This window comes from Oryza glaberrima, chromosome 2 (assembly GCF_000147395.1).
Source record: "Oryza glaberrima chromosome 2, OglaRS2, whole genome shotgun sequence".
Lineage (NCBI taxonomy): Eukaryota > Viridiplantae > Streptophyta > Magnoliopsida > Poales > Poaceae > Oryza > Oryza glaberrima.
The window spans coordinates 21,905,764-22,027,659 of NC_068327.1; the positions used below are offsets into that span (position 1 = coordinate 21,905,764).

The 121,896-nt window shown below is 42.1% G+C and overlaps 15 protein-coding genes and 1 long non-coding RNA gene across 22 annotated transcripts; 8 read left to right on the forward strand and 8 right to left on the reverse strand.

The window, feature by feature from the left end:
- Window positions 1-15,206: 15,206 nt before the first annotated feature.
- Window positions 15,207-24,035, forward strand: LOC127762754 (MADS-box transcription factor 27). The gene is made up of 8 exons (XM_052287235.1): window positions 15,207-15,826; window positions 16,700-16,778; window positions 21,156-21,217; window positions 21,719-21,818; window positions 21,912-21,953; window positions 22,043-22,126; window positions 22,213-22,367; window positions 22,448-24,035. Exons 1-8 carry the CDS (start codon window positions 15,645-15,647, stop codon window positions 22,464-22,466), a joined length of 723 nt encoding a protein of 240 aa, XP_052143195.1. The 5' UTR covers window positions 15,207-15,644; the 3' UTR covers window positions 22,467-24,035.
- On the reverse strand, window positions 20,580-26,055 carry LOC127762755 (uncharacterized). 2 transcript variants are annotated; one of them, XR_008015564.1, is made up of 4 exons: window positions 25,686-26,055; window positions 24,426-24,490; window positions 20,979-21,234; window positions 20,581-20,890 (listed from the first exon to the last, which is right to left on the reverse strand). It is a non-coding gene; the product is annotated as an uncharacterized LOC127762755 (long non-coding RNA). The 2 variants fall into 2 exon arrangements; XR_008015563.1 differs by having other exon boundaries at window positions 20,580-21,234.
- A 6,541-nt stretch (window positions 26,056-32,596) lies between these two features.
- On the reverse strand, window positions 32,597-34,055 carry LOC127761203 (cell number regulator 2-like). Its single transcript, XM_052285457.1, has 3 exons — window positions 33,541-34,055; window positions 33,161-33,445; window positions 32,597-33,066 (listed from the first exon to the last, which is right to left on the reverse strand). The coding sequence occupies exons 1-3, from the start codon at window positions 33,659-33,661 to the stop codon at window positions 32,984-32,986; spliced, it is 489 nt and encodes a 162-aa protein (XP_052141417.1). The 5' UTR covers window positions 33,662-34,055; the 3' UTR covers window positions 32,597-32,983.
- Window positions 34,056-40,577: 6,522 nt separating this feature from the next.
- LOC127761204 (cell number regulator 2-like) lies at window positions 40,578-41,952 on the reverse strand. 2 transcript variants are annotated; one of them, XM_052285459.1, is made up of 3 exons: window positions 41,785-41,952; window positions 41,417-41,701; window positions 40,578-41,103 (listed from the first exon to the last, which is right to left on the reverse strand). In XM_052285459.1, exons 1-3 carry the CDS (start codon window positions 41,852-41,854, stop codon window positions 41,021-41,023), a joined length of 438 nt encoding a protein of 145 aa, XP_052141419.1. In that variant the 5' UTR covers window positions 41,855-41,952; the 3' UTR covers window positions 40,578-41,020. The 2 variants fall into 2 exon arrangements, with proteins under 2 accessions (XP_052141419.1, XP_052141418.1); XM_052285458.1 differs by having other exon boundaries at window positions 41,399-41,701.
- Window positions 41,953-50,079: 8,127 nt separating this feature from the next.
- LOC127763912 (uncharacterized) lies at window positions 50,080-55,476 on the reverse strand. Of its 3 annotated transcripts, none has more exons than XR_008015777.1 (7): window positions 54,358-55,476; window positions 52,469-52,652; window positions 52,152-52,376; window positions 51,914-52,030; window positions 51,359-51,592; window positions 50,590-51,193; window positions 50,080-50,442 (listed from the first exon to the last, which is right to left on the reverse strand). XR_008015777.1 is itself a non-coding variant. In XM_052288717.1 (6 exons), the coding sequence occupies exons 1-6, from the start codon at window positions 54,960-54,962 to the stop codon at window positions 50,984-50,986; spliced, it is 1,575 nt and encodes a 524-aa protein (XP_052144677.1). In that variant the 5' UTR covers window positions 54,963-55,476; the 3' UTR covers window positions 50,080-50,983. The 3 variants fall into 3 exon arrangements, 1 of the variants encoding a protein (XP_052144677.1); XR_008015776.1 differs by having other exon boundaries at window positions 50,080-50,448; XM_052288717.1 differs by having other exon boundaries at window positions 50,080-51,193.
- Window positions 55,477-56,563: 1,087 nt separating this feature from the next.
- Window positions 56,564-60,739, forward strand: LOC127761670 (14-3-3-like protein GF14-E). 2 transcript variants are annotated; one of them, XM_052285997.1, is made up of 6 exons: window positions 56,564-56,646; window positions 58,650-59,078; window positions 59,167-59,245; window positions 59,406-59,528; window positions 60,194-60,310; window positions 60,405-60,739. In XM_052285997.1, exons 2-6 carry the CDS (start codon window positions 58,669-58,671, stop codon window positions 60,462-60,464), a joined length of 789 nt encoding a protein of 262 aa, XP_052141957.1. In that variant the 5' UTR covers window positions 56,564-56,646; window positions 58,650-58,668; the 3' UTR covers window positions 60,465-60,739. The 2 variants fall into 2 exon arrangements, with proteins under 2 accessions (XP_052141957.1, XP_052141956.1); XM_052285996.1 differs by having other exon boundaries at window positions 56,570-56,646; window positions 58,627-59,078.
- Window positions 56,653-58,144, forward strand: LOC127761671 (F-box protein GID2). The gene has a single exon (XM_052285998.1). The coding sequence runs from the start codon at window positions 56,974-56,976 to the stop codon at window positions 57,628-57,630; it is 657 nt and encodes a 218-aa protein (XP_052141958.1). The 5' UTR covers window positions 56,653-56,973; the 3' UTR covers window positions 57,631-58,144.
- Window positions 60,740-63,062: 2,323 nt separating the features above from the next.
- On the forward strand, window positions 63,063-64,097 carry LOC127761673 (non-specific lipid transfer protein GPI-anchored 7-like). The gene is made up of 2 exons (XM_052286000.1): window positions 63,063-63,533; window positions 63,614-64,097. Exons 1-2 carry the CDS (start codon window positions 63,110-63,112, stop codon window positions 63,790-63,792), a joined length of 603 nt encoding a protein of 200 aa, XP_052141960.1. The 5' UTR covers window positions 63,063-63,109; the 3' UTR covers window positions 63,793-64,097.
- Window positions 64,091-67,298, reverse strand: LOC127761672 (uncharacterized). Its single transcript, XM_052285999.1, has 2 exons — window positions 66,623-67,298; window positions 64,091-64,582 (listed from the first exon to the last, which is right to left on the reverse strand). The coding sequence occupies exons 1-2, from the start codon at window positions 67,070-67,072 to the stop codon at window positions 64,421-64,423; spliced, it is 612 nt and encodes a 203-aa protein (XP_052141959.1). The 5' UTR covers window positions 67,073-67,298; the 3' UTR covers window positions 64,091-64,420.
- Window positions 67,299-71,582: 4,284 nt separating this feature from the next.
- On the reverse strand, window positions 71,583-72,636 carry LOC127763523 (prohibitin-3, mitochondrial-like). The gene has a single exon (XM_052288254.1). The coding sequence runs from the start codon at window positions 72,544-72,546 to the stop codon at window positions 71,698-71,700; it is 849 nt and encodes a 282-aa protein (XP_052144214.1). The 5' UTR covers window positions 72,547-72,636; the 3' UTR covers window positions 71,583-71,697.
- A 6,070-nt stretch (window positions 72,637-78,706) lies between these two features.
- LOC127764225 (flavin-containing monooxygenase FMO GS-OX-like 9) lies at window positions 78,707-80,703 on the forward strand. The gene is made up of 4 exons (XM_052289077.1): window positions 78,707-79,484; window positions 79,598-79,668; window positions 79,744-80,307; window positions 80,385-80,703. Exons 1-4 carry the CDS (start codon window positions 78,809-78,811, stop codon window positions 80,628-80,630), a joined length of 1,557 nt encoding a protein of 518 aa, XP_052145037.1. The 5' UTR covers window positions 78,707-78,808; the 3' UTR covers window positions 80,631-80,703.
- A 3,268-nt stretch (window positions 80,704-83,971) lies between these two features.
- LOC127764413 (uncharacterized) lies at window positions 83,972-90,271 on the forward strand. The gene is made up of 5 exons (XM_052289296.1): window positions 83,972-84,090; window positions 84,251-84,424; window positions 88,093-89,230; window positions 89,329-89,723; window positions 89,829-90,271. Exons 1-5 carry the CDS (start codon window positions 84,076-84,078, stop codon window positions 89,853-89,855), a joined length of 1,749 nt encoding a protein of 582 aa, XP_052145256.1. The 5' UTR covers window positions 83,972-84,075; the 3' UTR covers window positions 89,856-90,271.
- Window positions 90,272-93,573: 3,302 nt separating this feature from the next.
- On the reverse strand, window positions 93,574-95,629 carry LOC127764145 (uncharacterized). Its single transcript, XM_052288977.1, has 3 exons — window positions 95,352-95,629; window positions 95,158-95,224; window positions 93,574-94,762 (listed from the first exon to the last, which is right to left on the reverse strand). The coding sequence occupies exons 1-3, from the start codon at window positions 95,418-95,420 to the stop codon at window positions 93,846-93,848; spliced, it is 1,053 nt and encodes a 350-aa protein (XP_052144937.1). The 5' UTR covers window positions 95,421-95,629; the 3' UTR covers window positions 93,574-93,845.
- A 3,005-nt stretch (window positions 95,630-98,634) lies between these two features.
- Window positions 98,635-103,096, reverse strand: LOC127764768 (protein NRT1/ PTR FAMILY 6.4-like). The gene is made up of 5 exons (XM_052289682.1): window positions 102,963-103,096; window positions 102,582-102,699; window positions 102,248-102,465; window positions 101,604-102,157; window positions 98,635-99,771 (listed from the first exon to the last, which is right to left on the reverse strand). Exons 1-5 carry the CDS (start codon window positions 102,963-102,965, stop codon window positions 98,835-98,837), a joined length of 1,830 nt encoding a protein of 609 aa, XP_052145642.1. The 5' UTR covers window positions 102,966-103,096; the 3' UTR covers window positions 98,635-98,834.
- Window positions 103,097-109,705: 6,609 nt separating this feature from the next.
- Window positions 109,706-118,687, forward strand: LOC127762715 (GPI ethanolamine phosphate transferase 1). Of its 2 annotated transcripts, XM_052287188.1 has the most exons (18): window positions 109,706-110,043; window positions 110,140-110,331; window positions 111,458-111,613; window positions 112,145-112,438; window positions 112,691-112,908; window positions 112,994-113,068; window positions 113,174-113,240; window positions 113,520-113,842; window positions 114,273-114,506; window positions 114,587-114,774; window positions 114,966-115,101; window positions 115,195-115,303; window positions 116,220-116,322; window positions 116,420-116,606; window positions 116,700-116,798; window positions 116,899-116,957; window positions 117,819-117,924; window positions 118,036-118,687. In XM_052287188.1, the coding sequence occupies exons 1-18, from the start codon at window positions 109,821-109,823 to the stop codon at window positions 118,198-118,200; spliced, it is 2,934 nt and encodes a 977-aa protein (XP_052143148.1). In that variant the 5' UTR covers window positions 109,706-109,820; the 3' UTR covers window positions 118,201-118,687. The 2 variants fall into 2 exon arrangements, with proteins under 2 accessions (XP_052143148.1, XP_052143149.1); XM_052287189.1 differs by lacking the exon at window positions 109,706-110,043 and having other exon boundaries at window positions 110,188-110,331; window positions 112,240-112,438.
- A 307-nt stretch (window positions 118,688-118,994) lies between these two features.
- LOC127762716 (photosystem II 5 kDa protein, chloroplastic-like) lies at window positions 118,995-119,618 on the forward strand. The gene has a single exon (XM_052287190.1). It carries the CDS (start codon window positions 119,079-119,081, stop codon window positions 119,436-119,438), a length of 360 nt encoding a protein of 119 aa, XP_052143150.1. The 5' UTR covers window positions 118,995-119,078; the 3' UTR covers window positions 119,439-119,618.
- Window positions 119,619-121,896: the final 2,278 nt, after the last annotated feature.

Consider the following 121,896-nt stretch of genomic DNA (forward strand, 5'->3'; position numbering starts at 1 on the left):
TCTTGCCCTTTTCGTCTCACTGATGATTGACACTTGTGATCGCCAGGCATTAGATTAGTACTTTTGCTAAGCACGATGACAACAGGAGATCAGACTAAGTCCTGTTGGTCACTTTATTTTTGAGGTGCTGAGTCATATCCTCGTTTGGCCATTGGTCCTAGGGCATCATATTGCTGCTTCTGCTGCCTCACATGGGCTCCAGTAACCAATAACTTTGTTTTGTTCAAGTTCCCATGTGTACGTGGTTTGGTTTGAGTGCAGGCAGCTTGGAGATGCAGCATTGAGGATTTCCCAATCAAGATCCTTTGTGTCAAGAATAAGGAAATTGCTGCTGTGTACTCCAATATTTCATGAAGCAATTTTAATTAGGATTATATGAGTAGCTAGGATGCATGGGAGATATTTGTTTTCCTGCAAAAAACAGGTCCTACAATATTAATTATACATTTGAAATAGGCTAGCTTGCTCCTGCTTGCACCTGTATATTTTTTCCTTCAGAAATGAAGGTCTATTATATGACTGGAAATTAATTATACAGATAAACTATTGTGAGTGAACAGAGTATTGACCTCTCTTTTTTTTTCAGAGGATAATATAGAGGAATATTGGTAGCTAGGAATCATGTTAAAGAACTATGCATAACTACTTTTATATGATAAAGAAGAGCTAAGCAAAAATTTACAGTCAGATGGTAACATAAGGAAAAATGGTACTATCAAACAATCGGTCTTATTGGGGAAAAGGGACCACATAGGAATTTATGGGATTAGGATGGTTGGGAAGCATGTAGTAGAGTTCAAAAGGAATGACCAGAGCAATTGATATTGGAAATTTCCTTGACATTTTTTTCATGATTCTAGTGCGTTCAACCTCATGTTAACATCAAATCCCAACATTTTCCTATTCTTTCATTTCGCGATACTACTTTACAAACTATCCACGCATACCACTCAACTGTGAATGCATTGAGATACATATGAGACACTTGTTTTGCTTCCTAGAGTGCGTCCATAGTTATGCATTTTAATGCTTCCAATCTTTCAAAAACGCCATACATGCTTAGAATTTGACTTGACCTCTTATTCGACTGGCCTCAATTTTGGGCTGGTAGAGCTTTGATAATATGTATTGGTCTTGAGAGTAGCCCGGCCCAACTACATATTATTGAAATTTCTATGGAATTTTTATCGACATAAATGAAAAGAAAGAACATAATCATAATTATAGGGTAGATTTTAATTACTATAGTCGGGGCAAAATTTCAGGATATATTTACTTTTTATTGTCTCTAGTTAAAGCTCTATCTAGCTGCATGGCAAACAACACACAAAACATTAATAGGTAAGCATGATATTTGCGAGTGTTGAGATAGAAATATGGATCCCCTTATTAACATTTTTTGTTCTTTTCTGAAGTACAAAGTGACCAGTATTGTCCTATGTATGGTTAATAAGAGTAGAACAAAATGTCCATTTAGCTACTACAAAATGTAAAACACCTTTTCTTTAAAGCATATTGTCCTTTCTTTTATTATTGTTTGAATTTTTTTATATCGTCATGCATAACTCTTTGTGAAAGAAACACTTTGTTTGATGTGCATCGTATTCTCAATGATTTACAAGATAAAGTGTAAAAACTTGAGTTTACTCATCAGTAATAATTACTTTTTTTGAGGAGCTTAGTGACCGTCAATTTCTTTGGCTTAACAAATAAAATTCAATATATATAAGTGACCAAACTTTCCTCCCTCTGTACCATTTGGGAACTATCTACAAACTTTTATATGCATGAACATGTTTACCTATTATAGCCATTGGGCCTGGTTGATTATTGATGTGATGCTCGTGCGATCGTGCCACTTCTTCATTCGTTTGGCGGCCAATTTTTAACATATCCATATGACTTTCTTGGCGTGCAATAAAAGAAACATCAACGATCCTAGGCCCACATGATATACCTGATCCCCAATCTAGGTTGTATAAGTCGACTTTGTGAACTAAGAATTTTTTTAGATTACTCTAGTAAAACGAATCTCCAACTCATCGAAGCACAAGTAACGACACATTGCCATTTATAAAATATCAAGATAAGAAATGCTTCACAACAATAGTGCAAACGAAAATTCTTGTAAATTAATCTCATGGAGTAAAATGAAACCAGTGTGTTAAATTAGCGACAATACATCATGCCATCATATATCATAGTTTTGGAGGTCAAACACTAAGCTCTAGTGCGTTAAACCGTGGGCTATGTAATGGTGCTATAGACTTTCTAGAATCCCTTGAACCATATGCATTTTTGTGGTCATAATAACTTATTGAACTCATGGACATCTTTTATGCATGACGTGAATATAATAGATAAACTGAAAATAAATTTGAAGATTATTTTTTACTAAATAAATGCACTAGCTGAACAGGAGTTCAGGACTGGAAATTCTATTTTCTAACCTTTTTTGATCAGACCCCTAAACTTCTAGCAGAAGAGAATATTTGATTAGCCTTCAAGATGATTTGGATTTCCTTTTGAAAATAATATGGTCATTGGCCATTAATTAAGCAAGTTACTGATCCCACCTATATATAGACATAATTATCTGAGTAATACAACTTTAGCTTGCATCTGTTGAATTTTAGTTCTCCAAATATTGCTCAAAAATTAATTTAAATTAACTTGGTGTTTTCTAAAGGAACAAACAAAACTGATCAGTCTAAGGATGCATATGCATGTATCTGAATGAACAAATTAGTAAGTCTACTAATTAAAGGATGCTCTGATCTATTTCGCTCGATATATATAACCTCTCATTTTTCTCTTGACATGTCCACCATGATTGAGTGTAGGCAGAAACCTTAGCTTCCTCAGAGCGTAAAAGGCACTTTCACAGGGACATATGGTGTACTTGGTCACATGGGTTCGCTCTGCTAATCGCATCGCTTTCCGGAGCTCGATCCGTTTCTCATTGGCCAGTGCAGCAAGCAGGACATGATGGCCGTCACATCATCCAATCCTTTCCCCATTGGTCGATGTACGGATGACCAATTGACCATCAGGACCTCGATTTGGGCGTTTACGGTTTGTTCGATTTATTCTGTTAACCACTCCAGCTTACCTTAGTTCAAAACAAACGTAAGCGTATACATCATCCGTGGGATAAATATCCCCATACGAGAATCGTGCTCAGAAAGACGAACACGAAACATTTCATTGACGTATAACAATATATTATGGACCGATTCTACGTGTCGAGCGGGTAAGGAATGTCTAACTACCAAGTAAAAAGCTGCTATCGTGACGATGCCTTACTGGAATAGAGATGATGTTTGGTGTTTTGTGGGTAGATTGTGGATCTGCTAGTATCAAAAGGTGTGATACCATCATTACTAATTAAATATATGTACTAATTAAATATATGTACGTGACAGGTTGTCACCAGTATATATAAATATGGAAACTTATAGTGCTATATATGCAATACTTTATGTATAGGGTTATAGGTTGTTATTATTGGATGGAAATGAACCGATTGGATCGAATATTTTTATTTAAGAGGCCAATAGGGCAAAACAGAATTAAAGATATAAGGTTGCATGGGTAAATATTGGCCTGTACAGTTTGTAGCCAACGTGGGCCTTAAACAAAATATTAGCAAGGTGAAGTTTGGGTATTATCAAAACTTGCATTTGGTCTGCTATTAAATTGAAACCAAAATTTTAATTTATGTTACGGTTGATTGGTTTTAATTTATCTAGTGTTTGGTTTAATGCCATCTGGAGTAACAAACAGTATATGCTATCAAAGTTTTGATATTTTTGGTAGGATTAGTACTATTATGGTAGCATACCATATGGGTGGCGTATTCCATTGTCATTGTTAACTTTTGATACGTTTTTCTTTGCATCAATCCGAACAAGCCCATAAATTATATTAGTGCTTGTGTGATATTTGCAAAAAAGTACGTAGTAGTACATAGTAATTAACTGTATAAATTAACATTTCTTGTTAAATGTTGGCATGTATCATGTAGATCTGAAGCTGATCAAACAACTTATCTCGTTCCCGTACACTCACATCTTGAAACTAGCTAGTTTCAATCGGGACTAAAGATGAGTATCTTTAATCCTAGATTCGGTGTCTTTGTTTGCAACCTAGGATTAAAGGGGTTGTAAATCGGGTGTAAAAATGAGTTTTCCAGCACTGTAGCTTGATCATGTGGGCTTGTAAACCGCCATGCAGACATGCACATCACTCAAGCAAAGCTACAGAAGTTGCTGTTACAGGGAAAACGTGAGCTTCACGTGAACGTCGTCTGCAGATGCTGCAGACATCATGTTGCATGCATCTCTCGGTTTTGCTATAACAAGCAATAATCACAACTTTTAATGCCAAAAGTCCAAGTACGCTTCTCCTACGACTATACGTATAGCCTTTATACAGCAAGCACTGGTACTTTGGTTACATATATCAAGAGCGAATCAGGTTTAGTCTATTGATTCCTTTCCTTCCTGATGACGTTTAATTATTCTAGTAGCTTTTTAGGTGTTGTGGCCGGCCGGAATCTCCGAATGTTCAGCATTTTGTAGCTAACTAGGAAGATAGCCCGCGCATTCGCGTGGTCATGCGCATTAGTTTGTTTCGAAAATAGTTCTAACAAAAAATAAAATTAAAGTAATATATGTTCTATTGTTAATTGAGTATTTATTGTATCTCTTTTTATGAAGAAATCTCAACAAACTTTCATTAGTAATAAATATTTTTTTTACATCCTGCTAGCCCTCTCTTTAGTTGCTTCATATATATGCAATTCGTTATGCATGTGAATCAATAAAGATAGAAAAAATCTTTTACGAAATATTTATTGTATTTTGAATTTAGTGATTGAGTGATTCTTAATTGGACTTTGTATTCAAATCAAATTACTTTATTCTAAATTGTCTTTTTAGGGATTTTAAATTGTACTTAATCTTGTATCGTGTTGTATTCGAACTCTTCTTTTAATACTTATTTTATTATTCCAAATTTTAGATATTTATAATTTATACTTTTATAGGGACTCTTGATATTTTATATTCTACATGGAATCTTGATATATTTTTTTTTATAGTTTTAGTGTTTTTTTTAAAATTTTTGTTTGTGTATTTTAATCAAATTGCTTTTTTTATATTTTTTATCTGAATTTAATTACGAACTCCTTCTGGTGATCCGCCTGTCACCATCAGCCTCACGGATCATTGTTGACCTCCTCATCAGTGAGCCTCTCTTGATACATTGGACATGACGTGGCGGGGCTCAGTGACAAAGATGAAGCTGTTTTCTAGTTCTTGTTGAAGACATGGAACGTCTCCCTCTGCCCCCTCCTCTTAGTCCCTGCCCTTCATCTAATCATTTAGCGCGCTATTAGGTCTAGGAACTTGTAGAAGTCAATGCTCCCGCTGTCGTCGGTGTCCACCTCACTAATAATATCTTGTAGTTCCGCCTTCATCGGGCTCAGGCCCAGAGTATGCATCATGGTTCTAAGCTCCTTGGTGGTGATTGAACTTGGACTTTAGACCCACACATTTGAATTCATTCATCGTTTTCGAAGCGCTATTTTGCTCAAATATTTGTAGTCGGAATAGCCGCATTATCTAACTTCTATATAGTAAATATGGGCAATATGGATCTTGAATTTAATTATAAATAACACAACAAATCAAATAAACTGAGAAAAGTAAATGTAACTTGAGAGTCATGATCATTTAGCTATTATTACTATTTTTTATATATTATGTGCTAGGTAGAAAATATGAAAAGTTAGCTAAAAAAAAAGGATATGAGAATTGGATCCCAGAGATGAGTAGGACGGTGGAGGGAGTACGTACGTACGTGCATGCTCACATACGGTAGGGGTGGAGGTGGGTGTACCGGATTTATTTTTGTGAGATGTAGCAATTATAATTATTGGGTCTACCTATTTAAAGGAAAATCAATGGTTTGATTTTTTTTATCATAATTTCTAGGAACTTTTAATTTATTTGAGCGCTACATGGCGTCTTATTAGTGTTTGTAAAAAATCATGTGACAGTTTGAGAGTATTTGTAGGGAGTTTAATGAATTTATAGTATATAATAGATAGTTAATATAGCATTTTTTGGTTCTTTATGTACTGAATAGCTCGCTAGAAAATATGGATAAGAAAGTGAGCAGGAGAGATAATAAAAGATCATTTACGATGGCATGATATATGTTACTTTTTATAATATTTTATTACTATTTAGTTGTGATATAAAGGAGTTTATGTCAAATGATATGTTTCTTATATATGTACATGCCAAAATATGGTAAACATAGTTCAAATTAAAATCGAATATATTATAAGATATTCTAATTATTTAGTTGTTGTGTTTTTTATATATAAAATTTTGCTACCATAAATGGAAGGAAGAAGAGAGGGGTGGGGAGACATACATACTTTGGATGTACGTACGTGCTAGGAGAGGAGGGACCTAGGGAGAGGTGTGGACGTACCGCGTACGTGACATTTTTTTTACATATATAGATCTAATGGTGTATAAAGTGAAAATCAATGGTAGGGTGTTTTCCTTTTTTTTCTTGGAATTTCTTAGATTTCTCTAATTTATTAGAGCGCCACGTAGTAGCTCAGGAGTGATTGTAGGAGCCACATGGCAGCTTAAGAGCGTTTCTAAAAAGTTTAATGGAATTACTCGTACGAAGTCTATTTGTAGGCATTTTTTTTCATAAAGATAGAAAAAGAAGAAAGAAACAAAGCGAAAAAAGAGAAGGGAAGATAGGGATCGTACACAATACGTGCATACTGCACGTAGGTAGGGACGGCGGGAGTTTTTTTTCTTTAAAGATAATCTAACGATCTAAAATAATCGGTCCACCTATTTAAGTGAAAATCAATGGTCAGATTTATCTATTTTATTAGAGTGCCACGTGGCGACTCAAGAATATTTTTAGGATGCCACGTGACGGTTTGAGAGCGTTTGTAGAAAGTTTAATGGACTTTTAGTATATAATAGATTTTTATGAATATAATGATGTAAAGTGTGCGTCTTTTTTCATACGAAGAGCATTTTGTAAAAGTCTCACTTGTTTTAGTTACTCTAGATCATCTTTAGCAAAATAATCTGAAGCGTTTTGAACTACGGCCGGGAGTACCACACGAAATTAATTATCTGATCTTTCGTTTTTGCTAGTACTAATTAGATGTGCTTTGGAGGGCCTTCATCATATCGCAGTATATATACAAGTGTTGCTTCGGTGGTGTATGAGGATAAGGATTGCTTGTCGTTGTTGCTAGCTGCAACATGATTTCTTAATATTCCCAAGCTCTACAAATCTATGAATCTATATATTGATAACATTTAAATAAATCATTTTGTGTTCATTTTAGATGAAATTTAAAATTTTAAACCAATATAATTTAACAAGCGAACTTCAAATCTATTTTGAATCTGAGATCTAGAGTTGTGCCAAACAAAACCTTAAGTAATGTAATTGTTTCAACATCAATAAAGCTTTCTTTATAAAAAAATAGCTATGATTAGTTTGGACTTACTAGTTGGATGTTTGTCTAAGAAATGGGAACCAAGATCCCCATCTTCAACTGCTCGGGGCACATCTACTAGTCGCCCCCATGCAGGGACCCCCATGTGTTGAGCGCGGGCACATATGCCACTCATCCCACGGAGATGGGCTGTGCTTGGGGCACATCTGTCACCAAGCACGCCCCCTGTGGGCTAAGCTCAGGGCACATCTGCCACTCGTCCCCGTATATGGGCCCCCATGGGTTAAGCTCGGGGCACATCGGTACCAAACACCGGCCCCTCGTGGGCTGTGCTCGGGGCATATCTGCCACTCGAGCTCGGGCCCCCATGGGTTATACTCGGGACACATTTGCCACCTTTCCCCCATATGCTTGAGGTAGCAGCAAAGCGTTGACCCAATCAAGCCTTGCATTCAATGTGAAGCGATGTATACCAACCCAGCATACGTCTGGGACAAAGGGTGACAAGACGGCGCACGCTGACCCTAGGACAAGCCATCATCACCCCTAAAAAGGCAAGGAGCGTGGGCTGTTAGATAACATGGTTGTTTGACTTGTTGCCTGTCTTGGCCCACTGCAGTGCGGCCCCACGTACCTCTGAGGTTGGCAAGTGGGCCTGACAACTACTAGGGTGTTCATGTCACCTATCCTAAGCCACATGTCGAAGGAAGGAGAAAGGGGTAGAGAGAAGCCACTCTACATCCCCAACACGATTGACACACAAGTTCAGGGCGAGAGTGGGTCCTGCCAACTGTCATGCGACAAGACTAAGCATACCAACCCCAATGAGCGGGGTCGCACTTGTGTACACATGCATGAGCACTGCGGTATCCTTTGACATATAAAAGGAGGACCAAGACCACTGGGAAAAGGATTCGGCTTTAGTTAGATTCTAGGTATAATACTGTGAAGACGGATTCATTCTCTCCCACTTAGAACAATATTGAAAAACTCATTGCAAACTTGATCATGTAGAGCAAGAACATATGAGTATGGTATTACACTTCCGAGCGGCTCAAACTTGTATTCATCATCAGACATCAGTCAACGTCCTCTCTCGCGTTCCGAATACGAGCTCAGGTACTTGCACCCTGACCAAACTTTCGAGGGAGGGTATTTTACCTTTCTGCTTTCCACTAGAAGAGCTTCTTGCTGCAACAATATATATCATATGCATGGTAATGGACTACTAATAATTTGCACTCAACATGAACAGGCTAGGAATTAGGTTCGAGTATAAAGGATATATAGAATGTGACCTATGCGATTATCTCATTCTTTAAACCAAACGGTACCCTCAGCAGATCGCGGATCATCTTGGCCAACTTAATGAATGAGCTTATGTCGAGTGTCTGTCGTTTTTCTTAATTAGTTAAGCAATAGATTGATAATAGTGACAGAGCTAGCTAGCTGCTTTTGAATCTTTCGTTTGTTTTGATTTGGGATGGCTCGTGGCTGCATAGTGACGTCCCTTCAATGCCACCATTAGCCAACTAATGAGTTAACTTGTCCATAAATCTGACACCCTATTGGCAGGCGATGCATCATAATATGTACTTGATATGATAGTATATTATTATACTAGCTACTAATAGTAATAGTCACTAATTGGATCTGTAAGATTCGCATATATATATATATATACATCTTCATGTGAATGATACACATCATATCAGCATATGTTCGACTCGATCGTATATATATTACAATTTTTTTTCTTAAACACTCTAGTACAGTAATAGTAGTTGGCCTTTCTAGCTAGGTATGATTCAAGCTTGCATTGAGGTCTTGCCAACCACTCTTAATCTAATTACAGATGTTGTGCCTAAACATATACACTTCTTAACTTGAACCGGCAATAATATACACCACTTCTGGCGATAGATAAAATTCCTACTACACTGTGTTTGTGGGTACGGCTGATATGAGAATACAAATGAAGGTGTGGCGAGAGAGAGAGAGAGGAGACACTAGTACAATAACAATTTTTTCGTGCGGTCAAAAGCGGTTTTTGCGTGCGGATCTTCCGTCCGTCTGGAACGAAGTGTCTGCGAAAATCCGATTTTTTTCGTGTGGGTGACGCACCCGTGATTTTTGCGTGCGGGTGCTTAAGCCGCCCACACGAGAAAATAAAAAATCGAAACAAAAAAAAGAAAATCAAAAGCCGCCCTGGAACCCTAATCCAGCCGCTACCGCCGGCTTGCCCAAGGTCTGCTGTCGTCGTCCCTGCGGTCGCTGGCGACGGATCCAGATGCCCGAGGCTGGGAGCTAGAGACCGCTGCCGCCACCGCGCTGCCCGAGGCACGCCGCCGCTGTCCCCATGGTCGCCGGCGACAGATCCACCCTCCCCATGGTGGTAGGCAACGGATCCACCCTCCCTGCGGTGGCCGGCGACGGATCCGCCCTCCCCGTGGTGCCGGCGACAAATCTGCTCTGCCGCCACCACCCTAGCCGATACCGCCGCCGCACTCGCCGCCACCGCCGCCCTAGCTGAGGCCGCCGCCGTCGCCGGGAATAGGGGGGGCCGAGGTGAGAGGGAAGGGGAGGGGGAGAGGGAGAGGGAGATGGGAGGAGAGATGGGAGGATGGGAGGGAGAGGGAGTGGGAGTGGCCGAGTGGGAGGATGGGAGGAGATCGAGTGGCACTGGGAGCTAAAAGGGTGGGTGGGCTATTTTTGCGTGCGGGTCACTTAACAGGTCCACAAGCGAAAATAAGCATATTTTCATGTACGGATCTCTTGTCTACGAAACTTGATTTTTTCATGCGGTCATTTTAAAGAGCCACACGAGAAAATGGAGCACGATTTTTGCAATCTAAAGTGAGTCCCGTATAGAAAAATCATTTATGTAATAGTGAGACATAGATTTTTATGAGACCAATAACTTGGCACTCCTTAGTACAATAATTCAAAGCTAATCTTGAACTTTGGACACAAATTTATGGTTTATAGGTCTTCTCCAACACTTCTATTGCGTAACTTTAGCCTTTTCATGATCTATAGAGACAAGTAAAAATAATCTAAAGGAATTTTCGTCAAATCAAACTTTAAAATTAAAAGCCCCTCGAAATTGCAATCCAAAATCTTTGATCGACACACCTGGTTCCTGGTTCTTTTTTCTAAATGACCTACACAAGATAATACTGTGAAGTTTCATATTACAAGACCATAACTCTAGCAGGCTATAATCAGGAACTGAAAAAAAAAAAAGAAACAAACCATGCCTCGTGCCTACAACATGAACGACCACTGTTGGGGAACGACAAGGAGCATGACAACTCGATGGGTGCACTCAACTCTATTCATACCATTGGGTTGGAGAGGGAGAAGACGAGAGAGATGGATCCACTCTCCCCCACACAGGCCCACCAACATAGCTATCTTGTGGTGGCTAGAGGTGCCACCGCAAGAGGACAATCTATTTGGAGAGGAGATTGTTAGGAAATGAATCTTCAAACGATGTCTCTAGGGACGCTGCGACATCGATGGCACCACCATCGTCCACCTTAGAGAGTGAAGATATAGTTTTCACCCAAAGCGTTCCAGCATGAAAAGGAGAAGAGATGCCATGGCAATGCTCCCAAGAGGGTGGCGGCACTAAAAAGCGTTGCCACTGCCGGCCCTGAAATGGGCTGCGCTTTCACCCGGAAATCTTCTCTCTCTCTCTCTCTCTCTTGTCATTACATCCATGTCGTTTCCAACTGCCACCGCTATCCAAGCCCCTTTAGCACACAACAATCACCACAAACGCTGGCCGGCCTCCTCGCCACTCCCTACACGATCTCTACCGCCGTTGCCTCGGGGGGAACGTCTCTAACTCACCACTGTCCTTCTCAGTTATTGCACCTTGCCACAATTGTCGCCCCAAGTGCTACCTCTTTTCCCACACTAGATCTGAGGTAGCACAGGGGGTTGCACCCCGTTAGCTGTAATCCTAGCTTTGCCACTCGGTTTCTGGTGGGTTGCTCTGATGGCAGTGGCGGCTAGGCTTTTTGCCGCCGCCCGAGTCACCAGCACGAGGTGAGGCAGGGGTTGTTACTTTACCTCTGTGTGCTGAACATACTAGGTGTTGCAATTCGTTTTTGGTTCTATTTAATCCACATGGTCCCATATATATTATCCATGATACACACAACAATTTATAATCTACTTAAAGCTGTGTTCTTTTGTCCATGTTCCCAACTTCTACCTGCTCGTTTGTCGCGCGCACGCTTCCCGAATTATTGCTAAGTACTCCCTCCATCTACTTTTGATAGTTATATTTCATCTTGGCAAAAAATCAAAGATAAGTAATTATACTTATTATCCATTTAAACATGCTACTAGTTATTCCTCGTAAACAATTAAGCGATTCATTAATATTTACTTTCTCGATGCCCATGTAGCCAATCTTGTGTGGAAAAATGGAGAGTCACGCATTAAATCCGAGAAAATCATTAAGATGATAAGTTGTTGGATTGAAATATGCCTATGAAAAATAAATTTTTCAGATTTGAAAATATGACTATCAAAAGTAGATGGAGGGAGTAATGTATTTTTCCAAAATAATTCAATAGAAAAGTTGCTTAAAAATTATATTAACCTATTTTTTAAGTTTTTAAAGTTAACACTTAATTAATCATATATTAATTCATCGTTTCGTTTTCTGTACCTAGGAAGGAGGGGTTCCCAGCTCTCACCTTAGAACATACTAACCCATTTGTTTGTGTCATGGGGCTGGAATTAATACTTTCTTAGTTATTGAGAAGATCAAATCTTTTTTTTACCTTAAAAGGTTAATTTGAACACATCAGTCACTCAGTCAGGAACGAAAGATCTATGAAACGAAATTGCTTAGGTGGCTCTGTCGAAAAGTGAAATGCCAAACACATCTAGTGAAGAAGACTTTCGGGCGCCATATATATATAGTATGGACCGCGTGGCTTAATGGGGTTGTGTTGTGTTGTTAATTAGCTAGGCTTGTCAAGCAAGAACTACTTTTGACTTTTTCATATATATTGACAAAAGTCAAGGTTGCCGGCCAGAAAACTAAACTAAATTAAAACCTGGACTGATCATGGACAGAGTGAGGTAATTAACTAGGTAGTTAGTGCATTGCTCATTATAACACATAATTATCATGAACAGTTGCATACATAAGATGTGGAATTCATTAATTATCTACTGAATAAAATAATTAATTGTGAAGCTATATCTATATATGCCGTGCATCTTGCCTTTGAATTCAACTGCTACAAATTAAATTGACAAATCAACGGGCCGCCGGGTAATTGTCGTCTTCTGATGGAAGATTAATTGTTTACTCTTCATGTGAACTGAAGAGGGTTTTGGTCAAATAAAACTTAGCTTATAAACTAACTTTCAAATAGATCGATCTGCACATGTGGGTTTACACTTTTTTATACTTAACTTTGGTACAGTTCCTGTACTAGCTAGCTAGTGCCAAAACATGGGAAGACCGACAGTAGATATGCAGCAAAATAATATTTTTGAAAGATTAGTTAAGCATAAAGCTAGCTATAGGATAAGCCTGCATATGCGTCACTGATTTCCTGATCAGTTTAGGCCTAATTACACTTATATTAGTAACTGGGCGGATACATGCATGCATGTAATGATGCAACGGGCCATTTCGCTTAGGAAGTTAGCTCCCTGGCTTCCACGCGTCGGTGAATCATCCGGCAGCGGCTGGTACGCCACGAGCGCCTCTCAGGCTCTCACTATCCTCTAGGGCACAACAACAATATTATCTTCGCCACCGGATTCAATTATTTTAATCAAACGCCACTTTTTATAAGAACATTGCTAAGCACGCTAGCTAGACCAGTATCATTATATTCTAATTAATTAATTAATTAATTACCTGTGATGTGATCTTTTTTCTCGTAATACATACGGTTTTATTTGATCTAATGAATTGTTTGGATTTGATGGCTGGACATCCCATTCTAGGGCAGTAGGGCTTGTTTCACTTGATACCACACTTTACCATGGCAAATATTAGCCATGATAATTTTTTAGCGACTGCTTGGTTCATTGTTACAATTATGGTTTGTCAGTAGGGACGAATACAATTGAAAATAGCCCCAACTATTTTTGTAACCATTATCTTAAAGTAGAATAACAAAAAAAAAAGCAAAGCTGAAAATGGAAACAGAATCGGAAATATTGAAAGAAAAGGGGAAACAAAACTATATTGATGGAAACATATCAGTATCGAAAATTAGCACTAAATGTAGGAAATATTAAACTATAAAATTCACATATTTGACTTAGTATAACTATATAATATGAAAAAAATAAATTCAACACTACAATAGTTAAATGCCATGCACTCAAGTTAAAGATTATTAGATTGAGTAGTTGAAGAGCATGTAAACTACATATCAAATAGAGACATGGACCATATATATTGTGGTATAGAAATACAATAATTACCATATTTTAAAAGCAGAAATTTTCCAAAGAATATGGTAAATTACGAAAACGGTCAGTATAACAGTAAAATTGTTTCCGTTTCCATGTTTTTTTTACTATTTCTATTTTCATTCTCGGCGGTTAACATTTTCACATGGCTCAGCTGGTAGAGATCGGAAACTATTGATGATTAGTCAGGAATTTTCATTACTCGTTTCTTTGCTAAACCTTGCTACAAGTGTGTGTACTAGATTGGTAGCCACACTTAGTCGTGGCAAAGTTCAGTAAATAAGTGTGGTTAAGTGTGTGTTCCTTCTCCAAATATGCCCTTAATGTTCAGTTTTATTTGGCAACTAATTAAACCAAGCATATATATACTACCTCCGGCCAGTTTTATTTGTGGTTTTGGACAAACTATATTGATAAAGAATATGTTGATAGTACTTTATGCTTGCCTATGGACAAGTATTTGTGGTAGTCAAAAGTATGACATTGGAATACCTCGCTCACCGTTGAACACAACCGTGAGTTAGCTGACCAGACTCATCCGTGACCCACACAAACTATAGGTTCCATGAATTAATTCCGATGCCCTTAGCCATCTGCATACGCTTCCTACTTTATCTTAAAGAAATTCCATGGTTTACCAATAGGCTCTCTTACTTGAAAAAATAGGTCTTTTTTTTCGATTTCTATTGAGTAGAGGTTTTTCTTTTTGTTTTCTTTTTCTGTATTTGTATGCCATGCATTCTCCCACTGTTCTTTTTAGTATCGTTGATGATTAATCTCCAAAAATATATCTTTTACCATTATTTTCTAATCATTTGTTTGTAGGAGTTACTAAAAGTTTACTAATATCATTCTCATATATACATCAAATCTTAATTAAATGAATTAATTTCTATATTGTCGATTTAAGTTTTTGATATCTAATTATGCGAATGCCAAAATGACATCTACTAAAATCTCAAACCTTGGTGAGGATGAGACATCATCTAGTACAACGAATCTGGATAAATAGCTAGCTCATGTCTCATCCTCACTAAGGTTGTTTTTTTTGGGACAAAGGGAGTATTTGTGAACGAAAGAAGGCCAAGCATGCACTTAATCACCACCTTTCGTGCGTGCAACGATTTTTCTCTTGGCTCTAGCTAACCTAAGCCGGGACACTTTTAACAGGCCTTTTAAATGGCATCCAGCCATAAATTAAACTAATCGCCAATATCAGGCAGCAGCCAATTGGGCGCTGTCTCCTCTTTCCTCTCTTCCCCCTCCCCCTTGCGTTTCATTGCTAAATAAAGCAAGTCGCTGGCAATTTGAGGAAAGTCCACCCATACCCTGCAAGTTGCATCCACCACCAGAAAAAGCCTCTCCCGCAATCGCCACACACCAAACCACAATTAATCCCATCAAATTCCCCCTATAAGCTTCTTGGCCTCTTTGCAGCTTTCTTCTTCCAGCTCCCAGCTAGATCTCCTCTTGCCTTCTTTGGCACATTCGTTCTTGCTCTCTTCTGTGGATTATTTGCCTCCGGCTCCGGCCAATCGGCGGCGTGGCGCGGGCAGATCGATCGATCTCATCGGCGGCGGGGATTGCCTGTTATTTCTAGCTATAGCTTGATAGCTCAGCTAGCTTGGTCATTTCTGGTGAGAGATCGATCGAGATAGCGGCGAAGAAGATGGGGAGGGGGAAGATTGTGATCCGCCGGATCGACAACTCGACGAGCCGGCAGGTGACGTTCTCGAAGCGGAGGAACGGGATCTTCAAGAAGGCCAAGGAGCTGGCCATCCTCTGCGACGCCGAGGTCGGCCTCATGATCTTCTCCAGCACCGGCCGCCTCTACGAGTACTCCAGCACCAGGTCTGTTCTGTTCTTCATATCATCGATCATCCGTCCTCTCTCCTTGCTTGCTTGTTGCTTGTTGATGATTAACTTTTGCTTGAAGATAATATTTGTTATTGATTCTTGTTCTTTTCCTGCGCTTAGCTTTTTCTGCTTTAATTTCCTAGTATTTTGATATTTAGCCAGGGAGCCAGCATGGGCCATGGCCAGCTCTTCTCTGTGCAGTCAGAAAGATGCATAAACTATGCAAAAACTGCCCTCTTATTGAGAAAAGAAATAAACTATGCAAAAACCGTATATAGACATTCATGCACCTAACTAAAAAATGGTTATCACATATATATATAAGAGCTGCACGGAGTAATGATTATATATGTTTTTGTCTTTATTTTTTCTTTTGAAGGAGATCTGTATGTGTAGTTCTTCTATCTAATTTATCTTTTGTTTTGCATATGTATATTTTTTTTCTTCCTTGTTCTTGACTACTAATTAATTAATTAATTGCAAAACTAAACATTGTCTTTGGTTTGTATTAATTTGTATATTACTTGGCCGTACGTTATCATGTGATCAACATATATGCATTGCAGAAACCATCAAATGAAAGAATATGTGGTGAATGGCAGATAAAAAAATGATCTAGGGTTTCGTGATAATATGAAGTGTATAGTGTGTCTCTAAATGAAAATTTGTATTACTTCGATCTCTCAGCTGTGAATAATTGCATGGGTCTATACATCTCAACTACCAATTAGGAGGTGTGTTAGATGGATGCTTATTTCTTGGTCAAAAAATAACACATAAAAATCACATGATTCACATATATGATGTGTAATCTTAATTAACAGATTAAATTTTGTTACTTACCGTTATATATATGCAAATATGCAGCATGAAGTCAGTTATAGATCGGTATGGCAAGTCCAAGGATGAGCAGCAAGCCGTCGCAAATCCCAACTCGGAGCTTAAGGTTTGGTTCCCAAGATTGATTCTTACAATTTATACAGTTTGATTATTCTCAGATTAAGTGAGAAATATATCCACTCTAAAAAAAAATTAGATCATCCTGAAAGCAAATGCCACAGTGGAGTTTAGAAGTAATACTTAGCAAGCTAGCTTGCATGCATCATAGCTCGAATAATCACACACTATATATTTCCATTTTGTCCGCCATATATAGGTTCCTAACTTCCAATTACATATAGACACAGTAGAACACCATTTGTTTTAAATATAGTCCTTGCGCTGGAGTGTTGCCATTCGTGTAAGTTTCATTAATTTCAAGGGAAATATGTGTCTCTTTTATGGTAAATTTTGGGGAGTGGGGCCATGGGGGGGAGTATGTAGCACACTGAATTTTGATGAAATAATAACAAGAATAAAATTATTTGATCTTTTAATAGATATAGGTGCACATATTATTTTTGTGTGTGCTAGCTTTAGATATTTACACCATTGCAACATAAATATATATTGCATATGTCTCCTGGCAAACTAATTAAATTGTCTAAACTCAATGTTAATCTACTTATGTTCTATGTCTATCCAAAATGACCAACCTCTGATTGAGTATATATATACATGGATAGTTCCCAAAAAATTGCAAGTCTGTTTGTACACATTTGTTATGGAAATAATAAACTAAGCAACTAAATAAACTTAATAATACATTATCAACTAAAGAAATATCAACCATATATACGTAAGACAATCTATATTATGCAAACAAATAAAGCAAGCAAATAATCAACTGCATAAGATGACCATATCTTTCTTGGCAATTAACAGCGTGGTTTTCATAATGAGTATATTTTAATCTTAGAGATTTTATGACTGATATGACTTGATTCATCTTAGCGTACTTCACACCTTATATAATCCCTTTTTCCATTGTAGTGTATTGTACAGTTTTGTTCTGTGTTATCCAAAATAATCACCTTGCCCTAGTGACGTATGAAAATTGCCTAACAGTTCAACTTTAGTTTTAGATTTGTGAAGAATGAAACTAAGTATCTAATTAAGATTAAAACATAGATAAACCAAACATGGAGCATTGCATGAATAATTAAAACAACCTTCCTTATAAATAAAGTCATTGTGGTTTGTCAGCATTTTGATTCTAATCTACCTATATTAATTAAGGAAGTCGATCTTACATGTAGTCTTTGATTAGCGTGGAGCTATCAATCCTCGTGGTCAATTTTTAATGCATGGTTGATATCATCTTATATCTTTGATATCCTACTCAATGAAATCTGATAAGACGAAAAAATTCACCAACAAATTCACATGGGATAGGGGCCAAGACGATTAAACGTACCTTTCGCATGAGAGAAAAACACATTGTTTATGATGTTTATATAGATCCTGATGGGCCTGATAAGGTCTGGAAAAAAAAAGAACTGGGAGTAAAAATGATCTTTAAGATCACTTAAGATTAATGGTAAATATAGATAAACCAAACATGGATATAAACATCATAACATGCCGTTGGGCTTGTTAACCGATCATCTTTAGTACTGGTTTATAATTGGTCCGAAAGATTTATGATTTGCCCGACCGAGTAAAGATCAGTTCTCCAGTAGTAACTTAAGGACACGATCGCGAAGTCAGGGAAATTGAAGTAATAAAAAGAAGAATGATTCATCATGTTTTGTTTGAATATCGATTTTACAACCAGTCCTGATTCCTGAAAATTATAACTTCATTTTAAAATAAAATTGGATTTGAAAAAGTTGATTAACAAGGATTTATTTGGAAGGAGATAAGTTAAAATCCCAGTAAGAAGGTGAAAGTTTTATTGTAGTATTATGTGAGTCACAAGCTAGTAATCATGCTGGTTTTAATCTTCACAATCAGTACATTCTGAAATTCATGTTAATTTAAACATTTTCATACAATTTGTTCCAATCGAAAAGTAATATCTACTCAGAGCTTCAGTTGAGAGTAATTTGAAACAAAATCAAGCATATGGTGTCAAAAGAGGTAAATTCGGGACTTAGGCCCCTTTTCTTTCAGCTTGGGATTATTATAATCCAGATTATTGGGAGTAAGCTGAAAGAAACAGACAACTTATTGAAATAGCTTATTATAATCTGAAGCCCAACTTATTATAATCTGATAAGCTCATTTATGTGAGCCTTTTCCAAATTATTGGGTGAAAAATTACCCACCATGCTACCCCCACTCCCTCTCTAGACTTGCGAACCCAATAATCTAGACTCTAATAATCTAGGAAAGAAACAACTAACGGCTTATTCTACTACAGATTATAATAATCTACCTTATAGTAATATGACTTAATAATCTAGATTATAATAATCTCAAACCGAAAGAAACAGGGCCTTAATTAAGGAAGAAGTGGGCAAATAAAGAAGCTCTGACCAAAGCCCTACAGGGCCACATACCTAGTACGAGGTAGTTGGGTCAAACAAGTAACCAAATTATATCTTTTAGATAAAGAAACAAGTAACCAAATTATAGTTGTTTAAGACCCATCAAACAAGATGTAAGTAAGTAGTATTTGCCTTGGGCTGGATTTTTAGGATGTCAATACAGACTTACCTTGGGCTGGGTTGAGTAGTCGCAAGTGCAACGGGCTGAAATAAATTTAGGGCTTTCAGACTTTTGGCCCACCTCAAATTGGCATGACTCTGTATCTATCAAAATTTGACTTGACAGGAAAAATAAAAGAACAGATCTCCACCAAAATGGAATCATGTACTCGATACTTACAAAGAGATGTGCATTACAATCACATGCAAACTTGGGTAGAAATTATGAAGACCAGAGTGGCAGCTCATGTTTTTCCACTTAAACAGAAATAAGGAGTAAGTCCTCCTGTTTGCTCAACTATTCAGAGAAGATACAAGGAGAACAACACAAAAAAAATAAAAATAAAAATAGAAATAGAAAGTTCACAGTACATGCAAAAGAATAGCTAATCTTTTAACAAAGAACTCTGTTTTGCACCATCTTAGCAGCGGTTTTTATGTGGTCAGTACGGCAGTCAATAGTCAATGAATTACACCCCTGCAATCTAAGAGTAACAAGCATTCAAAGAAAATGTCATGTGCCTTTTTTGTCCGCAAAGGTGAATGCTGAACATGTGAGGATACAAAAATAGTGAAATACTACATCCGTTCAAAAATGTTACTAACTACTACAGAAAGAAATATTTTATAGGACTATGAATAGACTATGAATCTAGACAGGAAATGTCCAGGTTATATTTTGGGACATAGGTGGTATAGTAGTAAACTACATGCTCAAGAAAGCACCTAGGCACTGGTTTTCCTTTCTCAAATAGTAATCCCTACAAACCTTGCATTCTGCTGAATAGGGATAAGCAGCTTGGAACGCTCATCAACCAAGGTTTAAGACACTAACTAGGATTCTAGGAATGCACTAGGTAGCATGTTAACAGCAGAAATTAACTTCATAAAAGCTGGAATTTTTCATTTGCTTGAGAACAGTCATACATCTTTTTCCTTCCAAAAGTAAACATATATTATTCAGTCTCATTTGATTTACAAAAGTACAAAGCTGAGTAGCATGGGACAATGAACGTTCCGCTGCCAAAGCACAGGTGACAGGAAAATTATAGTGCTATTCTGATGAACAATCAACTCCAAAATTTACAGGATCACTCACTGGGCATTCCTAGAGAAATTCCTGCAAACCTACAAAACAAAGAAACCAAGGATCAAGCCATGAAACTAACATAATGCATTTAGAAATTCATAATTCACTACTAAGAATTGTGACTGGCCTCATGATCAACTCAAAACTGCCCTTCCAAGCAAGCATGTCATGGGTAATAAGAGAAACATTCAGCAGTGGAAGCCAATACACAATGTAGAGACGACGTAATCTGATCAGAGTAAACAACAATAGATGATCAGGATGGACTAAACAGTTTACATGTGCAGCCTTCATTATAAGAACACTAGGAACAATTTTCATACATATTAGATGTTTGACTTCCTTACCAGACTTTACTCATCTAGCACCTTACCAGACTTTACTCACCTTGCTAGATGTTCATATGTTGATGAGTTCATTTGCAATTGCCTGGTGGCACTAGCATCCATGGAAATAAATATATTTTTGTTAATCAAAAGATTTAGAAGAACCATTAAGATAATGTCAACATTGTCAAAACATGTACCTGCCTCCATCTAGTTTTCATATTATAACTGTTGTAAGCATCATGCTTCAATATTATCTCATGCCACAAGAGTTTTGTTATTAATCATTGTGTTTGTTGGTCAGACATGTTTATTACTTTAATTTTGTCTTGTGTGCCTGTAATTGAATAACTCTACCCTGCTTTCTCACTTGATAGTTTTGGCAAAGGGAGGCAGCAAGCTTGAGACAACAACTGCACAACTTGCAAGAAAATCATCGGTATGGTCTGAAAAACCCTGCAAAATTTCCAAGCATATTATTCATTAGAAACTTGTTGGAAAGAGAAGCGCTAGCATGTACTATCTGAAACCAGCAAGATAGTAATAAAGACAAAAGCCAAGAATCAATGCCCTACAAGTAAGCATTATCATGTGCAAGATTACAAGCACCTACCAATCAACCCAAATACTTGAGACAACAAGGATACTATTAAACACAAATAAACCAAATCAGAACTACTCTGCTGTGAACTCAGTTTCCAGTTCTAAGAAAAAAAAAATAGATCCTCCATATCAGTCTATAGATCAGTCCTATACTCCTATTGGTCAGTATTGGTATCGCTCCCTATTGTATGGTGCATATTGATCCCATAAATGACTAGAAACTATTGAAAGGCCATTGATTTCACACGCAAGCATAGAGAACAAGATATTGCGAAGCCATAATTGCTACTAATAACAAGACAAGAAAAAGGTATCACATATTGGTTTGCTATTATAGGCAGTTGATGGGCGAAGATCTATCTGGGCTGAATGTTAAGGAATTGCAATCTCTAGAGAATCAGCTGGAAATAAGTCTACGTAGTGTCCGTACAAAGAAGGTCAACCCACTTATCATATTTCTCGTTATGCATTGATCATTTATAAAATAAACTTAACTGACATGGTGTTACTGTTACTGCTGCTGTTTTCAGGACCACGTCTTGATTGATGAAATTCATGAACTGAATCGGAAGGTCTCTATAGCATTTTAGTTTTTGTAATCCTCCATGAAGGATGTTTATTATTATTATTACTTTAGTATACTGACTCTACTTGGTTGCAGGGAAGTCTAGTTCACCAAGAAAACATGGAATTATACAAGAAGATCAGTTTAATTCGTCAAGAAAATGCTGAGTTATATAAGAAGGTAGCCAGCATGTTAGATAAAGAAAACATAGTGTTGCCACCTAACCTGCTTAGCACATACTGACTTATATTGTAACAATGTTTTAGATCTACGAGACTGAAGGACCAAGTGAAGTCAATCGGGATTCACCAACTCCTTACAACTTTGCAGTAATTGAAAAAACAAATGTTCCTGTGCAACTTGGACTCAGCACACTACCACAACATAGTGACGCCGAACAATCAACTGCTCCTAAGCTAGGGTAACACTTAGCTCTACGTATTTTCAGTCCATTTGCAAATCCAATCTTCATTGGAGTAACGAATGTTCAAACACATGCAGGTTACAGTTGAATCCATGACCAGAAAAACATTGTTTTGCTACACCCTTGTATGCTGAAGGGATACTATTTGCTGTCAAGAGTTGATACTCAGATCAAGAAAAAAAAAACTATTCATGCCATAGTGATTGAGAAATGGACTTGTATACTGGAAATAAATGCCACAGTGGAATTGAGTTGTGGAATCCAGGCAATGAGTGTTTTATGATTCAATTTTTCCATGTATTTTTCATATATTAACCAGTGCGGGCTTGTGTAAAAAATATAACCAGGCAAGGAAAATTAGCTGTATTGTGCATATGGAGCAAATTTCAGGCGTTACTACCATTAAAATCATGACATGCTGTAAGCAAATATCTTGTAGACCTTTATCTACATAGATTTTTTTCAGTAGAGGCCTCCCTACCGTTTCAAAAGAAAAAGAATGCAGATGATTGATATTTCTAATGCCTTCAGACATGGATAATTCATAACTATTGCGATGTGGAACCTTCTTAATTTTCAATTTTTAACACACTATCTACAAGTGGAATATCATAATCATTTTCTTGTCTTCATTAGTAAGACAAGTTTGAATGCACGTGCCAATGTGAGACAACCGTACCATATAACGGCCATTAGTGCTAGATTGGCTTTGCACCATGAAAACATTGGTTTTACAACCTACTGTGAGGACATTAAAAGCAGAGATACTCTAGCTGGCCTGTTTGGAGATAAACAGTCGAGAAATATGGTGAAGACAATCAAAGTGTTTATTCCTGGGATGCAGTCCAATCCCAAATGATGGATCCAGAACAAAGAAAATATACCTTCCATATGCCTATGTGGGGCTAGAAAGCCCAAGTGCCCAACAAAAGCAAGGGTCCAGTAATCCCTAATCCCAGAAGTATTGAGGGCTTTTGAGTGAAATCCAGCACATGCGGGCCAATATCCTACCAGAATGGCTCAAGCAAGGGTTCTGGTCATATTGCAAGACAGCCCAGAAAGCTTTGAGGTTTGAGCTAAGAAAAAAAATATTTATACATGCAGGAATTGCCCTAGAGGGATGGCCCAGAAAGCTTCGAGCTAAGAAAGAAAAAATATCTACCAAGAAAAACTGTCTAGAGTTATTATTCAAGCTTCATACATGTACATACTGAAATCAGTGGCAAATCTAGGATAAAAATTGAGGTGCTTATGTAATTTGCATTGATAGGTCAAAATATGAAAAATTGATACATACTCCAATTAGCGCACCAAAATCTAAAATAATTCATAAAGCAGAGATGTGACCACCTAATCAAATTATAAATTAATTCTATCCTTGGACGTAGAAAAAGAGTAACCATGGTAACAATTGCACCACAAGCCCATAACCAACAGGTACTAGTCTTCTAGAAGCTATGTAAACCCATCAATTACAGAAGCCATGATCTAATCCCATCACCCATTGGCCTTGCTATTTTTGCTGTACTGTACGTAGGCACTAGGCAGTAGGCTACTAGCGCCCAGACTAGCCACAATCGTGGATTCACCCTGACTGAAATTTCAGTGGCACCCAACAAAATCCACAGTTGGGCATCAACTAACAAGGTTAACACATCTACAACAGTGTGGATATAAAAATACATGATCTTATAGATAAATTTCTATAATTTTCAAGAATCGGTTATAAGATGAATCTACATCAATCCCAGTAACATTTCTAATTAAAACAAATCTTTACTGCTTCAAGAGTTACTGGTTGCAATGAGCCGTTTTGTACTCATCTCCTCTCTTCAAAGGTGTGAGAGTCATCTTTGCAAAAGCATGGCTACATCCATTGCAATTCATGAAAACATCACTATCCATCGAAAAACACATGCACTTGGCTAGTTCAATACAAATTAAAAACAAATATTTGCACATGCACTTGGCTAATTCAATAGAAATTTAAAACAAATATTTGCTCATTCTGAACCTTACAGGATTTTTTTAATGGAGAGTGAATTATGGAGGTACCTAAAGATTTTCTTGCAAGATGTGCAGTTGCTGCCACAAGCTTGTCACCGTCCCCTTGCATGAATCTGTCATAAAGCAGTAGATCGAATTTAGAGCAACATTTTGGGAGTGGAGCTGAAGTAACTGGAACTAGTAGATGTAACAGATCAGCACAATCGCAAAGAATAACTAGATGCCATGTAGTATTGGCTCACACCAAAAACTGTACTCTTATCAATTAAAAAAACTGCTGTTCTTTCGTGTTAATATAGCTGAGTTTGCCATGGAAGCAGTGAACCATGCATTCATACTGATTTTGCACATACAATAAAAGGACCTCCACAGAGAAGAAACATATGAATGCTTCCTCGCTCTATCTAATCATAGAGAGGAAAACTCTCAAAGTAAAGCCATACGGGTAATTTGGAAAACAATCATAGTTTCATCTTCCTCATTAAAACAGTAACATATGCATGCATCTGCCTGATAGCCTAGCGAAAATTGAACAAGATCTAGCCCAATAATTGAATTTTCTAAAACATGCAGGCAAATTTCACCGTTTTCTAAAAGGAATTTATGATTTAGATCTACTGCGTCCTACAGTTTAGCAAAAACACATCATTCAAACTCCTAAGACCAATTCTTCAAATGCGCGCAGGTTCACAACTTGTTGGCACTACAATGTTAGTATCCAAGGGACAAAGCCATTAACAAATCTGTTACCAGGGAAACATCACATGGAAGGATGATGTTAGAAGGGAAGCGGAGACTGGAGTTTGTGTTACATACTTCTTCTTATAGCACTGAAATGTAGCTCCTACATCGCATTATTATTCAAACAAAAGTGGACACAATCCAACACCACTACTTAATTTGTAAATCCTGCACAGTTTTGTAAACAAAATTCAGAAGTTCCCGACAGAATCGTCCCCTTTTAAATCAACTGCCACTAATGCACGCAAGCTGATGAACCATAATATATTACCACCAAACTTTAAGTTGACTATAATTTCCTGGCATTGTGGTCTCACTCTCCACCCATAATTCCCTCGAGTGTCTGCGCACGCAAGCAAACAGTCACAGTATGACGTATGCCCTGATATGCTAATACTGTACCCCGAAGGGCTTTTCTAGATCCAAACGGAAAAAATCGAAACACGGCAGAAGCCCGAGCTTCTCACATCGTCCTCCAATGCAAGCTATAGCAACGGCACGTATACAAGCATAAAAACAAGCACATGAACATACTTTTCACTGAAAGGGAAAAGCTCGGACGCTCACCTGAGAAACCACGCGCGCGCCGCACCGGCACCGTCGAGGGGAGGGGACGGCGGGAGCTAGCGGAGAAAGGCATTGCGATTTAGGTGGTGGCCGGGGCCGGGGCCGGGAGAGTGGTCAGGGAGGGGAATTCACGAGATCGGTGCGGCTGCGCCGCGCCGTCGCGCGCGGCGGTGCCGGCGATGGCGGCTCAAAAGGGGGAGGAGCGTGCGCCGGATCTGGGCGGCGGACGCGGCGTGAGGACGGCGCGCGGGCGCGCGCGCGCGCGGGTGCCCGTGGCGCGGCATGTGGCCGTGGAAGCGAAGCAAAAGCCGCGACACATGTCGCTCCCGGCGGAGGAGGAGAGGCGAAGAGATATCTGAGCTGGCCGCGATCCATCGATCCATCGGTCTATTAATGCCGCGATATGTAGGCGCCTCGCCGAAAATATCTAGGGGATTTCCGCGATTAAATAATGCGGCGGAAGGAGCGATCCACCGAGGGCCACGTCGCCCACCCCTTCCCCCCCTTCACCTCGGGATGATGCTGTGCCGTCCGTGACCGTCGGATGGAGGAGGTGGAAGGCACGGATCTTCGCGCGTGCCGACACCTGTCCCGGCGAGGAAGCGGGTTAACGGGTCCCCGCTCCAGAGAAGGGTCTACAGAAATGATCGACTGTACACACATGTCTAGTGGTTACTCAAAATAAAAGATTTCGTCGGGTGGTGGTAGTGATCCACTTGTCTGTGCTCTAGGCTAGTTGTACAAGTAGGGACATAAGTTTTATTATTTTTCGAAACCTAGCACTAATACATGCGCTTGTATAAAGATACACATACTAGTGAATCTTCCTGTATCGCGGAAGCTGGATTATTACGGGCCATATTTGGTCTTTAGGTTATTCTTTTTAATGCACACTCACACACATTATTCTTATGTGAGTGTCTCGAAAAACTAAACTGCTATATCCTAACATTCATGAAATCACCATATATTACTCGATATTGATAGGTACGCCGTTTATCACTGAAAAAGTAATTAGCTATAAATACGACCACTCCTACTTAAATATAGGATTTTAATTCGGGATGAACATGTCCTATCAAAGAAAAAACTAATCATTTGAGGGCATTTTTAAACAAAAGAAACGGTTTTAGTACAAAAGGCCTTTCCAGTACGGTCCATCACTCACGGACAGTGTTGCTCTGGCTAACACAAATTCTATTTCCCTTACTGCTTAAGATTAGAAAAAAAGAACGGGTACGTAGCATCAGTTTCTGCTCTGTTAAATATGTCCATTGGAATTTCTAGTGGCACCTAATATAGTATTTTGTTGCAACATAGTGCACGTGTCTCACGACGTACTACCTCCATTTTTTAATAGATGACACCGTTGATTTTTTCTCACATATTTAACCATTCGTCTTATTCAAAAATTTTATACAAATATATAAGATATAAATCACACTTAAAGTACCATGAGTGATAAAACAACTCACAACAAAATAAATTATAATTACGTAAATTTTTTGAATAAAACGAATGGTCAAACGTGTGAGAAAAAGTCAACAGCGTCATCTATTAAAAAACGGAGAGAGTAGTAATCTTTTTGTTATTTAGATTTTTTTTGCTATATTTTATTTAAGAAAGTAAACTCATACTCCTTGCAAACCTATAAAAGCTTATGCTTATCATAGGGCAAGTTCCACTAGTTCTCTTGCGTGTCCGAACTCCGAAAAACCACCCTTCATGTTGCAAAAAGTTTTGGATCAACAAACAAATATGTTATAAATTTATTCTTGGATTCATTATCGCAAACATAAATATCGCATTTTCTAGATAACTTCATTACGTAAAAAAAATATGAACAATAACTATCATTTTTTATTTACAATTATTTTATCGTTGTCAAATTTGACATAATAGATAAATGTCCATACGAATAAAAGGAAATACTATATTATAATATTCTAAAATAAATAAAAATGTTATTTTATGAAATATGTTGCACATGTTCTCCATAGGAAATATTCACCTTAATTGGGTTTTTTATGCGTGACTGTACAGTTTGATTTTTATTGTTTCTTAATAGAGTAAATTGTATTGGTGGTATATAAACTTGTAGTATGTAAACTTGTAAATTGTCCGTTTCAGTACACGAACTTGTTTAGTTCGTGCGAACGAGGACCAAAATATCATTGCTTGGTTTTTTTCATCTTTTTTCTACTATCACTATGTCATATTCTATTTTTTATTGGAGAGGTGTACGTCTAATAGCCACTTTTTCATATATATGTTTACATAGTATCCTAATCAGCTCCTGAATCAATAAGATTAGCCATGTAGTGTCCTTTTCACCTTCCTCCGCACGCACCAGACAAGTTCATGCACCAAAACGAGCATTTTGCAAGTTCATGCACTAGATTGCATCCACCTGACAAGTTCGTGTACGGGCAATGCAATTTACTCTTCTTAATATTAAGAAGTTAAAGAGTTGAATTACACAGTTTTTATACTTGTATAAAACCTTCAGTTTAGATAATAGGTGATGTGAGATTCATTGTCACCAACATTTTTTCCTTTTTAAAGAGTACAGACTTTTTTTTTGGAAAAGTATAGATATTTCTCTTCTTGATTGGTTGATGAGAGGTTGTGGTGCTGTTGGTGTTCTCATTACCCCTACCCAAGTTTATGACCTCTTAGGCTCAATTTTGGTGCCTACCGCTTTATATAGCCAGAAGGTTTTATTTTAACAAAGGGAGTATGTATTGAACATAGGGTGATTTTCTTTCCAGCTTCAACCCTATTCATATATATGTACAAAGAAATTAATTATGTCGCTAGAAAGTTATTACATTTCTAATTAACGGCAATAATGTTGACACCTATTAACAATTGTTCTTTACCGAATTAGAGTAGCTCTTAAAGATTCATCAAGTGACTTTGATTATCCATTAATCACCATGACTCGCATAAAAAATGTACTATTTAGGGTTTAGGATAGCTGAATTAATGAATTATTTGATTTGTGTGATAGCTATTTGAGGGTATGAACGGATGAATTAACTTATATAAAGTTCAAATTTTATTTTTATAAAGGGATTCCATGATATATTTTTTTGCACGAAAAGAACCATTTAGAAACTTAGGCAGCATGCTAATGAAAAACCAAAATATTGAACAGAAAACATGTCTTAGGGCTGGTTTGGTTTGTGCTTTACCAATTTTTGTCAATGCTAAATTTTGACAAGTTTTGGCATGGCTAATTTTGGCAAGGCAAAGTTGTGTTTGGATTGAAGCCAAAATAGTGTAAGTTAACTATTGAAATTGCCTATTGAAGATGCACTTAAACCCCCTAGTGAATTTTGGTGATTAATGACAAGGTGGTTAAAGGGAAGTAACGTGTTTATCAAGTTTATAAACAAGAGTTTAGTCCCAAAGTATGTTGTGATGGCTAAGAATACATGGAGACCCCCCCCCCCCCCCAATTCGAATGTTCCTAAATGCGAGAAGAACCGAGTGGTTAGACTAGGTTTTACACTTTCAAAATTGAGTTTGGGGAAAACCGTACTATTAAGAGGGGTTTCAAGTGTGGTTCTAGGGTATACAAAGTGCTCTTAGTCATATCCATGAGTCAAAATATTTTTGGAATCATTTTTGAAAAATGATTTTCTCCCCGGGACAGAGAGGGCTACCCGGAGGTTCTGGCTAGAACTTCCGGGCGCCGTTTAAAAGCAAAAATTTCCTAAGTGCTGCCCGGAAGTTCCTGGCACTTTTGCCCGGAACCTCCTGGCAGGTTTCCAGTTCAAACTTGTGAGTAACGGCTAGATGACGTCACCTAGCCGTTATATATATGGATTTCGTCCCCAGCTCACCCTTTGCCCATTCCACTTCAGTTCTTTCATGTTCTAGGGTTTTCTAGCCTCTCCTAAGCTCCCTTTGCTTCCTCCACTTAAATCTAGAGCCTATCTTGAGAGATTGAGAAAATATATAAGATTGTAGGAGTGTTTTGGAGATGGTTTGAAGATTAGTTTTGATTGAACACTTTGGATACCTTGTGGGCCGTCACTTGGGCTTATTACTCTTGGAGATCTTCTCCCAGACGGTTAGGTGTCGCCCGTGAGCTTCCAAAGATCTTGTGGATGTCCCGGGAAGATTTGTGAAGGTTTTCCTCACCTCCGCAAGGAAACGAGGTAAGTGAGTAAAGATTCTTGTGCTGAGTTTTCAGAGGTTGTCCTAGGTAAAGCAATTTGCATTTGTGGTCTTTTCTAGAAGGAATTGTGAGTTGGATCTTGGTGGTCACTCAATTCTAGAAAATGACCTAGAAGTGTTGAGTTGAAGGCTGTGGACCTCTTCTGGGATTTTTGCATAAGTGAGGCAAGGGGTTAATCGAGACCCGGCTCTTTGCAGCACCTCAACGGAGAGTAGGATCCGTGTGATCCGAACTTCGGGAAAAAAATCTCCTTTGTCTCTCTTGTGCATGTTCTTTGATTGTGTCTGCTGGTATCGTGTGATCTATAACTTGTGCATCTCTATCTGAATTTGCCGCTAGGACCTGTTTTTCTTCTCAGATTTCGATTGTATCTGTTGCCCGGAAGTTCCTGGCTCAAGAACTCCGGAAGTTCCGGGCAACTCTTCATTGTTCGGAAGTTCCGGTGTTCATTACCAGGAGGTTCCGGGACTTGGTAAATTTAACCGCTGCGATTGTTGAGAAAATTTCAGGAAAGCCCATTCAACCCCTCCCCCCCCCCCCTCTAGGCTACATCTCTGCGCGTTCACCTATTTTCTTAGGCATGCCAAAATTTGGCTTCAAACCAAAATTTGGCATGCGAAAACTAAACTCTATTGAAATTGCTAAATATTGGTAAGGCTAATTTAGGCCTCAAACCAAACCAACCCTTAAACTCCCTTGTAACACCATGTCCTGATAAGAGGTCAATTGATATTGGTTAATATTAAGCTCACATTCATAACATAATGATTTATTTCGCCATTATGAATACATAGTACAAAAACTAAATACAACCTAGCATAATCCATTATAATTATGTAATCAACTCTCTGTTCTAGTTTAAACGGAAACAAGTATAGGAAAAACTCAACCCGTAGCGGTGGATTCTTCTCTCCACATCCCACCTTCAATTTGTTTTATGTTATTAACAAAATAAATTGTTATCCATATCTGACTTAATAGGTGGCAAAGAGGTAGCGCTAGAGCGGTCATGATCACCTTAGCAAATCGTCTTAGTTGACTTAGATATGACGCTTCCTCGTGCATGTGGGAGTCAAAGATGCATGCATGCGTTGTTTAGAGGGCCAGAGAGATATCTTCGGAGACTTTGTTTATTAAAAAAAAATAGATTGATGGTCTAAAATATTGGGTCCATCATCGGTTTACGTGGAATCAGTGGGCATCGATTCATGGTTTTAGTGTAAATTAGTTAATATGGATCTTAAATTGTTAATTTATTGAGTATATAATATAATGGTGTAGTACATTATTTGAAAATAATAGTCCAAACTAATTAGTCCCCTAATTTAAATGAAGACTATATTACATTATTATTAATTTAGTGGGTAAATATAATGGTGCAAACTTTATTAATAAACATTTTAGAGCTAATTAGGTTATGCATTTTTAGAAAAATTATATGATGATATAATATTTATGAAAGTATGATTATTTAAAAAATTTTATCACTAATAATAAGTGTATCCATGAAAAAAAGAAAAAAAAGTACGTATGTAACTACCTATGTACGTACCTATGCAACAGGAGGAGAGATCGAGGTGGAGCCGAATTTTCCCATCTAAGCACATGTGCCCCCTAATTTCAAATGTGAGCATGTATTGTCCAGAGTTCTATTTCTAATCGAATTAGCTAGTACAAAGCAAATGATCCACCAACATGTATTCCTAATGTTTCAATTACAGTACCATGTTTTTTTTCTCTCATTGCTGATGCCGCTTCTATGTAAAACAAATTAATATTTGTTAGCACAAATTATGATTTTGATGATCCAAGCAAATGGGTTAGATTTGAGCTTACTGCTGTAGTTCCAATTTCTAAAACGAAAACTCAAGACTGACGGCATGATGGCAGGGTGCCCTATCTCGTAATGGTTGACCTAATCAATTGCTAATTGTATTTGGGTTTTCTTTTTCAACAACAAACAGTGTCAAGTAGGCTTAATAAACAAGCTGCTACGAGCAAGTGATTTGTCATAACGATCAGCAGCCCATCAGTCTGTTATATTTTGTTGCAAGTCCGATGGGACGACCACTGCACACACACGCGAGCTTTTGATTAGAAACAAAATTGAATTAGACGGTTGCATGTGCTTTAGATGGGAAAATTTTGGGGAATGCATGGCTGGTCTTCGACACAAACAACCGGATCCCCTTTTAATTATTTGGTAGAGCCAATTCTTTAGTAGGATTAGAGTTCATGTTATCTAGTTGGGTTGCTAGCAATATCCTCAATTGATACATGGTGAATAAAGTTTCAGAGTGTTGCCAAATTGAATATTGGGTATTTTCCAATGATTTGGCTCCACTTTAAATCACACTACTATTTAAAGTTGTCGAATAATTCGTTTGGTAAATTTCGGTTTAGTTCCACCACGGTCAAAAAAAAAAAAGTTGAGGATTAGGCTTACATTGCAAAAAAAAAAAAAGTTTATTTTGCATCACTTCTGTTTATCCCAAATCCCAAAATAAATTTATTTTTCAGTAGTCATTGCATCGGGATAAATGCAATGAGAGTAGATAGAATAGAAAATAATTACGTCGGGATTTAATAAAGTTGGGTCATTCTAGATTCTTTTATTGGTATATGTGGGATGGATGAAAATAAAGTTATTTTAGGTCGAAAGGAGTACACGATAAATAGATGCTTGTCCAACACCAAATTGATCATCTCACGGGACCAGGGGTGCACAAATAGTGGAAATTTGTATTATACTGAATTCGGAAATCATTTCTATGTGCCATGGTTTACGAAACAGCATACACATCAAGAAATGAAAATTGCACATACATGCATACATATTACAACTACCTGCTGGTAGGTTTATATAAAAAGGAACAGAGGGAAACCAACAAGAACAAGTTCCCCATCTGCTAAGCCTGGCTATGTGATCTACGAACCATCAAATTCTTCTTGCAATTTGCATTACGCGTAATAAGTTATAGACATTTTGAATTATTTTTTACAAACCCGCAAGAAAAATCTGGCTCGTATAGTCGTATGTAGGGCATATATAGCTGCCCTGCCCTGCCCTGCCCATCTCTTGCAGAGAAGCCGCTGATCACTCGATCGATCAGCGTGTCATCCCGGGGAACATGTGCGGCGGCATGGTCATCGCCGGCTTGTGACCCTGCCTCTCCATGTTCGCGTGCCATCCTGCACAAAACCAACGAAATCGTCGTTGTCACGATCAACCAACCATATATAGCAGTACTAGTAAATTCCATCAGAAAAATGGTTGTCGTTTTACCGAGGTTCATGTCGAAGCCGCGCTTCTTGAGCTCGCGGTACTCCTGGGAGAGGGCGCAGGGCTCGCAGAAGAAGTGGACGGGGCAGTCGGCGCAGGGCTTCTCCTGCAGGCCGTACTGGGACCGCATCTTGGCGCGGTAGAAGCAGGAGTAGACGCAGTTGCAGCCCGTGAGGAGCATCACCAGCGCGTACAGCGCCCCGCTCGTCCCGCACGACGACGACCCCCGGTCGATGATCTCCGCGATCTGCCCGAACGTGATGCACGGGCACAGGCACGTCACGCAACCTGCCGCACGCACAACGATCAATCATCGATCAGCGCACACACGCCATGCCGATCGAGCAAGAACACAACCGTATCGGGGGGGGATTACTACTTACAGTTGCCGCAGTCGTCGAAGCAGTTGAAGAGGCCGGTGGACCAGGCGGCGAGGGGGACCTTGCCCTGCATGGCGAAGGCGGTGGTGACGCCTCCACCGACGTCCTCCGGCTTCGAGTACATGCTGCCCCGGCGCGGCGCCTTTGTCGATCTCTCGCTCTCCGGCCTTCGGGTGTGAGGCTCTCTCTCTCGATCAGAGGGTAACCGGCCGAATCGCGGACTGGTCGTCCACCGTCCTCCGGCTTCGAACACTTGCTCTTCAGCGAAAGCGGCGGCGTCGACGAAGTTTACGGGTAGTGCGCTAGTGTACTAGTAGTATATGGTCGAGACTTTTTTGGGCGTGAGATAGGATTGATTTGCTGGCTGGTGATGTTGATCGAGTCGTCGTTCGCGTGGTGGCATGAATGCGTGATGGTGCTGGGTAGGGTATGGTTCCGTGTGTGACGGGGGTCAAGTCGTCGCCTGGGCCCCAGCCGCTTGCCGCGACTCGGCGGCAAGCTTTGGTTTGACTGGCCACAGCCTTGTTTCTTGACTGGTGGTGGAGGGAGTCGCTTGCCAGAGTCCAAAAGGACACCGCAATTTTTGCGATTTGGGTTGGGGGCTGGCTGGGAGAGTGGTCAGGGAGGGGAATTCACGAGATCGGTGCGGCTGCGACGTCACGCGGTCGCGCGCGGGCGGCGCGGCGGTGCCGGCGATGGCGGTTCAAAAGGGGGAGAGTGCGCCGGATCTGGGCGGCGGGAGGACGGCGCGCGCGCGAGAGAGAGAGAGTAGGCGCGAGAGAGCGGGCGCGCCGTGGCGCGCCGTGGCGCGGCATGTGGCCGTGGAAGCGAAGCAAAGCCGCGACACATGTCGCTTCCGGCGGAGGAGGGAAGGCGAAGAAATATCTGAGCTGGCCGCGATCCATCGATCCATCGATCTATGCTGCGATACGTAGGCGCCTTGCCGAAAATATCCAGGGGGTTTCCGCGATTAAGGCTGTGTTATTCCCTATTTTCCCAACACACCTCTCTCAGTTTTCCACGCGTACGCTTTGAAACTACTAAACGATATGATTTATAAAAAAACATTCTATATGAAAGTTGTTTAAAAAAATCATATTAATCTATTTTTCAAAAAAAATAATTAATACTTAATTAATCATGCAATAAAACGAACTTCATTTTGCGTGTGGGGAGGAGGGCTACCCCCTCTCCGAAAACAACCTAAACAATGCGGCGGAAGGAGCGATCCACCGAGGGCCACATCCCCACCCCTTCCCCGAGAAAACGGAGATAGGTTGGGTTGGAATAAAATACCACTCAATACAGTGCAGCGGATAAAATGCCACTCAATACGTTGCCTAATGGATGAAATACCACTTTAGAGATTTTTGTGCCCAAAATGTCCCTGGAGAGAGAGGGGGGGGAGAAGGGAGCGTTGGGGAGGGCGGCACCGGAGACCTCGCTGGGCGGTGGCGGTGGCGGCCGGCGAGAACAGCGGGGGAGGAGGATAGGATGGCGGGCAGCGGAGGAAGAGGCGACAGCGTCGGGAAGGAGGACTAGGCGGTGAGCCTACTCGCGTGTTCACCGTTGAGGGCAGGGGGAGGAGGAGGCGACGCGGGAGGAGGAGCGCCGTGGAGGGCCGGCCGGGCGGTGCTAGAGGCCTCGCCAGGTGGTGGCGGCAGCGGCCGGCAGGGACGACGGGGGGAGGAGAACAGGGCAAAGGAACATGCGACGGTGGTGGAGCCTCAGATCATCGTCCCCGTCGCTGCCCGGCCGCTGCCGCTCACCGCGCCGTCCTCCTCTCCCCACGTCGCATCCTCCTCCTCCCCCCGTCGTCCCCGTTGGCAGCCGCCGCCACCACCGCCCGGTGAGGCCTCCGGCGCCGACCAGCAGGCGCTCCCTTCTCCCTCTCTCTCCAGGGACATTTTGGGCACAAAAATCTCCAAAGTGGCATTTCATCCGGTAGACAATGTATTGAGTGGCATTTTATCCAGTGCATTGTATTGAGTGGCATTGTATCCCAGCCCAACCTATAGAGTGGCATATCGTCCGTTTTCTCCCTTCCCCGTCACCTCGGGATGATGTTGTGCCATCCGTCGAATGGAGGAGGTGAAAGGCACGGATCTTCGCATGTGCTGACACATGTCCCGGCGAGGAAACGGGTTAGAGCAAGTACAATAGCAGCCTATAAGCCAACTATAACCACATATCAAGAAGAAAAGAGAAGAGAGAGAAGAAAGCGGGCTACAGATTTGTAGTCAGCTGCAACATGGACTCCAAGACGTTTTGTGTGTATGAGAGATAGGACCGGGTATTAATGGTGTAGTATATTTTTATAGGTAACTATTGTATGAATGGGCTATTAGGTTATATATAGATGATTTGGAGCTAACATTTGGCTATACTATTAAACTTACTCTTAGAGCAAGGATAATAGTGAACTATAAGCAAGCTATATGCTTATATGGAATAGAGAAATAAAGAAAAGTGGGAAGTGTTGGTTCTCATGCAAGAGCTAGTTTCACACAAGCTTCAAGAAATATGCATTAAATTCAAAGTGAGATAAAGAGAGAGGATGAAAAAAATAAAGCTAACCTTAAAGTTAATCTATTATACATGTTAGCTCTAACATTGACTTATAATAAGTAGTGAACTGTACTATTAAACTTGCTCTTAGGGAAAGTACTATAGGCATTTTAGGCATCCAAGCACAGACCCAAGATACCACATAGCACTAAGGGCAAGTACTACGGGCATCTAAGCACAATCTCCTAGGTGCCACATAAGCTTAAATAGTGAGGTGGAGGAGAGAAAAAATGAGAGAGATAAGGAGCCACCCCTCATGCAAGAGGCAACCACTACACAAAATTCAAGACAAAAAGAGAGAGAGGAAGAGTAGATTGGGCAAACAAATATTGGGGCTAGTGTATTATAATTAGTATAAATGTGATATATTGTACATGTTACCTCTACAATTATTAGTTGATGATGTGGTCAAGATTAGATGCAACATCCATCTCTTTTATAAAACTTGCCCTAAATGATGAGATGGAGGAGAGAATAAAGATAAAAAAGAAATAGTCACCTCTCATGCAAGGGGCAACTCCTACATAAATATGTGAGATTGCTAGAAATATTGGGGATGTGTGGTAGAGACAATCTATTACACATGTTACCTCTTAATTTAATGGTGTATGACATGCATAAAATTAGATGTGGTACTCACCTCTACCATAAAACTTGCCCTTAGAGCAAGTTTAATAGTATAGCCAAATCATCTATAGTCAATTTAATAGCTCATTTATATAATATAGTTAACTATAAATATACTATATCATTAATAATTGGTCACACATATCATACACACGTAGCGTTTTGGAGTCCGTGCTGCAGCTGGCTACAAATATATAGTCCGCTTATCTTCTCTCTTTTCTTATCTTCCGTACTGCAGCTGGCTATAAATATATAGCCGATATTATGTTAGGGCCTCATCGGATGGATGTATGGGCTGAGGCTTTTCAGCCAAAGCCCATCGAATTGCTTATTGGGCTAAGGACTTTAAACCGAGTTGCTTATTGGACTGAGGACTTTAAGCCTCATTAAGCCAAATAAATCAATTAATGGCTTTTCTTTAGCTTAAGGAAAAAAGGTAACTTTGACTATTCAGCCAAAGCTCTAGGTTAACCGATGAGGGCATTATTGTACCTGCTCTTAACGGGTCCCAGCAAGGCCGACTCCAGAGATGGGCCTACAGAAATGGTCGACTGTACAGTGTACACATGTGTCTAGTGGTTACTCGAAATAAAGATTTTGTCGGGTGGTGATAGTGATCCACTTATCTGTGCTCGGCTAGTTGTACAAGTAGGCATATTTTTTTTTCTTCAAAACAGCACAAATACATGCACTTGTATAAACATACACACACTTATTATTCTTAATACACACACTCACACAAGAGAACACACGCACGCATGATTCTTATGTGAGTGTCTGAATATTGATCTTGCATATCCTGAGATTTATAAAATCACCATATATTACTTGATGTTGATAGGTACGTTGGCTATCAGTGCTATAAATACAAGATGATTTGATAGGTGGCAAAGCGATAGCGCTATAGCGACCGTGATCACCTTAACAAATCATCTTAGTTGCCTTATATAAGGCGCTTCATCGTGCATGTGAAAGTCAAAGATGTATGTATGCGTTGTGTAAAGGGCCAGAGAGGTATCTTTGGAAGCTTTGTTTATTAAAAAAAAGATTCAATGGTTTAAATAATAGGTTCAATGGTTCGAAGGGAAACTATTTTTTATTAAAAAATAGTATGTTCACCGTTTTAGTTTAAATTAGTTAATATGGATCATAAAATGTTAATTTATTGAGTATATAATATAATGGTGTGGTACATTATTTGAAAATAATAGTCCAAAGTAATTAGTTCCCTAATTTAAATGAAAATTATCTTATATTATTATTAATTTAATGGGTAAATATAGTGGTGAAAACTTTATTAATAAACATTGTAGAGCTAATTAAGTTACACATTTTTAAAAAGTTTTATGATGATATAATCTTTATAAAAGTATGATTATTTAAAATTTAGAGTAAATTGCACCCACGGTGCAACAACTTGGTAGGTGGGTGCAATTTAGTGCAATAACTTGATAAATGAGCGTTCTAGTGCAACAACTTGGTAGGAAGGTGTAATTTAGTATAAGAACTTTATAATTGATCGTATAAATACAACAACTTGCAAGTAGGTACGATTTTGATACAATAAATTAAGAAGTTATATGACAACTTAATTTTTTGGAGCATTTTAATTTTTTGAGTATTTATTTTGACAATATTCTAGCATGGATTTGTATAATCATATTTATATATTTATCCTAATAACTAATAACTGAAAGTTAATAAAACTGGATGTAGAATTATTATATTTCGGTTGATATTTGAGATGGTGAAGAAAGCAAAAAAAATCTTAAAGGTAATTGGATGTAAATTGTATGTGCAGTATAATTCTTAAAGATTAAATTCAATATTATAAGGTAATATCCGTAGGAATATTGTGTAATGGCATATTGACATCGTGAAAAAACTCACCTAGCATATGCTTAGCCAAGTTGATGCACCAAAATACTATAAATTGTAGTTCTTGTACTATAATACACCCACTTGTCAAGTTGTTGTACTCAAACGTTTAATTCGCAAGATCTTGCATTATATCGTACCCACCTGCCGAGTTATTGTACCATAGGTGCAATTTACTCTAAAATTTATTATCACTATTAATACGTGTATCCATGAAAAAAAAGGGAGAAATGTACGTATGTACCTACCTATGCAACAGGAGAAGAGGTCGAATTTTTCCCATCTAAACACATGTGGCCCCCTAATTTCAAATGTGAGCACGTATTGTTCAGAATTCTTTTTCTAATCGAATTAGTTGGTACAAAGCAAATGATCGATCCATCAACACGTGTAGCTAGTATTTCAATTACAGTACCGTGTTATTTTTTCCCTCCTTGCTGATGTTGTTTCTATGTAAAACAAATTAATATTTGTTAGCACAAATTACAATTTTGATGATCCAAACAAATGGATTAGATTTGAGCTTACCGCTGCCGTTCTAATTTCCTAAACGAAAACTCGAGACTGACGGCATGATGACAGGGTGCCCTATGTTGATCTAACCTATTGCTAATGGTATTTGGGTTTTCTTTTTCACAACAAACAGTGTCAAGTAGGCCTAATAAACAAGCTGCTACGAGCAAGTGATTTGTCCTAACGATCAACAGCCCTTTAGTTTGTTACTACTCCCTCCGTCCCACAATATAAGAAATTTTCAGTTTTTGCTTGTAACATTTGACCACTCGTCTTATTCAAATTTTTTTTACAAATATAAAAAACAAAAAGTTGTGCTTAAAGTACTGTAGATAATAAAGTAAGTCACAAATAAAATAATTAATAATTTCAGAAAATTTTGAATAAGACGAGTGATCAAACGTTACAAGCAAATACTTAAATTTTGAATAAGACGGAGGGAGTACATTTTGTTGCACATCAAAGTCCGATGGGACGACCACTGACACACAGTCACACACATGAGCTTTTGATTTCAAATAGAATTCCAGTCATTACATGCTCACTTTTGAAATTAGACGGTTGCATGTGCTTAGATGGGAAAAATTCAGGGAATGCCTGATCTTGGTCTTCGACACAAACAGCAGGATCCGATCCCCTTTTAGTTATTTGGTAGAGCCCAAAATCTGGCTCTACCAATTCTTTGGTAGGATTAGACTTCATATTATATTGTTGGTTCGCTAGCAATATCCTCAATTGGTACATGGTGAAGAAAGTTTTTGAGTGTTGCCAAATTGAACGTTTGGGCATTTTCCAATGATTTGGCTCCAATTTAAACTAACTACTATTTAAGTTGTTGAACAACTCATTTGATAAATTTCGGTTTAGATCCAACGCGGTTCAAAAAAAAGTTGAGGATTGGGCTTTACTTGCACGAAAAAAGTTACTCCCTCCATTCCAAAATAAGTTTATTTTACATCCCATCTGTTTATCCCAAAATAAATTCATTTTCTAGTAATCATTGCATCGGAGTTTGTAAAAGTATGGATAAATGCAATGAGAGTAGATATAATAGGAAATAATTACATTGTGATTAAATAAAGTTGGGGTATTCTAGATTTTTTTTATTGATATATGCAATATGAGTAAAAATAAACTTAGGGTTGTGTTCGCTGAGGTAGGTTGAGAACTCATTCTCTCCGCACGAAAAACAGAGTGGTCCATTAGCGCGTGATTAATTAAGTATTAGCTTTTTTAAAAAAAATGGATCAATATAATTTTTTAAAGCAACATTCATATAGAATTTTTTTACAAAAAAACGCATCATTTAGCAATTTGAAAAGTGTGCGCGCGGAACACGAGGGAGAGGGGTTGGAAACCCTGAGCAAAGAACACAGCATTATTTTAGAACTAAGGGAGTACAGATAAAGAGATGCTTGCTCAACACCAAATTGATCATCTCACGGGACCAGGAGTGCACAAAAAGTGGAAATTTGTATTATATTGAATTCGGTTGAATTAAGAAAGGGCATAATCGAAATCATTTCTTTGATATGCCATATGCTTTACGAAACTGCATACACATCAAGAAATGAAAATTGCATACATGCATAATACAACTACCGGCTGGTAGGTATATATAAAAAGGAACCTTGGAAAACCAACAAGAACAAGTTCCCCATCTGCTAAGCCTGGCTACGTGATCTATGAACCATCAAATTCTTCTAGCAGATTGCATTACGCGTACTATAGTTATAGACCTTTTGTATTGTTTTGGTGCAAACCCGCAAGAGAAATCTCGCTCGTATGTATGCACGTAGCAAGCTGCCCTGCCCTGCCCTGTCCTGCCCATCTCTAGCAGAGAAGACAACGACCGAGCAGAGCAGCAGCCAGCATCACCCACTGATTAGCCGATCGATCAGCGTGTCATCCCAGGGTACATCTCCGGCGCCATGGTCGCCGCCGGGTTTTGCCCTTGCTTCTCCATGTTTGCGTGCCATCCTGCACAAAACCAACGAAATCGTCATCGTCACGATCATCAACACGCACGACAGCCAACCATTCCATTAGAAAATCGATGGATATGCTATAAACATATTTTAACATATTTTAAGAAGATAAAAGAGGAGAGAGACGAGCAGTGGACTACAGATTTGTAGCCAGCTGCAGCATAGACTTAAAGACGCAATATGTGTATAACATGTGGGACTAGGAATTAATAGTGCAGTAAATAACTATTGTATCAATTAACTATTAAATTAATTATAAATAATTTGGAGTTGGTAGTTGGCTGTACTGTTAAACTTCCTGTTACCGAGGCTCATGTCGAAGCCGCGCTTCTTGAGCTCGCGGTACTCCTGGCAGAGGGCGCAGGGCTCGCACCACAAGTGGACGAGGCAGTCGGGGCAGGGCGTCTCCTGCAGGCCGTACTGGGACCGCAGCTTGGAGCGGTAGATGCAGGAGTAGATACAGCTGCAGCCCGTGACGAGAAACACCAGCGCGTACAGCGACCCGCTCGTCCCGCACGACGACGACCCCCGGTCGACGATCTCCGCGATCTGCCCGAACGTGATGCACGGGCACAACCACGTCATAAAACCTGCGCCCGACAACAATCGATCAGCACACACGTACCACGCCAAGCAGAGAACACACAATCGTAGCCCGGCTTGCATATTTTACAGTTGCTGCTGTCGTCGAAGCAGTCAAAGAGGTCGGTGGACCATGGGACGGGGGCGGCCTGGTCCTGCATGGCGAAGGGTGGTGGTGGTGGTGGCGCCTCCACCGTCCTCCTCCGGCTTCTGAGTATATATATGCTGGCCCGACGTACGGGGCGCCTTCGTCGATCTCTCACTCTCCGGCCCGCGAGGGTGAGGCTTTCTCTCCGACGAGGCTAATGATGAGCGCGCGGTGTGGTGGTACAAGTAGTAGAGGGTAACCGGCCGAATCGCGGACTGGTCGTCCGCGCGCATTTATCGGGCGAGGCCACGAATGTTGGCCTATCGATCATAATTTTAAGGACGTAACTACGCATCGGGTGCTCGATTTAACGCTAAAAATCGGGTGCCCACCCCTACAAAACATCAGCTAAACTGGATGCATGCACAAAGCCATGCGCATATGCAAAGAGACATGCAACAAGCATGGAGGCACTCAATAGCTGTGCATGCAAAGTACATAACTATATCTCTCACTCCTAGTATTAATAAACAACTTATTTAACATGCTCTAAACTTTTTTTTCTTATAAATTACTTACCTCATCTGTGGTATGATTACACCATTATATTTGTTACAATTAAATATTTAAAATAAGATCTCACACGACTATATTTTAAATTAAAAATTAATATATAAATATATAACTAATTGAAACACATTTATATTATATATGAAACATTAAGTTGCAATTGTTGAAACATCACAAAAAAACTCCTTGAAAAATATCTAAAAAGAATATCACATGCAACATTCCAAATAATTTAGTGAAACATCACAAGATACCTACCGAAACATCCAAAAAACACACCACGTGCAACATTCTAAAATACCCAATGAAACATCATAAAATACCTCCTCAAACTCAAAGAACACCAAGTGCAACATTCCAAATAAAGTAGTGAAACATCAACTAAAACATCACAAAAAATACTTCTTCAAACATTCAAAGAACGCTAAGTGCAACATTCTAAATGAACTAGTGAAACTTCGCGCCGTTTAAGTAATCCATTGCAACAAAAAAAACATTTAAAATATTTTTGTCAGAATATAATCAAGTAAGATTTTATTGTGAAGAATTAATTGTAACGAATACAACAGTGTAATCGGATCTCAGATTATTAGATAATAATATGTGAAAGAAGATTATTTGAAGTTATGGAATAAGAAAGTATAAGTATGTAGTAGGAGCATATGGATACAGAGGGTGAACTTAATTGTACACGTTACATGTATCAGGGCATCACCAATGTATATGGCAAAAGTGATTCATATAGATAGGATACACATAAATAAACTTTAACTATAACAATCCTCACAATGTATATAGATAAAAGGTAGTACTAGGAGAAGATAGAAGTAGAGACAAATAATATTATTTATTTTATATGGGTAGCCTATATGGTTTTCTTTTTACTTTTTAGTCCTTTTTTAAATTAAAAAAAAGACCTTTACAAAAAATATTTCTAAAAACTGAATCTTTTGGCCCGATTGGCTGCCACACCAGTTGCATGGTGTGACAAAGTTATTTGGCTAGCCAAAAGGTTCAGATTTGGAAATATTTATTTTGGAAGGTCTATTTTTAAAATTTAAAAATAAAAAATATTAGTCCATATGCATATGGGTATCTTTTGTTATTTTCTTTAAATGGACTAGTATTAGGTAGTTGAATAAAATATTGTATTGCCTATAGATCACTTTTATACCACATTGTGGATGCCCTTAAGTAGGAGAGAATAAAATAATACTAAGAGACACTGTTTGATGGTGCATGCTGCATGCAACACATAATCGGAGTAGGAGGACGTCCGACTTTTTCAAATTGGGTCGAACACCCGACCTTAATCGTTCTCCTAATTTTTCAAGTGGATAATTGCATTTGTTTGGACTCTCGCTGAACCAATCATGATGCAGTGCGGGCCTGGTCGCGCCCACGGTGTTCACGTGGGTGGGGCGGGCTATGCATGCGGGATAGCACGACTGGTGGCTACGGTTGTACAAGCTTCAATACACAGGCTATAGATTTGGAGCCAGCTTCAATACAAGCTTCAATACAAAAGATGAGTAAATTAAATATTAATATATCAATAATTAACTAGTGTATAAATAGGCTATTAAATTGACGAAGCTAGTAGTTAGTTATATTATATTATTAAGGGACTAACTAGCTGTCATTCAACAAATTTCAGAGTCGATATCACAAGGATTTTTCATCTCATATATAGTGAGTGTAGCTTAACTGGTTAGGTTCCTTGTGGTGGAACCAGTCCACCCAGGTTTAAATACTAGAATTGACATGGGTGCTCGCATTTGCTTCAACCTAACTGGACCAACCAACGGTGCTCACACGGGCTAAAAAAATTATAACAGGCCCATGGTCAACTTCTTTTTTATCACAACTTATTACAATATATCTATAGTGTAATTGTATTGTAATTATACCATAATTATAGTGTAACTACACCATAATTACACTAGAGTTACACTATAATGACAATGTAATTTTAGCTTGTAACTAAATTAAATTATTCACTTGTTCGACTGATGAAGTGCATGTTCTAGCAATTAGAATTCATATGCCATCCCACACAGGCACTTGCTGGAAGATTTTGTCAGCCTACACTAGCACTAGTGTTGGTAACTTTTTTTTTGCCAGAAGACAATCACAATCAGGACACTTAAAAGTCTTACAGTGATATAAATTCGCCAACCAGCCAGATATAGCCAAAGGCTTAAATCAAGATGAGTTTTATAGAAAGAAAAGCTAAACCGGCTAGCGGAGCCGATTTAGAGATCAAAATAAGTCTCTAGGCCGATTTAGATCGATATGAGGATAACTACCCGTCTAGTGGGTAAACTGAAGGTTTACGGGACAAACCTATAAAGGGGTAATCGCACTACTCTCGCAGCGACGGCGGACGATTTACGGCGCAAATCGACGAAGATGTAGTAAAACTAGAAAGTAGAAAATATGGCTAAAAGTAAAGATAAAAGAACAATTCGATTGTGTTCGGGGGGGGGAGAGATATATCAATCGAACCGGCCTTATCCCTTAAAAAGGGGTTGGTCTTGCCTCCTACAAATCCTCCTCCACGTCCAACTCGGGATAGAAACAAATGGAAATCCGAAACATACCTTCCCAAGTAAGGAAACCCGAGACCCGACGAAAACAAACTCAGGCTCGGTGTAACGCCCTGAAAATTCGACCGACAAAAATCTAAACTCTAAAAATACGGACCTTCAAAAACTTTTTAAATAAATTGCATCATGCCGATTTTATTCGCCTATGTCATTGGATTTTGATCTCGGAATTTATTAATCGCGGATAATGAATAACTAACTAGGAATAAACCCTAAAAATCAAATTGGCTAAATAAATAATTAAAATATAATTTAAAATAAAGATTAGATGAGGATAGAAATAAATAAAATATTATCGCGACCATAATGGTAATTGTGATGGAGCAAGAATTAACCTAATTAAAAATTTAAAATAAATTATATAAAAAAATAAAATATGAGTAATATTAATCTAGAGTGGATCCATTGGTTGGGATAATACATATATTGAGTAAACTTCATTTATGCAAGATTTAGAAATTATATAATCAAATTTATATGGGAAATAAACTAAAATCGGGATAAATAGGAAAAGTCACTGTTCATTGCCTCATAGGTGCTCGATTTCGGTCCCTAGCCCTAGATCCCCCTCTGCCACGCGCCCGGCCACGCCCCGAGCCCCGCGCCGCCGCTGCCGCACCGTTGCCATCGCCGTCCCGTCGCGCCATCGCGTCGCCGCGCGCCGTCGCCATCCCGCTGCCGCGCCGCGCGAGCCGCCGTCGCCTCGAGCCCCGTCCCGCCGTCGCATCGCCCGCCCCGCGCGCCGCTCGCCCGTCGTGTCGCCGCGCCTCACGCCCCGAGCCGCCGTTGCCATCCCATCGCCGCTGCCGCGAGCCCGCGCCGTCGCCGTCGTGTCGCCGTCGCCCTCGAGCCCCGCGCCGCCCTGTCGCCATCGCCGCACGCCGAGCCCCGTGCCGCCGCGCCGTCCCGTCGCCGCGTCGCCATCCCGTCGCCGCGTCGTCGTCCCGTCGACGCTCCGCCGTCGCCGTCGCGTCGCCCGTCGCCCTCACCGCGCGCCGAGCCCCGCGCTGCCCCGAGCCCCGCACCGCCGCCCGTCGCATCGCCGCTCCGAGCCGTGCGCCGCCATCATGTCGCCATTAGGCCGCCCGCCCCTCCCCCGCGCCCTTATAAAACCCGGCCCCTTCCCCTTCTCCACCCCACTCTATTCCCTCCTCCTCTCCCTCTCCCCCTTCTCCACGCGCCGCCGTCGTCGTGCCGCCGCGCCGCCGCCTTCGAAGCCGCCGCGCCGTCGCCCCGGAGCCGCCGCGCCGTCCGTCGCCGCCTTGCGCCGCCGCCGCCGCCACCGCCGTCGGTAAGCCGCCGCCCTTTCCCCCTCCTTGCGCGCTGTCACCGCCGCCGCCTCGGGTAAGGGAGAGAGAGAGCCGAGAGAGAGAGGGAGGAAGAAGCCGAGAGAGAGAGAAAAGAAGAGAAGAGAGGAAGGAAGAAAGGAGCCGGGAGAAAAAAAGAAAAGAAAAAGAAAGGAAGGAAAAAGAAAAAGAAAGGGAGAAAAAGAAAAGGGAAATAAATAGGAAATTAGAGGGAGATTAGGGAAGTTTAGAAAATTTAAAATAATTAGAATTTAATTAATTATAGTCGTAGAATTGCAAAATTCAATATAAATTATGGATTATTCTTGGTAATTTCTATAAGAAATCAATCCGCGGTAGTAATTTAGATGTAATTAATAACTAAATGAATTCTTATAGATTATTATAGATTATTTTTGGGTAATCTCTATAAGTAATCGATTCACGGTAGAAATTCGGATTTAATTACTGGGGATTTTAGCCGTGTATTATATTTAATCATTTAGTCATAGACTAAATTAAATCGTATAATATTTCTAGGATTTCGTCCGATATTTAGCTCGCAATAGAAATTTCTAACCTAACATATGGATATAATGCTCGGGTAGATTAAATTAAAAACTTATGATAACAAAATATTTATACCCGCAAAATAGTTTAGGATATATAAATCAAAATTAGGTTTGCCCTAGTTCGCGAATAGTAAAGTTAATATAAAAGAATCGACTCTCGCATTCGACTTCCATTTGGATTTATTTGGATTTTTATTTGAATTCTAACCGAATTCAAATCAATTTTCGCACGTAACTATAGAGCCCGAGGGAGTTGCGGATCCAAGCGAAGGTCAAGACCCGCAAGACTTTGAGCAAGGCAAGTCATCACTATTCTTTGAACATGTTGATCCCAATTGCGAAATTATTTTGTTTACAAATAAAATTGCATGCAATGATAAATATCCTACTTGTGATTATGCCATGCCTTGGTTATTGTTTACCCTTAAAATCCTTGTAACCATGTTTACGTATGAGTCCCTAGTCAATTATGACAATTGCTTAGAAATGCTATTTTAGAATCATGCATACTCATATTTATCAAATGTTATATGCTTGGGCAATTACCTTTGGGAAAGGTAATTGAGATGCGGCATGTGGAGACATGAGCGCCACATTGCCATGATGTTGATGACATGATTTGTGAAAGGAGAAATAAAAACTAAACAACTGTTTTCGACTGGGGCGGCTGGAGGATTTGGGTGATGTCCGGAAAAGGCTAGTGCCGTCCCTGGTCAGTTAAGGACCGAGCCATGAAGTTAAGCATGAAACGACCCCCGTACAACCGCACTTCTCGTATGGGTATAGACTTAGCGGAGTAGATAGCTGAGCGGAGGCAGTATCCATGCGTAGTGGTCTTTTTTTAGGTGTGTGATGCGGCAAGCAGTCTGTTGGCGGATGCCCGGTTCGGATGGCCAGGTGGATGGCGTATGTCCGTTCCAGATGGTCAGAGGTTGGCTTGGCAATACTATATGAGGATACCCATAAGAGAACAATCATGATGGACTGGGTTCAATGACAAGAAGCAACGTAGGAGTGTGTGTTTTTCCCTTCCCGGGAGCGCCAGAACTCCTCTCACTGCTAGAAACGTATGACGCCTAGAGTGCATGAGGATTAAAGTTCATGGAGCGGGTACTGCCAATGCGAGGTTATCAAAAGGCTTTGCCGTGACGCGTCTCATGTGTTGGGACGAGACTCATGTGTTGGGCAGTCGCGGAGTGCGGGTAAAGTGTACATCCACTGCAGTGTGAGTAAACCGAATCTATTCGAATAGCCGTGCTCACGGTTATTGAGCACCGGGACATGTATTACACTTGGCTAGACTCTAAATTCTTAACTTGTGTGGGATGGGATATTGCATGATGATTTCTATGCTGATGGAGCCACTTCCTGAGAGGCGAGAATGTGGACGTCCTCAGAAAACCCTGACGACTCAATGGCGGGAAGCCATCCTTGGGATCACAATGGATGGTGGACAGAACCGTCATTGTTTAATATGAACACTGGTACTAAAATTTGATCAGTCTGTGCTAGGTCTTAGGCTTGTGAAAAGAATTACAAAACTTGCTTTGTGCAAAAGAACCATACACATCCTTTGAATACCCCTGTCATGTGCATTATTGCTGTGGTGGCTTGCTGAGTACGGTTGGTACTCACTCTTGCAATATACAAACTTAATCAGAGGTTGGAGATGAAGCTTCGGAGGACCCCTACGCTTACTACCAGGAGGGTGATGAAGACGATGGCGCCCAGTAGGTCTTAGTTACGGTCGTTGCCTATGGCAATGGCGTGCTGCTGCCTTAACTCTGCTGCCTTACCTACTTCTGTTTTTGGGATGTATTCCGGACCGTTCGGTCCGATGATTTAAGACTATGCCTGCGGGCTTATGATGTAATGATTCGTACTAGACACTCGTGTATGTGCACATGGTATTTCAGCTAAGAATTCATTTGTACCAGACTACTTGATCCAGGGAAATGATACTGTTTACACGATTGATTCCTGTTATAAAAATGGGGGTCCACACTCGGACTCTGCCGGTCTGACCGGCCACACACTGCCGGTCAGACTGGTCCTCAAGCAACGGTCTGACTGGCCAACATACGGTGGTCAGACCGGCCCTGTAGAGGAAACATGTGATATTTCCAAATCTTGACAATAATTTCTTAATTTGAACCTAGGTGCCAAATTTGAGTATAAACAAAAGAAAACTTATGTTCTGATGTGGTAGGCCCAAGAAAAAAGGTGTGATTTGAAGTAAGAAATCTATTGATAAATTTATAGTAAAACCGTATAATTAAACTTGCTCTTAAGCAAAAGCGACGTCATCGACGAAGTTTACGAATAGTGCATGAATGAGACTCCTCTGACATAAAGTCAGACGTACATAGCCACTAACGTGTGAGCCCATAAAAATAGTCCCACCTGTCAGGGACCATGTCTCTCTGATTTTAAGCCTGAGGAGCTCGCTCCGGTAGTACACGAGTGTGCTTGTACTATGGGTCGGTACTTTTTTTGGCGTGAGATAGGATTGATCTGCTGGCTGGTGATGTTGATCGAGGCGTCGTCCGCGTGGTGGTGCTGGGTGGGGTGTGGCTCCGTGTGTGACGGGGGTCAAGTCGTCGCCTGGACCCCAGGCGCCGCCCGCGACTCGGCGGCGAGCTTTGGTTTGACTGGCCAAGCCTTGTTTCTTTGTGATCCGCGGGTCGAGGGAGTCGCTTGCCAGAGTCCAAAAGGACACCGCGATTTTTGCGAAGCACCGCGCCTGGTGAGTCAGACAGTCACGCACGACGAGAGGGAGTTGTCCCCGGGTCAGATTGGCATGGGAATCGTCGGTCGTCTTCTCTTTACCTTAACCTGATTTGAGTGTTCCAGTTTCACTGCGCACGGTGCGAGACCGAGGTCCGTCGAAAAACGTCGCTAGCTGTTTCTGTTGGCCAGTCACGGTCACCAGGGGAATTCGCCCAGCCATATATGGCTTGGCAAGCCGGATGGCAACTCCGTTGTAGTGCGTTTTTTTTTATTTCATAATTAGTAAAGTTTAGCTTCAGGAATGGGATAGAGAGACGGTTAGAGTTGCTGCATAAATCCCCTGTGATACTGCAAATATATTAATATTAACAGCGACTGACATATAGGCCAACCGAACCCTCTGGGTAACTGCACAGCTGCAGCCTACACCACCAAAATAACATTGGCTGTGTTTATCCAAACTTCCAACTTTTTCCTTAGATCCAAACTTCCAACTTTTTCCATCACATCAACCTGTTATACACACACAACTTTTCAGTCACATCGTATCAATTTCAACTCAAACTTCCAACTTTGAAAGGAACTAAACACAGCCAATTATAAAACATCACAACATGCGCATGCGAAACTTCCATGTTGCAGGCACGACGTCCACTTCGCACACTGTAAAGGCGCATACCGATGCTGTCATGCCTCACCCTCACACTCTTTTTGAACAAGGAATAATTAATTATTTGCCACTCTTACGGATGGTGATAAATGATTTACCACTGGACCCACATGTCATAGACACGTAAGGGTCCACATGTCATAGACAGCGAGTGGCAAATAATTAATTGCCACATCTTAAAAGTGGCCAAAAGTTAAATGTCCCTTTGAACAAAAGTAGAGCACCTGAAACTATGAAAGCAACAGTACAGTTAGCAACTTGGCACTCGACTGCATGTCCACAAGAAACGGTAAGCCGTAGAGTCACCTTTCAGTGAACTACATAGCTCTGTAGTAGAGATCACTGATTAGTTCATGACAACGAAACTGTACCTGTAATTCTTGCAGACTGAAGAATTGACATGAAGAAATGTTTCCATTCACGAGGCTGGCAGCAGGCTCACTCAGTTACAAAAGACCTAAGTCAACAACTGGACTAAGATTTTCTTTACTGTTTTCCCTACAAAGCTGCATACATACAGATCAAAGAAAGGCCAGCATTGCAGTTCTATCCAACTATGAACATATGGCTGCTTGATTGGCAACATCGTGTTGTTTTGAAGGCCACCATGATTGCTGGGGCACTTCATTCTTCTATATTTCAGAGGCTGAAAGGTTCCGTAGATCAATATTTAGACCGCAGGAAGTTCCAGAACTTTTTTGTTCTGGAAATTGCAGCAGCACTTTCGATGGACCGACAAAAATGGTCAAATATTTAACATGCAATTCAAATACTCGAGGTATTTGGCAACTGATCAAGCCGGCTGTTCAGTATTTGGTGAGCACGCGCACTTCGGTATTGCAGTCGCTGGTGTAGTGCTTCTGACATTTGATCAAAAAAATCAGGATCCCATCTCTGAATTAAACGGGGATCCTCAGCATAGCATATGTATATCGATGTAACTGCACTTTCGACAACTACAACAGTTACCCCAACCTGAAAGGGGGAAAAATCAATCAACTCAACATGATCCAACAGGGGTCATAGTAGAGAAGTCCTGCTGTGTGACTCCTAGCAATATTCTATTGAATTTGTCCAGTAAGAGAAATCCTTGTTTCCTTGTAAATTTCAATTAGATTTTGCATGACCATAAGAACTTACCAGTATCATGCCCATCAGCATAGAGGTTGAGCCAACCATAATAGCTTTATCACTTTGTTTAAAATATGTCCAAACACCCGTACATGTTCCTGTAATTAACCCACCTAAAATGGTGCTCATCAGAAGGACAGCACCTGAACAGTCATAAGCAACAAGTGCTTCAACGCCAGTTGATTGGAACAACTCCCAAGCATCCCTAGCTGAGCGATTGAAACTCTGGCCATTGATAGCTATCTGAAAGTGAAAAGTATGTGAGACATTTGTGCAAGCCCAATAGGATATCAGTAATTTGATATAGTAATATCCATACAGTGATATTGATTCACAAAGCATACAAATTGGTGTAACATCAATCCAGGTAAGGTATCGGGTATCCATGTGCACTTTGACAGTTTGTATAGTAAAGTTGAACTTATTAATAGCTTAAGGAAACATTTAAAGTTCTATCAGTTCAGAACATAAATGATAAAGTGGCAAACACATCGAACAGGGACAGTTTTGGCATTGGCATGAGATTATCAAAACTTCCACAAAGATAAAACATCTGTCACTGACCTGTACATATGCATATTTGTTGAAGAAGCGAACAAGAGTTTCCACGATATGAAACAAAAAGTCAACACAGCACAGCAAACACTCATTGTTGCCTATTTTAGAACGAATTCCTCGAATCTGAAAATTAGTTAAAAAAATAAGAAAAGGGAAAATTAATATTTTATTGAGAGAATGACAATAAAACATGGTAATCTGAAAATTTCATGCGGCGAAACTCTGTTAAGGTAAAGGTACAAACCTCCCAACGTAAAGTCCTAATAGCAGCCGTAAAAAGTGATCCATAGCAAATGCTCCCAAATGAAGTTGTTACAGCGTACTGAAGTGATTTTAGAAGTGGTTTTGGGGGCATCGATGCAGCAGCTTGACCACCATGAATGAGAACAAGAAAAACCATCCCTGATACTATGACATGGACTGTGTTACTAAGGACAGCTCCAGTCCAAAATAAACTGACTGAGAAAATCTACAGATTACAAGTGAAACAATCAGAAAATATATAAAGAATAGGAAAGACGTTGAAATTCGATATAGAATAAACAAAACTTGCCCGCTCACCAAAAGAGCCCACCATTGCCCTCCATTAGGTATGTGAAAAGCAAGAATGCCAGACACTCCAAAGGACCATAATGCCATCCAACAAAGCATGACTAACACAAATGCATATGCTATCCTCATCACATCAGGAAGTTCCCATACCATTCTTACTGCCTTCTGCAATACAAGCATTGTGAAGGGGAACCTAGCAAAAACCAACCCAATTAATGCCATTGGAGATAAACGGGGTATGTATTTTTGCAGCAAATATAATGTTTATGAGAATAGAAGGGGTTATTTCTCATGATTTTAGCATAGAATGGAAGGAACAATTTTAGCATAAGAATTCCTTATGAAACCAAACCAGATATTTTCAGGGCTTAAATAGTTTTCTTCCACAGACAGCCATGACATGCAAAAAGGTTGCCATAAGACATCCATGTTAACACCTAATGTTCACAACAAACTTTTACCACCTACAAAGTTTGTAAACCTAGCTAAATTCTGTGAGTTGAAGAAAAAACAGTTGCTGTCAAATTTTCCACTGATAACATGCCGGCTGATATTGGATGACAAAATATCAATAATCAGTGGGAACATTTACAACCTACAAATATAGTAATAATACTGTTTGTCTGTTTGATACTGGTTTGGGACATAAGCTGATTATTGCAGAGTAATCTATAGAATAGTTGTTTTGTTGAAGTGACACTGTCCATGAATGTAATTTTGCCTAAAGATCTGGTTTTACTCACAAAAGCAATTATTTTCCCATATATACAACGTTATTTGAAAACAGGTTATCAAACTAAATTTGCACATTGCATTGTATGATGTCTCTGGCAAATACCAAAAAAGGAAGCTTGAACTGTATTTAAAAAAAATGCTTGACCAGTGGGTTTAAGACAGCCCGTGACATTCAACTAAGTTGAGAAAAATCCCCCAGACCGCAGTTGAGCACACTCAACTTCTCGTGGGGAGCACGCTTCTACCAGTGCCTGCGAGGGGGGGTGTTTTTTGGGCAAAACCTGGGTTCAAGCCTGGGCCGGCATCCCCTCTACTGGAGGCTCTACCACTGCGCCGCAAGCGCGTTTACAAAGCTTGAAATGTACAAAAAAGGATTGTGGAAAACCCATTCCATTTATCACATTTCAATGTTCAGAAGTTATTTAGATATTCATTGTCCATTGGTAAGTTTCATTTCCATCATGGTGTAGAGCGCACTACATGGATAAAACAGAGATCAATAGCATCTTGTCCTCATGTACAATCCTACTGGGAAATGTACAGAATTTGTAAACAAATGTACATCAATAACAATTAACTCCAACAATTCAAACATGTACAATCCTACTGGGTACACAGAATAGCAGAGACAATCTGCAACACCTGCTTAAATCTTACTCCCTCTGCTTTTTTATTTGACGTTGGTTAGTTCAAACAATATCAAGAATGGAGGGACTACTATGTACGCACGCACCAAAAGAATGGCATGATCCCTGACATTGTAGTTTCTTGTACATCTTTACAGCATTTGTAGGCACTAAAGCCTAAAAGCAACACTAGCCCATGCTTAAACCGTGTGCTACCATCCAAATCAAGTTAACTCTAAAAGAGTGTGAAGAAACAAAGCACTAGCATTGCACACCCATACATATGGGTGCACCTGTTGGTAATGGGAACCGACATGGACACGCGCCAACAGCCTAGTAAAATTCTTATAAAAGAGAGCTGCGCAATTCATCGATTTCTCCAGTGGCAGGAATTTAGCTTCTGTCGGTGTCAGCATCATATGAAGTATGAACCCTCACCTACTCAAGTCTAAGTTTGCCTCGAATTGCATACGATTTCTAATTTTGTGCAGGACATTTGAGAAGACAAAAAGGGCAGTTGCTGTGCATTATTATTACCTATCAAGAACTGACATGACGTAGAGGAAGTGCAGCGCTCCGCCGACGGCGAACGCCACGCCCCAGAAGAAGTGCTTCCCCCAGAAGCAGAGCACGCTGACCACCGCGAGGTAGGCGGTGAGGCTGTGCACGGCGGCCCTCATGACCACCCTCCCCCCGTCCTTCTTCCCCGCAGCCGCCGCCAGCCACGCCCACGCGAGGGCGGTCCCCACGGCCCCCGCGGCGCCGTAGTAGGGCCAGTACGACTCCGTGAGCTCGGACTTGGGGGTGACCTCCTCGGCCTCGAGCGACGGCGGCGGGGGCGCCTCCCGCGCGGGCTCCGGCGACCCGGCGAAGCGAGGCGCGGCGGTGAGGTTGGTGAAGCGGTCGATGTTGAAGCGGTCCGCCTGGCCGAAGCGGTTGAGCCCCGTCAGCGCGAGCGCCCCGCCGAAGACGAGCAGGTGGAGCAGGAACACCACCAGCCAGAACACGTCCCGGCACCGCCGCCTCGGCCACGCCGCCGCCCCCACCCCCACCCCCGCCGCCCCAGCCACCGCCGCCGCCGCCGCAGGCCCCGCGGGGCAGGGGCTAGGGTTCGCGCTCTCCCCCTCCTCCGACGACGACATCGCCCCCTGCCCCGCCCCGCCGGAGATCAGCAGCAGCGGGGACCGCACCGCACCGCACCGGAGCGAGGGATCAGCCGCGAGCGGATCGCGGGGAGGAGGCCGGAAGCGGAGGGGATGACTTGGAGGAGAAGAAGAGGATGGGGAGGAGGAGTAACTGCTCGGCAGTAGTAGAAGCGAGGCAGTAGTAACCGTTTCTGGTCATCGACGACGGCGACGACTCGCGCTGAAACTGTGAGAACTGGGAAGCGATGGGCGATGGCGACGTCGCGGCGGTGTGGGGTGTTTGGGGATTTGAGGGGAAAGCCGGGGAATTTCGGGGGTTTTGCTGTTGGGTTTGGGGGGCCGGGCGGAGCGCGACCGGCACCGCCCCCTTCCTCCGTCCGTCGCTGCGCCTGGTTGGTTGGCTTTGTGGATTCTAGAAGCAGCAGCCAGCAGCTCAAAGCAAGTGGCAGTTGGGATTGGAGAAGGCGAGGCCTTGGTGGTGGCGTGGTGCCAGTTCGGAATTCTGATGCGCCCCGCTGCACGAGAGGAGATTCCGCGACGGCAACTCCCAACTTCTTCGTCCGTCGTTTCGACTCCCCGATTCGGCGATTCGCTACCGGGGATCCAAATCCATATCCACGGCGTTTGTGTTCGTTTAACCTGCAACGTTTGGCACCGTTCGAACGTGACACCGTCGATCTGTCAGTTACTCTCGGTGTCACCGTCAAGAAACTACGGTGAAGTTGGAAATTTTTTCCATTTTTAAATTTTTTATTTTTAATATTTACAGAAATATTGTACCGGCGAAAATTTTTACAAAAGTATACCCTGCCGAGGGCGGCAGGGTGACATGAGGGACGAACAAGATGAAAAAAAACTAGAAAAATGCATCTTTGGTAGGGCGAAAATTGCATTTGCCCCCTTACAGCCCTTGCAGAGGACGGCAAGGGACCTCAGTGCAAAATGCGCACACCTTGCCGTCCTTTACTTGGGCAACAGAGGCCATTTCTGTAAATATTTTGGATGATATAATATTTCTGTAAATATTAAAAAATAAAAATTTTAAAATGAAAAAAATTCGGTGAAGTTGATGTGACATCGATGGGCCGAAGACGAGACGGTTTTCTGAGCCAGGCCTACTACTGGGCGAATTCTGGAGAACGGCCCACTGGAGTACTCTCTCCTACTGGACAGACCGGGCTCAACGCAGACACGGAACGGAGGCAGCCATGGTGAGGTCGGGGCAGGCGTCATGTGCCCCTGACACCTGGGCCCCCCCGCGACATCATCCTCCAGTCACGTCGTCCTCCTCCACCTCGGGTCCCCAACCTTTTCAACCACACCCACCCAACACGCCATGATGAGGGCAGCAGACAAGTGGGTCCCACCAAACAGTGTCGACGGGTAGATGCGGCTAGCAGCCGTAACAATACGGGCCCACCTTATCACCAACGCGGAGTCACCCGAGCCCACCTCGCGTGACCTCACTGACATGTGGGGCCCAGACGGTTAACTGCCGGTGGGACCACGGAAACAGAGAGGGCGGGCGAGAGGTGGGGCCAAGGCTCCACCTGTGCGTGGAAACCTTTTGGACTGCTTTGGTGTGCCCAGCTTTTTATGGGGGCAGGAGCGCGTCCGGAAATAGAAACATCTCGCCGAATTTGAACTCCACCTGAGCACAGGAGAAGCCGCAGCCACTGAGGTAAACTGCTCCTCCTCGCCGATTTCCCCCCTCCTTTTTCTCTAATACCAAATTACTCGAGAAATTGTGTTGGTTCGGTCCGCGGGTAGCGTGATTCGGCCAGATCTGGCGTCTGTGTGTGTGTGGAGAATTCGAGGGTTTTGTTTGGGTTTGTGGGGGGAGTAAATCCGGACGAATCTGTGGTGGTTTGGGGGGGGAATTCGGTGTGTGTTTGAGTTGATTTGAGTTCGTGGATGATTCCGTTGGATATTGATAGGTCCTAGTTCTGATCCAGAAGTGGCGGCTACGCCTTTGCTGTAGCCTCACCGATCCGCCGCCGCCGCCGCCATGAAGTTCCGCTCTGATTCGTCAGGCGGCGACGAGCCCCGCGCTCCGGCTGCCGGCGACGGCGGCGGCGGCGGCGGCGACGAGCCGGCCAAGAGGCAGCGGACCGATCCGTCCTCCAGTTCGAGCCAGGGCGAGGCCTCCTCTTCCTCGCAGCCGCCACCGCAGCAGCAGCAGGAGGAGCAGCCTCCGGAGGATGCGGGAGAGGGCGAGCAGCCGAGGGTTCCGGATCTCGGGGAGGACCTGGTGTTCGAGGTGCTGCGGCGAGCGGAGGCGCGGACGCTGGCGGCCGCGGCGTGCGTGAGCAGGGGGTGGCGGCAGCTCGCGGAGGACGAGCGGCTCTGGGAGGCCGCGTGCGTGCGGGAGTGGGCGAACCTCGGCTTCTCCGAGCGGCAGCTCCGGGCCGTGGTGCTCTCCCTCGGTGGATTCCGCCGGCTCCACGCTGTCTACATCCGCCCCCTGCAGCGGCGTGGCGCCGGCGTGCCCAGGCAACAGGGGAGGCGGCAGCCGCCGGTGAGGTTGGGCCGGGACCAGGTTCAGCTCTCGCTGTCACTGTTCTCCATTGGGTTCTTTCAGAATATGCCTTGTCCTAAGAAAGACGGCCCTAAGAAAGACAAGGGAAATGACAGTGATAAGAATGGAGGGGGCCAATGCGGGTAGTCGAATTTGTGGAATAAGCTTCACTCCAACAAGCATCATCCTAAGCTACCATGGCAGTTGCCCTATTGTTCACACTGGTGATGCTAGAGAGTGTTGGAGAGACGAACAGGAAAATCAGCATGCTTGATTTGGGACATGAGAGAAATTAAGTGGAATTGCAAGATCTGAATTGGTTCGGTTGTGTTCCGCACTTGTAAGATTTATGTGATAGTGTCACATGGATTGATGGACGTTGAGTGCTATGAGGACAGTTGCGTGAATGCTGATGACAAGTGATTTACTTCAAGAGAAGGGAGAAATGGTTTGCAATTCGTTCTGCTGTTGCTGATATTCTAGTTATCAGCTATTGTGTCAACTTGATATATCTGGCCCAAGAGCAGTATGGACTGTGTGCCTTCTTGCGCCGGTACCAAGCTTTAGAGGGAAAGCTGATGCAAATAGCTTTTGTTTGCATAACCTTTTTCAATTAGGGAAACATAATTTCCCATATTAGGCATATGGAGAATTATGTGAGGTATTGATTGTTTGTACAAAAATAACCATTTTATTCTTGAATATTGCATTTTCACATGTTAACTAAGGTTCTTAAGTTGATCTGACTGCCATGTACAATATGGAGCCCAACAAGGGGTAGTGACACATTTTCTCAACTTCAGTATGCAATAAGTCAGTCATTTTATATGTTTTTACATGTGGAGCTGCGGATAATGTGACAAACTTATGTAATCGTGAATGATCTTTTGATGTTTCTCTGTTTTTCTTTCATGTAGTTTGATATAGGATTCCTTTATCTGGCACTATTGAAGTTTTGTTGTAAATAATGTTATTCTTGCAAAGATTATCTTAAATCAATCATTTCTGGATCTGAAGAGGTATTGTAACAATCTGAAGCTTTGCACAACCAATTGCAACTAAACTTTTGTATTTCTTAGGGTGAGGACTTGAGGTTGGTGTGATGGGCATTTAGCTAACTGAAATTTCTCTCAAACCTCACAGATTTGACCTTCTGTTTCTACCAGAAAAACACAAACAGTGAAGATGTCGCAGCCTGCTGAGCTTTCCCGTGAGGAGAATGTGTACATGGCTAAGCTTGCAGAGCAGGCCGAGAGGTATGAGGAGATGGTTGAGTTCATGGAGAAGGTTGCTAAGACAGTTGACTCTGAGGAGCTCACTGTTGAGGAGCGCAACCTTCTATCGGTTGCTTACAAGAATGTTATTGGTGCTCGCCGTGCGTCATGGCGCATCATATCATCCATTGAACAGAAGGAAGAGAGCCGTGGTAATGAGGATCGTTGCACGCTCATCAAGGAATACAGGGGAAAGATTGAAACTGAGCTCTCCAAGATCTGTGATGGCATCCTCAAGCTTCTTGACTCCCACCTTGTGCCTTCATCCACTGCTCCAGAGTCCAAGGTCTTCTACCTCAAGATGAAAGGCGACTACTACAGGTATTACAATAGTTCCTGGCATAGCAGTCTTTAATTTCTATTTCTTTATATTGTCAAGTTCATGTGTTTGAATGTATGTGTTTGATAGGTACCTCGCAGAGTTTAAGACTGGAGCTGAGAGGAAGGATGCTGCTGAGAACACCATGGTGGCATACAAAGCTGCTCAGGTGGTTTCCTTAACAGTGAATTTGTTGTTGCGGCATCCTGTTTGTTTGTTTGTGCCATTTTGCAATTTTGATTGGGGGTATTCAGCTAAAGTTATTTGTGATGTGTTCTCCTTTGGTCTGTTTTGTTTTTCTGAATATTGTTGGTGATAAAATCTTTCAGGATATTGCCCTGGCAGAGTTGCCCCCAACTCATCCTATCAGACTTGGGCTGGCCCTCAACTTCTCGGTGTTTTATTACGAGATCCTCAACTCTCCTGACCGTGCTTGCAATCTTGCAAAGCAGGTTTAATTTCTACTGCATTCTATTTCATTATTTGTGAATTGGAGGACCATATGGAGTTGAGAAGATATTTTGAAGTTTATACCATTGTTGTGAAATATAATGTCTTAGTAATTGGGATTGAACAAATAACATGTATGAATTAGTAATACACCTGGAACAGGTTCTACTTAGTTCTGTTAGCAAATAGCAAAGTGTAGGCTCCTTAATGCAAGTAAGCTGAACGGGTTAGGTGCATTGTCATGATGGATTTTCTTCATTAAGAATACTTGATAGAAAATGATGAATCAAATAAGAGGTGTAAGAAATTATAGTTTACAGTTACAGATTTGCCCACCTTGAATACTTGAGTGCTTCTAAATAACTGATGAAGTCCGAGCATCACTATGGCCATTGTGACGTGGAACAACTAAGCTTGTCTCAATATGGCCATCGTTCATTCATAGAGGCCTACCAGTTTGTTCTGTAATTTGTTAATAATAGATATCTGATGTATATAGAATGGTTTACTGCAGACAAGTTTGCTATAAGTTCACTGCTTTGTCCATGGATATAATTGATCTTGGACTTGGAGCACACATTATGTGCCTTACTTTATGAAACTTGCTTGTGCTAGTACTTATATTTGCCATCATAATAGAATGTGACAGTAACCTACTTTATCTCAGGCTTTCGATGAGGCTATCTCAGAGCTGGACACTCTGAGTGAGGAATCCTACAAGGACAGCACTTTGATCATGCAGCTTCTGCGTGATAACCTGACGCTGTGGACTTCTGATATCTCGGTATTTTCTTCGCCGCTAGCATATATATTTGCACTTGCATCATATTGTCTTTGGAATCATCTTAAATGCGTAAATTCCATGTGTGCGGCTTCAGGAGGATGCTGCTGAGGAAATCAAGGAGGCCCCCAAGGGCGAATCAGGAGATGGACAGTGAACATGATCGAATGCGTGCGCCCACAAACTAGAATAGTGACGCTGCAAATGTGCTGTGGGTTATCGTTTCATTTTATAGATTGTAATGTCTCGTGATTTGTCGGAAACAGGAGGCGCTCCCCATTTATGTTGTGCTAGGAAACCTTGCAGCTGACTCGCTGCTTGGCTGGTGGATTCTCGAGCTGCACTTTCTTTGGGGGGAGCCTCAGGGTGGAACCTTCATGTCACTTATTGGATCGATTGTTTTCGGTATGTCAGTTGTGAGCCTTATCTCCAGAGTCCAGTCCTGCCAAGTGCCCTGCTTGAGTGTTTTTGGTTTCTTCGATGTAAATCCCGTTGTGTGCACGATGGTTCTTGATTCACCACACATTGTTGTCTACATTGCCAAAACGTATGCTTCAAGTGCCCAAAAGGCCGAAGCGGTCCGAGAAACATTATTCTGTCAGGTATGTGTGATAAGCGGTTTCATATGCAACAATGCTGTAGGGACCCAAATGTTCACTGGCATCATGTACAGATACTTGTAGTACCAAAATTAGTTTAGCAGATATAAGCACCAGTGGTGTGGTTATGGCCTTATAGATTATTACGCACACACGATTATGCCATCACTAGAAATTTAGTGACTAAGATTTACTAATGACTTCTGCGTCATTGAAGTGTTAAGAGGACGTATACGTGCGTCACACACAAGTCTGTGCGCGTGTGCTTTCTTTCGTATTACCTAGAAAAAAATAGTTTAGTGGAAAATCATGTGTTCCAAATGGGTCATGGTACTTGCGAGAACGTTGGTAGATCACCTGTAGCTTCCGTTAGCTTGTATGAAGTACAACCGACGTGGCTCCCTCTCACAAAGAACAAATCTAAAATAAAATTAGAGTGTAACACATTCCGATATAATAAATCTGACGTAAATGTCTAAATTCGCTGGATGTGCCATAATCAGTACTAAACTAGAAAATAGGCGTGTCTTCTGACACGCCAGGTGATTAGCCTATTTCTCTTTGTAGGTTTTATCCAATTTTATTTATTTTTTATAAGATTCACTGAAAATGCTATATTTGACAGGGCCTCTTAAAAAATTGTGAGTAGTACCCCTCCTGAAATAAATCATTTTTTCGCTCCCATTTGTCTCAAAATAAGTTCAATAATTGTATATGAGTTTTGAAAAATAGAGGATACATGCATTAGGAGTAGATAAAAAGTGAATAGCATTGGGATTTGATAAAGTGAGGATATTCTAGTCTTTTTGGTTTTATATTGATGTGTGAGATAAGTGAAAAATAAACTTATTTTGAGACGAATATAGTACTTAGTTCTCCACTCAACGTACAAATATTGTAGTTTTCTAGATGATTTTTTTATTTTCTATAAGACTCATCAAAAAATATTATATTTGATAGGATCCCTTGAAATTTTTAGTTGTGTTTTTCATGAGAATGAGCAACTAAACATAACTAAGCATAGGGGTGCCTTCTGCTTGAAAATTTTTATCATTAAAAAAATGGGGTTTTCTTCTTCAAGTTTGAATATTTAATTTCTTTCTTTTTTCTACAACATTTTAATAGTTGGCACTAAAGAAGACAATTATTATGCAAAGAAGATAATACATCTATTTCAATCCTACCAGAATGGAAAGCTCTGGAAGCTGTTAAATCTTTTTTCCCCTTTTTTTACCTTGCTTCCAGATTGTGGCCCCGACGATGGTGTCACCTTTTCTATTTTCTTTTACATTTGGAGCTTAAGCATCTCTATTGTTTTATTTGAGCTCCGATTCTAGAGACATTCTTACCATCTAGAAAATATTTTTTATTCCGATAATGTCATTATTTATTTCATATTTTATTATATTTTCTTTATTTTCTTTCCTAATTTTTATTTTGCAATTTTTCAGAAGGTGATGTTTATTTTAGTAGTAGTATTGTTGAAGGATCTAGATGTTACCGGTTTAATTTATTGAGAATTAGTATAGAAGTTTCTGGAGAGACTATAAGCTGCAAGAAAGCTTGAGCTCTGTGGCATCTTTTCTTGCTCCATTTGTGTTTATTTTTTTTTCACAAAAGAGTCTATCATTTATCTTGGAAGCTAGATGCGCCGAGTGAACCAATCAGCTGGCTGGATCTCCAACCAGCTTTAGAAGTATAGCTCCGTTTCAGGTTATAAAACGTTTTGACTTTGGTCAAAGTCAAACTATTTTAAGTTTAACTAAATTTATAGACAAATATAATAATATTTATAATACTAAATTAGTTCCATCAAATCAATAATTGAATATATATTTTCATAATAAATTTGTCTTGGGTTGAAAATATTACTACTTTTCTCTATAAACTTAGTCAAAGTTAAAGCAGTTTGGCTTTGACCTTGAAACGTCTTATCAACTGAAACGGAGGAGAGTAGTTTTTTTTATGGAACCGAATTCTGGAAGGAGTAGGTTGTAAACAGCCGCCGTTTGCCATATACATATCCAAATCGCAAGTCTCCCGCCATCGCATTGCCCGCCGAAATAGCCTCCCTGCACATCACGCATTCACGTTCGCACGCAGAGGCCTTAACCAGTCAAACGAACCCACCCCCAAGCATGCAAACTTCACAACCACACGTCGACTCGTTCGAGAGAGAGCTAGCCCGATCGATTGATCCGCGATGCGCTGCTCCGGCCGCCTCGCCGCCGTGCTCTTCCTCCTCCTCCTCTCGGGATCTCGCCTCGCCGCCGCGGGCAGAGGCGTCGCTGGCCCCGTCGTCGCTTTCGCCGCCGACGCCGTCGCGGGCGCCCCGGGCGGCGGCGGCGGCGGCGGCGGCAGCTTCCCCGCCGACCCGCTGCTGCCGTGCATGGAGGAGCTCCTGCCGTGCACGGCGTACCTGGGGTCAGGGCGGAGCCCGTCGCACACGTGCTGCACCTCGCTGCACGACGGCGCCGTCGACGAGATGCAGTGCCTGTGCCGGCTGCTCGCCGACCCGGAGCTCCTCCGCACCTTCAACGTCACCAGGGACCAGATGTTCCGCCTCCCCTCGCGCTGCGGCCTCCCCGTCGGCTGCCACGCCGGCGCCGCCGGCAGCCCCGAGCCAGGTAAAACGGTCACTACCCGCCACGCCGGCGGCCGGCCGCCGCGCCAACTTTGCACCGGTTTGATGTAATGATGTGTGCAGTGGTGGAGGCGCCGCCGCCGCCGCCGCCGGACGAGACGGAGGGCCAGCAGGCAGGGGGCGACGATTCGTCGGGCGGCGGCGACCGGCGGAGAGGCGCCGCCGGCGCCGGCCGGCGCGTGATCGCCGCGGTGGCTTTGGGCGGAGCAGCCTCCGTCGCCGCGCTGCTTCACGTTTTCTGATGATCTCGCACGGCAACAGGCCGATCAATTATTATTATTATTATTTTTCAGCTTCTTTAGACTGTCAGTGCCTCCCAGTAATTTAGCGGTAGAAGATATGCAATGTGGCAATGCAAATGAACGGTTATCGATGGTTAATTTGTTTCGACGTAAACATGCTTATCGATGGTTAATTTCTTCATGTAATCAGGTTTAGATGAGACCTTGAGGTTGAATATGTCGTTCGGCTTGTGATGCGAACATCCCAGATTCAAAAACATCAAGCAAAAGAGCTATAGTTTCAGCCAAGAAGTCGAAATGGGAAGCATCATCAGACTCGCTATATTTCCCTGATTTTTCAGGTACCACAACTCGCAGCTCAGGTTTTCTAGCTCTGATCAATAAGAACCAGATACAACATACAAGGCACGGTCGGAAGCAAAAGCTAGTTTTCTTCATGCTGGAGAAGTGACTCAACTAAAAGCTTCCAGAGTTCATGGATTGGATGCCAAATGTTTACATCGGCTGCAGATTAATTTCCATGGAGAGCCACGATTGTTCTACTCACCTTAACATTCTACGGCTCTTGGACGTCAGATACATATAATACACAGAAATTTTTTACCTTGTAATGAATCGATTTTTGATCTCATTGTGGATGGCCTAATGGCTCGACAGCGGTTCTGAAGAGAAGAACGTAGACCTTGTCGACGGAGAAGTACAAGAAGCCTCCCACAGAGTGAGTGACATAGGAACCAAAGCCTGTACCAACAATGCAGTGCCAAGCAGGACCATATGTTGCGTCGAATTCCTGCAAGAAAATGAAAAACCACATTAACAATGGCTAAGACATTTCATCCTAGTTGGCTCAGTGAAAAATAATGTAAAACGTAGTGTTCAAAAGGAAAAATAATAATACAGTAGGGAAGTTGCTACAAACTTCAACCTAAGGTGCAACCGTGCAAGTGCAACCGATATTCTGAACATTAGCATTCTGTAGTAACCAACCATCCATATGAGAACCACTGTACATAGCCAGTTTAGGAGCACTGAGAATCAGAGCTTACAGACATGCACTCTGAACTTTTTTGTGTGAACCTTGAACAAGCTGAACAACAGAATTCGATGGAAGGTGCTGGGAAATATGATTGGCAATTAGGACTAAAAAAATGTGCCCTAATTTTCATCTGCCTTTCAGGGATATCTAAATTTCATATAGTTTTTTTTTTCATGTGATACATAAATGCCTGATGAAAAAATTATTTCAAGTAGCAGGTGCCTTTGGGCATGAGTATTTATTTAACATAGGAGGTTTGCTATAAAAGTATCATTCCTACAAAAGGTGTAAGACTGCAGAAAATCTTGTTGGGTCAAGCGGTCTTCTGACTTCAGATAGGGCTGCAATTTTGTAAGTAACTCTTCTTCTTAATACAATGATGCGCAAATCATTTGTGTATTCTCAGAAAAAAGACTGCAGAATATGACGAAGTAAACACAGAAATATTCTTTTGCACCACATCCACAGGTAAGAATTAAGATGTTGATAAGTTAGCACGTTGAGGTTATTAAGAAGGATAGGCAGACCTCTAAGTCGAACTGTCAAAGTAGTCATAAGTAAAAGCAAAATACTGTTACTTCTTCTAGACAAAGTATTTTTTTTATTCAGGCTTCTACACAAGGAATGCACTTTACCATCCATTATTACATTGTTTTAGCCATATGTTGACGACCAATGCTAACAAATAGCACTCATTCACAAAATTGAAACCTTGAATGAAAACCATCTAACTACAAAGCAAAATATTGTGTACCTAGATGGCATGCATCCATTTTTTAAGCAACCAATTTGCGTACCTCTTTAGAGGATGCATTTAGTTAATCTACCATTGAGCACACAGAAGTCTAGATTGCTCTCAGATTCTTGTAATCAACAAATTTCTAGAAGATCTGTTCCACATTTTAATGCTCAGGTAATGAGCTACTCCGGCTAAAATATAAAATCAGACAAAGCAAAAGGATCAGATGGTGTGAACAACAACATATATGAATGGGAAATTCTGTTAGGGGAATGGCGAAGAATGAATCTTACAACACAGGGGTAAAACAAAAGCCAGCTTCTGAGCTTCACGGGTCACAGCTAACAAATGCTGGATGTCACATGTGTTAGGCTAAGCTGTCACAATTGCATTTCTGGTATATGATTCTAAAGTAGCTTTTCCCCTATCCAATGTTGGGACCAAATGATAACACATCTCTAACAGAAACAGAAAATTTTCAACCATAGTCACTTTCTTCAAGATATCCCTTCCAGTTATTTATAATAGAGATGCTGGCATTGCACCTGTCTATCTATCTTTGCTAAACTAGCCTCAAAGACATCGTTTTCCTTTTCCCATTTTCCTGTTTTTAAGTTTCCCATCACTAGCCACCTCCTTGCTTGAGTTGTGAGGCTATATATTTCTTGCACAAATTTCTCAATCCCCCAACCATATTCTTTACTACTCCCTCCGTTTCGAAATGTTTGACACCATTGACTTTTTAGCACATGTTTGACCGTTCATCTTATTCAAAAACTTTTGTGAAATATGTAAAATTATATGTCTACATAAAAATATATTTAACAATGAATCAAATGATATAAAAAGAATTAATAATTACTTAAATTTTTTGAATAAGACGAACGGTCAGACATGTGCTAAAAAGTAAACATGTGCTAGAAAGTCAACGGCGTCAAACATTTCGAAACGGAGGGAGTACAAATTTACCACCCCAATACTGCACTGTGCCACTGTCTACGTGTACTCGAATAGCTTGAACAAACTGTAGCCAATGGCGAGACGGATGGTTTTACCTTCTTGAGGGCGAGGGCGAGGCGCTTGCTGTCGAGCCGCGGCATGGCGGCGACGGCGTCGAAGGCGAGGCGGACCGCGCGCCGCTGCATCGCCAGCGGCATGTCGGCCGCGCGCACCCGGACCGACACCTTCCTCTCCTCCTTCCCCTTCTCCATCTCCTTCTCCTTCCCCTTCCCCTTCCCCTTCCCCTTCCCAGCTTGGCCGCCACCGCCATCCCCTCCCTTGACCTCCCTCTTCTCCACCACGGCGGCCACCGCCGCCGGCTTCTTGGCGGCCTCCTCGACTCGCTCCGGCTGCGGCTCCATCTCCAGCTGCAGCTTCGTCTCGGGCTCCGGGGGAGGCGTGGGCGGGGGCGGGGCGAGCGCCGGCGCGGCGTGGAGCTTGGTGCGGCGGATGAGCGAGCTGAGGTAGCGGCTGCGCTGCTCGAGGTCCTCGGACGCCGGATCCATGGCGGGCGTCGGGGCGTGGGCGGGGGCGTCGGAGTCGTCTTCTGCTGCTCTTCCTTCCAGGGTGCGGGGACGCGGGGCGTCGTGCTCACCTGAGGCGGCGGCGGCGGCGAGCGTTGGTCACCACCATCGCTGCCTGCGCCGCGGCGCGGAGGTGGTGGGGGGAGATGGAAATGGAAGTGGCCAAAGGAGAGGTCGTGGTCAAAGCACAGGGGAAGGACATGGTATGGTAGTACTAGCGCCGGTTCACGAGACGAGGAGGTGTGTGGGGTCCGTTTCCTTGGCCTTTTCCCGATGGTGATAGGTAGTGACCCGGCGAATGTGGTGAGCGAGACCGATTTGAAACTTTGAACTCCTAACGAATGTAGTGATTGGTTGAAGCCTTGAGGGGATTGTCGCAGAGAAATTACGCTAGAAATAGCTACATTTTGTAACGAGGGTACTTCCTTTATTTTTTATATAATATTATTGATTTTTAAATATATGTTTCACTATTTGTTTTGTTTAAAAATTATGTGTAAATGTATAAGATATAAATCGTGCTTATAGTATTTTAAGTGATAAAACAACTCACAACAAATAAATTATAATTATATTTTTTTAATAAAATGAATGGTGACAAAAAGTCACCAGTATCATCTATTAGTATGTAATTGTGAATTGTGCAGTTGTTTTAAGCTGGCATTTTCAGTGCTACTGTGTGATCGACACGGATGGTTGTTTCAAGTTGGCATTTTCAGTGCTACTGTGTGACCAACACGGATGGATTTAGATCAGCTATAGTTGTACTTGTATGGATTCTTATCGGAATTTCAACTCTTAAATTTAACTTGAAGAACTAGTTTGAAGTGAAGTTGTGGAGTTATTGAATCACGCTCTATATCTCTAGTTCATTTTATGGGAACACTCCAATGGTCCATCCTGTTCCATTCTCTTTCTGAGTAGAGCTAAAGCTGTTGTTTAGAGCTTGTTTGGTAGAGCTCCAACTCTTAAATTTAGCTTCAGGATTGGAGTCTGGAGTGGAGTTGTGAAGCTGCCTAAACCCAACTCTACATCTCTAGTTTATTTTGTGAGAGCACTTCACCCAGCTCCGCTCCCATTTTAAGTGGAGCTGGAACTGTTTGGCTGGGCTCCAGCTCCAGAAGAGGTGAAGTAAGAGCTGAAAATTGTTTGTTTTAGTTTGTTTGGACTCTCTAGATGAGATGAGACTCTGCTCCTTCGTCCCCGGAGATCTCAATTTCAAGGCTTATTTGGACATCCGAGTGTCATCATTGCAACAACGCTCATATTTAAAAAAAGATATTCCCTCTATCCCAAAATAGCTTTAGGGTTGAATTTATTTTGGAACATAGGAGTACACCATAAAACAAGTTTTTGGTAAGTCCAATGCCAGTATGCTCCATCAGTCCATCATCGAACTTCAATCCCTCAGAATAAACATTACTCCCTCCGTCCTATTTTAAGTGCAGCTATGATTTTCCGTGCACAACTTTGATCGTTCGTCTTATTTGATTTTTTTAAAAAAAATAAAAACATAAGTCACATATAAAGTACTATTCATGTTTTATAATCTCATAATAATAAAAATACTAAGTATAAAAAAAATTCAAATAAGACGAACGATCAAAATTGGGCACGAAAACTTATGGTTGCACTTAAAATGGGACGAAGGGAGTAGCAATTTAAGATCACATAAAAGCCAATATGAAATAAACAGAAATGGCTTCAAAATGTAGACTAAACTACGATGGGTAAAGAAAACTGGGCTCTTCTGACATTTTGACTAATCTTGTGCATAAACTACGTAACATTGCTTAATCTCGTACATTAATTACATAAAAGGAAATCAACAGCAAGCAAATCATAAACCGTACATACCAGAATCAATAGAAAGACTATAGCCACATCCCAACTCCGTGTTTTGGAGTTTCAGAAACAGGCTTTACTATTTGTTGTGTAATGTGATCTAAAGCAAAATTCGTCACAGAAGGCAAAGCCCAATAACTAACAGTAATAAATGTTCTCACATGTAAATGCTCTCAAATCAACAACAGTGACTGTAATCAAAGCCCTGTTTGTTTTCATAAGAGCAAGGATAATAATATAGCCCACTTTCTACTATTAGCCTATACTAAAGTCAACACATATAAGAGCACCCGTAATGGTAAAGTAAGGTGCTATCTATAAAACATGTACATCTCAGCAATAGACTAGATTAATAGTAACCACTTCAATGGTATGTCTACATGGGTATCTATTAGCCTATACTAAAGTCTACATGGGTATCTATAGCTCTCTAATGCATTGCCTTGTTTTTCTCTATAGACTATCTCCTGGTTAGTAGATAGCTTTGCTCTCTCTCTTCATTTAATCTCTTCCAAATAGGAAAATATGCTGACATGGATCTCTTGTAGAGAGCCTATAGATAACCATTGCGGGTGCCCTAATAGATTAGCTATAAGGTTAGCTATAATTTTCTTCTTCTATCTCTATCTCTCACTTATACATTTAATGTATTTGTCTTGGAGCTTGTGTTAAGCTAGCTCTTGCATGAGAGCCAACACCTTCTCTTTTGTTTACATCTTTCCTCCACATAAGCTTATAGTAGGCTTACAGCTTACTATTATACTTGCTCTAAGTCCTAGGGCTAAAAATTCTAGGACTAAAACATAAGTCCTCTTTAGTCATATCCTGTTTGTTTGGAGGGACTAAAAGAACTAAAACTCATTTAATGACCTATCTAGTTGCATTTCATCCAGCACCTACATGCTCTAGTAGCACTTCATCCAGCACCTACATGCTTCATCCATTCAATAGTAGATGTGCTATAGGCCTTTAATCCCAATTAGCACTTCCCCAGGGACTTATGGACCTAGGTAGTTTTAGCCTTTTTTTAGTCCCTATGTTTGATATTTTAGAGGCTAAAAGAGACTAAAGTGGAGGGACTTATGGATTAGCCCTAACTGATTTAGACTGGAAGTTTGGAAGCTAACATTCCGGAAAAGTTTCAGATCAGTAAACTCAGGCTGCCAGTAACAGTACTGAACTACTGAACACAGCAGGCTGTGTTTGCATGCACCTTTTCTCATCCCCTCTCTCTCAGTTTTCCACGAGCACGTTTTTTAAACTGCTAAACAGTATGTTTTTTTAAAAAGTTTCTATACGAAAGTTGCTTAAAAAAATAAAATTAATCCATTGTTGAAAAAAAAAAGCTAGTACTTAATTAATCACGTGTTAATGGACTACACCGTTTTCCGTGCGTAGGAGTTAGTTCCATCTCCCCCATCCGAACTCGATGCCATGCTACCATAATTCTATTCATCGCATGGCCCTCAACGATCGGAGTGGTAATATACTGATTTGATCATATTCAGATCAACCCATCAAAATGGTCCAACAAAGCGCAACAATGATCCCAGACAAAACAGGTGTTTATGAAAAAAAAAGTTCTCTATACATTGTTCAGTGTTTCTAGTGGTTCACTTAACCAAGAAAATGTACCACAGAACAGAAGAATACCAGGCAACCCTCATGATAACGGCAGATTGACTATCATAACAACAAAGATGAGGGGGAAAAACTGCCACAATATCAACAAGTCAATGTAGAGCTTTAACCAGACAAACCGAATTAGAGCAAACAATTTCATAAACAAAGTTGCTTTAGTGCAAAATATCTGATACCTGCATTGCAATAGTCGAAGGATCACAAAATTCAACAGACTACCACAGGCGAGAGTGGGCTTGCCATAATTTGTAAAGAAAACAGGGGTTATCTGTTTTTTTTCCTTTTAACTGCGTAGTACATACAGAACTGTAATTCATTAATTAACTGCATAACAAGGAAATCAACAAACAAATGATAAAATGAAAGTACACATTGCCATCTCCCTGCTTCCAATTTTTCAGAAACAGAGTTTATAATTTGCTGTGCGATAGGAACTAATGCACATCTTTGTCGCGGAAAGCAAAAGTGCAAAACCAAATAATCGACTGTAGAAAATGTTCCAACGCAACAACACTAACAGTCTTACACCCTTATCCCACCATCGACTGGAAGTTTGGAAGCAAAGATAACCTAAAAATATTTCACTACATGATTCCAATTCAATGACATGACATATTAGCATAATTCCATTCATCACATCCTCCACAATGTTCAGACTTAAGACTAACTTCAGACAAAGCAATCAAAATGGGCAAACAAAAGCTGCAACAAACTGGTTATCTGAAAAAACAGGGGGTCTTCTGTCCTCTTTATATACACTGTTCGGTTCATTATTCCTAAGGGCACAGATGCAATCCTCGTGATAAGGGCAGAAACATGTCAATCCAATGCTAAAAGAATTATCATAGCACAAAATTGGATAAAACAATCACATCATCAACAAAGCAATGTAGATCTCTAAATACAAGATTCCTGCATTGCAGTAGTCGAAGGATCACAAAATTCAACAAATTACCACATATTTTGGGCGAGACAAATGCAGCAATTGTTCGACAATTCATCTCCATCAGTGGAAAATTTATGAGCATTTTATCATTGCAGAAATATCCAATAATACCATGAAGTGATAATAAGATCTAAAAGGTAATGCAACTGACTAAAGGGAAAGGCGATTGATTCATTCACCGAGCGCCGTTGAGACCAAGCAGCATCTGGCTGCTGTCGCCGGCCGGGATGTACGAGACATTGGGGGAGCGGGCAAGCTCCCCAGCGATCTCCTTGGCGGCTTCGATCCTCCTGAGCTCGATCAGGCCGGTCCCCGCGGCGGCGGTGGCCTCGGAGATGAGTCGCGCGGCCTCGCTCTCCCCCTCGGCGCGGACGATGGCGGCGCGCCTCTCCTGCTCGGCGCGCGCGACGAGGAACCTGGACCGCTCGGCCTCCTGCTGCGCCACCTGCTTCTTCTCGACGGCCTGGGAGAACTCCGGGCCGTAGGCGAGGTGCGTGATGGCGACGTCGTCGAGGACGATGTTGAACTCGGCGGCGCGGCGGATGAGGGAGTCGCGGACGAGCGCGGAGACGTGGGGGCGCTCGGTGAGGAGCTGGTCGGCGTTGAACTGCGCGACGACCGCCTTGAGCACCTCGTTGCCGATGGAGGGGAGCACCTTCTCGTCGTACTCGAGGCCCAGCGAGGTGAAGATGTCCGGGAGGCGGTCGACGTCGGGGCGCGCGAGGACGCGGAGGGTGAGGCTGACCATCTGCAGGTCCTTGGTCCCGGAGGTGGAGGAGAAGCTGTGCGGGCGGGTGCGGATGTCGAAGATGAAGGGCTTCTGGAGCCAGGGGACGATGAAGTGGGTGCCCTCCGACGAGGTCTCCGAGAGCACGCCGCGGAACCGGTCGAAGATGACGGCGCGCTGCCCGCCGTCCACCGTGTACAGCGCCGTCGACGCCGCCGACGCCGCGATGCCCAGCCCGGCCGCCGCCTGCGCCAGCTTCGTCAGCAGCGACGCCGCCGCCTGCCCGCCGCCGGCCATGGATCCCGACGAATGGGGGCTCGCCTGCTTTTCCGGTGGTGGTGGGTTTGGGGATTGTTTGGGAAAGGGGTTTGGGTTTTTTGGGGGATTTTGTTGATCTGGTGGGGTTTGGTTTTAAAGCCGTGCACGGGTTTCCGCATTTCTTGGAAGGGAAGAAGAACGAAACTTCCAGTGCGGAGGTCTTGCGCGTGGGCGGCCGATGGTTGGCAGGTGGCAGGGCACTAGCTTTGAGATTCGTGCTCAGGCCTGGTGGAGTGGTGGGCCGTAGGCCTGCTCCGGTAGATGCTTTGCGGTTTGGTTTTGAGATGGAAAATGTCCAATTTAACTCCCTCAAGATATACTCCATCTGTCCCAAAATATAACTACTTATCTACCAGCATTCTCTTTCCAACCATACATAACATCCTCCTTCCTATTTAAGTAGCTTAGGGATACAAACTATTGAACAGTTTCCTCGAATGAGAGCCTCGAGCACTTCTATGGAGGCTCACGTTCAAGATCATGTTTGTGTCTACTTCCTCGGTCTCAAAATACAAATACTTACTCCCTCCGTTTCAAATTGTTTGATACAGTTGACTTTTTAGTACGTGTTTGATCATTCGTCTTATTTAAAAGATTTAAGTAATTATTTATTCTTTTCATACCATTTGATTCATTGTTACATATACTTTTATGTACACTTATAGTTTTACATATTTTACAATTTTTTTAATAAGACGAACGGTTAAATATGTGCTAAAAAGTCAACAGTGTCAAACATTTTAAAACAGAGAGAGTATTATTCTAGAAAATTTAGTATAGATCGTGTTTGTAGTCTACCACCGAATAAGAGGACTTGGCTTCTACCAGCTGAGGGGTTACAGTAGGCGGCGACGAGACAATAATAGAGAATAGGGCATCAAAGCAAGCAAATGCGAGAGGAAGGTGACCAGATTCTCAACCCATCTAGCTCCTCCACTCGCGTGTCCTCGCTCTTGTACTTGACCATCCCCATACATGCAGCAGCTTAGCCTGGACGAGGGATGAAGCTCTCCCCACGCATTTCCAGATAGTGTAGCTCGGGAGGCTATTTTGCATAGCTATTTATAGGAACGAAGGTAGTACACAAAATGCAATGTTTGCCTTTAAAAATTGTGATGCAGTGGTTTGCTCATGGAAAACGCACATGCATATACATAAACTAGCTGGGTGGCCCGCGCAATTGCGCGGCTAGCACCCAAACAAAATCATATATTTTTTAAGTATGATTTTACTTAAAATTTATTAAATATCTATCTCATTGTTTTAAGACTTTGAAAGACCAAACCTTATCATCCTCGTGTTTCTAATTATATAGTTTTTAAAAGTCACACCAATGGTTATCCCTTATGTCATCTACTTCTTTATTTACTTGCTCGATCTACCACTATTTTTATTCATTCTCCTTGGAACCTTTAAAAATTGGATCTTATAGTTTTAAGAGTTTATTGTCACGTTGGATTTCGTTTATATAATTTCTAGATGTCCAGCCAAACGTTGTCATTATACTCCTCTACGGCCCATCCACTGTCTCTTCTCTCTATTGTCATTGAGATTTTAAAAATTGAACATAATTATCATTTGGGTTCATTTTTACTTTCTAGAAGTCCCGTCAAATCGTCAGCGGCTTTGCTATTGTACTTCTCTACGGCTCGCCCACTACCTTCCTTCTTTATTGTCATTGAGATTTTAAAACCGAACATGATTATTATTGTTTTTTTTTACTTTTTAGAAGTTCCGAACCTTTAAAAATTGGACCTTGTAGATTTTAGAGTTTATTGTCTTGTTGGATTTTATTTTTTATAATTTTTAGAAGTCCCGTCAAACGATGCCACTATGCTCCTCTACGGCCCGTCCGCCGCCTACTCTTTATTGTCATTGTGATTCTAAAAATCGAACATAACTATCTATCGTTGGAATCATTTTTTATTTTCTAGAAGTCCTGTCTACCGTTGGTGGCTCTGCAACTATACTCCTATACACCCCACCCGCTGCTTCTCCTTTTAATGTCATTGAGATTTTAAAAATCGAATATGATTATCAATAGTTTTTTTTTTTACTTTCTAGAAGTCCCGGCAACCACCTTACTCGTTTGCTTTCACGGGATGCCTGTCGTCCCTCCTTTTAATCGTCATTAGGATTCTATTTGGTGTTTTATTAAAAGTTTTTATATGTCATATCAACCGCCACCACTCTACTCCTTTATAGGCATGTTACTTAACTTATCTCGTTATGTGTTTTAGATAGTCTTTTCTTTAAATAGTCTTTATCTTTATCACAAATTTTAGTTATTTATAAATTGTATTCCTAATTGAAATCTTATTTTTCCTTTTCTAATTTCAGAATTTTTTTTCAAAATTTAATTAATATTGTATTGTGTTCTTTTAATATTTGTATTTTTTGCGAAGTGAGCATAGCTCAACTGGTTAGGTTCTTTGTGGTGGAACCAGCCCACCCGGGTTCAAATCCTAGATTTGACACAGGTGCTCGCATTTACGGCTAATTATTCTTTCAGTGGTAGGTGACGTACCCGTCGATAGCGAGACGCCTGTGGTGACTTCGTCAATCTCAAGGCATGCTGGCCCAGTCTTCCGGAGGTGCTCATAGGGGTAGGGTGTGCGTGTGTGCGTTCATAGGGGTGAGTGTGTGCACGTTGTGAGCGCCTGCATTTGTACTGTGTTTCTCAAAAAAAATATTTGTATTTTTTAATTTAAATTTCAGTTGTTCCAAAATTGTATTTCTACTTGAACTCTCTTTTATTTTTTTCTAATTTTGGATATTATTTTTTATTCTGAATTTTAATTAATCTCGTATTGGGTTCTTATCTGGATTCTTCTTTCAATATTGCTTATTTTTAATTCCGAATTTCAGCTAATTTTAAATTGTATTCCTACTTGGACTTTTCTTTTTTTTTTGCTAATTTCGGATCTTATTTTTATTTTTATTCCGAATTTTAATTAATCTCGTATTGGATTCTTATATGGACTATTCTTTTAATATTTCTTATTTTTAATTCCGAATTTCAGCTATTTTTATATTGTATTCATACTAGGACTATCCTTTTCTTTTCTAATTTTGGATTTTATTTTATTTTTATTTCGAATTTTGATTAATATCGTATTGGGTTCTTAATGTAAACTTCTTTCAATATTGCTTATTCTTAATTCCGAATTTCAGCTATTTTTAAATTTATTCCTACTTGGACTATCCTTTTCTTTTCTAATTTTAGATTTTATTTTATTTTTATTTAGAATTTGATTAATCTCGTATTGGGTTCTTAATGTAAACATCTTTCAATATTGCTTATTCTTAATTCCGAATTTCAGCTATTTTTAAATTGTATTTCTACTTGGACACTTCTTTTTTTCTTCTAATTTTGGATTTTATTTTATTTTTATTTTGAATTTTGATTAATCTCGTATTGGGTTCTTATATGGAAACTTCTTTCAATATTGCTTATTTTTAATTCCGAATTTCAGCTATTTTTAAATTGTATTTCTACTTGGACTCTTCTTTTCTTTTTTTTCTTTTCTCCGATTAATGTGGGAATCTCTAGCCTCCACAGCAAACGTGGTGCCTCCTTTCAAAATTGTTTTAATAATATAATAGATACCACCACTATATATGCATGTACAAAACCGCAAGTGTGCGAGGCCAACAGTACTTCAACATAAGTGTATATTCTTTGCAGAAACATGCTACAACACATACACTCATAGCGCGTGCATACTCACCTCATCCCTATGCACGCACACATTACCTATATAAACACATTCGAAAAACTGACCCTACAAAGTCACCACGGGCAACTATCATTGAAAGAGTAAATAGTCATAAATGCGAGCACTCGTATCAAGTCGAACTATTTACTCATAAATGCGAGCACTCGTATCAAGTCGAACTTGAACCTAGGTGGGTAGGTACCATAAGGAACCTAACCATTTAAGCTACGCTCACTTCACTAATGTAAGTGTATATATTTATGTTCAGACTCAAGAATCACATTGTACAAGAAATGCATATTTTCCCCATTCGGGAACCATATTGCCAAAAATGTATATTTTCCCAATTCAAGAATGTGTGGTTTTAAAACTAAAATATGCACACCAACTACTGGTTGGGAGAGATCCAACCTTGGCCCAAAGGCCTAGCCTAGCAATATACTCCCTAGCTCCATCTCAAAGTACTTTTCATTTTCTACCACTAACTTTTATGCACTCATGTGAAATAGTAAAGAATTAATCTTTATCACCACCATGATGTGCCGCATCATCGAAATAATAAACTCCGTTGGATACAACACATATTAAGTACCTAACATTGGATTTAGAATTAATGGGGCTCAGTAAAAGAGATCGAGTGTTTTCCGGAGGCTTAGCTATAATTGAAAGATTGAGAGTATGAAAATAAGTATAGTAGAATTGGTAAAAGAGGTCGAGAGTCTTCCGGAGTCTTGGAATCGGAAGATTGAAAGTAAGAAAATAAGTCTAGTATAGTTTAACGGCATACGATTTATGGTTTTGTATACACCTTGAGAAAATATATCCGATTTAGAATAAAGACTTTAGGCTGTGTTTGGAATTACATTGTGGAAATACCCATCATAATAGGTCTTTGCCAATCTTGAGTGCACCAGATTAGGTGATTGGGTCTATTCCCGAGTACTGGAAGTGATACCCATGTCTAGAATTGGACAAGCTCAAAGTCACGTCGCATTCAGTAAATAGTTCTAACTATTGATGCTTAGAACTATCCACATTTGTCATGTAAAATAAATTTATCACTAGCTTTGGTAGAATTAAAAAGGAAAGCTTAAAAAAAATTACGAGTAACATACACAAAAGTATTGGACGATTATAAATCCACTTCTTTTTTATATATACACTAGATAACCATACAGTATCATGACGGTCCGTTGCAACCACCGAAGAAGAGAACTCGGGTTCCACCGGCTGAGGGGTTATAGTAGACGGTGACAGGACAATAATGGTGAATAGGGTGGCAGCAAGCAAGCAAATGGGAGAGGAAGGTGATCACCGGATTCTCGATCCCTCTAGCTCGATCCTCCACCCGCGCGCGTGTCCTCGTGCTTGTACCTGTCCATCCCCATACATGTACGAGCTTAGCCTGGACGAGGGATATGAAGCTCTCACCTTGGCTTTCGAGTTAGTGTAGCTCGGAAGGCTATGCGGGTAACCAAATTAACGCTATTCGTTTGCACTTGTGCGTGCCAATCAGCTGGCTTTATGCAAGTAACCAGACACGTCTTTTAGCCTTTTCTTAGCAAGAGATGGTTGGTTAGGGAGATGGCTAAACTTTGATCAACTAGGGAAGAGCTAGCTAGCCTGATAAATCCACTGAACACTTATTTTTACTTGGTTAGCTATTTTTGGAGATGGCTAGTCTGATACGTAGTTTCTAGGTAGGGGCCTCTTACAAATGAATACTGTACTTATCTCCAATTTAAGCAACCAGAGGAATATATATGCTTGTATTCGAGTAGAGTTCTTTCATAGTAGTAGATGCTTAGTTAGGTAATAGTAGATGCTTAACACTAATATTAGAAAATGCCCCACGTGAACGTCTAAGATGGGAAATGCCCCGTACGTGAAAACAACAAACCAACTGAACAACTCAGAGTGGATTCATACTCTCCAGAAAACATTCTCTCGTTATTTACATATTATCCAAATAGTTATGAAAAAATATAGAAAAAATCAAATAGATAGATTAATATGTGGTATAACACACTACAAATATACAAATTAAAATTCAACTTTTACAAGTTGCAAAAAAACAATAAAACTATGACTAGTTAACTATATCCACAATAAATTTTTTTTGCAACTTATAGAAGTTAAATTTGACCTTACATGTTTGTGGAGTGATTTATTACATATTAATCTATTTTGTTCGTGTTTTTCTTAATTTTTTATAATTATTTAGATAACGTACGAACAACGAGATTATAACAACTCTGTGTAATCCACCGAAACAAGAACAATGGTCCCCCACACGACAGTGCCACTGCCACACATGTCGCACGCTTCCCCTTCCCTTCGTCCCTTCAGCCATGCATGGCGCGCGTTTAGGGTTTGCAAAGAGTCAAAGCCGCGCAAAAAGCCTAAGAAGAAACACCCTACACAGCTCATCCATGCAGCTGTGACGCTGACGCAGATCAACCAACCACTACTACCGCCCGCAAGCTCACGCAGCTCGAGCGCACTGGCCTCGTGTTCGATCGATGGACATGGCGGCCGCCTGCGTCGACGACGTCGGCAAGCCGCGGGCGTCGAGGAAGGTGTGCGTGATCGGCGCCGGGATGGCCGGGCTGGCGGCGGCGCGGGAGCTGCGGCGGGAGGGGCACGCCGTGACGGTGCTGGAGCAGGCCGGCGACGTGGGCGGGCAGTGGCTGTACGACCCGCGGGCCGACGACGACGACGAAGAAGACCCGCTCGCCGCCGCCGCCGCCGCGAAGCCGGTGAGGGTGCACAGCAGCATGTACGCCTCGCTCCGGCTGCTCGGCCCCCGCGAGGTCATGGGATTCTCCGACTTCCAGTTCGTGCCCAGGAAGAGCGCCGCCGGTGGTGGCGGCGGCGGCGCGAACCCTGGCCGCGACCCGCGCCGCTTCCCGGGGCACCGCGAGGTGTACCTCTACCTCAGGGACTTTTACCGCGCGGCCGGGCTCACCGACGCCGTCAGGTTTAACACCAGGGTGGTGCGCGTCGCCATGGCGCCGCCGCCATGCCGAGGTGGCCCCGGCGACGCGATGAAATGGGTGGTGAGATCCACAGACGCCGGCCTCTGGAAGCGATGCAGTGATGATCAGATGGCCGAGGCGCGCTGCGTCGAGGAGGTGTTCGACGCCGTCATCGTGGCCACCGGCCACTACTCGCAACCAAAGCTGCCTAGCATCCAAGGTGCGTAGCGCCGACGAACAACCAAATCAGCAATTAAACGTGCTTGTCTCAGGCAGAAATCGAATGCTAATCTCGCCGCTAATTACCCTGGTCGAAATCTCTTAATTAATCAGGAATGGGGGATTGGAAACGGAGGCAGCTGCACAGCCACTGGTACCGGGTCCCGGACCCCTTCCGCGACGAGGTTAATTAATTTGCTACCAACGACTGTGATTTGTGCCCGTTAATCTTGGATTAATCCTGGCGTGCAACGCTGCAGGTGGTGGTGCTGGTTGGCTGCGGCGACAGCGGCATGGACATCGCGCTGGACCTCCTCGCCGTCGCGAGGGAGGTGCACCTCTCCGCCAAGTCCGTGGAGGCGGCCGCGACGCCGGCGATGTCCAAGATGCTGGCGAGGCACGCCAACCTCCACCTGCACCCGCAGATCGAGCGCCTGTGCGACGACGGCCGCGTGGTGTTCGCCGGCGGCGGCGGCGTCGTCGCCGCCGACACCGTCATGTACTGCACCGGGTACCGCTACTCGTTCCCGTTCCTGGACACCGAGGGGAAGGTCGCCGTCGACGACGACGACAACCGCGTCGGGCCGCTGTTCGAGCACACGTTCCCGCCGTCGCTCGCGCCGTGGCTGTCGTTCGTCGGCATCCCGAGGAAGGTGATGGTGCCGTGGTTCTTCGAGGCGCAGGGGAGGTGGATCGCCGGCGTGCTGTCCGGCCGGCGGGCGCTGCCGTCCGAGGAGGAGATGACGCGGTCCGTGGAGGAGTTCTACCGCGCCAGGGAGCTCGCCGGCGTGCCCAAGGCGCACACCCACGACGTCGAGCCTCACGTAAGCACATCCCATGGCGGTCTAATCTGTTCACTTCTTGATCGAATATTTGAATGATCGCTCGTTTTGGTGGTCAGAAAATGTATGAGCTTGGGGAGAAGTACTGCGACTTCCCGCGCACGGAGGAGTGGAAGAGGGAGCTGATGGCGATCATCAGCCGGAACACGAGCGACGACATGGAGACGTTCCGCGACCGCGACGACGACAGCGACAACGTCCGCAGGTGCCTGCAGGAGTGGTACGCCCTGGCTGAGCACCAGGCTCAAGACGAAGAAGACCCAGCTGCCGCTGCTGCACAAGCACCCGTGCACAGCTCGCTCTGAAGCCTGTACAGCTCTGTGTTCTGTGCTCTGCACAATCATAATTTTCTTCTACAGAGCATGAAAATTTCTGAAATAAAACAGAGCATGCAGAAATTTCGAAATTTCGCTGCATGATTTGGGTCTCTGCAAGGCCATTGCCCAATGATACGGCCGTTGGATGAGATAGTGTGTATTCGTTTGGAATAAGTTTACATTAGGTTCCTCATCTTGAAAGTCAAGTTTGAATCACGTCCTTCAATCGCAATAACAATACATAATGCGTCTCTCAACTTCAAAATCGATGCAAACATGGTCTCAAGGTGGTTTGGACAATTGTTTAGCTGACGTGGCGCCAATATGGCTGGTTTGACTTAGTCCTCATCCCACTTGACGAAAAAGTGGCACTAGAAACACGATTAATAATTTTAAAATTAAGACAAAATATGTATGGCTTATAAGTCAGTAAAAAAAGATAAACAATATAGTGGGGCCCATATCTTCTACCTCTCTATATCATCATGTCTTTATCCTTCTCTCCTTTGCAAGCGGACGTGCTCTCCTATCTTAGCCGCCACCTTTTGATCCAACTCGCTGTTCGTAGTTTCGGCTCCCGCACTTCCACAACGTCATTGTGCGCTTTGCCCCAGTGCCTCGTTCTTCTTCTCCGCATCATCACCAGTTTGCCACAACTCGCTCGCACAACCATGCGATGCAAGGATTGGATTGAGTTGGATTGGAGAGAGAATGGCAATGTATTTGTCCCTCGCGCCCTCCCACCTCTCTTGCCTTATGACCTCCGCCACGGCGCCATCGTCGCAACAGTCTCATACCCCGCGCCCTAACAACTTCACCTCAACGTACGTTGATAATCGCTATAGCCAGATTTGGCAAGGTACGATATCGTTTAGATTACACTGGGGTGATTGGCCTTGGTCTATGTCGTCTTTTTGCTCATTGGCTAATTAGCTACTTTCCGTTGCCTTGTGGTGATGCCGTCGTCGTATCCTCGTGCTGACCAGCCTCGCTGGCCGCCACATTGTTGAAAAGACCTGGTCAGACTACCACGTGGACATCACATAAGATAAAACTGGTGTTGAAACCGTTAAAGGACTCGATTTGTGCCATTTTTAATAGCTGAGTAACGTTCAATATGCGGTTTTTTGCGGTTGAGGGATGTGAATGAAACTCGTTGTATTGTTGAGGGATAAAGTAGACTTATTTCTATTCGTTTTCCTCCCGGAAACCGGTCAGCTACATGGGCTAATACAACTATACAAGCCCACCAGGCCTGGGCCCATCACATACATTACGGTCCCAGATTTGCCACGGTCACACGCACAACCTGCCCGCGCCGCCTCTACCGCGCGGTCGACCAAACGCTGACCTCCAGGGTCCACCCCCAATTGGGCAATTCGGCGCCAGCTGGGTGAGGGGCCCACACGTACGCACGCCTACTCACGCGCGGGTGGTAGCCTCTCTCGCTGCCACGTTGGGCCCCACCGTTGATAAAGCTGGACTCCAGTGTAGTACCACCCGCTACCGCCACTGCCAGCGTGGGCCTTCACCTTGACCCGAGCCAAGCGAAACCAACCGCGGTCAAAGGGTGGGCCCACAGCCGCCTGTTTTTCTATACCTCCCCTGCTGCTGGCCGTCCGATCCGTTCTCATCTCAAATTTTTGGGCCGTCGGATGGAGTAATGGGGCCTTCGCGTAACCACCGCCGTAGCGGAATGGGAGCGAGGCGAGGGGCGCGCGCACACACAGCGCGAGGCAACCGAAACGAAACGGCGGAAAAAAAATCAGCCCAACAAATCCAGACGTTTTACCCGGAGGGACCTTGCATTTCCTCGTAATTACAAGTTCGTATCCGTTGGTTGGACCTAGTAATAACGACTTGACAGTAGCATGCCATCCTGTTTCTTTCCTCTCTCTTTCGAGTGTTGAAATGGGGGATTTAAATGGGTTGCCATATACATTGATGCTAAGTTTAGCATCTTGGCAACAAAGGATAGTTCTTATTTATTACTTCAAATTTCTTTAACCCTAAACGTGAGCCGTCAACAGTCTTTTCATTTTCTCACTATAATAAAAGAACATCACTTGTTAACAGCGTGATAATTTATTTTTATCGTCCTCGTTTGATATTATGAAAACTTATTTTATTTTTCCACGTAACACCTGTGTGTAGATTCTTATGTATTGTTTGTAATAAAATGCAACTACACAAAAAACTATTAATCTAAAGCTAATAACATCCTTCTCGTATCGGTCTCTTTTCGGTTTTTTTGAATTGTTTGGCTCCTTCTAGAAATTGGCGCGTGTTAAACTACTTTGTAAAAAACTCCTCAGGTATATATAAAATCTTATATAGGCTCTCTACCATCTAACGTGTATATAGTATAGGTAATAGATACACCCGCACAACAATGCTTAGCATTGTTCATTGGAGAGCAATGAAATAGTAGCAAGTTAGCAACGTTGATAACAATGTTAGCTTTTTAAGATTCACATATAGCAGTGTCACCACATATGTGCCTATCAATTCATCCGTCTGTCATGAAGGATAGAGATGTTATGAGTACGATGACACATTAAAACACAGTCATTCAACTACACTTCTCTTCATGAATCGTTTACTTGTAGATGGTGGTACGGCATATTTCTCTTGGTTCATAAAAAAAATACTACATCTCATCTAAATCTAAAGTTATCATTGCATTTAAACCAACACTTTCAATTACAGGATTTTAAATCTACGTTATACCGAAATCTCAAGCACTACAACTCATAACGTTCACAGAGCTAGCGACATTATCGAGCATAAGCGACTAATAGTGTTTCTTCATGACCTACCACTTCTTTATACGCCAAAGACAATATGTAGTGAAGGTGGCGACGATGGAGCCAGACGATCTCCCGACCTACCTGGGAGCTGTCTCCGCCACTACATATCACCCAACCAACTTCCATTGATACACACACAATATCTGAACCTGGGTGATTAATGATGTTTTTATATGATCTACCAATTTGTTTATACACCGACGATAATCTGTAGTGAAGATGGTAGCGATGGAACCCGACTGGTCGCCCGACCTGCTAAACATCTGTCGATATATGCACGCTGCACGCAATATCTACAAACCACAGGGTCCTCTCCGCGACGCGGAGAAACATTAGGGAAGTTGGGCTTCCGCTTTCCACTTCCGCCCTCCCGAGACTCGAAGCCGCAGCAGCAGCAGCAGCAGCAGCAGCAGCAGGAGGAAAAAACGGAAACGAGCCCCCCTTCACCCCACCCCAAGTCCCCAACGGACGCGAGTAGTGAAAAAGGCGAGAGCGGGAGCGCGGCCGCGCCCACCCTCCCTCCCTCCCTCCGCCTCCACCCCCATTCGATTCCCCCCCTTCCCTTCTCTTCTTCCCTCCCCAACCGCCACTCTCCCCCCCAAATCCCCCACCTCTCCTCGAGAATGGCGGAGTCGCAGGTGAGTGGGGTGGAATTCCCAGGCCTCCCTCTTCCGTTCTACTCCGCCGCCGCCGCCGCGGGTGGTGGTGTAATCTGGTTTTGGGCGCGCTGATTGATTGATTGATTGTGGTTGTGTGGGGGGTTTTTGGGTGGGTGGGTGGGTGGGTGTTTGTTTGCAGGTGGAGGGGATGAGGAAGGCGTACGCGGAGATCATGCTGAACATGGCGCAGGAGTCGGCGGCGCGGGTGCTGGCGGCGGAGCGGCGGGGGGGGGCGCTCGCGGGGGGTTTGGCGGCGGCGAGGGAGGACGGCGTCGCCGCGCTCGTCAGGCTCAAGGCCATCATGGAGGCCAGGGTACGCCACGCCCCTCCTCCTCCCCTTCCGCTCCTTCGGTTTTTTTTTTCGCTTGCTCCTTTCGTTGGTTAGTTGGTTGGTTGGTTGGGTGTTTCCTTCGGGTTTGGTTGTTCGTAGGTGTGGTTGCGATTTCGGCCCCCTTTCGGGGATTGCGAGTTTCCGCGATTTAGGGAGGTTTTTGGGTGGTGGTATTTCTCGGAATTCTGGTGGATGCAGATTTTGCGTTTGAATGCGGGGATTTGGAGTTCGAATTATAGGGGGTTTCGCGGTTCCGTACTCTGCCCAAATGTTGGTTGGGAAAGCTGGTGCTTGTGCTTTTTCATGCTTCTGCATTTTGGTTTATGCAGTGGTGTTGATTTTGCACAGCCTTCAAAGTAGAAATTTTCCCTTTTCGGTATCTATTGCGGCAGCCTCGAGGGCAACTAGGCTAGGCTCCTTTGAGTGGGTGGTAGAGGGGGGAATGGAAGCACAAGTTTGTGTTTGTGCTCTAACTCAAATTGGTAGATTTTGGGTTCCTCAGTTCCCCAAAGCATGCAAATAGTAAGATTGTTACAATGAGTTTTGAGACACTAGCTTTGGTGATAACTGATAATAGGTACATAACGTTCCCATTTTAATGTAGTGATGAATCACATTTCACTTCTCTCTACTTATTTGTGCTTTTTTCCCCTGTGGTAGGGTGATGCATGCTATTTCTATTTGCTGTTATACATTGAAGTGTAGTGAACTATCTAGATGGCACTGGTATTTTTGTGTGTGGCCAAATTTTTGAGTCCTGAGAGCAACAATAGGATACTATATATTTTACATTTTTGTTTATAATCTGCTGATAAACCATGCTCCTGCAAAGAGTGTTATAATACAAAAAGAACACTAGTGCAATATAGGCTACCATGTTGTTTATGCAATTATGCCAATTTATGGGGTAATCTCTTAGTACATAATAATATAATTCCAATAGCTGATTGAAATTTAATTGAGCAATTCTCTCAACTTTAGTAAACCCTCATTTGTAAATTACATTACCATATTTTGTTCTCGGTTGATTTCTGCAGTGCACAATTTCTTATTGGGAAATCGTATGTTGTAGCGTCTTGCCTGAACTTTTTACTTTTTAAGTTAATTTTTCATTATCCAGTCCATGTTTAGGTCATATATGTGTATATGGTCAAGGTTTATGATTGTTCCAACCAGTCATTGTGACCTTGATACTTTATTGTATTTTAAAATGTAGTCCGTGTTTACTTTGCGTACAAGGCATCATATTGATAGTGTTATTGGCCAAGTCTGTACCAGACATGGTCTCCTGCTGCTTTTTAGTACCTTCAGTCTATTGGTGCAGTTCTGCTAACAAAAAATAACTGTAGAGTTTCTTTCAGTTTGTGTAAAGCCCAGGGTTTTTGTTGGATAGCAATGGCAGAAAGTCTGCCATCTTTACAAAAGTTAGTTAACTGTGATAAGCTAACTGCCCTGTTGAGACCTTTATTTGTTATGATGGTTCTAAGAGGAATGCTTCAAAGTTATTTTAAATCTTGTGATTTGAGGCAAATTTGGATATTTGTAACACCACTATTGTGCCTCATATTGGCTAGCTATTTGTTAAGACAACACATTTGTGATATGTATATTAATTACAATAACTCCATGTTCTGAAGTAGTGGTTCTTCTACCTATATTGGAGTACTTACTTAGGGTGAGTGCAGCTGCCCCATAGGTACTCTTTGGCCACTCTAGACTAAATGAACTAGATTCCATTCATGAAGTTTTCAAAAATTAAATGTAGTTCACTTAGTTGAACTAGAGTGGGTCAAGAAGTAATCGTGAGTTGGTCCTTGCTCATCCGTACTATACTAATTTGTATCATTTTCAGTCTTTCTAAACTGTTTTCTGTCTGCCTTGTGCTGTGTTCAACATTGTGTTGAAGACAATAGATGAAAAGAATGCTTATCCGTTAATGTACTTGATCTGTTTGAATGGTGAAATGTTATACATGTGGTGGCGCTTGTATTTTGTGATATATTTTACCATGGCCTGTGACCTTTGTTCCATTTGTTCGGAACAACCTTTTTCAATTAAATTATAGTTTTTAAATCTTTTTTTGGTAGGTAGAACCATTGACTATGTATTAGGGCTATCCATATTATTTGGGAAATGCAAATCATGGTTGTAAAATTCATTATGGATTCTAGGCCTATAACCTGGATGATTGCCGATTCCTCTAATCTATTCTAGTACTGGTGGTAGGCCCAGTCACTGCGTATAAACATATGCATATGGGCATGTACGTGTTAAAGATTAGAGGACAATCATCACTCTCTGTTTCTGTAGGCCCCTTCTTTTACCAGCAAACGTAGCATGTCTAAATAAACTTGATTTGTTTCCCATTAACTAAGCATTAAGTCATAAAACAGCCTTTTGCCTGGTTATTGTGGCCCAGTGTTATTAAATATAAATGCATGTATACTCAAATTTGATTGGCCGGTCTAAGTCTGTGATTGCCTGGATTGTCGCCTGAAATTTTCTTATCTCACCATTTAAAGGCATACAAACGAATCATAATATTTAAGAGGGATAGACTATGGATTCACAAATAAAATGAGAAACGCAGTAAAGCAACATCACAGCCACCGGTTAAGCGTACAAGGTTGCCAAACCTTGTCAAGAATTGTAAGCAGTTGATTTACACGGTTAAGCATGAGCATATGCGGATAAGCGGCCCACTTACCCGGTTACCCCACATACAAGGCTGATTAATAGGCCCATGTATGACTTTCATTTATTAAAAGGCCCATGTACTTCTGTATGACTTTTATTCTTTAAACCTATGTTTATTGTTCATAAAGAAAGATGTGCCTCACATGTTAGACTAAAGAAATTTAAAATCTCTTACACGGCCGCTTTCCGCATAAGATCTACAAGGTGGGGTGACCACACTGCACAGCTCACTGTCTTAGAACATTGAAGAAATTTAAATAGTTAACCTAAAAAGAATTGAATACACATGGTATCATTTGAAAAGGTCAATGCTGATTACATATGGTAGAAATCCTTGTAGCTTATTCAATGGCATATAAGTACTTACAAAAATCATTTGGTAAAAATCTGGTGATTTTGATCCTCTTTTGTCCTGCATCATATCCTGCCAAAAAAATCAAGTTGAGTTTCCTTGCAGTTATCTGCCATTTATAACATATCGCTAATCATTCGTTCGTTGTTTAATGGGTAAGTAATCAGGGAGAGATGGAAAAGACTGCCTTCCATTTGAAACTCTCTAGATCTTATATATTTTCCAGCAATCTATGTCAAAAGAGCGTGATGGATTGGGTCAGTTTGCTGGGCCCTAGCCAGGTGGACTCGCTACCGTGCCAAGGGCTGGGCGTGCTAGTTACAAGGGTTCCGTGCATGCTCTTTATTTTATACCCAAAAAATTAAAGACACTGAGAAGGGGCTAGGGTAAAATGCGTTGGTCAGCAGGATTCACATGCTGGCAACAGCTCATGCCAATTTGATTTAAAAAAAGTTACTTTTTTGTACATAAAGCAGCTTAGTTATTTCTCTTTTGAACTTGCTTTGCAATCATTTGTTCCAAATGTTTACAACTTTAAATAGATGTGTCCTTTCTCTCATGTGGAACTGATGCGTGTCAAAACTTGTTTGTACATGTGCAGATAAAAGAAGCAGAGTCGCAATCTTTGGCAAACATTAATAAGATTAAGGAACTACAAGAGCAATTACATGGTGCTCAAGATACAGTGGCCTCCCTTCAAATTGAACTGCAGAGATCAAATACTGAACTGGAGCAAGCAAGGAGCACTTTGGCTGAGGAAAGAAGAAATAACCTTCGCACCTGCAATAAGATCAATTCTAATAAAAATAGCAGCTCTTCTTCTAGAAAGCATCTACAAGGCAGAGTATCCTCAAAGAGTAAAAATATGGCAAAGGAAAGTGGAGCTGTTGAAAACTTGGAGACACTGTACCGTTGTGATTCTGATCTGGGTTCATTCATGGCTAGAACTAAGAATCCTGAGCTGTATCGCAATGGATGTACACAACGTATCCGTGCAATCAAGCAGCGAAGTCCAAATTCGGATACATCCCTGGTAGAAAACAGCAAGCAAACTAGTGCACTGAATAGCCGTTCTAAGACTGGAAAAACTGATACCAACAGAAACCCACAGAGCACAAGGTCCATCATGGAACAGATACTTCAAACAAAATTTCTGGCCAACTGCAAGAGAAAGAGAGGTAGGCGAAGCAGGCCAAGTTACATGCATGATAATTCTGGTGAGCATGGGCAAACGGAGTACAAGTCGTCTGATACATCTGATGGAAATGGGTGTTTGCTGCTACTTCAGGCTCTTGAACAAGATCTTTCACCTCTAAAGGCGTCTTCTGGAAGTGTTGGTGAGGGATTAGCTGACCAGAAGGATGAATTGCTCAAGGATGAAAAGGATGCTGACTTGAATCTTCACCCTGCTTCCCCTGGACCAAATGATGTACTTTCAGTAAACAAAATGCAGATGAAAAGGAGGAAAAGGTCTAAGACTATCAGAGTTTTTGAATCTGATTTTGAGGCAAAAGCTGCCCCTGAATTAGGGAACACCCTGCCAAAATCAAGTAATAATAATAGCATGCTAAATAGTGAACAGAGCTCTGATCCACCTGCTGGAAACAATGGTCCTGTTTTGCAATGTACTGCTGAAAACTTGATGCACGTGACTGATGCTGCAAATGCTGATCAATTAAAGTCTGAGAACAGCTCCCCGCTAGTCCCTCAGTCAACAGAGAGTGAAATTGGAGATGAAGGTACCATTTAGAAACTTTGTTTTTTAATTTACAACATATGCCTCTGTTATTACTTTCTGAATATGTATTGAGCCCTGAGCATGGTTAATATGATGCAGGTAACTCGCGAGTGGATCACAAAGAGTGTAGAAGACCAGATAATAATGCAATAGTCTTGGAAGAAGTGAATGTGGATAAAAGCTGCATTATTTTAGCTTCAGATGGAGCTGATTCTTCGATAGTCAGCTCCCTGGACAAAGAAGAAAATGCAAAAGAAGCAACTTCTGGAGTTGCCGTGCAAGCTGAAGGTGCCAGATATATCAAATACACATTCAATCGCAGGAAACGCAAGGCCGCGCCTTTAGACAGCACTCCTCAAGGGGCTGTCCCTGAGAAAAGCAGCAGTGTGGTTTGCCCATCTGAGAATCATGAGCCTCATGCAAAGCCTGAGACGCAAGATCTCGTCATAGAGTCACCTCCAGGTGACAATCAACTAATCCATGTTGCCCAGCAGGTATGTGCTCCTCTTTACATTTGGCACCATGTGTGAACTTGTTCAACATCTCTGCACTCGCTTCTGAAAAATATTCTCACCGTCCAAAACCGTATTGTTTTTCAGCTCATATTGCTGTCAGCGCAAAAATGATGAAAATTTTGTGATACATCAAAGCGGAAGGAGGGATTGGTTCGAAAGAATAATGCTTAAGGGACGGCTCCAATAAGTGGATCATGGATCGTGTGATAATATGCTAAATGCAGTTGAGTTCTTCAACGGAGGGGGAGAGACTTGTGGTGGTAGCGGCAGAGAAATCAAGAAAGCTAGCTTCATAGTGTAGTTATACCTCTACCTAAGAGGTGTTATTATACTAGTGTATAAATTAGGCAGGAGTTACTATTTATTTTGTAGATGATAAATTTTGAACTATTGGTTTAAGAAGGTTATAAATTTTGAAGTGGTACTCAGTTATTAAGTCGGTTCAAATTCAGAGGTGAAACATCTGCTCATGTAAAGCAACTTACTTTTCTCTAGTTTTGGGGAAAATTTTGGTCATTTGATGGGAATATTGGCGCAGATCGTTGCACAGTATGTGTGCCACGTTGGAACAGTACAAGGATGCGGGGGTTCAATCACCAACGCGCGTGCATTCCATCAGAAGTACTCTGCTACTTTATGGCCATACAATTACAATCGATCTTCCGCGCCTAATGTAACAGCTCGTTAACGTAATGTAACAGCTCCTGGTGCAAGTAGATGGGGAGGTGACGAGTTAGTAGCAGTAACCGTAGTTTTTTTAGTCCATCACATTTATGCATTTACAGTCTATGACCGTATTAATACTTTTGAAAGGTATATTATTCCTCGAAATTTCTTCAGTGTAGGCCAGTATGCTTTATCAGCCCATACAGATCGGAAACAGTACAGTTGGACATCTTAATACAACTAAAATAGTTGAAGTATCTAGATACAGCTATGGCATTATAACCTGAACCCAAATGATAAATGGTATTTCGTCCGTTTCACTGTAGTTGCCATAATTCCTCTTTATAGCGATCGCAGAGGGTAAAGCTGAAATAGCCGACTCGTAGGTCGACTTGAGACGATATATATATGCTTAGATCGTTGATGTGTTTGTCAATCGATCGCGTTGTAGCGAGTGCGACTGATTGATTGCACTAATGAACAACTCCATCCATGGTGAAAAAAAAAAACAATTTCTAACTTTGAATCTATACACCCGCTATATTTAAATTTATAGTCAGGAATTGATTTTTTTTTTTTAAGGACGGAGGGTGTGCTCAAGTACATCTTTCTGTGCCGCTAGCTGAAAAGCAGCCTGAACTGAAAACATTCACCATATCATGCATAACATCAGAGTCAGACACATCACCATGCTCTAGCCTACTCGATTTACTTCAACCTAAACATGAGATATACCTCCGGGTCGTACTTTGATTCAAGATCTGCAGTCAAGTACACTTCTACAATACTCACTCCGTTGAAAGATATAAGGCAGGGTTTCACTTATCGCACGATAATCACGCGATTATCACGATTATCATGGGGGTACGGTAGGAGAAATCGACGATATGGTTTGGATGAATTTTGACCAAATTCAAAATTCCGGAAAAAATTAAAAAAATTGAAAAAAATCATGGATATGGTTCTTGATTTGTAATTGTCAATGGTGAAGAATTTTTTTTGAAATAGAGTAAGCTATATTCAAATTTGAGGGCACAACCGAGAATAGTTTACAAATTAGAAAAGGGAAGAGAATATTGGGCCTTAAGTATCCTATATATTTTTCCAATTATTCTCAATTTCTAGTTTTCTACACATATTCAACCGTATTTTTTATTTTTTTCCCTTATTTATTTTGCATTTACATAATTTCAGCTACACAGCCCACGATAACCGTGCGAATACAGCGGTTATTGCGGTAAACCATGTGATTATCGTGGTGAAACCGCGAAACCACCAAGTTTTGAATTCGAATTTTTGGATGTGATTTTTGTGCGATTTTAGACGATTATCACGCGATTATCGTGGTTATCGCGCTACCGCGGGGTGGTGGTAATCTCGGCCCAAACGATAAGGTAAACCTGATACAAGGTCTATCAGTTTTAAATAGACTTCAATACTGAACTTCGACAGTTATTTTCTTTCGCAATGTTTCATCAATAGTACAAAATTAACATGATAAGAAAGCATTTATATAAATATAAATCCAATGATATCACTTGTGTCACTAAACATATTGTATTGCCTTTTTTTTTCCCAAATACATAACACACCTTCTATTTGATTCAACAAATGAAGTAGCCTTGAAAAGGGGAGGGGAGGTCCTTAACTAGTAAACTCTGACATTGTGTGCACCACGATATCACATTAGAGCACCCTTGGTTTCAATCTGTAAATATTAACTGTAAATAGATTTGCATAATTTCACTGTCCTACAATATGGAAAGGGAAAGCATAAATCTTAAAGCACAATTTATGCACATGGAAGTACCTAGGTTATTCTGTTGATCATTTGCTCCCAAAATTTCAGAAAAGAGGGTAAATTAGCTCAACAGAAGCAATTGTGCATGAGATACGCAAAGGAATGTAGTACCATTCCTATGTGGTCACCTAATTAGTCAAGTACTCACAATGAAAAGACAACAACTTCATCATATGACGGAGATAATTTAAGTAGCAAATCCAGCCCAACAAATAATGAACCGTATTTTAGAGAGAAATAGAATTTTAAAACAAAAGCGAAAATATCTTGTAAAAACAGCAATATCAAATCCTTTATCAATACATTTATACACTGCCCAAAGTGGTAAACAAACATATTTTCTTCATAATCCAGAACAATATGAAACCCAAAGCGAAGAAAAAGAATGCACCATATGAGAAGTAAACAAACATCTTTACCAAGAAAAAAAAGTCCATTTTACTTCCCCGAACTATTTCGCCTGACCACTTAGCCCCCTAAACAATTTTTCAGCTCATTAAAATGGACCTTTTTCTTTCAATGAAATGAACTTTTTTCTTTCAACAAAGGCTGATCTTACAATATAACCCATATGATCGATTTAGGAATTCAAGGTTTATCACCGTGGTTACATGTTAACCCATTCACCCATTCACTTTACTAGGATTTTCAACAAAGGTTGATCTTACAATATAACCTATTTGATTGATTTAGGAGTTCAAGGTTTATCACCATGATTGCATGTTACTGACTTACTGCTACCTGATGGTGCTTGTGCATTCTATGAAAGTAAAAACTAAATACCAAGAGGGAAGGAGCAAGGTACCATACTCAATTCGAATGACTGAGATTTAATTCCTTGGGTAGATATCTTGAAAAGATGGAGGGAAAGAATTACTGATGAGCAGCCTGAAACATGAGCCAAGCGATATCTAATAGAAAATAATAGCAAATAACAAAACAAGTAAATGTTGCACGCTGGAACAGAAAATGACCTGGAAAGAGATGCATTTGTCCCTAGATAACATACTACTACCTCCGTCCCAAAATACTTGTTGCTTTATTATCAAAAGTACTTTAAGTATCACTTATCCTTTTTTATATTTGCACTAATTTTTCAAATAAGAGGAATGGTCAAACGTTACAAGAAAAAAGTCAAAGTGACCACTAATTTAGGACAGAGGTAGTACTAGATAAATCCAATTTAAGTACACCCATAGACAAAGGCATGCATAATTCGTCAATGATAAGATTACCTATTAAGAAAGACCAGAAAAATGTAACTAGAAAGTGCAGAAGATTGAAAGAACCATAAAGGGTTTACAAGCTAATACAACATAGTTACTGAGTAGATAATGTGGATTGTGGAGAACAAATAGCAGATTTCACAAGTCGACAACAAACACCCTGTATAGCTATTATTTATAGACTTCCACACCATGAATAACAAAGGGTCCTCTCAGCAACATATTCACCATACACAAAGCAAACTCATCAAAAGTCAACAAATTACTGGGGAACTTTCTATTACGATTAAACAGCCTATGCCGATATTCACATTTCTTTATATGAAAAGGCAAACGTAGGTAACATACCAAACAGTACCATGCATAGAGAAGAACTGTGATGATTAACTAGGTCATAACCCTGCCATCTTAGTATCTTGGACCCATACTACAAGAACGGGACAGACGCAAATTCCCCATCTCACGTTCACTTCCAACCGTTTCTCCACCTGAAGAAGCTGAGATGTACTGCTTCCTGCAGGCAGGACAGCGCCCATCTGCCTCAAGAATTCTCTTGTGGCAGAACAGACACAGATGAAAACCGCAGGGGCAAGGGAGGAAGCTTGAATCTGTTGGATCAAGGTCCTCGTAGCATATAGGGCAGGATGTCGGCTTCGAGGGGACTCCCTTTTGTGCAGATCCTATCCCCATTGCCACCCAACAGTTACCCATGCTAGCTGGAAAGCTGACTTGTTTGGAGAGGCTGGGTAAACTCTGTGGACGGAATGCATCATCTGGGCTCCAAGCTCTTGTACTACTCTTGATTGGTTCTTGCCTTGTTGCTGCATTAGCAGGCACTGGACAAGATGCAGGTACAACTGGTGGATCTGCCGGCACTGGATCCTGGTGATTATGGTTGTCATCCACTGAGAGTGCATCGGCAACAGCTTCCCAATCATCCAAAACTCCATCATCATCATTCTCGGGGCTACCACCAGTGTCATCGTCAGAATCAGTCACACTCCGAGAGCTGGACCAAGCACTGCTGCCGCTGCTGAAGCTACGGCCACCACCATTGCCCGAGCAGTGCTTCTGCTGCAAGCAGCCAATAGGAGGGTTGTAGGAGACAGGGCTGTGCAACGGAGACTCATGATCACTGCTACCAACATCCTGGCTAGCGCCAACTGAATCCTCCTTGAAATCCTCTGGATCCCCTTCCCTCGTCCGAATCTCTGCACGCCGGCGAGGGAGTGGAGGGTGCGGGGATGCGAGGATCGGCGACCCGGAGTTGGCTCCTGCCGCTGCTCCAGGGGATACCACAGCCTTCACCTCCTTCCCATCCTTCACTAGACCAATCCAAACAGAAGATGGATCAGATTCTGAGCAAATGGCCAAATGATCAACTAATGATTGAAGCTTTCTCACCCCAGATCCCAAATCAAGCAAAACACATCAAAATGGGACCAAAAGACCGAAACAAAGATTCCAACTTTCTCACCCGACAGCGCAGAATTCATCAAAAGCATCGCCTAAAAACCCATCAAAGCAAAAAAAGAATAGCTCTCTTTAGGCAGACTCCACCAATACAATGAACCGAATTTGAGGGCAAATTGAAACCCAAGATCCCAATTCCCCCCCCCCCCCCCCCCAGATCACCTGGGCCGACCCAACAACATCCAAAATCAAACATGATTAGGAAAACAAAAAAAAAAAAACAGATAAGGAGCGCGAGAGATCAGACCCTGCGAAAGCCACTGCTCCCGCCGCACGTCGAGCTTGCTCTGCTTCAGCTTCGCCGACCGATTCCCCTGCAAAAACAGAAACACCCACCACCACCACCACCACCCAAAAAAAAAAATCCCCACGGATCAGCACCCCCATCTCATCCAATCGAAAACATCCGAACTCGAATCGGAGAGAACCCCCCACCCTTACCCGCTTCTTCTTCGCGTCGCGCGCGGCCGACGGTGAGGACGCGTCGTGGGCCATGGCGTCGTATCCCATCCCCTCCCCTTCCCTTCTCCCTTCTTTACACACTGCCGCAGCACACACGCGCTCGCAACCTCGCCGCCGCTGGAGCCGGAGGAGGAGGAGGAAGAGGAGGAAGGAGAGGAGGAGTAAAACCTAGCGCGAGCCGAGACGAGGCGGAGGAGGAAGGAGGAGCGGAAGCTGCAGCTGATGAGGATAATACGGCGTGGAGAAAAACGAGTCGATGAGCTGACGCAAAAATAAATAATAATAATAATAAATAATAATTAAAACAAAACGTTTTCTGCTTCCGCACGACGAGCTGGACGACGACGACGACGGCGGCAACGGGTGAAATGACGGAAATGCCCTCCTCCGCCGCGGCGGAGCGCGAAGCGGTGTGGGGATGCATCTGGGCCGTCGGATTGATACGGTCGGTGCCAATACGTGTGGCCGGGCAGCATGCCACGTCGTCAGTATTAGTAAGTGAGAGGGAGGATGGATGTGCTGGGGAGAAAATGGAAGTGTTTTTGTTTTTTTGTCCCGTTTAACTTTTTTTTTCAAGCTATTTTAACTTTTCCGTCATATCAAATTTTTATATATATATAAACTTCCAACTTTTTCATCATATCGTTCTAATTTCTTTAAACTTTTAATTTTGATGTGAACAACACAATCCTTGTTGAAGGAAAAAGATTGGAAGTGGTTGCGTATTCTGTAGGATTTTCTATCACACGTTTTTTTTTTTTTTTGCAAGAGTTGCAGGGTTGACCTACAGGAGATATGATTAGAGTATTTGGTAGTACGTCGAATGAGTTTTATGCGTCTCGAAATTTAAGTAACCATTCAATGCAATGTCCTAACATTAAAAAAAAAAGGTAAATAGTTAAAGTGGTCCTATAAATTTCATCTGAGGCTCAGTTTAGTCCTTGATGTTTTAATATATCCATATTAGTCCTTCAAGTTTTCACTTTAGTTTAAACTTATCCTTGAACCAACAACTCTCTTCATAAATGATACTTATACCCCTCATCATTCACATGTATAAGAGAGAAATTGCATGCTTGAATTTTTTATATATAATGCATAGTATATTATGTAAAACGAAAAAAATTATGTACTAGCAAGTGTATACAATAGCAATTGCTTAAGTTTCATGTGCATATGTTGAAATAGTGGAAAGTATATCTGTAATATTGTTTATTCATGTTGGCTTTCTCTTTTCTAGTATATAGATGTATATAAATTAAGGGCAAAAATGACATTTTCTAATAGAAATATTGACTAGAAATAGCTATATGGCATATTAAGTGGACCCAAGGATGATTTCAAGCCAAAACAAATATTTGAAGGATCTATGTGGACAAAATAAAACGTGAAGGACCAAATTGAGCCTTCGCTGAAACTTGAGGGACTAAATTAACTATTCACCCAAAAAAAACTTAAAATATGCCGGACGGATATGATTTAGTAGTGCATGCGTAACTGTGTAGATATAAATGAAGATGCAGTCCTCACTGACTTATACAACGATAGTGGTATATTCTTAAAAAAAAATAAAAGAAGCATTTTCAATCCTAGCAAAAAGAAAACGAAATTTAAGTAGTTATTATAGTGTTATTACATTTTGCGTAGATATTGCATGCATAATAAATGAAAAGTAGCAAAATATCGCTCCCTCCATCTCTTAGAAAAATATTTTTAGCTAGTCAAAGAGAAATGACTTTAAAAGCACAACCAACCTCCTTTCGCGTAGGAGGTCGTGCACTCATCTGTGTATGAGTATAATGACCATAGGATTCAGTATTTTCTTTTCAATTCACCCATCAACCAGTCCTCAATTATACGGACCTATCTTATGTTTTATCGTCAATCCACTCACCCAGTCAATTTCTAATTATATAGAATTCCTGTTATAAAGCAGGAGCATATTACTAAGTTAAGCAAAATATTGAAAGACTACTACACCATACATTAAAGAGTGAAGGAGTAATATTGCTACAATGACAAAATCAAAAAAGAAAAAGATGAAGTAGTATTAAAGAGTTATAATACATCACTCTAAAACTATATTCTTTTATAAACAAATGTTTTATGGTCTATTTACGGGAGTTTCTGATACCTATAGCTTCTCTAAGAATTACAAACTTCCATAAACAAATCCATTTTTCTTTGTTGTACAAAGAAAATAAACAAGAAGTCACAAGCTAGTTGCTTAAGTTTTATTTTTTTTTCACCATCTAGATTCTCACGAGGTGCTTCTCGTAATATAAAACTCTACAAACAAGCCCTTAAGTAAAACTACACTCTTCTATAGATCTTTGAGAGAGAGTGTGTGTGTAATTTTATCACAATCAAATACATACATTTTTCATGTATACTTATTATACTATATTCCTCTTGTCATAACTATTTGGCGTGCATTTAGAATTCACCTAAGATTTTATAATTAACCATTAATTTTATATTAAATAAGTTATAAATCTAATACATTTATGATATTATGATAGTACTTTTCAAAATAATTGTGCACATATTGTTTTTATTTTTAAATTAATTATCAAGAAGTTATCGAGGATAAATGTCCTAAAAGTTTAAACATGCCTTGTCATAAATGTACTAAACAAAGTTTTGAATCTACAATTTACAACCAACTAAACCTACAACTCAACGTACAAACATGTCACGTCATCATCCACTAGCTATAATTGCATATCAAACTCACAAGCATGTAAAATCATCGACAATTTATTGAGTTCTACAGGTCATACATCTAATCATCATCCCTCATATCATTTTCACAATATTTCAATATATCTATTCATTATTTTTATAATACTTAACAAATATTTATCCACATATTCTACATCAAAGTGCGAGGTACTATTTAGTTTGTTTCATAATTAGAGCATGTTTGGTAGAGCTCGTCTGGAGTGGAGTTGTGGAGCTGCCTAAACCTAGCTCCATCTCTTTAGTTCATTTTGTGAGAGTGTTCCACCCAGCTCTGCTCATTTAGGTGGAGCTAAAACTGTTTAGTTGGACTCTAACTCCAAAAAAGATGGAGCTGGAGTTGAAGCTATGCCAAACAAAAATACTAATAAAACTGATCGTATTTAACAAACCGATCTCCGACAGTTAAAAAAAAGCGAGCTGTTTTAGTGAAAACCGATCAGTTTTATTAACATTGACAATGTGTTTTCATAGAAGTAGTTCTGAAAGCAAAATTGAAAGCTCTGGGAAATTTACAACACTTTTTCCTTTTTCAAAATATCTTCACTTGGCAAACATTACCTCAGCTCATCTATCTCCATTAACATTTTTCAGGAGATTGAAGCTAGCATCATATCATATCATACACTGCACTCTGCACGAAAACTGCTACGCACACTACCTCAAAAACCCAAACCTCTATACTACGATTGCACACTAACATTCGTACACACTACGCGTCTACACATCCATCCCTTCTACGGCCTCCTTGACCACGACGAAGTCGTCCATCTCCTTCTCCTCGCCGGCGCCGCCGTCCTTGGCAGCGGCGGGCGCCACCACCACGGCGGCCGTGCCGGCGGGCTGCTTGTACTCGTGGCGCCTCGCGAACACGAGGAACACGGCGAAGTTGGCCACCCCGAGCACGGCCAGCATCCAGTAGAAGAGGTCCAGCCTGCCGGCGTCGAGGTCGTTCCGTATCCACGCCCCCCGCGTGGCGGCGTCGACGGCGAAGACGAGGAAGCTGCTGAGGAAGAACCCCATGGACAGCGTCACCAGGAAGAGCCCCGTGCTCATCGACTTCATCCGCTCCGGCGCCTCGCGGATGAAGAACTCCAGCTGCCCGACGTACGCGAACGCCTCGCCGGCGCCCACCAGGAAGAACTGCGGCACCAGCCAGAACGCGCTGATCATGCCGCCGCCGCCGCCGTCGTTGGCGGCGTCGCGCCGCTTCTTCTCGACGAGCGCGGAGGTGGCCATGGCGACGGTGGCGAGGACGAGGCCCGCGCCGACGCGCTGGAGCGAGGTGAGGCCCTGGGGGCGGCGGGTGAGGCGGCGGGCCGCCGGCACGAGGACGCGCTCGTTGAGGGAGGTGAAGAGGAGGATGGAGAGGAAGAGGAAGACGGAGAGGGAGCCCGCCGGGATGGCGAACCCGCCGGGGGCGGCGCCCGGGCGGAGGTGGCGGTCCATGCGGGTGGCCTGCTCGACGGAGAAGGTGGTCATCTGGGAGTACACCGTCCAGAAGAGGATGCAGGTCGACCAGATGGGCAGCAGCTTCACCACCATCTTCACCTCCTCCACCTCCGTCACCGTCGCCGCCGGCGCCGCAGATGTCTGGTTCGTCTTCGCCGGCGACGCTGCCAGGTCCGCCTCCATGATGGCCGCCCTGTCCAGGCACCTGCATGGCAAAAACCCAGTCAGCAACGTATGTACGGATCCAAGTATCTAACAAGCTAGGTAGCAAGTAAAAAAAAATTGACACGTGTGTACATATATATACGACAGAGATCATCAGATGATTTTCAGTTGTGTTCGTGTTAGCAAAACGCAGATGCCAGATGGATGTGAATAAGTGATTTTCAGATGGAGATTTAACAATAGAATCGTTCTTTTGATAAGTGTCTCTCTCTTCTTCGATGGTGGCCGGATTTTATCCATTATACAAAAAAGGATGGATGTGAATGATTGGGCATCTTTTGTGATCAAAATGAAGCGAATTCTTGAAGGATCTGAACTTCTCTAGCAATGCACGTATAGGCCGGCCGGTGCACCAATCTGACTGTTTCAGATATGCATCTCGAGCCTCAGTTAATGCAATTTGTGTTGTGTACACAACACATCCTTTGTCACCACCCCACATATGCTCGCGGGCACAATGTCAAATTTATTCTTTTTATTTGCATATATGAAATTTGGTTTACATGCTTATTAAGTGAATATATCATACTAATACATCTTGTATTTTTTTATATATTTTTACTTTTAGGTGACGGAAATAAACGACAAAAAATCCACCTCTAGACTACTGAATTCACGGCTCGTCACTCTACTTGTGATCTGCTCCGTCCATCAGCCGGCCGCCCAATTTGGTGAATGTTATCTCTAATTAATTGGGTGTCTCACATACTAATTGGGTGTTCTAATCAATTCGATGTCTCACTCACTTTGACCACTCATTCATTTCATCTAGTACCATGCATGATTTGCTCTTGCGTGCTGTGTTAGCAAGAGGGCGAACTGAGTTGTCGTCCTCAGCTTCTTCTCTATAGCTCGTGTCCATCTCAGCCTTGACAGTGACCTAACCGGTGAAGCCAATTAAGTACCGTGCTAATAATAGATTATAGACTTGTGATCGATAGCTAGATTAACCCTCATGCCTAGGTAGAAGTACATACTACTAGCTAGCAAGCTCTACCAGTTCACATCCTATTGGCACCAGTTGATACTAACCATGGAAAGGCTATGTGGCTAGAGCTGAAAAAACGGAGTGTTTTGAAAGCTCAGTTCTGCCATGTATTTTCAAACGATACGATCGATTGATAGAATTTAAATAGCAAGCAAATGTTTTGGCAAAATCAGCAGCCACAAGAATCCAATCCTGAAATCTGAACCCTGATCTCCTATATGCACCGGTTGACAGCAGCAGTATTGTACTATCAGCAGAGCTCATCGTGTCACGTAAACTCTGAAGAAATAACATTCATCCATGTCTACTTAGCAATATAATGCATTTTGCATCCCAACCAAAACATGTTTCTTCCAGCTATATATTAATCAATCAACAAAGCTAGGACAGCAACGAGTTAACTACTAACGGATGATGCCTGATGACAACCACGAGTGTATGATCTGAAGCTAATTTTCTATAGTCGAGGAGATCATATATCTAACTGAACTTTGTACATTATTAGGAGAAAAGAGAACCACGTGGCGATTATACATTCTACGGTTTGAGACTGAGGTGGTATTCTTTTCTTCTGAAGATGAATATTAAGTTTTTTTACGCAAAACGAGATGATATTAACATATAATTGATTTTGAGTTTTAATTATTTCAAATTTAAAAATAAATTAATATGATATTTTAAAGCAACTTCTATATAGAAAGTTTTCGCACAGAACACACCATTTAGCAGTTTGAAAAGCGTGTCATGAAAATATTAATCCTCATCCAACTCTCGTGGGAGAAAAGAGCTGGATCTCCCCTCATGAAAGATTGTGCGTTGATTACCTGAGGCGGTCGGTGTAGGCAACCTTGGATGTGTGGTAGCCGTGGAGCTCGCCGGCGTCGGCGGGGAGCGGCAGGCGGCGCTTCCTCCACGCCGTTGCCAGCACCCGCCCGATCACGGTGAGCGGGCTCCCCTCGGGGCGGCGGTACCGGTACTTGGGCGTGCCGGCGACGAGGACAGCGACGGCGAGGACCATGGCGACGGCGGAGACGCCGTAGCCCCAGCCCCGGCCGACGTTGTCCTGGACGTACACCAGCACGGTGACCGCGAAGAGGGAGCCGAGGCTGATGCAGAAGTAGAAGCGGTTGAAGAAGAACACCATGGCGCGCTCCTCCCGCGGGTCGCCGCCGTCGAACTGGTCGGAGCCGAACCCGGACACGTTCGCCTTGAGCCCCCCCGCGCCCGCCGCGACCGTGTACAGCGCCGCGTACAGCATCGCCAGCTGCCCCCCGCGCGCCGGCTCGCACCGCAGGTGCGCCCCGGCGCCGCGCGCGTCCGCGCACGGCGGCGGCCGCATCCCCGGCACCATCGTGTCCACCGTCAGCAAGCTCACCCCCTGCATGGCAGCAGATCGTAGTGAGATTCCTGCACCGCGCGAGGATGATCGAAGATGTGTTGTTCTGTGTGTGCGAGAGCGAGAGCGTACGGTGGCGGCGATGGTGGCGGAGATGGCGATGGTGAGGTAGCGGCCGAGCTTGGCGTCGGCGAGGAAGCCGCCGACGAGGGCGAGGAGGTTGAGGGTGCCCATGAAGTTGGTGACGATGTTGGCGGACTTGGCGTTGGAGAGGTGCAGGTCGCCGACGAGGTACGTCACCAGGTTCATCGAGATGCCCATCACGCACACCCGCTCCGCCAGCTCCGTCCCTGCAAATTAACAACCACCGCCGCCGCCATGGCATGTCATCTCGAGCTCAAATCAACCAAACTTTTTCCCACGATCGAACTCGCGAGTCGCGACCAGCAGTGAAGACGACGCGTACCTAGGATAAGCCCGGCGCCGAGCCATCCCCCGGTCTTGGACTTGTCCACCGGGTTACCCCGGTAGTCGACAACCATGCCGTCGTCGGCGCCACCACCATGACCTCCTCCGGCAGCAACCTGCACAAACATACATCCAGCTTAGCAACTCAATCACCAAACCAAACCACCAATGAAAACATGCATGCAATGTCGGTGTGTGCGTGGTGGTATATTTTTTTTTCTAGTTACGACCTTATAGACTTACAGGGTTGTAATCTTGTTATTTTTTTCCTACTCTATCAATAGAATTTCGTATCGTCTCGTACGAGTCATTAGAAAAAAACATGCATACATGCTGCTGCATGCACAGATACAGCACAAGCAAGCATTGTTTATGTTACCATTTTCTGCTGCTGCTGAGCTGCACTCAGTCTACCGCTGCTGCAAGCAGATGAGAAGAGAAGGCAGCAGGCACAGGACAGTGAGGAGAGAAAACGTTTGTGCAGTGAGGATGAGGAGGCCGGCCTGATCGATCGGAGGATTTATAGAGTGGAGGCGTGCAGAGGTGGAGAGGTTTTGATCGCGAGATTTTCTCTCGCAACTTTTTTCCTTTTCCGCTTGTTGGTTTCGGGTAAGGTGAGGTGGACGAGATGATTGCTGCACGTACGTACGTACGTACGCACGCTGCCTGCCCCCGCCTTTGGCGCGGAAAGGACAAGTAGGTGATGACCTGCTGGCGAGTTGTGTCGTGTGGAGGGTGGCCTGGCAAAATCTCTGGGTGAGGGGGATTTTGGGCCACGGATTGCAGGGCTGGGATCCTCTGCATGTGCGGCCCCGGTGAATTGAATGGAGGTGTTTGGTTTCCATGTCTTTTATTATCTACGATAAATTGGATTAATGTCATTGCAAATATACTTATTTAGATAAATACTTTATAACTCATCTATTTGTAGCCATGTCACTATCATCACGTTTTTCATCCATCTATTTTTTTCCGTTTTCTTCTATCTTCTTCCCTTTGAGCGATGGCGATGAGGTGGCAACACGGAGAAGAAGCACAGTGGTGTTGTCCTTGCCGCACGACTACCAGGACGTGGTAGTGGTGTCGTCATTGGGTACCGCAGCGGCGTCCGCCTTCATCTCGAAACAGTAGGACTGGGCATCGTCAGGCACGGTGGTGGGCAGTGTTGAGCTCAACTTCCTTCTCACCACAACTGTCGCGCTGTCGACGCCACGCGCACCAACGCCTGGCACTACTGCTTCCAGGCCTGCTCTACACCACCACGTCGACCAAGTGGCTCACTGACGTAGCTTCTCCAGCCTGGCGTGCATCCACTCGTTTTCCATCCACACCACCGCGTCAATCTCTACTCTTTGCAGGCACAACTCCGACACCAGTGCATCTCCCACCGCTATAGCCGAGGCGGCCGACCACCCTACTCATTGACGTCATCGTCGACTCCACCAGTGCAGCCGACACAACCAGCTTCATCATCCTCGAGATCGATAGCAGCACCGTAGACGATAATGCTATTGTTATAGCAACCACCTGCTGCCAAGAACATTGCTCAAGGAAAAAGGACGGAAGAAAGAAGGAACAAAACGGAAAAGAAAAAGAAAAGATGGATGGAAAACGTGACGGCCATGATACTATTTTTTTATAAAATTTTGTGAAAGTGTATGTAGCCTAGTGGTTACAAGAGCATTTAACGGTATCGCACTTTCAGTGGTAGGCGATGTATACGTCGACAGACGAGTCTTGTTAATGAATTACTGATGTTGGACTGTTTAGCTAGGTGAATTAATGCACAGAAACAGCATCTATTTTGCTTAAGCTGGCTTGTTTACAAAAACCGAGATTAGGAGACGGCGTCGCAACTCGGCACAGCCACCGCGGGGACTCCGTCGTCGCCGTCCGTCCTACGTGTGCGCGCGCGGCAGGTGCCGCCCCGCCCAGCGGCCCACACGTGCGCCAGCCGCGTACGGCACCCGGCCTTCACCACCCACGTGCCAGCCTCGGGTTGGCCGAGAGAGGCGCCGGACGACGTGGACAGGTCCGTCCTCCGTCAAGCAGGGAGCCGAGCCGAGGACTGCGGAGATGGACAGCCCGTCTGCTGTACGTACGCGCGCGCAGGCAGGTCCATGTGGCTGTGGCCTGTGGCACGCTGAAAATCTCGCCGGTGAACGGGAGCAGCCAAACAGCCCAACCAAGTAACCAAACTGCATGCGGTGGGTGGCATATGGCTAGGGGTGGGAAGAAAAAGATCGAACCGAAAGACCGAACTGAAAAGACCGAGACCGAGAAATTTGGTCCTAGATAGTGAAAGACCGAATTTTGTTCGGTCAATTTGGTTAGTCTCATCGGATAACCAATAGACCGAAAGACCAAATTATAAAAAAAACGTCTAAATGCAACCTACAATCTACTATGTTTAATAGGATTAAAACTCTAATTTTCACATCCGTACTTCTTCTAGGCATACAGCCTAATAGAAGTCTTTACTCATAAGTGCTTACGAATTTTTTTAAAGATTTTTATGTTAAAAATTTCCATTATTTCTTTGCATATATGAAAATGTTGTTGAATTTCGGTCAGGACCGAGACCGAATTTATCGGTTCTGACATTTTTGCGCTGAAATTCGATCTTCATTTTTAAAGACCGAAAACCGAGACCGAAATTTTCAATTGGACCGAATGCCCACCTCTATATATGGCACGCAGGCGCAGCGTTCTTTTTGTCGCGTGTTGCATGGCTGAAATGTTTTTTTTTCCTCATCTGCGTGGTGTGTTTTTTTTCCTCTTCGGCGTAGGGTTGAAAAGTCACCGGCACGCAGGCATGTGGAGGCAGAGCCGTATAAGCGTACAACCACATGGTATTTTAATTTCTTTCGAAAACGAGCCACCACATGATCTTTTGCTCAAAACCGGCAGGGGCTCTGCTCCGCCGCTGCGACGTGCGTGCGTATGCCATCTTCTTTTGTCTCTTCTCCTTTTGTGGCCGTGCACGCATCGCGCGCGTCTCTGTCTCCGTGGCGAGAACGCGCCTTCTGAACCGCACGATCGCCGGCTAATTCCACGCCGTGTATTGGTGTGTAACTACTCCTACGTGGTAATGCATAATGCAAACTACAGAACTTCATTTGTTCCAAAATAAATAAATTTAATATAAAATATGATACATTCTAATACAATAAATTCAGTATCTGTAATACTATACCATATCTTAATATCTTATACTCCCTCCGTATTTTAATGTATGACGCCGTTGACTTTTTGACAAACGTTTGACCTTTCGTCTTATTTAAAAAATTTATGTAATTATAATTTATTTTATTATGACTTGATTTATCATCAAATGTTCTTTAAACATGACATAACTATTTTTATATTTACATAAAATTTTTGAATAAGACGAGTGATCAAACGTTGGTTAAAAAGTTAACGGCGTCATACATTAAAATATGAGACAGTATTAAATTTGTTTACTTTAATATGACTTAATATAGAAGAAAAAACTCCACTAGGCATGATTATGCCATGTGTCGCTTATGCTGCCTAGTCGTGACCATTTTTGAAAGGATCCATTTGTCGTATTGAAGTAGGAGCAACTGAGGAAGGCACAACGGCAGATTTTTTCTGCCTCCTTTTTTACTGATATTTTTGTTCTCATAAGCAGCATATGCGAGCTTTATGATTAGGCCCGGTCGATTCACGATAAGTAGATAAGAACACACACCAAAACATTTATCTTCATTTTATTACAAAGAGACGGCACAGCAGCACAATGCACAAAGAGATGAAACGATAGCTCGTGGAACACTTGTAAGCAAACCGATCGACCGATCATCGATCGTTAGCACTGCAGCACGGTCACTCGTTTATACCTTCCAACATCTCTTGTCCCAATCTTTATCACGATATCTTTGTTTTATGCTTTCCCCTTTGGGTCATCCTAAAAGAAGAAAATATAGATATGGCCTAATCATGATATGTTCTTGAATATTCTCAAAATGGACACATTACCCCATCTAGAATTCTAGATGATCAGGTCGGCACATGCCTATGGATTAAAGCATATGCTTTGATTTTGGAATATGATATGCATGGATGCTTCAATTAACCAGCCTATCACAGGGGTGAACAGTAGTGGACGATAAAAATGAAAAAACTTCACCCCAGAACAAATAGCAAAGAAATTCCACTTGATTATTTGACTCACACAACCTGATTGACCGTCCGGATGTTTATTAGTTATTACTTCCTCCGTCCTAGAATATAAGAAATTTTAGAGTTGGACACGAATAAAGTAGGTAGAGTTAAATGGAAAAAGTTGTGATGGTTGAGAAATGGATGTAGATGGGAAAAATGAATAGTGGAGGGTTATGATTGGTTGGGAAGAAAAGATTGGTGGAGAAGTTGTTATATTTTAGGATAATTTTTAAGTGTTAGAAGTTGTTATATTTTGGGACGGAGAGAGTACCTCTAATCCTTGATTCTTTTAACCACGACTACGATTTCACAAAATGTCACACCTAATGACCTATCATTAGTTTAGCTCTGGGTTCTTTTTTTTTTCTTTTCATAAATATTACAACACGACATCCCATCCAAACGAAAGCTCATATATCCTTTTTTCCCTTGCTCCCTCTTCCTCTCCCACTCCCTCCTGCCTTTCCCCACTTCCTCCTGCCTTTTCTCTTCTTATGCAGGGAGGCCGTCGAGGAGGACATCACCTAATGTGGGCTCCTCCTCCCGGGTGCGTTGTCGAAGGTGATTGAAGGGAGAGGGGCCAGTGAAAGCTACTAGATTTGGAGCTTGGTCAGCAACAATGTAGTGGTGATGACATCATGCTCCTTGCTAGTATTGTGCGCGGGTACGTCAAGTAGCGCAGTAGTGTTAATGCCAAAATTTGATAAGCCCGAAGTCATCATTAGCTTAGAGTCAATATTGGCTTTAGAGTACTGGAATCAGCCGATGGAAGTCGTCAAGTCGCCAGTAGTTGTGTTCTTGATGGAGTCGGATCAATTAAAAGAAGCTTATCTAGAAGAGTCCGAGTTCAAGGAGAATGCGGCATGGCAAGTTATCTATTAATTAGGAATAGTTTATTAGTTTTCTTTTATCTTTAAGAAAGTGTGTTTAGTGTCTGATAAGGACTTTATGTTTTTCTTTTATCTTTGGAAAAATTTCTTTCTTGTCCTACAAGGAATATTATCTCCCCATGGGTATAAATATGTACACCCGGGGTCATTGTAATATATCTCTCCATCAATACAACTGCTCTCGGCGCATCGCAACGCTCTTTACCGAGGTTTTTACTTATCATCCGACGGAACTTGGCACCTGACGCGGGGCTGCATTGGTTTGCGATCTCCGGCGAAGGGGTAAGTCCTACGTTCTACCGGCCCTGGTGATTCTATTGACTACATTAGTGTTGTTCAAGGCTGCATCGCTTCGATCTCTTGGATCGCTCTGGTTTGGTTGATATATTTGCTTACCTGATATCTCAATTCTATCTCTAATTGCATTGTGTTTAGAGACGCATCGGTTTAGTTGGAACTGTCTTGGTTAGGTCTGATCTTCTGTCTTAGCCGATATATCTTTACAATCACAATGCTGTTGTAAATAGATTTGTTATATCCATCACATTAGACAGATCTATCGGCTCATCGAGTATTAGATTATCATATACAATCTCGTGATGCATCGGTTAGGTTCGACCTACTAGATTGTTGTTGATAATATAAATCTTGTTAAGCCGATAGGTTCATGCTAATGTTTTATCGGGGTGCTAGCCGATAAGTTATCTGGATGTTGCATCGGCTTGTAAAGATTGCATGTATATATAAGTTGGATTTAGCCGATCGCAACAAAGGTTTTACTGTTTAATCTAATCCTGTGGATTTTATGACATCAGACATCCAGCCGATGTATGCTTTAACCTTCGGATCAGTGCTTATTCTACTATATCATATTGTTAGCCGATTGGTTTCTACTGGATTATATTATCATCAGGCGATTGCCTTTATATCATTATCTACATTGGACATATAGCCGATCTCTCAAAACCCTATAGCTATCGGCTGGCATCGGCTATCAGCTAGAATTACTCCATCGGCTTGTCAGCCGATCGGCTATTTGATTTTCAATTTATATCTTGTTAGTTGCAGGGTCAAACTGGCTGGCACGCCCGCATCTCATCAACCTTTGGTCCTGCACTGGAGCTAAGCAGATCTCCCAGGCCAGTGTGTGTTTTTCGCGTCAACAAGTAGAGGTCAGGTTGCTCCTTTGTAGGAAGTACCATGTCTACCAGTGGTGGCGGTGGCGGCAACAGTGACAAGAGGGCGAAAGAGAGATAAGGGCAACTACACACGTCGGTTGTGCTGGTAGTTGCCACTGTCCTCATCGTCGGCAGGTTGCAGTTGTCGCTTGCGGGGAGGACGGGGAATGCCAAATTGGCATGGAGGACAACGGGGAAGGCGATGATGAACGACGACGGCGAATGGGAAGGCCATGGCAGGAGATATGTAGGAGAGAGGGGGACGGGGAGAAATCCGTTGTGGGACCCACAAATGGTTAGCCAAAATAGCATGGGGCTAGTGCATAAGAGAGTTTGGCTAGTCGAATGGCTTATCCGTTCGATTGGTATGGCTGTTAAAGTTGATCTTAATTGACATATAAAATCGACCCGCCAGATTTTTGTGGGTGAGCTGAACCCGAATATCAGTGGAATATTACCTTTTGAGCCAACCCATCCCACCTAATCTCATAACCAAAACCAAACACCTATGACCCCTTCAACCAAATACATGCAAACATATCTATGTAAAATTGTTAATAGTATTTTGGGCTCCAGAAGAAATGAATGGTGTAACTATTTTTTATTTACGAAAGAGTAACTAAAAATTTAAAATTAGTAATACATCGAACAAGAGACATGCTCTAAATTAACCTAGAAACTAAGGCTGTGTTTAGTTCAGCGCAAAGTTTGGATTTTAGTTGAAATTAGAAATGATATGACTGAAAAGTTGTGTGTGTATGACAGGTTGATGTGATGGAAAAGGACTGAAGTTTGGATCCAAACTTTGGATTTAAACACAGCCTAATTTAAAACCTGCTAAAACTTGCGAGAAGCAAACAGAGTCCAAACCTGCCCCAACTGTCAGACTGTCAGTCCAACACCCCCATTCCCGCTCCTCCGGTGATCTCCCAGATCCACCACCGCGACGGCAGCGTCGGCGCCCACCGCGCAACGCAAGCAATGGCCGGCCGCGCCCGCCCGCAGCCGCAGCCGCAGCCGCACTCGCCGTCGGCCTCCACGCGGCGGCGCGAGCGGTGGCTGGTCGTCCTCGGCGTCGCCCTCCACGCCGTCTACATGCTCAGCATCTTCGACATCTACTTCAAGTCCCCCATCGTCCACGGCATGGCCCCCGAGCCGCCCCGCTTCTCCGCTCCCCCCGCCAAGCGCCTCGTCCTCCTCGTCGGTGCGTCCCCCCTCTACTCATCCCCGACGATTGTGACCCCCCGATTTGGTTGCGATGTTTGATTTTGGTGAGGATTTTTTGGTTGCGTGCGTGCAGCGGACGGGCTCAGGGCGGACAAGTTCTTCGAGCCGGACGAGCGGGGGAGGTACAGGGCGCCGTTCCTGCGCGGGGTGATCGAGGAGAAGGGCAGGTGGGGGGTCAGCCACGCGCGGCCGCCAACGGAGTCCAGGCCAGGCCACGTCGCCATCATCGCCGGCTTCTATGAAGACCCCAGTGCTGTCACCAAAGGTGTGCCATCCCATCTCAGCTCTAATTCTGGCCATTTCTTCATGTTCAATGCAAACTAGGATGTCAGTTGGTAAGAATTCAAATGTAGGGGTTATTACTAGCTTGTTCATGTCATAGCTGGTAGACACAGATATGGTGGTCCAAACTCCAAACTATTTAGGAAAACCATCAAACATGGTATCTTCGGTGCTAGCTAGACTGCTACAGTAAGTTCAGTAGGACTAGAATGCAATGCGGTGGCATGGTACTCAGAGAAGTTTCAGCTCTAGTTCTAGCGTGCCGCTACTGGTTATTTTTCATGTTTAATGCAACTAGGATGTCAGTCGGTAAGAATTCAAATATATGGGTTACTACCTAGTTCATATCATAAATGGTATACATAGATTATGGTGGTCCAAACCATAGAGGAAAAAACACCAAAGGTGGTATCTGCAGTGCTAGCTAGACTGCTAGAGCAAGTTCAGTAGGACTAGAATGCAGTCCGGTGGCATGGTGCTCAGAGTAGCCGAAACCTTTAATTGGCTCTGATTTAGCGAATCCTTGTTAGTAGCTATGCTTCTTCTAGAAAAGTTAAATATAATTTGCTTATAGGTTAACTTCTATTTTGCAGTATTGTACTTAGCAGCTGATTTTCTTAGCCTTTTTCTGTGGTGTTCAGAGAAAAAGGCTAAGAAAATAATCATTCCCTTACCAGTTACATATTCATTTTTTCTTTGAATTTCTAAATATTCTGGTAAAGTTCAATTAAACTTGCTGTAACTGAACTTTACCATAATATTTACAACCATTCCCGCTGATACCTGTGGTCAGTGTACAACTATAGTATTAGTGCTACTAGTTTTCCGCTGACATGGCATGTCAAAACTCATGTACTGGTATTTGTTCAGTTGTAGAAACTGTGAGCATTGTTCTACCCATTGATATCCTAGGTTATCTTGTGCTGGCTGTGGCCTGTGGGCTACTTTACTTGAGATTTATTAAGGACCTGTTTTGTGTTGAAAATTTGGGATACACGGTCCGTTCAGACATAATTTAGAAATTGATGATATGTTTTAAGAGAATCATGTTTTAATTCCATATCAAATGTCTGTAATGTTCACAAAATTTTCTTATTACTTTTTTGCAGGATGGAAGGCCAATCCTGTTGAGTTTGATTCTGTATTCAATCAAAGTAGACACATTATCTCGTTTGGCAGTCCAGATATTGTTCCCATATTCTGCAGCAGCCTACCTCACAGTACCTGGGGTACTTATCCCCATGAATATGAAGACTTTGCGACAGGTCAGATTTAATGCAGTACATTTAGGTTGCTGAATTATATATTTTTTTATTTCCATTCGGTTTTTTTGATTTCCAGAGAATCATCTTCTGTTTTTATTGACATAATTAGAAATTTTTTGTACCTACTCATTACTTGTAAGTTGTAACACACACCTTTTCGGAGTATTCCAATGACTCTAAAAGTTTATCGGCAGACTTACTGATGATAATGTGTAATAAATGGAAAAACGGCTCTATAGCTCTTCTCTTAGTTTTGGTTAGAGTTTTTTTTTTTTTTAAAAAAATGAAAACTCACAACTATTATTGATGAATCCAGCAAGCTTTTGTACAAGTTATGGGTCCAAACTTGTAAAAATTCACAAGAAGGGATTTACACGTCCACCAGAAAAATAACAAGGGATTTACCTGTCCACAAGAAAAATAAAAGTATTTTTACCAAACATCGCAGAGTATGAAGCATCAAGGCTCTACCTTTTGAATTTGGTTTGCTTTGGAACCTTGTGTTTACTTGTTCTGAGACCTTGATTGCAGATGCATCATTCCTGGATCATTGGTCATTTGACCAGTTTCAAGGTCTTCTCAACAGGTCTTTTGAGGATGCTAAATTGAGACAATTGCTCCTACAGGATAAATTGGTCATATTTCTGCACTTACTGGGTTGTGATACTAACGGCCATGCACATCGACCCTATTCAAACATCTATCTTAACAACGTTAAGGTTGTAGATCAAATAGCTGAAAGTATGTACAATCTCATGGAAAGCTACTTCAACGATAACCAGACTGCTTATGTGTTTACAGCGGATCATGGAATGAGTGACAAAGGTACGCATACTCACAATGGTTTCATCAATTAATTTCAATGACCCAGCCTTATATGGTTTGACAATTCATGACATGAGATCTAAATACTTTCTAATGCACTTATTTTTGTTGAACTTTCCCTGAGACAGCCTCATCAGAATGGTGACTGTCTTTTACCTGCTACTAATAGCAATGCCTTATTCTTTTCATATTAGGTTACACCATGTTATACATTATTTATGATGTCAATATAACTCAAAGTTCTACTGATAGGAAGCCATGGAGATGGACACCCATCAAACACTGATACTCCTCTTGTAGCGTGGGGGGCTGGAATTAGAAGCCCAAAGTTCTTGGCCTATACAGACAAACCTGATGATGGCTTTCGGTTTGTTGATGACCACAAACATGATATGCCCACACCACAGGATTGGGCCCTCGAAGGATTTGAAAGAGTGGATGTTAACCAGGCTGATATAGCTCCTCTAATGGTTTAAAAATTTCCCTAGGCAAACATATTATCATTTTTCCTTCAGCATAATTGCTTTTATCCTCAATTGTTTACAAAAACTGCAGGCTACACTTGTGGGTCTGCCATGCCCGCTGAATTCTGTTGGAAGCTTACCTACGCATTATTTGAAATTAAGCAAGGTCAGATAATAAACACTGAAATATTATGAAAAAAAATATGTTTATGCTTCCGTTGTTTTCTGCTCTTTTGGATTTTCTGTTTATTTCCCCATTATTTCTGTTTAGGCTGACGAAGTTGAAGCGGTTCTGGCCAACACAAAGCAAATTCTTAATCAGTTTCTTCGAAAGTCACGTATCCTTTCAGAACATGATTTAAATTTTGCTTACTCCAATTGTCTAAGGTCCTTGGATATTCTTTTCTTGATGGTCTCCTGCTGTCCTGCTGAAGTGAGTTATTGATGAGACTATATAATTATTAATCTGCTGTTGAAGCCCACAGTTTACTAGCTGTGAGCCTGTGAATATCATGTCAATTACTTTCTATATTTTTATGCAACATTATACTGCCTCCGAAATGGATATGGTGGATCATATTCATACTCGTGAACATGTTTTCCCTAACCTGTCTCAGAGATGAAACAATCAAGTTCACTCTACTTCAAGCCTTTTAAGCCACTGGCAAACTATTCTTTAGTCCTTGATCAAATTGAAGATCTTATATCTGCAAAGGACTATGAAAATGCCATGAAGCATTCTGAAGAACTCCGAAGTATGGCTCTTGCTGGTCTCCATTATTTTCAAACATATGACTGGTTCATGTTGATGACAACAATTACCCTTGGATATATTGGATGGATGGTGAACCTCATTCTACATGTGCTACAGTCTTATACATCATTTCCTGCTAATCTTCAAAAAAGGACTCAAGTGTATGCTAAGAACACCTCTGTGAAAGTAAGATAGCCAACCTACCTGACCTTCAGTTCTTCACTTAATGAGTTTATGTCTAAAATTGATGTGTTATGCATGTATTTTTTTGTTGCTATCTTTTCCAGATTACTCAATCTGGAGTGTAGTCAACATTTTTTTTCCAACTTCAGTATGTTTGTTTCTATCCATTTTTCCAAGAACCTTTTCTTTAAAAAATATATCAGAATTTAGGTTCTGTTAAACTTCTTATTGTATTTAAGAGGTTTGCTGCTGTCTAGAGCTACAGGCATTTGGTAGAACTCTGTGCACAGTATAGGCTTGATACTAGTTCGTTGTTGTGAACTGTTCAAAGTTGCTGTTCGATATTGCAGAATTTTATTGGTGTGTGTTTCTTATTAATCCTGATGTGTTTTTCTTACACTATTTTGGTCTATCTCATCTCTCCTGGTTGCAGGTATACATAGTTGGATGCTTCATTATGGGTTTTTCATCCATTATACTACTTTTAGAGAAATCTCCACTTCTTTATCATGCTTATTTATTTATGACAATATTCCTTTGGACAAGAATTGTTCAAAATTTTGAATTCATCAAGGCAGTATGGAGAGAATTATCTAATATGCCATTCAAGTACACCATGAATCTTCTGAACATTTCAGTCATTGCACTGTTCATATTGGAGTTTCTGGTATGTACCTTTTGTTATTGGCACCCGAAGCGTTTGAGGACTACCTAGATTTGGCATGAATTTCGATGCTTTCTGTGCAGGTTATGAGCTTCTTTGATAGGAAGCTTTATACTTGGTGCTTTTTGATCCTTGGGATACTTGCTTCATCTTGTGTTGCAATATTTATACAAGCTAGCTCTGCACTTGCAGTCTATGTGTGGCTTTCATGCTGGTTCCTATCTTTATTCACATTGATGCCAGCTGAAATTCCAGAAAACAACAACTTGGTGTATGCTTCTTTGGCCGATAACCCCCCACCCCCTTCCTTTTTTTTTCCCATTTTGTCAATATTAGTTGCGTGTTCATTCTGTCATATAAAATTCTCTTTTCTAGAGTTAATGCAGCTGGTAGCCCTTATTTTTTTAATAATTATTACGAGCGTTTGGTTGAAACTTTGGTCTGATGAATTTTTATATGCAGAATTTTTAGTGGGGCCTTGATAATACTGACTGCAATGGCATCGAGATGGATGGCCACAAATAATAACAACTTTTGGCTATATCTTACTCGAGCAAATAAACAGGATCCTCAATTCTCTAAGCTATTTTTTGTTCAGGTGAAAAATGCAGGCAATTCTTTCTTGATGTTGGTATTTGTTTTGTGGAAGTAATATTTTGGAACAATGTTGACTGCTGTTACAATGCTTTAGGTTGTATTTGTTGCGATATCTTCTATAATGGTGTGGATATCGACCTCGCACCGGTCTCAGAACAAACAGCTGCACCCATTGCACCAGATGATCAACTGGTTAATAGCTGGTAAGTGATGATCAACTGCACCCTCTCATCTCTGCTGCTAATTTCTCCAATGTTTCCCTGGTTGACTTGTCCATGTCCCTTTTCAGTTTTTCAGGGCCATATCTGATATGTTAACTTACAAGTGAAAATGGCTCTTTAACAGATAATCTTCTCTAGTAGTTCAATTTCCTAACATGCGTGCACATTGCGCCAAGCTTGAATATGGTTTGTTCAGGGCATTGACAACTATAAATATTCCCTCAGATTACATAGCATTGTTGTAACAGAAGTACCTCTGATTCCAAACTAAGCCGTTCTAGATTTATCAATTCTTTCCCAAATATAAGACATCCAAGAACTTCAAGGCAGTTTTCACTCCTTTTTTTCCCCTTCTTTGCCCTAGCTAAATAATCGTTATTATTCTCATCAATAAACGATACACCTTTTCCAATGTGGTATAAATGGAAGGCAACAGTCATTTAATTTCTTAATCTTATGCACATGTCTTGGAATTAAAAGGGAGCGCAAACTTATTTATGCATCAACGATCCATTTAATCAGGATAATTATATCACAGAATTGAGAACTTCCCCAGACGATGTTCAGTAACCACCTTCTTTCAGGGTAACAGCAGGGGAGAGTCATACCAATATACACGGTACACAGAAAGAAGCAAAACTTAATTTATCCCAACCTATTGGAAGTTGCCGTGACCTTAGTCAGAGTCATTTTATCTTCTAAAAAGTATATATCAGTTAACAAAGATTTTTTCATCTAAATAAAGTTATCTGGCAGCTTAAATATGAATTGATTTGTCTGAAATCACAGGCCAACTTTACTCTTTAGTTAATGTTATGGCCTGGTCTATTGCTCTTGCTAAAATTCTAAGAGTTTTGGTTGTACTGATTTTGTGTTTTAACTGATTATGTTTTGACAGGTTTTGCTATGGTGCTACCACTTTTTTCACCATCAAGTGTTCTATCTCGCCTTACATCTATCTTCTTGGGATTTGCTCCTCCATTTCTATTGCTCTCTATTGGGTATGCTGTTAACTTCTCTTATAGTGTCCACATATATCAAGTTCTGGTTGCCGTAATGTTCATATATTCATATATCATCAAATCTTGACATCTGCAGCTATGAAGCGGTTTTCTATAGTGCTTTTGCAATGGTACTTATGGGATGGATATTTGTGGAATCTGCCAACTTGTATTGCTCAGAACAAAATGGTTCTGCACGCCGTAGTAGCATTGTGGAGGGCTCAATTTTCGGCTATGATGAAAGATGCTTACAACTATCTGATCTACGAATCCCTCTGTTATTTGTAAGACTGACATTTTCTTTCCCTTGTTATATTGTGGGTTGCTATGATTTATGTAAAATACTCAATACATTCTGTATCTTACCGCCTTTGCAGACGATCTTATTTAATGTTGCGTTCTTTGGAACTGGGAATTTTGCGAGTATTGCAAGCTTTGAAATTTCATCTGTGTACCGGTTCATTACAATATTTAGTGTAAGTGTTTATGTCTTATGATTTCCTCTTTCTCTATAATATTAGGTTTTCTTTTCTATTATTCTATTACTGATCGTCTTTCATCCTCTTTCCTTGGCAGCCGTTCCTGATGGCAGCACTTCTTATCTTCAAATTGTTCATTCCATTTATGCTTGTCATGTAAGTTTTCTCAGTGTTTACTATGATATTGGACCATCCTGCGGTGCAGTGGCGGAGGCAAGATTTTTGTCATGGGTGTACAAAACCGATTAAATACTCCATAAAAACATGAAGTTTTTTTTTAGCAAAAAATATGAAAAAGTAGTTCTACATGTGATATGATGAGCTGAAAATTGTTGTTTCTAGTGAAAAGACAGGTATTTAGCCAAAATTATATTATGTATACCCAACAAAAATACCATAGTTTTGACTTGAAGTAAAGGAACTTGGGTGTACATCTGTACACCCATGACCCTATACAGCCTCCGGCCCTGTTGCGGTGAATGGCTGATAAAATAAGTTGATACGTTGAACATATTTTGTACTTCTGTACATCCGCTTCACAAAATATAACGTTGAATCAATTTTTTGTTGCAAAATAGGTGATGTTTTAAGATTCAAAAATAAGAAAAGAATACATACTTTTAGCGAAAAACTAAAAAATGTATCCACACTCTACGTTTGTTTGTTTTGTGCGCGATAGGCTATCTGAAGAACAATATTTAGAGTTTGGAGAAGATTAATTGTTGTAGCGACAACATATATATTTGCCTTTATTCCTTCATCATGCTTTTGTTCCGCAGTTCATAATATACCGTGTTTGATTTTACCTTCGTTTTGATATCCTAATGGGATTTAATATAAGATGTGTAATCTTCAAATTAGTTATTAGTGGACTGTTTAAGATTGTTTTAGAGTTCCTTTTTATTCCTTACTCTGAACTCTGAAGCATAATAGTAAAGGAAAACATAAACAAAGATGAGCCACCAGATTAGATGCAATTTGTGATTAAGCTGATTCATATGTTGCGACTTATTGCAGATGTACATTTAGCGCCATAACCAAGGTTGTACGTATACCACGGCTGGGCTGTTATTTCCTTGTAATACTGCTGTCTGATGTAATGACGATTCATTTCTTTTTCCTGGTATGTGTTCTTTTCCCCTGTGTACTTTGAATTATCCTTTATAGTACTTTGTGCTGTAGCTCTTGCTTGTACAGAAAATTGTAGGCCAAATGTTCTTCATTTTACCCACAGGTTCGAAATACGGGGAGTTGGATGGAAATTGGCAATAGCATCAGCCATTTCGGAATCGTGAGTGCCCAAGTAGTTTTTGTGTTGCTGCTTTTCGCCCTCACAAATATATTCACAAAAGATATTGAGGTCTCATCTCGGCAACTAAGCTCAAGGAAAGTTATGTAATTGTTCCATTTGTTTGGAGATCGACATTATACTTTCAGTTTTGTTAGAGTTTAACTTTTGGGCGTGGTTTCGATTTTTCTGCCCAAGTTTTGTAACTTAGCTAGTAGATGGTGAACTTTGTATTAGATGGTTCCAGTTATCATCTTCTTTACATGTAAGAGCATTAGGAGCATAGAAAATTTTCTCGTCGAGAATTTAGTTCAGGTTTGTCTTCATGGGCTCACGGCTACCGTAGTCGTCAACACGCATTTTTTTTTCCTCCGATATATTTCACGGCTCGCTCAGTTTGTAAACATGCAGTAGTGTAGTGTTGGGGAGGCGAGCAGAGATTGGCCTCCTGCATTGATTCAAGATTTCCAAATGGTAATTGCTGTAACTTGAGTGATTTCTAAGCAAGATTAGCACTACCGGTTTTGTATGTAAATGTTGTTGTTTTGTGATTTCTTGCTCTGCTATCGCTCGACAAATAAAATGAGTAGTTACTACTGATCGCATGTTTGTAACTTGGCGTAATCCTTCACGGCGAGCTATGCTTTTGCCCCCACGAGACCACGACCAGTGGAAGCATCACTGCCTCACTGGCTCACTGCATCAGTTGATCGCCTCCGTGCGGTCCGCCCGTTCGTTATCCGAATCCACCCAAACATCCCGCGTTATCCAGCCACGCCCCCCTCCCGCCCCGCCACGTCACCACCCACCGCCACGTGGCTCCCCTCCACTGGCTGAGCGGCGCCCACGCGGGATAAGGCATTTCTCCCTCCCCGAAATCCTCACCTTAATAACCAAGCATACACACCCCCGCGCCGCCAAAAGCCGCCACCACCCAGCTCACCGCATCACACGCAGCAGCGGAAGAAGCAGCAGCAGCAGCAGCAGCAATGGCGTCGCTCACCATGATGGCGTCCCTCTCCGCCGTGGCGCCGGGGCGCGCGGCGGCGGCGGCGCCGCGGCGCGGCTCGCTGGCGGTGGCGAGGGCGGCCGCCGGCAGGGCCGAGTGCCAGCACGAGGCGCACCACTGCGGCGAGGGGTGCGGGTGCAGGGGCGGCGCCGGCGCCGAGGGCCGCCGCGCCATGATGTTCGCGGCCGCGGCCGTCGCGCTGTCGGCGATCGGTGCCGGCGCCGGCGGCGCCAGCGCCGCGTTCGCCGAGTCGGACGTGAAGCGCGGGACGCCCGAGGCGAAGAAGAAGTACGCGCAGATCTGCGTCACCATGCCCACCGCCAAGGTCTGCCACAACTGAGCTGTGGTGAGAGGGAAGAGGGGCTATGGATGCAGTAAATACATGTACGGTTTTTTAATCTCCTGTCCATTAAAAATTCGAGCTCTGATTAGACTGTCGCCATGGATGGCATCGAAATCAAGTTGTTGTAATATGATGATCATTGCGAATTCGAGGTGAAACCGTACGTTCTCTTGTTTCGTTCGTTGCGTTGGCGTTGCACATGCATTCACGCATGTATCGTAGGACATGCATTGGCTGACGCATTCACGCATAAATCGCAGTAAAAACAGACATTGTTTGTCACATTTATGCCTTGGAATAAGTCTATTTTACCTCCCTCATCTCTTGCCCCTGTTTGAATTGTCTCCCTCAATTGCAAAACCGGATATAACGTTTCCCCCATCTTACAAAACTAGTTGAATTGTCTCCCTCAATTACAAATCCGGATATAACGTTTCCCCCATTTTACAAAACTTGTGTAAATTAACCCTTTAGGTAATTTGGAAAGTAGTTTTTCTGACGTGTCGAACCCAAATGAAATTGCTAATTCTGATTAGCAAAAAAAAAAGAATGAATATCAAGCGTTATAGTATGATTTTGAATACTCTAAAAAAGGAACGCGGTAGGTGGGGGAGAGAAAAACCTTGGGATATATTGATTCGCATTGAATTGCAAATACATTAACGATAGAATCAATTCAATGCTGAATTGCAATAAGCGGAGTCTCTCAACTAGAGACGACCGCTAGACTACATAGAGTAATGAATTCAACGATTCAAAAAAAACTAACAGATGGAGGAAATTGCACAAGGAATCCTGGTCTCAAAGAAAAAGAAAATGGGGATACGGCGAAATCGGTAGACGCTACGGACTTGATTGTATTGAGCCTTGGTATGGAAACCTGCTAAGTGGCAACTTCCAAATTCAGAGAAACCCTGGAATTAAAAAGGGGTAATCCTGAGCCAAATCCATGTTTTGAGAAAACAAGCGGTTCTCGAACTAGAACCCAAAGGAAAAGGATAGGTGCAGAGACTCAATGGAAGCTGTTCTAACGAATCGAGTCCTCTTCCCTCTCTCTCTCCTCTTTTTGATCTCTCTCGTCGGCCACCGGTGGAAGGAGGACGCGGGAGCTCGGGGAGGCCATGGTGGTGGCATCCCAGCTCCGTCCCCGTTCTCTGAGACGGGGGACTCGACAAGGTCGTGGCGGAGCAGGAGCTCGTGGAAGCTGCGGTGGCAAGGGAGGATGCACGAGCTCAAGGAAGGGGGAGCGGATCATCGATCGCGAGGTCGCGGCCGCCGCAGACGAACCCCGTGTTCGCGGCGTCGGCGCCGCTGCTCGCGTCGACCACGCCGAGCTCACACTACCGTAGCGTCGCCTCCTGTGCGAGCGGCTCGTGCACGTGAAGCGTCGCGCCGAAGCAGACGGCGCCGACGCCGTCTCCGCCGCCGGAGTCCATGACGACCCCGTCGCTCTTGTTCGCGTCTCGCTCGACCAATGCGACGCACGCGCGCTGGGCTGCTCCTCGATGCGCTCCGCCTCAATCGAAAGGGGTCACGAACCTTGCGATCCTAGCTGCGGCCAATCGAAAGGGTGCGACGAGAAATCCCGGTGACTCCTCTCGCATGGTCTCGATTACGACGAACTGCGGATTATTGGCGAGCAAAGAACTGAACCCATGGCAACAAATTTGGTCAAGCCAAACGAGAAAAATCTTTTGCTGCTAATGGGCAGGGGCGGATCCAGAACAAGATTTAAGGGGGGACTCATCTCCTTCTTCCTTCTTCAGTCCCCCTACTCTTCATTTTCTTCCTATTTTTTCCCTTTCATCTCCACTTCTATCAACGGTGATCCAGCAGGGTAGGGGGGACTCGAGTCCCCCTAGCACCCACGCTGAATCCTCCCCTGCTAATGCGGTAAGATTCCTTTCGAGAGAATCCACTCAGTACCACTGAGTTTTTGTTCTTCTTGGCGAGAGCGAGAAGGGGGAAGGGAAACAAAATATTAGAATGACTGCCATGTGGGTTTGTTAATTCTTATTTTTTTCTCACGGACAAGTATGGGTCCCATGAGCACCACTTAGGATAAAACCATTTCTGAAATCACCGAAAGAGACGATTTACACCAGATTTTAAAGATGAGAAAATATTATATCCGATTTTACAGTTGAGGGGGCCATTCAACCTGGGCAAGAAGTAAGGGACGTAAAATAGACTTATTTCTTATGCCTAACAGGGCCTCAAGGAGCCCATCGATCAAGTTCTAAGCCTTGTTTGTATTACATAACATATATCTCTTCTAGATTCTACTCGAAATGAATACGTACTCCCTCCGTTTCTAAAAAACAAACCTAATACGAGATGTACATGTAGTACTATAAATCTAGATAGATTTATAGTATTAGAATGTATATCATATTATATACTAGATTTTCTTTTATACGACGAAGAGAGTACAAGTTACACACTTGACCACTGT

Coding starts and splice junctions, on each gene's coding strand:
- LOC127762754 (XM_052287235.1), top strand. CDS start 15,645: ATGGGGAGGGGGAAGATTGTGATCCGCCGGATCGACAACTCGACGAGC. Junction 16,779..21,155: donor ATCCCAACTCGGAGCTTAAG/GTTTGGTTCCCA, acceptor CTCACTTGATAG/TTTTGGCAAAGGGAGGCAGC. Junction 21,954..22,042: donor TTCATGAACTGAATCGGAAG/GTCTCTATAGCA, acceptor ACTTGGTTGCAG/GGAAGTCTAGTTCACCAAGA.
- LOC127761203 (XM_052285457.1), bottom strand. CDS start 33,661: ATGTACTCGAAGCCGGAGGACGTCGGTGGAGGCGTCACCACCGCCTTC. Junction 33,446..33,540: donor CTTCGACGACTGCGGCAACT/GTAAGTAGTAAT, acceptor TGCGTGCGGCAG/GTTGCGTGACGTGCCTGTGC. Junction 33,067..33,160: donor CGGCTTCGACATGAACCTCG/GTAAAACGACAA, acceptor GGTTTTGTGCAG/GATGGCACGCGAACATGGAG.
- LOC127761204 (XM_052285458.1), bottom strand. CDS start 41,854: ATGCAGGACCAGGCCGCCCCCGTCCCATGGTCCACCGACCTCTTTGAC. Junction 41,702..41,784: donor CTTCGACGACAGCAGCAACT/GTAAAATATGCA, acceptor TGTCGGGCGCAG/GTTTTATGACGTGGTTGTGC. Junction 41,104..41,398: donor CGGTAACAGGAAGTTTAACA/GTACAGCCAACT, acceptor GGTTTTGTGCAG/GATGGCACGCAAACATGGAG.
- LOC127763912 (XM_052288717.1), bottom strand. CDS start 54,962: ATGTCGTCGTCGGAGGAGGGGGAGAGCGCGAACCCTAGCCCCTGCCCC. Junction 52,653..54,357: donor GTCATGTCAGTTCTTGATAG/GTAATAATAATG, acceptor GGTTTTTGCTAG/GTTCCCCTTCACAATGCTTG. Junction 52,031..52,151: donor TTAGGACTTTACGTTGGGAG/GTTTGTACCTTT, acceptor ACTAATTTTCAG/ATTCGAGGAATTCGTTCTAA.
- LOC127761671 (XM_052285998.1), top strand. CDS start 56,974: ATGAAGTTCCGCTCTGATTCGTCAGGCGGCGACGAGCCCCGCGCTCCG.
- LOC127761670 (XM_052285997.1), top strand. CDS start 58,669: ATGTCGCAGCCTGCTGAGCTTTCCCGTGAGGAGAATGTGTACATGGCT. Junction 59,246..59,405: donor TGGCATACAAAGCTGCTCAG/GTGGTTTCCTTA, acceptor AAAATCTTTCAG/GATATTGCCCTGGCAGAGTT. Junction 59,529..60,193: donor CTTGCAATCTTGCAAAGCAG/GTTTAATTTCTA, acceptor ACTTTATCTCAG/GCTTTCGATGAGGCTATCTC.
- LOC127761673 (XM_052286000.1), top strand. CDS start 63,110: ATGCGCTGCTCCGGCCGCCTCGCCGCCGTGCTCTTCCTCCTCCTCCTC. Junction 63,534..63,613: donor CGCCGGCAGCCCCGAGCCAG/GTAAAACGGTCA, acceptor TGATGTGTGCAG/TGGTGGAGGCGCCGCCGCCG.
- LOC127761672 (XM_052285999.1), bottom strand. CDS start 67,072: ATGGATCCGGCGTCCGAGGACCTCGAGCAGCGCAGCCGCTACCTCAGC. Junction 64,583..66,622: donor TCGCCCTCGCCCTCAAGAAG/GTAAAACCATCC, acceptor ATTTTCTTGCAG/GAATTCGACGCAACATATGG.
- LOC127763523 (XM_052288254.1), bottom strand. CDS start 72,546: ATGGCCGGCGGCGGGCAGGCGGCGGCGTCGCTGCTGACGAAGCTGGCG.
- LOC127764225 (XM_052289077.1), top strand. CDS start 78,809: ATGGACATGGCGGCCGCCTGCGTCGACGACGTCGGCAAGCCGCGGGCG. Junction 79,485..79,597: donor AAAGCTGCCTAGCATCCAAG/GTGCGTAGCGCC, acceptor TTAATTAATCAG/GAATGGGGGATTGGAAACGG. Junction 80,308..80,384: donor CCCACGACGTCGAGCCTCAC/GTAAGCACATCC, acceptor TTTGGTGGTCAG/AAAATGTATGAGCTTGGGGA.
- LOC127764413 (XM_052289296.1), top strand. Junction 89,231..89,328: donor GAGTGAAATTGGAGATGAAG/GTACCATTTAGA, acceptor AATATGATGCAG/GTAACTCGCGAGTGGATCAC. Junction 89,724..89,828: donor TAATCCATGTTGCCCAGCAG/GTATGTGCTCCT, acceptor ATTGTTTTTCAG/CTCATATTGCTGTCAGCGCA.
- LOC127764145 (XM_052288977.1), bottom strand. CDS start 95,420: ATGGGATACGACGCCATGGCCCACGACGCGTCCTCACCGTCGGCCGCG. Junction 95,225..95,351: donor GCGACGCGAAGAAGAAGCGG/GTAAGGGTGGGG, acceptor CTGTTTTTGCAG/GGGAATCGGTCGGCGAAGCT. Junction 94,763..95,157: donor GGAGCAGTGGCTTTCGCAGG/GTCTGATCTCTC, acceptor GGATTGGTCTAG/TGAAGGATGGGAAGGAGGTG.
- LOC127764768 (XM_052289682.1), bottom strand. Junction 102,158..102,247: donor CCGCCACCATCGCCGCCACC/GTACGCTCTCGC, acceptor GCTGCCATGCAG/GGGGTGAGCTTGCTGACGGT. Junction 99,772..101,603: donor GCCTACACCGACCGCCTCAG/GTAATCAACGCA, acceptor TTTGCCATGCAG/GTGCCTGGACAGGGCGGCCA.
- LOC127762715 (XM_052287188.1), top strand. CDS start 109,821: ATGGCCGGCCGCGCCCGCCCGCAGCCGCAGCCGCAGCCGCACTCGCCG. Junction 114,775..114,965: donor CCAGAAAACAACAACTTGGT/GTATGCTTCTTT, acceptor TTTTATATGCAG/AATTTTTAGTGGGGCCTTGA. Junction 117,925..118,035: donor CGATTCATTTCTTTTTCCTG/GTATGTGTTCTT, acceptor TTTTACCCACAG/GTTCGAAATACGGGGAGTTG.
- LOC127762716 (XM_052287190.1), top strand. CDS start 119,079: ATGGCGTCGCTCACCATGATGGCGTCCCTCTCCGCCGTGGCGCCGGGG.